At 46.8% G+C, this 144,179-nt stretch overlaps 1 protein-coding gene across 1 annotated transcript; it reads left to right on the plus strand.

Moving 5' to 3' along the window:
• The first annotated feature begins 12,460 nt into the window (after positions 1-12,460).
• Positions 12,461-74,758, plus strand: LOC147856655 (uncharacterized). The gene is made up of 3 exons (XM_087329145.1): positions 12,461-12,782; positions 13,078-13,335; positions 74,556-74,758. The coding sequence occupies exons 1-3, from the start codon at positions 12,461-12,463 to the stop codon at positions 74,756-74,758; spliced, it is 783 nt and encodes a 260-aa protein (XP_087185271.1).
• The last annotated feature ends 69,421 nt before the right edge of the window (positions 74,759-144,179 follow it).

The following is a 144,179-nucleotide window of genomic DNA, read 5'->3' on the forward strand; positions in this document are numbered from 1 at the left end:
CTGATTTCCACCGAAAGTATCCGGACAAACCCGGTCCGCAATCAGCGCCGACTCGTTCCACTCGTCGTCGTTAAGGGGGAGATAGTGTCATGATATGACAAGACTCGAACCCATGACCTTATGGTATATGGGTCGAGCTCTTAACCATCACACCATCTATTGTAATTCATAGGATATTATTTTCATTTATGTTTTATTATAAGAAAGTAATGTATATTCCAGATTTCTCTAGAACATTCTAGAAGTTTAAGGATTACTCCTGACAACACTATAAAAGAAGGCACTAGGCATTATGTTGAACCAAATTGGTTCAACGCCAGTCTTAAGCCTCTTAGCCGCTTTGTACTTATCTTTTCACATAATATATTAGCTGCTGTCATCATCTTTCTCTCTCTCTCATCCTCGCTATCTCTCTCTCTCCTCTTCTCACTTCCTCTCTAGGGAATCTCACGCAGTCCCGTCTTCTTAGTACTGATAGTACTTCCCTTCTTAGTACTAATTCCATCTCTGCTTTAGTACTATTCCTGACAGGTTGCGGCAACCAGGACCGGACCGGACGAGGAGCGAGAACAAGGTGGAGTGATGCCAGAACGAGCCGGGTGGAAGAACCGGCTGCCACAGACACTAACACCACGATCTGACCTGAAGTTGAGCTTGAGGGGGAGTGTTGAGCGAGCAAGGTCAACTTGATCCAGATCGGGTGAATAAGCTTGAGGCGGATCGGCATCCGGGAGGATTATCCGGATCGGTATCCGAAAACAATCAGCCAGATCGAGGAGACGGATCGGAGAGCCGGATTCGAATGGGAACCAGAATCCTAGTAGTAGCCTAGACTTCTAGGTAATTATTGTCTCGTAATTAGTGTCAGTCGCACGTAGGAATATTGAAGTACCTGTCAATACTTCTGTCAGTCCTTTATGAACTTGTATAAATAGTGTTGTTATAGCATATTGTATGTACAGAGTTTCATAGTACTTTTCATTTTTGAATCTACGTTTAGGTTCTACTCTCTTTGGCTCTCCCCCACGTATACTCTCTGTGTGTTACTATCCGGCTGAGCCGGTTCTGTCTAACGCTTCCGTACGCTAACATTAATAGAAATTCACAACACTGCGACATAATCGGAATCGGCACGATAGAGCTCAATCTTGCGGGTGGCTCTACATTAATACTACGCAATGTCCGACATGTACCTGAGCTCTCAAGACCACTGATCTCCGTCGGTTAGTTGGATGAAGACGACATTCGTGTTGGCTTCTCATTAGGAGGGTGGACGCTCCATAGGGGGAATCACCTTCTTGCTTGAGGACCAAAGATACACTCATTGTATCCTTTGCACTTCACATTCAAAGAGGGTGACCTGTTTCTGGTTGAAATCCCCGTGTCATCACTATAGCATGGACGACTCGAACAACTCAGCAAGGCCACCATCACACACTTATCAAGAGCCGGATACATACCCAAACTCATCTTCTTGGATCATAAGTTATGCGAGCATTGCCAATACGGCAAACATACAGCCATAACACACCCGTCATCCGGCCCGAACAAATCGAGTCCACTCGATTTGGTCCACTTGGATGTTTGTGGTCCTATACCAGATCAGTCTCTTGGCAGTGCTTTGTACTTCGTCAGCTTCATTGACGACTCAACTCGGAAGGTGTGGGCTTATCCGATGAAAACCAAAGATCGAGTGTTCTCGATCTTCTTTGATTGGCTCGCTATGGTAGAGAACCAACCCGGTCAAAAACTGAAATGCTTTCGGACCGATAACGGGGGAGAGTTCAAATCAGAGAAATTTGTCAAATTTTGCCGACAATGCGGCATAAGACGTGAATTTACAGCAAAATAGGATACTGACTCTGGGACCTTGAGCACAAATAGATCGTCCGTAGTTTGGACGTTGTGTTCAACAAGTCGAACATGCATCAATCACTTGTAAAACCGATCGAAGTCCGAAGGGTAATTTTCTCCGATGTGCCAACCCTTCATGAAGACCTAGGTCACAACACGCGGTCAGCTTCACGGGTAGCTGAACCCTCTAACACTAACTCGGTAGTGTCAGACACAGCACATCCAAATGACTCGACTATGGACCATCCAACCATGACACCGAATGCAACCATTCAAGTCATACCTCGACGATCCAAGAAACTATCGCAACCACTGGAGAGATACTCTCCTGGTATCCTTTTTATGGACGCCAGAGAACTGACATCATACGAAGAAGCATCAGCATCAACTGACATGGCCACCTTGCCTTTGGTAATGGAGTTCGAAATGAACTCCATTCGTGCAAACAACACTTGGGATTTGGTCTAATTACCAAAGCATCGACGTGCTCTTCCATGTAAGTGGGTCTACCGAGGTATGGCGACATCCAATTCGGCCACCCCGAAATTCAAGGCCAGATTAGTAGCGAAACAGGCGCCGCAATAGTGGTACAAGAAGTTCGACGACTTCATCCAATCGATCAGCTTCTCAAAGTGCGATGAGGACCATTGTCTCTTCACGAAAACAGCTCGGGATGGATCTCCCATCTTCCTCATCATCTATGTGGATGACATGCTCATCTCAGGTTACCATGCCGGAGAACTCGCTGAGCTTGTTCAACAACTGCGGTTGAAGTTTGCCATGAAGGACCTTGGTCCGACTTGACACATTCTTGGCATCAAATTAAGTCAACATCGAAATCAAAAACAATTGTTTCTGTCTCAATCCGACTACATTGGACGTGTCTTGGAACGCTTCAACATGCAATCGGCAAAATTTTCTTTAACCCCGCTCCTTATTAGTAGTCGACTGTCTCAACGAGACTGCCCGACATCCGGTCCGGAGGTGACATCGACGAATTCATAGAAACTGTTATCACTAATGAACATGTCTACTGGATCTACAAGCATTTTAGCACAAAAATCTATGGGTCTTAATGATTTGAAAACACTTGGAAATTTTTATGGCATTAAAAAAATGATAGATGGGAAAGCGTTTTCTCCTATAATTGATAATGATAAATTGTATGATAAATATGTAATTTTCAAAAGGAAAGCTACCACGTAATGGCTTCGACGAGATTTCATAGATGTTTGGAGTATGATAAATTGTAATGATGTGTGGAAAGAAAAGTTACCCGAGCTTCTAAAGCTTTCATTGATAGGGCTAATTCAATGTTCTTCTACGAAAGCATGTGAGAGAGGCTTTAATCGCCTAAATCTAATAAAAAATAAGTTCAGAAATAGGCCAAAAACGATACGGTTGATGCATTGATACGAATCTCTATTGAAGAACCTGAACTAGAAGAACATGACTTCAATGCCAACATTTTGTTGTGGTCAGAGAGCAAGGCATATCGTCATATTTTAACAGGAACTTCTCATGAAATAGAAGATGACATCGAGGACTTCATAGAAGATATAGGTTGAAATTTTGTACATTTGATCAATTTTGTTTTTAAACTTTATATATATTAGGTGTAATTTTATCTAATATGTTGTTAATGCTAGTTTACAAAGTTTGGAAATGTGAATTTTGTTTACAAAGTTAGTAAATGTTTTTGGTAAATATATATATCTAGTTTTTTGTATCCAAAATTTTGTGATTGATTTGATTTGCTGTTGTGCTAGAATTTTTATTATTATTTAGTATGCACTAAATGTTTTTTTTCAACATGTTCCAGTTGACATTGTCGTTAATAGGAACGTGGCTAGTTGAAATTTTAAAATTCCGGTTAGGTTGATATGAAGTAGGAAAATTTCCGGTAGGGGCTAGAGACTTTGCCCAACATTGGTTTTGACCTTGTATTGAATTATACACGTCCTTGACGATTGTTTTAGATCCTACATTGCTCTTCAAGGCATTCCTAGGTATATATAGTTAGCATCAAATCTTGATAAATTTTGATCTCATGTCATGATTATATGTCATTGGTAACAATTAACAACAATTCAGTTCGGTTCAAGAGTGTCAAACTCAAACCGTTTAAGAAATTTGAAACTTAAATTAAATTGAACTGAACCACGAAAGAATTTAAATTGAATTGTTACAAAAAAACCAAAGTGTTGAAGCGTTAAAACTAAGGTTCCGGTTTTCAAGTTAGATTAAAATTCATAAAATTTCAAAATTTAAATGAAAAACATTTTCATTATTTCAAATGTTAAAGATTGTTCTTTGAAATGTGAGAATTGGGCTTAAAAATGAAAAGGTTGTTCACAAAAATAGTTAAGAAAATAATGAAGTGGCAACTCTAAACCGATCAAACTATATTGAACTATTAAAAAACAGTTCAATGTGAAGCGAATCGTTTAGATTGTTAAGTCACAGTTTCGTGGTTCTATTCGGTTTGGTTTGTAGACACTGGCCATTACTATAATATATATTCCCATTTAATATGGAGAAGAAGTGAACACCCAAAGTACTCAACATCTTGTGTCATAGACACGATGGAATGTAGGGCACGATCGAATCTAGGGGGTTGAACCCATGACCTCTTGGTCTTATTGGACAACCTTACCAATTGAGCTACATTCCATTTAGGCATTATTGTATTGGATAAGTTTCAACTAGAACTTTCAAGAAACTTCTAGAGAATGCATAGACATGCACTCTCTACAGGTTTCCATGCATTCTCTTGATCTTTCCTAGCTTACATTCATACCACCACATTCTTGTATAAATACTTCGGTGCACCTTGTTTACAATCAAGGTGAAAAACACCAGTTACGGAAGCATAATCTAGTTCTTGCTCTTTGTCTACCTTCTCCCTCTATCTCTCTTGTTCTCTTGTCTATACTCTCTCCCTATCTATATATCTATCTTTTGCTCTTTCTTAATATTTAGCTCGCCTACTTGTCCTTGTCCTCGTCTACCAGTCCGTGACAGTTTGTTCACCTTCTCTTCTTGTTACCATGTCAGACTCAGCCTTAAGCCAAGTAATGGCAGCCTTGGAACAACTTCAATTAGAAAATGAAAGCCTTCGTCAATCATTACGAGAGCTTCAGAATGGCATAGCCAACAACCCTCCACCCGTTGAGCCTCACCTTCCGTTAGCACCTAACCCAACCCCTTCCTCTTCCCATTCATATGTCCTCAAACCTAACGTCAGCCTACTTGACAAATTCAACGGCTCGAGGGAGCATCTTCGTGGCTTCATCATCAAATTTGGCTTATCATCCACTTACAACCCCAACGTTATGCTAGTGATTTCTATCGGGTCGGCCTCGTTGGCACCCTTCTCTCGGGGCCGGCACAAGCGTGGTTTGCACCATTGATGGTGACATCATCCCCACTCTTAGACAACTTTCTTGCCTTCCTTGTGGAGCTTGAAGCCACATTCGGAGAGACAGATCGGCGACGAACGGCTCTCATGAAACTTTATTCCTTACAACAAGGATCTCGTCCAACTTCCGTCTATGCTTTAGAGTTTTGTCAGATCGTGTGCAATGTCAGCTGGGATGACCAAGCTTTATGCGACTGGTTTCGTCGAGGCCTTAGAAATGATGTCAAGACTCTTCTCTTAAACTTTCCGGAGCCCCCATCATTGTCCCAAGTAATCTCCCAAGCCGTTCAATGTGATAATCATCTTTTTGAGCTTCGACAAGAGGAATGGGGGACTCGAGGCTTTCCGTCTTCCTTCTGCAATGCTCCACTCACAAGGCCATATATATCAGTTTCGCCAAGCACGCCCTGGTTGCCGTCTTCCCATGACACTCTTACCCCGATGGAGGTCGACTCTTGTACCCCCAATGGAGATTGACCATGCTTGGTTCCAACCATTAACTGATGTCCAACGGCAACATCGACGTGAAAATGGCCTCTGCCTCTATTATGCTGCCCCAGGCCATGTCATCTGCCACTCCGATGCGTAGCCCTCGTCATCAATCCCACCGTGCACATCTTACCAAGGTTTCTCGACAACAAGAAAACGATCATGGATGTCTTGTGGAGGTTTTTGGACAACAGGAAAACGAGCAAGTCCGGTTGTAGTAGGAGCCAGGCCGCTAGACACATCCCGTCGCCCTACTTCTCTGTGCTCCTACAATTCAGTCACGCGAGCAGGAGGTTTTACGTTGCAAGTAAATCTTAGTTTTGGGTCTATTTCAATAAAATCCCATGCATTGCTCGATTCTGGTGCATCCACTTGTTTCATCGATATCGCCTTCGTCTGAGCACAACACAACCCATATCCGTTGAAGCTATCGACGGACGGGTCCTCTCTTCGGGGGCAATTACTGAAGTCATTGTCCTGTTGGTACTTCAAGTTGAGTTCCACAAGGAGGTATTAACATTCTATCTCATTGCAACTCCTCGACATCCGATTGGTTTTAGGGCTCTCCCGGTTTGAAACACACAATCCGATGGTGGATTGGTGCAGCTGCTGAATCACCTTTCCATAAACACCAGCGCGGGTCTCTTCCACAAACACCGTTACTTGTGTGGGGGCTGCTTTCAACTTGGGAGCACATTCTTCTAATTCAACTTGGGCGCACATCCACCATTTGGGCCCATCTATGGGCTATCTCAACCGGAACTTGAGGCTCTTTGCACATATCTGGATGACAACCTCACCAAGGGCTTCATTCAAGCCTCCAAGTCACCCAGCTGGGGCTCCAATTTTATTTGTCAAGAAGAAGGATGGCTCATTACGCCTATGTGTGGATTGTCGGGGTCTCAACAAAATTACGGTACGTAATCGTTATCCCTTGCCTTTAATTCCAACACTCCTTGACCGACTTCGAACCGGGCGTATCTTCTGCAAAATCGACCTTCGGGGAGCCTACAATCTGGTGCGTATCAAGCCAGGGGACGAGTGGAAAACTGCCTTCCAAACACGCTATGGACATTTTGAGTACAAGGTGATGGCTTTTGGTCTCACCAACACCCCGACGGTCTTTCATCACATGATGAACAATATATTTCGGGAGTATCTCGATCACTTCGTGCTGATCTACCTTGACGACATTTTAGTGTTTTCTTCCGACATAGAGGAGCACACCTGACACGTCCGACTGGTTCTATCCAAACTTCGGGAACATGGACTTTACGCCAAAAGTGAGAAATGTGAGCTCGATCAAACCTCTGTCGAATTCCTAGGCTAAGTGATTTCACCCTCTGGGATCACAATGGATGCACGCAAGGTAGCAACAATCACTGATTGGCCTGTCCCTACTCGGTTGAAACAGGTACAATCATTTCTTGGTTTTCCAAATTTTTATCGACGATTTATCAATGGTTTTTCCTCTTTAGTGCAACCTCTAATCATCCTTACTAGAAAAGATACTCCATTTCTTTGGACCTCTACGGCGCAAAGTGCTTTTGATGTCCTTAAGGCAGCTTTTCTCACAGCCCTAGTGTTGGTCCATCCCGACCCCACAAGGCCCTTCCAGGTAGAAACTGATGCCTCCGACTTTGCCATTGGAGCTGTCCCTCCCAATCAGACGACGAGGGCACACTACGTTGTCGCGTTGTTACGCGCGTGCTTGGAGAAAGGCGGTACCACGGGGGTCTTGGACTAGGGAGTGACGGAGTGTAGGAAGTCGTGCTTCACCGTTTCCGGGGCATCCCAGAAGCACACCGGAAGCGACCGAAGGCAAAGAGAGAAAGAGAGGGAGCGCGCACTTAACACTGACTCATGCACATACACGCACATGCACACACACACATGCCGACCCAACTCACGCCCTTATGTACAGGAAACGTAGGAAAGGGGAAGCACCCAACACCAACAGAGACGCGGATATACACAGACAGACGCAAATGTATATATATAAAAGGGAAGAATACATTCCCGGCTTCGAGCCGGACCAAGGTAGGTTACAGTAGTCGTCAGCTGCCAAGCCGCCGGTCGGGGAGCTCACGGGTTTGTCGCGTCGAGCGGGGTCTTGCGCAGGAGACGAGCTGAAGCAAACCCTAAGCGAACACGAAGGGGGAGAAGAAGAAGAAGAAGAAGAAGAAGAAGAAGAAGAAGAAATAATACTAACCCTAAATCTAACGGTATACCCTCTAACGCAAAATGGGCAACCCCTTCACAAAGGGCACTCCCTTCCTTGTATAGAACAAGGAGAGGGATGCGTTACAATGTGGGACAAATCCTGACTTACATGGGATCGTCTGTCTCGACTTGACTGCTCTTCGGCGCCATAAAGGCGCCCTCGTTATTCACACTGAATGTACAAGGGTGAGCACACACGCTGCACCCCGCCGATGTAGACAATGTTTCCCGGTTTCCGCCTCTGGCCGAAATTCTTCACGACATCCGCCCCCCACCAAACCGCACGTCCACCGGTACGTGCCAAATCCGGTGAAGGGTGAGAGATTTCGGCCGGTGAGAAACTGGTCTTCCGTGATCCGCATCCCGGCTCGCTGCCGGTTTGATCCGTCGGCTTCGATTCTTCCTTCGCGCTTACCTCCCCGTAGGCTCGTTCGACCCGTCGATGGGTCCTTCACCGCGATCTCCGTAGTACGCGTACTTCCGCTGGCCCTTGTTCGCCCGTATGCACATCCCGCTCCCCGCTCCCCGTCGTCTGCCCGATGTCCTCCGTTGAGGAACGCCTGTAGTGGCCCGCTTGGCCTCCGTTGACCATTCGTGTTGCTGCAACAGGTCCCGAGTCTTCCACTTGCCGTCGTCCCCTCGCCCCCACCAGCTTGTCACCCCAGGCTTGCCGTGTCAGTCTTCGCTACTTCGACGGAGCTACCGAGATCTACGAAGCGAGTGTGGAGGATCCTCCTCCAGCCTCTCTTGCCCTCCCCTGACTCCGACCCTGTGCAGTCCACTAGGCACCCGTCACCTCGTTGCCGGCACCTCCCTTGTGCCGTCTTCCGCTTCCTTTGTTCGGCATCGCCTGCGCCGAACACCGTCCCGTAGTCACGCTTCGATCTGGCCCGCGATGGCCACTTGCGAGACGCTTATTCTGTCCCAGGTGTGCCTCTCCGGCCCGACACACCTCCTCATGTTCGCCCTACCGGCTACTTCCGAGATTGTAACCGGCCGGTGAGGGTTTCGCACTTCGTCCGCCCGTCTTACCTTGTGTCGTTGGGTCCCGTTCCCTGCCACCACCGTCCTTCTCCCTAGGTCTCACGTTGCCACGTTGGCCGAACTGCCGGAGTCTCCGGATCGGTGTGAGGGTCCCATAGGACCTGTCTTTGTTTCGTCGCTTGCTGAGATCCGGGTGTCTTTTGTCGGAGTCCTTCACGACTCTCCTCGTGTCTTCCGCGTAGCCGGTTTCCGTCTTCGTGTTGCCGGGTCCCGTTTCCCGCCGCCACCAACCTTCTCTCTCGGTCTGATGTTCCCACGTTGGCCGAACTGCCGGAGTCTCTGGTTCGGTGTGGGGATCCCATAGGACCGAACTTCCTTATGCCCACTGACCTTGCCGGAAGGTCCGATTTGGTTCGTGGCCGCCTCGCCGGCCTGATACCTCGCCGTTCGTCGCTTCCTGTTGTCCGATCACGTTCTCCTGCCGCCACCAACCTTTCCTATAGGACTCATGCCGGCACTCGGGCCGACCGCCGGATCGGTGTGAGTGTCTTCGTTGGACCTCCCCTTTCAGGCTTCGGTTGCCTGCCTTGCCGCCGCCACCATCACTTACTCTAGGTCTCACCCCTCCTCTTGTCGTTGGCTGCCGGAGTCTCTAGAATCGGTGCGTGTAAGGTCACAGCTGCTCCGCTCCGCCTTCGCCATCCTCTTCTGTTGGTCACGTTCCCCTGCCGCCACCGTCCTTTCCTATAGGACTCACGCCGGCTCTTGGGCCGACCGCCGGATCGGTGTGAGGATCTCCGTAGACCGCCCATCCATAACCCTTTGCCTTCGTCCCCTCGCCGCCACCATTCGTCACTTTAGGCCGACCGCCGGCTCTCGAGCCGACCGTCGGTTTCTGTAGAACTGGTGTGAAGGATCCTCCTTGGGCCTCCGATTTGTCTTCCCGCCCTATCCCGGATCGTCCTTTTCCGCATGCCGAGAAGGCGGTTTACTCCGCACCCTCTCCCATGGTACCGACGTACTGTGTCCTCGGCCTCTTCGTAGGCCTACTCTCTTCCTCCCTCCCAGAATGGTCATCCGGGAGTCCGCTCCGCCCTGTTCTCGTTCGGGTCCGTTCGTCATTCTTCGGATTGCCGAGTCCCGTTTTTCTGTCGCCATCGACCTCTCCTACAGGACTCACGCCGGCACTCGGCCGACCGCCGGATTGGTGCGAAGATCTCATGGGACTGGTCTTCGTTCTCTTCATTCCTTGTACTTCTCCTGAACTCGTCGTTTCCCCCCTCTTCGCGTTCTCGCCTCCATCCTCCATCTCTTTCGGTCTCACGTTGCCACGTTGGCCGAACTGCCGAAGTCTCCGGATAGGACGCGGGGTAACCGATTTTGCAACGTCATTCTACGACTCGTCCGGACCACGCCCCTTCTAGTGGTGTCGGTGGATAGCATCCGCTCTGTCATCAACCAAGCCTCGCCTGAGCTTGATTCTCCAATGTCCGGAATTTCGGCTCCGATGCCGACCTTGCCAAACTCGTTCCGAACCTTTGATCACTTTCCTTTCCAATTCCCGACCTTCGCCTGGTCGGTCTTTCTCCCCATGTAAAAGAGGGCGGCTCGTCCCGCACCCCCTTTTGTATCGGCACTTTCATGCCGAATCCGGCGCCGATCAAACGATCCACGACCAAATTCTGCTCCATCCGCATCGGAATGCCGATCTCCTCGTGCCGCGTCCGTCCTCAGCCTCCTCACAGACCGTTTCCCATCCATCTTCGTTGGCATCGTGCCCGGACTCCTCGGTACCGCCATCCATCTCCTCGGTCTTACATGGGCATACGGGCCCCAAAACCGAGTTCTCCGGAATCGGGTCCGAGGGCTTTCGTCTGCTCCTTCCCCGTATCGTCTCGCCGGTGATTCTTGGTCTTTCGCCGCCGCCTTCCTCCGCTTGGGACTCACGTGGGCACTCGGGCCCGACTGCCATCGCCTCGGGAGCAAGTGTGTGAAGACACAAAGAATCGCCCGTCTGTTTTACGCCCTTGTCCGTAGCCACCGGACCGGCTCTTCGTGATTGGCGGTCGTCTCCTTACTGATCGCGCAAGCCCCGCCTGGGCTTGCTTCTCCGATATCCGGGGTTTAGAATTTTTTAAAATTGTTTGAATTTTTTTTTCTCTTTTTTTAACGCTAGCTAGTGAGTGAGCAACACAGAACAGTGAGCGAAGAGGCCACATCCTGCATCTTTACTTGATGCTTACACCCTCACCTCCCCTTGCATCCTATTCTCGGCTTGTAAATTAGGGTGTCGACTGAAAACCCTTATTTCAGTCGAAACCCTAATTTCGGCCATATTTCTTCTTTTCGTCCAACATCCTCACCTCCCCCTCATCCTTTGAGTGTCACTTACATATTATTCTTGGCCTCCAAACCTAGGGTGGTGATGAAACCCTAATTAATTAATTTTTAGTAAATTAATTCATTATTAATGAATTAATTAATATTTTAATTCTTTAAACCCTAATTTGGTGCAAAACTAGGAGCCCTGATTAATTGAGCATTCATGAATTAATTAATGTTTTAGTAAATTAACTCATTAGTAGTGAATTAATTAATATTTTAATTCTTAAAACTCTAATTTTGGCTGAAATTAGGAACCCTAAGTAATTAATTAATAATAAATTAATGCATTATTAGTGAATTAATTAATATTTCAATTTTAAAAACCCTAATTTTACTTGAAATTAGGAACCTTAATGAATTAATTAATATTTCTAGGGGATAAATTCATTATTAGTGATTTGGTTAATATTTTAGCGAATTAATTATTTTTTTAGTAAATTAATAACTTTTTATTATGTAAATTTAAAACGAATGGTTCAGTAATATTCTTGGGGTCATTTTGTATTCTCGAATATGGGGAATATTATGGTTGTCGAATACCAAGAATATCACGCATGGGTCAATCTATGAATGTAACATATATCCTTGTTTAATATGCAAAGGACGCGAGTGCTCACCATCATAGCCCTCTTGTATTTTTCAAGGTCATCTAGTGAAGTAATCATATAGAGGAATATTGAAAATTTTGCGAGAATCATAGTAGGTCCAATTTTGAAATGGACGATAGAGAAAGGAATGATGGATGCGAGACTTGTAATACATACTGTAACATCATTGTGAACCACGTCTGTGTCACATATAAGTTTTGTTTAAATCCGAATACTCCTCATTCTATGAGACTTGGCCAGAGAAAACCAATAATTTATCTAAGTAATGGTAGGGATGATGTGGGAAAGAAGAGGGAGGGGGGGTTGAACTTGACCACTCAAACAAGTGGTATTGACTTGAATTAACAAGTCAGATTTCAGAACGTGGACATCATGGTGGGTTGTTTGGGGGGGGGGGGGGAGGGGGGGTGTGTGGTGTGTGTATATATATATAGCTGACATTACCATTAAAGTTGACATAGCTTGCAAGGAGGGAGCACTAGGGAGAAGTACATACATGGCCATGAAGCTTCTCCTCCTCCTCCTATCTGCCCTTCTCTACCTTATGGCTCTGAGCTCTTCCACCCCCTGGTTGCCGCCCCTGATCTATGGTGTCTCGGCACAGTCGAGCGCGGCAACCTGCAGCACGAGCCTACAAGCATTGCAAGCCGCTTGCGGCAGTGACACGAGTACTGCGACCACATGTTGCCCTGTCTATGAATTTCAAGTCAATGCCTACTACGATTGCTATTGCAACCGTAACACCACTGCCCTCATCGGACTTGCCACCCTCTGCTCCTTCACGCTTCCCCAGAATCTCACTTCATGCTTCCCATCAGGTAAGTATATACATAATATACATATACATATATGAATCCTTTCATGAATCAAATAATCAGACAGGCAGGGCACACGGTATACTAGGTTAATGCACCCACCCCATTCATTTTCATCTCTGCCTTATCAGGCTATGGGAATCGAAACCTTAAATGTGAAGTTGGCCATTGTGGAAATAGTGATATTGCATATGTCCACTTGGAGGATGTGAAACCTCAAATCAAAGAGATAATGTTGGTCTTGCATGTATACTTAAATTTTCTTTTTTTGTTTTACTGATTGATTGTGTATTTGCAGCCACACCACCACCGCCTTCACAATCTACACCCCCATCCCCAACGCCAACAGCAACTTGCGATGCGGCTTGGCAGGCTCTTCTTACTGCGTGCAATACTTCACGCACCCAATGTTGTAATCAGATCTCAAGCTCTATGACTAACACTCCCAGTTGCTATTGTGAGTTTACCAGTCTCAACGTTACCGCCTTCTATAACCTGGTTGGCCCCAACATATGTAACCTGGTTGTCCCTCCCATCGTTACCGCATGCCTCGCTGGTAAGCAAACAAAAGGATGTTACAGACCACCCTTCTAGTTCATGAGATAATGTCAACAAGTTTGCCTTCACAATTCCATCCATCCATTGTAGAAGGGTTTTAGGGTTTGCGTGTGTGTACTATGTATGTCGTAGCTGCGTTGTAAGTTTATGTGTATGTACTATGTACCACCAGCACAGATCTTCGCTACATGTGTTAATGCGTGTTAATGCAAAGCAACTTTGTTTTTCTCAGCCTTGTCTCCTCCTCCACCGCCATTCAAATCACCGCCTCCGCCTCCGCCTCCGCCTCCAACCGTCTCGCCACCTCCGCCTCCAACCGTCTCTCCGCCTCCGCCTCCAACCGTCTCTCCGCCTACGCCTCCAACCGTCTCGCCGCCTCCGCCTCCTCCTCTTCCACCATCCCTTATTAATAGCGGTGATGCTAATTCTTTACTCGCATCGATACAAACGCTCCTCTTCATGGTCCTTACTATAGGAGCGGCTTTGCTCATGTGAAGGACATTTTTTATAGTTGTTGATGATCATCCAAAATAAACTCCTACCAACAACACAAGGAAACATTTGTTCGTAACACCTTGCACTGATGTTTCACATAAACATTCCCAATAACGATCTGGAGACGTTTGTGTGTCCCTCACGTAGAGAGAGAGACAGACAGACAGATGTGTTTTGCAAGAAACAAAATCATTCCGACTGTGGGATGTCCGAAAGGGATGGAAAAATGATGTTGTATTTATTCCAACATTTGAATGTATAATACCTTGGATACGTATCTATTGGAGCTTGGTAATTCTTGTTTCGTAATTTTGGAATCGGGCAACTTAGTAATTGATTGCGCATAAGAGATCCATTGATGAATGTGGGTATGGTAAGGGAAACTAAATCAATGAATTTAAGTCCGAAAGGTGATTTGGTGTACTAAGAAATTCGTTAAACTTCCATTCGTCCTAGATTCCTCCAAACGATGCAGACAGATGTTAACTCGCTGCATTGGTTCACCTAATGATTAAGACTACCTAACTAGACAGATGTAACTGTAGCAATGACCCAAGATATTGATAGTGTAATCAAAACTCCGTTGATTCTAAGTCTTTCACTGGAAACTTCTCTTTTAGTTGGGAGGCGGTCTTGCTCATAGCACTAATTGAATTTGATGCAATAGCGAGGTCATCAACATAGATCACCACGAACCATCAGACAGAACCACAAAAGTCCTTTTATTTCGTTGGTGATGACTCATTGGATTCGATTCGTCATCATGCTTAGTTGATTTTGGCCATTGCTATAATATATATCCTTGTTTAATATACAGAGGAAGTGAACACCCAAAGTACTTACTCAACATCCTAGCGCTCGAATATTTTTGAAGGGCATCTAGTGAAGTAATCGTATAGAAGAATATCGGACATTTTGCTAGAATCAAACTAGGTCCAATTTTGAAATCGATGATAGAGATAGGAATGATGCACTGTGAGACTTCAAAGACAGGAAAATGGAGAGGAAAAAACTCTGATACATAGCAAAAAACCATAATTGGTCCATAAATGACGGCTGCAAAAATTTCTGCCTGTATACAGCAGAGAGGTTTTCTATCTCACCCTATAGCAAAAATAAACTAAAAATAAGAGCACACGCCATTTTGGCCTTTTCACACATTATGTACATGTATATATGTACCTATAACAATCTCCTACTAACATAAGTATCTTTAAAATATAGATATAAATAATCCTCAAAACAACTCATACTACTTTAAAAATATAATAATCATAACTAATAATAATAAGTAATTCAAATAAATAGATAAATAAAATATAATTGGTAGTATTACCGTGTAAACGAGAGAGGGGGAGTGTAAGAGTTTGGTACACCGACATATGGCTATACTAATCTTTGTCCTATCAGGGTATAATAGATGGCGTCCACCCCATTCACCAAGCTCCTCCACGCATACTACCCTAACGCCGGTTGTGGCTCCTTGGTAATTCAAGCCGATTTCAACAACACCCGATGCACCTACCGGGTACACACTACCGCCACGCAACTCAAGTACCTCGAGCCTGATGTTTTTGACACCCTTTCTCGGCTAGGCCTCAAGTTCTTCCTTGAGATTGGCCCTTGGGGTGTACTCCCCGAGCTGGCCAACTGGTTCCTCGTAGGATACAACCCTGATCCTGGCCATGTTCGCATGCACGCCTTCGCGGATGCTACCCCTATTGAGTTCCAGTTCAACGTCGCCGATGTTTGCACTACACTCCACTTGCCAGTGGATGGCAGTCCCTTCCGCACCACAAAGTCCCCTGACGTCGTCCCCAACATCATCCCCGTCGTCCACACCGAGTATTCCGGACACGAAGGTTGGCGTTTCACCGAAATTCCTCCTCACCTCCACGATCGTTGTAACGCCATCTCTTAGATCGGTGACACTGCCTCCACTGACGCCATCGCCTGCCTCACCGGTGAGTTCCTCAAGTGGGCACACGATCCTCAACCGGTTCAGTGGGCAGTGGGCCCATGAACTCGTTCGACGGGACAAGGAATGACAAACATGACCCACAATGCACCCAGGGGTGTGCACTCATTAGGTTGGGGGGGATGTTAAGCGCTTGGATTGCACCGCCACCAGTCATGAAGAAGAGCGCATCAACAAGGACGTAGTATGGCTAAAGGACCTATGAAGGGAAAATGGCAAGAGAAAAAGGTGCTAAGGAACATCCAAGTGTGAAAGGTTCATACCCTAAATGTAAATGCTATATAAACCACATGGTGGTGGCTTTGTAAGGGTTCTTCCATTTGTAAAGATCTCCCTATTGATTAAGAGCTAGAGCTTCCTCTCCTCCTTCTTGTAACCTTTAAGCTTAAGAGGGATTAGTGAGGTGTTTAGTTAGAAAACACTAATCTCTTTTCCTTGTTGGTGCTAGACCTCTTAGCAAAGAGGGTTAATAAACATATTCATTACTTTTATTGTCTATGAGAGCGAGCTTGAGAGAGTGAGAGAGATATCGTGTTTAATCATCTATTAATCGTGGCTCGGAGGTGTCTGACAACCATCTTCGCCTGATTCGCCATCAAATGGGTATACACTAGTCTGAGCCCCGCAAACGACATCGAGGAGTTAACTCCGTCGATACATAAATCCTACACATTTATTTGGCACCACTGCCGGGGATACGACCAATGCTTGAAGCCGACTTTGAGTGGTCAAACACTCGTAGGCAACCCACTTAACGAGGGAAGAAATCAAAAGTAAAACCACCATTTGTGTTAATTAAAATTCTCACTATTTCACATTTTCATTACGTTAATTTTCTATTTTTTTAAGTTTTAATTTTCCCCTCCTTAATCGCCCAGACATTAGCAAGTTATTCGTTCAGTTAACGTTAAGCATTGTTGAGATTTAGCCGTTGTAGGGCAAGAATAATCACCGCAATTCTCGCTGATTACGATCATCCTACGGGACACGAAACGGTTGTTGTTGCCAAAAAAAGTAATTCCCTCCTTCGTTTACAACCGTGTGCAATGTGTCGACAGCTGCCGTGAAGTACTCCTGAGTCTTGAGTGCAATTTTGACTAAAGCAACTCGGAGAAAATCGTTTGCAAACAATTCAGCCAACAATGCCTACGTAGTACAAGGTTTGACCGACCGATCGAACAACCATTGAAGAGGTTCTTCCCGACAACCGAACAATCAGCGAAGTCGAAGCAAGTCCTAGGATAATTGAGTTTGCAACTACTGCAAGAAACCCAGACACATCAAAGCCGATTGCCGTGCACTCGAGGCCAAAAACGATAAGGCTCAACGAGCCGATCAAATGAGTGGTCGACAAGAGGAGATCAACTACATCGGCTCTACACCCGCAATATTATCAAATGACCCGAACATACTATCAATTGAGAACCCAGTCGACTCAGAAGTTTTGCTTACGATTGAAGAATCGAGCACATGGCTCTTAGATTCGGGTGCGTCCTTTCATGTGACTCCTCATCGATCCCAATTCCGGCAATACACGGCCTGACATTCCGACTTAGTTTGAGTAGGAAATTCACAACAATGCGACATAATCGGAATCAACACGGTAGAGCTCAACCTTGTGGGTGGCTCTACATTAATACTACGCAATGTTCGACATGTACCTGAGCTCTCAAGTCCACTGATCTCAGTCGGACAATTGGATGAAGACGGCATTCGTGTTGGCTTCTCATCAGGAGGGTGGACGCTCCACAGGGGCAACCTCCTTCTTGCTCAAGGACCAAAGATACACTCATTGTATCCTTTCCACGTCACACTCCGAGAGGGTGACCTATTTCTGGTTGACATCCCCGTGTCATCACTATGGCATGGGCGACTCAAACACCTCAGCAAGGCCGGCATCACCCACTTATCGAGAGCTGGATCCATCCCCAAACTCTCCTTCTCGGCTCATCAGTTCTGCGAGCATTGCCAACAGACAGTCGCAACACACCTGTCATCCGCCCCGACAGAATCGAGTCCGCTCGATTTGGTCCACTCGGAGGTCTATGGTCCTATGCCACATCAGTCTCTTGGCGGTGCTTCATACTTCGTCAGCTTCATTGATGACTCAACTTGGAAGGTGTGGGCTTATCCGATCAAAACCAGTCAAAAACTGAAATGCTTTCGAACCGATAACGGGGGAGAGTTCAAATCAAAGGAATTCGTCAAATTTTGCCGACAACGCGGCATAAGACGTGAATTTACGGCACCCCATAGTCTGGAGCAGAATTGGAATTGCCGAGCAAATGAATCAGGCAATTCAAGAAAGGATAGTTTCCATGCTCCAACACTCCGGACTGTCAGATGGCTTCTGGGTAGAGGCCCTACTTATGGCAGTACACATAATCAATATGTCGCCGAGAAGGCCTCTAGGACTTTGGATCCCTCAGGAATTATGGACCGGTAGTAAGCCGAATTACGACAAGCTGAGGATTTTCGGATATGAGGCGTACACCCTCATCCCGAAAGATGATCGTCGCAAACTTGCACCAAGGTCCAAGAAATGTGTTTTCCTCAGTTATGGACTAGATGGCGAAATAGGATACCGACTCTGGGACCCCCAACATAGACAGATTGTCCGCAGTTCGGACGTCGTGTTCAACGAGTTGGCCATGCATCAATCAGTCTAAAAACCAGTCGAAGCCCGAAGGGTAATTTTCTCTTATGTGCCAACCCTTCACGAAGGCCTAGCTCACAACACGCGGTCAACTTCACGGGTAGCTGAACCCTCTAACACCGACTCGGCACTGTCAAACACGACACAACCAAATGACTCAGCTTTGGACCATCCGACCATGACACCCGATGCAACCAGTCAAAGTCATACCTCGACGATCCGAGAGACTGTCCCAACCCTCGGAGAGATACTCTCATGGTATCTTCTTTACAGACGGCGGAGAACCGATGTCATACGATGAAGCATCGACATCAGCCGACTTGGCCACCTGGCTTGCACGTTTCGACAAGCCGAAATCGTCTCGGTTCCAATTGGTTACAACGACAATCAGGGTGTTGTTGCTCTGTCGAAAAATCCGGTTCATCACAATGCCTCCAAGCATATTGATGTTCGATATCATTTCATTCGAGATTATGTCATTTTAGGGAAAATCGGCCTTGAGAAGGTACCTACAACCAATAACGTTGCGGATGCAATGACCAAGTGTCTCTCGGCGGAAATATCTCGATCCCTTTGGCATTGAATGAGCGTAATGAAGAGTTAGTCCGATTAAATCAGACACCCAGGATGTTTCTCGGACAATAGACCTGGATAGTTTGAACTTCAGCTTCAGTCTTTCTGAACTCATCCAATCCAACCTTCTTCTCTTTGGAGTTCACCGACTTGAACGAATTCTCGATTGTTCGAAAACCTTGTATCAATCTATATTGTACATTCATTTTGGTTTACAGATTTCAGATGTATACGCCCACTACAGGGGAGTGTTGAATACGGGCTTTTAATGGACGCATTCACACTGTCTTCTTTGTACACACTAGGGTTAGGCTACTTATGTAAATAGTGAGAAGGGCACTTGCCCGAAGTCAATCAGTATATAAACAGATTTTGTAACCTAGTTGTGTGGTTGTTCTTCGTGGCTATTGCAAGATATTCTGAGTTGTGCCTAACTGTTGGGAGACAGGTCCCTCCGGATGGGAAGAGAGAAGAACAGTGCCGATGAACAAACTCGGCCGAGGCCGGAACCGGATGAGGAGTACCCGGCTATGGAGAGCCGGATGACGCAGACCCGGTGAGAACCGGATGAGGAGTACCCGGCTACGGAGAGCCGGATGACGCAGACCAGGTGAGAACCGGAGGAGGAGTACCCGGCTACGGAGAGCCGGATGATGCAAACCCGGTGAGATCCGGATGAGGAGTACCCGGCTACGGAGAGCCGGATGGTGCAGACCTAGTGAGATCCGGATGAGGAGTACCCGGCTACGGAGAGCCGGATGGTGCAGACCCGGTGAGAATCGGATGAGAAGTACCCGACTACGGAGAGCCGGATGGTGCTGACCTGTTGAGGAATGTGACGAGAACTCAACGCTCTTTATACGCACCGCTCGGCCACAACCGAGCTTAGAATGATACACAGAAAACGGGAAATGAAAGCACGCCACAAAGAGGAGAAGAGTACACAGGATGTTTACATGGAAAACCCCAAACTAGGGAGAAAAACCACGGCAGCCCATAGGCTGCAAACTATCACTATGTTGGAATGTACAAACAGTGAGTTCATGGAGGCAACGACCTCGTGCTCACGATCTTCGCCACAGGCGGCGGTTACAACAGAGGCACTCGACCTCTTTCTCTCTCTCTCTCTCTCTGTACACTGTTGCGCGCACTGATCTCACGCAAACAGAAATGACAACAACCATAACTAAAAGTTTGCCCTAAGTCATATTTATACTGATATGACTTTTCGGCTATTTACAAATATAGCCTCAATGGACTCTCAGAAACATATTTACGAAGTCGGAGTGGTGAGCCGGACATTGGATACGCAGTCGGAGTGGTGAGCCGGTTTATGAGCAATCCCGACAAGGAGCACTGGAACGCGGTCAAATGGATACTCTGGTATTTGAAGGACACTTCAAATATGTGTCTCCGATTCGGCTCCGGAAAACCTCAACTTAACGATTTCACCGATTCGGACATGTCGGCTGATGTGGATACCAGCCGGTCTACATCCGGGTATGTAATGACATATGCAGGGGGAGCTGTTTCGTGGCAGTCGAGGCTGTAGAAGACGGTTGCATTGTCAACCACGGAGGCGGAGTACATGGCTGTTGTGGAAGCCGACAAGGAAATATTATGGATGAAGGACTTCATCGGAGAGCTCGGTATCCGTCAAGATGAATACCGACTCTATTGTGACAGTCAAAGTGCCATCCATCTTGCTAAGAATGCGGCCTACCATTCCCGGACGAAGCATATCCAGCGAAGATATCACTAGATCCGGGAAAGTGTAGATGACCAGGAGTTCGTACTGACGAAGATCCACACGGCGAGAACGGGTTAGATATGCTGACCAAAGTGTTGATACCCGACAAGCTGGATGCATGCCGGAAGAGGATCGGACTAGTAAGACACCCCATGCCGGAGTGAAGGGGGAGTTTGTTAGGAGACAGGTCCCTCCGGAGGGGAAGGGAAAAGAACAGTGCTGATGAACAAACTCTGCCGAGGCCGAAACCGTATGAGGAGTACCCGGTTACGGAGAGCCGGATGATGCAGGTCTGGTGAGGACCGGATGAGGAGTACCCGGCTACGGAGAGCCGGGTGATGCAGACCCGGTGAAGACCGGATGAGGAGTACCCGGCTACGGAGAGCCTGATGGTGCAAACCCGGTGAGAACCAGATAAGGAGTACCCGGCTACGGAGAGCCGGATGACGCAGACCGGTGAGAACCGGATGAGGAGTACTTGGCTATGGAGAGTTGGATGGTGCAGACCCGGTATGAACCGGATGAAGAGACATATTCGTAAATATGTTTCTGAGAGTCCATCGAGGCTATATTTGTAAATAGCTGAAAAGTCATATCAGTATAAATATGACTTAGGGCAAACTTTTAGTTATGGTTGTTGTCATTTCTGTTTGCGTGAGATCAGTGCGCGCAACAGTGTACAGAGAGAGAGAGAGAGAGAGAGAAAGAGGTCGAGTGCCTCTGTTGTAACCGCCGCCTGTGGCGAAGATCGTGAGCACGAGGTCGTTGCCTCCATGAACTCACTGTTTGTACATTCCAACATAGTGATAGTTTGCAGCCTGTGGGTTGCCGTGGTTTTTCCCTTAGTTTGGGTTTTCCACGTAAACATCCTGTGTACCTTTTCTCTCCTTTGTGTCGTGTTTTCCGTTTCCTGTTTTCTGTGTATGATTCTAAGCTCGGTTGTGGCCGAGCGTTGTGCATAAGGAGCGTTGAGTTCCAGTCACTAACTGTTTCTCTCTCTCTAACGCACTAGTTGCATTCCCTTTTTTCTGTCTATGCTGCCATCAATCCACTGTTATCTTTTATCTACTTACGATCTGCCAAGAGAGGAGTGTTCATCTCGTTCCGCATCAGATGAAGACGCTTGCAACAGACACTCAACAACAAATAGATGCACATGAATCTGAGTCGGAAGATGGGTTGGTAGAAGAAACGGATTCTGAATCTGTTGTTGAAGAAAGAAGATATCCACGAAGAAAAAGGAAGACCTCCTCTTGGTATCCACGCAGTCAATATATTCTCTTGACTTATGAAGGGGAACCAAAATGCTATGAAGAGGTCATGACTGATATACATAAGGAGAAATGGTATAATGCCATGCAAGAGGAAATGTATTCCTTGCACGAGAACCACACATATGAGCTTATGCAGCAACCTGGAGGTAAGAAGGCACTTAGAAATAAATGGGTCTACAAATTAAAGACTAGAGAAGACGGAAGTACACCCAAGTATAAGGCCCGCATTGTCGTGAAGGTTTCCAACAAAAAAAGGGTGTTGATTTTGATGAGATTTTTGCTCCATTTGTCAAGATGACTTCCATCCGAACTGTTTTGAGTATGGCGGCTAGTATAAATTTGGAACTTGAACAGTTGGATGTTAAAACAACATTCTTGCACGGTGAGTTGGAAAATGAATGCGATACATTGTATTGAATTGTGGTGAAAAATCTGGTTTTTTTATCAACTCAAGCTCGTTTTTTTTATTTTTATTTATTTTTAAATCCGAGAAAAAAAACTTTGAACATGAATTTGATACATTGTATGGATTTCTGATGAAAACCCTGTTTTTCACATCAACTTGATACAATGTATGGAGTTCATGTTTAGAAATCTTCTTCTTTTTCAAATTAAAGAGGTTTAAGGTTTACATGAACTCGAATTGTACTAAAATCTCTGTTTTTACAAGAGAAAAAGATGCATATCGATACTGCAAAGAAGTATGTTCACAACAAGACACGTTACAATGAACACGTGCTTCATTGATTTAACAAAAAACTATTAATAATTGTGTTGATGGTAATTGAACCTTGGAAATGGCATTTACGTGGTTTATAAAATATTTTGGTGGTTCTTAATCACCACTTAAGCACTTAATGTTGATCTTCATAGTTTGGTTCATCTACAACAAAGAAACATTTATGTGGAACTAAGGATGACAACACGAGCATAACTTAGGTGACAAGGAAACTTGCAAGAACTCAACGTTGTCATGCCTTTCGGCTCCGGATCGTTGCGTGAGTCGGGTGGGAACCGCTGAGGTTTTGGACTAGGAAGAGGAAGAATTTGAGACGATTCTAATTATGAATAGGTTATTAGAAACTTGTGAATCCCACAAGTATAATGTATTTTATTGATTAATATTTAAGTAAGAATAAGTATTTAGATTGATAGAGAAAGATATAGAAATCTCGTGAATCCCACAAGTATAGTTTATTAATTGGTGTTTTAGGAAATATATCCAATTTCCCAATATATTTCACACTTATTACATTGTGCACCCCATCCTTATATGGCGATGAGAGAGTCTTCACAATCCATGCTTTTTTTTCTAACTATAGACTCCATGCTTTTCCTATAGATAGACTATATGCTTTATCTAAAGTGATCATGCTTTTTCTATTTTGTGCGTTTTTTATCGACTATAGCGTTCATGCATGCTAGATGTGCATGCGTAGCTTTTTCTTTTAGCATGCATTTTTCTTTTAACTAAATTTTATCCTACATGAACTTACCTTTCTATGTGGGACATTTACTTTTTAATAGTAATGAAATGTAAGTGTAATGGTAGGGTTTCACATTATTAACATGGAGCTGCAAGGTTCAAATCTTGCCCTATGCACGTATTATTTATTTTGACATTTTCTTTCATATTTACTAAAACGTTACTTTATAAGTTTTTCATGTAGTGTACGAAATACACTACGACACTCGCCCCCTCCGAACCCGCACATCCTCCGGTATGTGCCGAAGTTGTCGGTGATTGTTAGTCTCGTCCGTGCATTCTCTACCCGGTTTGTTTCGTCGCCGGTCGTGTTTGGTTGCCGGCCCTGTTTGGTCGCCGGTTTTTGGTTGCCGGATCCGCCCGGTTTTCGGTTCTGTTCAGTTGCTAGCTCTGTCCGGTCTCCGGTTACCGACCCTCGTAATTCTTCGTTACTTGTTGTACCCTCCGTTTCTCTCGCTATGTCAGCTTTGTCTCTCCATTTTGAGCATATCCATTCTTTCCACCCGAACCATTGTCGCCATCAGATCCACCATAGTCTTCGTTCACTGTTTGCATGGCCATGGTCGTTTGTCGCAGCTCCTCGTGCTCCTCTTGAGCATAACCTTTCATGTCTTGTGCATTTTCCATGCTTCCCACTTTGTTCACTTTTATCGTGTAATCTTGCGTTAGAGTTGACAATCTTCATGTTAGAACCCTCCTCATTTGTTGAGATCTCATCCTTGGTAACACCCTTTAAATCCGCTTGGCTCGCTTGGCCCTCAACATCCGTGGTAGTGTCTTTTCTTGGCCTCTTTGTTGTAATCGTCGGCCTCAATCTTTTTGACCCCTGGTTTAGTTGGATTAGCTTCTTTCTGATTCGGTCTCGTCCGATCCGCTTTTAGTTGGATCGTATTAGCTTCTTTCCGATTCGGTCTCGTTTGATCGGCATTTGGATAGATTGGCTTTTGATCGGATTTGTATTCGGCCGAATCGGACTCGGTTGATCGGTTTGGACCGAGTCGGCCCCCTTCCGGGTCGGTTTCGATCTATCGGTTTCGGTTTTGGTTGGCTTTCTTTTCCTCGTTTTCATCGGGCTCGACCGGTTCATCATCCGATTAAGTCAGATTAGCTTCTTTCCGAATCGGTATTGTCCGATCGTCTTTCGGCTAGGTCAGCTTCCATCCATATTCGCATTCGGCTGAATCGGACTCGGTCGATCGGTTTTGACCGAGTCGGCTCCCTTCCGGGTCGGTTTTTGTTTAGATCGGAATTTCATCCGGATCATCTTCCATCCGAACCGGCTTTCGACTTTACCTTTCTTGCCGCCATCTCCGGTCTCTCCGGTCTCACGTTGGTTCTCGGACGCAACCGCTGAAATCTCTAGGATTAGTGCACATGAACCCTCGGTATTATCATCCTTTGTCATTTCAACCATAGCCACCTTCTCAGCTATCTCTCCGTCGTATGAATCGGCTTTGACCTTTGTTCTCTCTCCACCACCTTCCGTCTCTTCGGTCTCACGTTGCCTTTTGAACGCAACCGCTGGAGTCTCTGGAATCAGTGGTGGGGAAGTTTCGATATGGCCATCTGCCATTGATTCGTCCATGAAGACATGGTCGTTTGTCTGCAGACTACCATCCTTCATCGACCATGTCTTTGACAAGATTCTCATTTTCCTCTCATCATGTCTTCGACATACCCTTTGGACTTCGGCCCAATCTTCGGTAAGACCATTCGCACCGTCATCGTCTTCGAGCTAGATCCCGATGTCCATCCTTTCTTTTCAATCGATTGATTTTACAAACATTAGGACTTTATCCTCTCCCACCAATCTTTGTTCCCGCTTCGAGAGTCGAGCAAAACGATGCTCGAACTCTAGGAATACTTGTGTTGCACTCCGGTAGGTCTTCTCCGATGCCACCCATTCGTCGAATTCTCGATGATCTTGTCCCTTTGATCTCTTGAAATCATATGCCTCTTGTAAAGCTTCTTCAAAGGACTCCCATGTTGGGTTTTGTTGCGGCCCTATTTTGTGGATTCTCTCTTGTAACTCATCTGTGACTACTCGATTGAAGGATGTCACTTGCAATCCTTCTGGTATCCCACATTGCATCATCTCGGCCTTGTATTCGCATAGATAGCGTGACACATCCTTTCCATCGAATTCCCCGTTTCTTTGCACAAGCCGCGCTACTACCGATTTCATCTCCGACATTGTGCGTTGCTCTTCTTGCATCCGCTTAATCATCATCATCATCATCATATTCATCGCTTCTTGTTGATTCTCCATCTCCTTACCACCCCTCTTCACGTCGGGTTCACCACTTGCGTCGTGCCTTTTGGCTCCGGATCGTTGCGTGAGTCGGGTGGGAACCGTTGAGGTTTTGGACTAGGAAGAGGAAGAATTTGAGACGATTCTAGTTATGAATAGATTATTAGAAATTTGTGAATCCCACAAGTATAATGTATTTTATTGATTAATATTTATGTAAGAATATATATTTAGATTGATAGAGAAAGATATAGAAATCTCGTGAATCCCACGAGTATAGTTTATTAATTGGTGTTTTAGGAAATATATCCAATTTCCCAAATATTTCATACACTTATTACATTGTGCTCCCCATCCTTATATGGTGATGAGAGAGTCTTCACAATCCATGCTTTTTTTTTCTAACTATAGACTCCATGCTTTTCCTATAGATAGACTATATGCTTTATCTAAAGTGATCATGATTTTTCTATCTTGTGCATTTTCTATCGACTATAGCGTTCATGCACGCTAGATGTACATGTGTAGCTTTTTCTTTTAGCATGCGTTTTTCTTTTAACTAAAGTTTATCCTACATGAACTTAGGTTTCTATGTGGGACATCTATTTTTTAATAATAATGAAATGCTAGTGTAATGGTAGGGTTTCACATTATTAACATGGAGGTGTAAGGTTTGAATCTTGCCCTATGCATTTATTATTTATTTTGACATTTTCTTCTATTTCTTCATATTTACTAAAAAGTTACTTTATAAGTTTTTCATGTAGTGTACAAAATACACTACGACAACGTGGGGATATTAATAGCTACACATGTAGATGGCCATGACCTAGGGCACCAATTCTGCATTGGTAAAGTTTTGGACATGGTGATGCATTAAGTCTTTGTAATACATCTATCATTGACATTAGTGAGGTGGATATTATTGTGTATGACTTTACACTGACAAAAATTGGATGTTTAAGGACGACAACGATAGACATAATAAAAGAGATATTACCAAGTCTAGAAGATATTTCAGATTGAAGGCGAACAAGATTTAGTGCACACAATTTGGCGACACCATTTGGTGAAGACAATGATTTAATTGGTACATTTGAAAATGAGGAGGAAGAGTCACGATTGTATATTAGCTATAGTAGGGATTCTCATGAAAGGAATGATGATAGTGATGCAAATAACTCCTAAATGTATTTTTTGTGCAACGATATGCAACAAATTTAGACAACATTTTATCAAATGAAATAGAAAAGTTGATTGTTTTGAAATCTTTCTCTTATGATATCGTTAGTATTTAAAATACTACTAGTTGTAATTTGTCCTTAAAAATACACAAAGTTACTTTTCGTATTTGGCCAAAATTTGACATTTTTCAATTTTCCAATTGGTGAAAATTTTAGCTTTTTCATCAAGTTTTCGAGAAATTGTGATACTGGTGTCAAGGTGTTTAGTAAAATGGCCAAAAAAGCCCCAAAATCAGATGGAATATTCCTTATCCTTCCATTTGTGCGCAATCCTTCCACTTGTGAACGTGAACATGTTTTTTGCTTTATTACTCAGAAGTTTGTGTTATTACATGTTAGTTATTATGGTGAATAGGTAATTTATGGGAATACTCAAAATTTTGAACTTTGGTTTCTAACGTAGTTTTGATTTGTTTTCCTTTCATATTCAATTTACATACGAGACAACCATATGAAACCATGTGCACAAAACTATGGTTCCAAGCCCATGGTTTTGTGCATGTCACAAAGAAAAACTATGTGCATAGAAACGATGGCTCCAAACCCATGATTTTTTGCATGGACAAACCTATAAAAACCCTAATACAGCTTGTGTAAAAGGGGGGGTCAATTTGGAGATCATCATCATCATCATCAATAATATATTATTCCTCTTGACATCTATCTTCTTCTCGAGTATAAAAATCTTTGTTCTTTTCAAATGTGATATTAGTTTCCTCGACTCGTACATACACATCATCGTCTTCTCAACAAGTTCGCGAATGTCCTCCCTGGTCTGTGGCGTCGGTGGTCCCGCTCGCACAAAGCACGCACGCACCTGCATTTTCACAACAACGGAAGCCGATGATGTTTCCCGAGCTAGCAGGCTTCACATATTTGGGCCTTCCGGCCACTAAATTTTGGCAGTTCGAACACAACTTGTTTTGACTGCAAGTCCTGAAGCCTTTGATAATGTACCTGGTTGATCCGCTTATGCCACAGGTCGATATCCGACTCGACCTTCTGATCTTTTCTGAACAAAGCGGCGCCGACATCATTGTTGTCGAGGGTAAACATCCTCCTGTCTCGGCGCCCTTGCGCGATGATCTGGCTTTCTTCCTCGATGAAGCACCCAAGGTGCGTAAACCGTACATGCATCCCTTGGGCGACAATCTATCCGATCGACACTAGATTCTTCGTGATTGTCGAAACATGTAAAACATTCATCAACTTTCCCTTTTGATCGACATGACTCAAAGGGACCTCTCCGACATGCTCGATCGGGTGAGGAGTGTCATCTCCGGTTGTTTCGGTTCCTCCAAATATGAGAACCACTCTTCGTGGCTTGTCATATGGTTAGATGCTCCGGAGTCAACATACCACACTTCCTCCGATGTGGAAGTGGTCATCTTCATCGAGTTCGTCTTATGTTTGATTACGAAGGCTGCCCTTTTCTGGTCTTTCTAGATCCTGATTTGTTTGAATCAGTGCGCTTCTTCCAACACTCGCTCTCTCGGTGTCCTTTCTTGCCACAATACCAACATTTTGTTTTGGTTTCCGATGCCGCCTTGACTCCCCCTACTCGTGGAGGGTCTCGCACTACTCTCGGCACTACTCTCGGCACTATCTCCATGCCTTTGATTCTACTCTTGTTGGCCGCCGCTATTGCGTGCCGAACCACCTCGTCCTCCACGCCCATGGGTCGATCTGTCTCTGTGTACATCCGACTATCCAATTGAGTGGTCTTGGACCCACTCACGTGGTTTTCTTCAACCATCAACATTGATTGCTAGTCAATGAAGGATGGTGGCTTCTCCCGGGTGCAAATCATTGTCTGGATAGGCTCGTACCTCTGCGCTAGACCACTGAGGCAGATCTAGACCATCTCTTCTTCATCCACCGTTACATTGATGGAACCTAATGCGTCACAGATCTCCTTTATCTTAGTGGTATAATCCGTAACCGACATATCCCTTTGTCGGATGTTGTTGAGCTCTTGTCGGAGCTGCAACATATAGGCTGTGGTAGTGGTGGTGAAAATCGTTTTGGGATTTTCCCAGGCCTCCTTCGACGTTTTCACATCTCTGATGTAGCCAAGCATCTGGTCGTGCACACAGGACACGAGCCAGTATAGAAGTCTACTCGCTCCTTGATCCCATGACAAGAAGTCCTTGTGTGCCGACTCCAGCGCTACTTCATTCGCTCCTTCGAAATAGATCTAGTAACCGTGTCCGAGCAGGTACTGGTGCATCTTGTGAGACCAAGATGCATAGTTGCCTCTGTCGAGCTTCTACGTTTGAAGCGGGCTAGCCGTTCCTCTGTCCATCTTTCTTCAGGTTGTTCTTACCCGGAAGTTAGGTTTTCTTCTAGTTTTCTCAGGTATCGTGTCGGTAACAGAGGATTTTCAACCCTTGCACTTTGATACCATGTAAATATTAGCGTGTGGAATCTAACAAACACAACCGCCTCTGTCGGATAGCAAGAGAAAATGGAACTAAGGTTTAATGGAAACTTCACAGAACACAAAGAGAGTAGAACAACATAAAACTCTAATTTAAAAAATACTCCAAGAGTCTATACATATAAAGGACTGATAGAAGTACTGACAAGTAGTTCAGTGCTCGTATAGAGCATCAGACACTAACTCCTCGGATAACTACATAATAGTCTAGGAGTGTAGACCTCCAATGGCCTACTGTTACCGATTAAGAACACTGTCTACGCTCAGTCCTTCGAGGTAGACCTCAAGGTGACCGTGTTAAAAGGAATAGAACCTTCGTACCGTAAATCGTAATGGGATACTCCCTCGTATCCTAGTAGCGTATAAGGGAGACGTCTACAACTGAACTCTTTAGGAAGTGCGCTGGGATCCGCGCTTACACCTACACCCTTACGATTAACAGTACGCAACAGAGAAACCAAGAATGCAACAGAGAAAGCCACAGATATGCACAGATATCCGAGAAGATAGTAATTTATTAGAAAAACGCTCTATACTCCAAAATTACACACTACCTCTTACAGAGGATTTCTGCCCTTTATATACACAGGGTTTTTAGCCGTTCACGCTTCCCGCGTGAACCATTACATTTGTTTGTTAACGCTTTAAACACGTTCGCGTTCACAAGTGGAAGGATCGCGCATAAATGGAAGGATAAGGGAAATTTTAGGGGTTTTTCAATGATTTTACAAAACACATTGATACCAGTATCATACAAGTTCAAACATACTATGAAAAAGGTTAAAAATCCACTATTTTCGTGATTTAGAAGTAACTAAAAAAAGACGAATTTCAAAAACATACATTCTCAATTTATATCACCAACTTTACAACCAATGTTATTTTATAAGAAACGATTTTTGGGAAATCATAAGAATTCAAAACACATGATTTTATATTACTCGATTTGTTACAAGCGGAATGTAGTTACACTTAATAGCCAAATATACATTCATGATCACTCCTTTACGGAGAATCACTACTATAACTAATATACAATGACGATTCCTCCTCATCATCCTCGGATGTACCAATCAGTGCATTATCTTCGTCATAAACCAAATGGTTTGACTCTAGATTATATGTAGCAGATCTCGTTTGCCTTTGACTCGAGCCACCTTGTAGACCTGGTAATTTTTCTTTTATTATATCTATTGTTGACTTCCTTAATCGTCCGGCTTTTGTAAGTGTGAAGTCGTACACGATGATATCCACATCAGAGATATCAAGGGTCGAGGTGTTACGAATGTTTCGCTTCCTCTTCCTACCTCCCCTTCTTGTTTGGCATTCAATCATCTCCAATGTATACTTACCTGTAAAAGCATTTGCACTTCTAGTGTTGTACCAATGAACATTTATAGACTTGATCGTGTTATCTATTTCATGCATTAGCACTTCTAGAATTTTACCAACCCAAAATTGGTGGCCATGTGAGTTCTCATCAGCCGGCGTTGCAATCAACATCCCCGCGGTGAGCTCTTGCAAATTTCCTTGCCATCTAGCTTCGGCTGCTTTGGTCATCCTTGGTCCCACATAAATGTCTCTTTGTTGTGGATGGACCAAGCTGTCATTAATCGCATTTACTAGTCGCTCCGGACTTCTATTTACGCGATCATGTTGCAGCGACCATGTGAATGGCGTTTCCAAATTCCAATTATCAACAGATACACAATTGTCTATAATTTCTTTCTGATCACTATAAAATACATCCCACCATGACGTGTCTTGTTGTGCGGCATATTTCTTGGCGGCCTCAATATGTTTTCTTTTTTCTTCTAAGGCTTGGAGCCATGACCGTTTTTGTTCTAATACCAAGTCGCTCTGCAACTGTCCTTTCTTCTCAATTGGCATTTGCTTAGCTCCATGGACAATTGTACTCGGCATACAAAGTAATAACTGGCAACCACCTTTAGGTTCCCATGTTGTAGAAGATGAATATTGTTTAGCATACAAAAGTGTAGAACCACTTATTCCATTTTTCTTTATCAAAAAAATGTGATTGAAACTTATATTGTTTAACTGAGCAAGCACTTTAACATTCCCACCACCCCCATCTAATATATATCTCTTAAAGTCATATACCTCCTTCAAGTGTAACACTTTTGGGCGTGGTGTATATGCATCACAAATGACATCAAATAGTTTAGGTAAAGTGAAAGCATCATGCCGAGACAACTGTCTGGAGAATGTGCTAAACATCTGATCTATATGGTCATGTGTGTGGCCAACCAAAAGGAAATTGACTTTCACTTTCCTAAACAATTCTAGGTTGACCAACATACTTAGATAGCCAAATACAGTTGAATTTTTGTTCTCTCTAGCAGTATTGTCCAATTGAATGTATAGAACAGGGGGGAAAGGTTGTCCCCAAGACATCAAAACTCGGTGAATCACTGTAACTGTTAGGTTAGGGTCATTGTGAACATTGGGGTAAGTAATGAAGACGTGAGGTCGAACAGACCTATTATAAGCCAAGCATCCCACCAAGTGCATTTGAACAAGGCACTCATCATTGACATCTTTGGGGAGCCTCCGCATATGCGGCAAGCATGTCTTCTTCTGGTCCATGCCATCTATCATTAAGCACATGTATTGTTCAGGCCTCTTCAAACACTTCTCTCTATGATGCATCGCCTTCCTTCGTTCTAAGGATTGTGCCTCGCGATGCTCTTGTAGTAACTTCTTACTCGTATCCTTTTCCATTGATGTCTTTGCACCTTTAGCCAAACTTTTAAGATTTGCACAAATGGAGCAATAACCCATACGTACTTTACGAGGAATAATAACATTTGAAAACCGAGCTCTCCATAATCTTGTGAATTGGCTATAGGTGATAGACTTATTACGTGAGCCCAACATTTCAGATCGATAGACATCATAAACTTCCCGACGGGTATAATTATCAGAAAGATGCATCCTACCTGTAGTGGGCATTACTTCACAATTTAACTGAAAGTAAGTTTTCATCCAGCCAATAGCTAGTCTTCCAATTGCACCTTTCATACTTGGAACCTCTTTACAATTGAGCATCTGATCCCCGCTAAGTAGACGTTGTTGTACTCTATGTAGCCGCATGTTACTAACACATAACACAATTTTGAATGCAACTCTACATATCTGTTGCGCATGGAAGATATAATACTCGAATGATACTTTGATCCCCGTACATTTGTCAGATACTAGTTGCATATGTGATCCGAGGTAAGTGTCTTGCTCATCACCGGTCATCGAAAAATAGTATCGCCTTAATTCTCGCAACTTTGATTTTCCAATCATAGACATACAACCACGGGCACAACATATTTTGTTGACATCAAATCCAATCTGTTTATCTGATGTCACCAAGCTAAATCTAGCCAGACGAATTCTTCGTGGGATTCTTCTAATATGCATAGGGCTCCCAGATTTCTCTTCCTGCATAGAGGTTGGTGTAACCTTGTTACAGTCTAATTCTCTGTTCTGACCATCGCCAATGTTATTCAATGTTTCCTGGGCACTTCCTTCATTCCCGGTATCTTTATTAATATCGTATTCTTCAATAGAGAACTCTTCACATGTGTCATTATTTGCATTCCCTGTAGATGAGCTCAGACAATATTCTTCGATAGAATTTGGTGAGTCGGTCGAAAGACAATATTCTTCAATCGAATATGGTGACTCTGTTGATAAACAATACTCTTCAGTAGAAAACGATGTGTCTGATGACAAACAATATTCTTCAATCGAGAACGGTGAATCTTCACTCATGGCTTAAGGTCTAGATAGGGCTCTCTAAGTTATACTCCTCTCTAACCATATACTCCTCCCTAAACATAAACTTCTCTCTAAACAAAAGCCAAATCAATAGAATGTCTATATTATGTAATATTCTATTAAAATACAATACATCTAAAAATTATTTTTAATAAAGTAATTTAACTTAAATTATCAATCATTATATAAACTAGATCTAAATGATGTTAAATCAAGTAAAATATAAAACTAATCATTAACAAGCCTTGAATATGTTGGATTAATGTTAAAATCATTGGCTAATTAATGACACCCATTTTGATATAGAACGTCTCACTCATTGATTCTTTAAGGCTCACCATTTTAATTATTAGACTTATCAATCATTGGTTAATTCATGCCCACATCTTTAATACATAACTATTGAGAGTCATAAAAATTTTTGCTTTTAGTAATCAATCATTGGTACATTCATGAACCTCTATCATTGTCTCCTTCATAACCTTTGAAGTGATTGTAGGTTGTTATGAGTATAAAAGATTGATCAATATATTAGTTTGACTTTGTAATCATTAATACAATCATAAGTTACTATAGTTAATGTGACTATGGTTACAAACTAACTATCCTCAAAGTTACCAACATTGGTTAAGATAACTATGGTTACTTTAACCATGGGTTCAATCCCTATAAATAGGAAGACCTCATCATATTTCACTCACCAGAGCGTACAGAGCATACAGAGCACTCAGAGCACTCAGAGCACACAGAGCACACAGAGCACTCAAGGCACAAAGCACGAAAGCGCGATCTCCGCCTCCACACAACACGATCAACCATGTCTTCCAAGAGAGTCGAGCGCGAGGAGTCCAGGTAGGCCTCTGACACTGTGGACATTTTTGTAAATATGTTTCGTTTCCCGAAAAACTCGATACGGCGTATCGAGTTCATGTATACAATACAAATATTTATACACGAACTCGATACGGCGTATCGAGTTCGTGTGTAAATATTTGTATTGTATACACGAACTCGATACGCCGTATCGAGTTCGTGTTTAAAGTAAAGGTTTTAAACACGAACTCGATACGCCGTATCGAGTTCGTGTTTAAAAGGTCAGTTTTAAACACGAACTCGATACGGCGTATCGAGTTCGTGTTTAAAACCTTTACTTTAAACACGAACTCGATACGGCGTATCGAGTTCGTGTTTAAAACCTATACTTTAAACACGAACTCGATACGGCGTATCGAGTTCGTGTTTAAAACTTACCTTTTAAACAAGAACTCGATACGGCGTATCGAGTTCGTGTTTAAAACTTACCTTTTAAACACGAACTCGATACGGCGTATCGAGTTCGTGTTTAAAGGCTACACTTTAAACACGAACTCGATACGCCGTATCGAGTTCGTGTTTAAAACCTATACTTTAAACACGAACTCGATACGGCGTATCGAGATCGTGTTTAAAAGGTAAGTTTTAAACACGAACTCGATACGCCGTATCGAGTTCGTGTTTAAAAGGTCAGTTTTAAACACGAACTCGATACGCCGTATCGAGTTCGTGTTTAAAGTATAGGTTTTAAACACGAACTCGATACGGCGTATCGAGTTCGTGTTTAAAGTGTAGCCTTTGAGAGAGAAAAATCGTTTACGGGGTGGAAATGTTATCAAATTGTCTGTCAAAATCAGTCTTTCTATGTTGAGTTTACTTACTTCTAAACAAATACAAGCTCTAATTATAGGTGTTTTTTGACCTACTTTAGCTTAAAATAGTAGAAAATGATCTACAAATTGCATTCAATATGGCAAATTCTCATCAATATAGGTTTAGAATCTATATAAGTCATATCTACTATTTAAAAGAATATATAACCCGTTTTACTTATTACGATATATATTTTCTAGGTTGAATAGCCATGCCTACAATAGATTTTTGAATATGTTACTGCTCCTAGAAACTGTTCTTCATTATAATAACAACTTTAATCTACGTAACTGTCTAACTTATGTTATGGTGGATACTTTCTTAAATAGGTCGTTTGAGAATCTGTCAGACCGACCCGTGAAGAAAATTAAGCTTCGCATACAAGGTTCTCCAATCGAAGCCCAGACCAAGGTAACTCCGGAGTCCATAAAGAGAGGAAAAAAGCTTCTATTTAACGAAGAGACAAAATCTCAGCCCCATAGTGATGTAAGCCAAAAGAAAATTGTCGCCGCTACTGGAGGCGAAGACCTTCCTGACCGAGATCTAACGGACAAGGAATGGTGTATGCAATATATCGACTCAAAGAAAAAAGTCGTATTGTATACATCAAAGAAGAAGGGTGAGGGGCAGCTAGGAAAAGAAACTCCATTTATGTATGGCCGAATTCTACGATTTGACTACGAAGATGCAGATTCGGCCAACATACTGGTAATGATAGAGTGCTCCAAGGGGGTACGCAAAGTGTTCCTTTCAGAAGACCTTTTAGTAAAGGAATCTTGTGGGCCTGAAGTGTTCAAAAAAGCACTTGATAACTCACAAAACCTGATTGTTACCTTGAGGCCTTATATACAAGGCCATGTAACTCTACGAGATGAAGAGCCCTCCCACTTGAAGGCCACTAAAAAGGTATCCAAAGTCCAGTCAAGACCAGCCAAGAAGAAGACAACGAAAATGTCGGATACGGATTCGACAAGTGACAATGAAGAAGAGGATAATAAGGGGACGCCAGGAGCCGAGCTGGCCTCGGGTGTTTTGTCATCCGAGCAGAATAAAATAAGAAGAGAGTTAATGAAACGGAAGCTGGTCAGGAAAGGGCAAGTATTTAATTTGCCTATAACACACATCCATCGGCCCCCTATTGATGAAAAAACAGGTCGAAGACCACTTGAGATTAGAGAGCCTCATCGCATGCATGTTCAAAATCTCAAGAAAAAAATGAAAATTAATCCTCATGCCACAGTGGTGCCTTTTATTGTTATGGTGGATCCTGAAGAATGTGAAACCATTGAAGATTTTGATATTAGAAAGCATGATCAATATAATTATTTTGTCATTGGTGGATCGCATTCAGCAGAGGCACGTCGACAACTTGTCAGAGAACATCCAACCACTTTCTTCTTCAAGTATGCCGAGTGCAAAATATATGTTGGGCTCACAACCGAAGAGGCTAAGCTGTTGGCATGGGACCATAATAATGATAATGACTATAGGCAGAAAATGTCGTCTATTGAGCGAATCCGGTTCTTCCACCACGAGTATTTAGATGTGAAACAAAAGTTTGGTGTGAAGTTACATCCAGGCCTTCGACGTCAATGTCTGCATGAAGTCGGCATTGTGGTAGATGATAATGTTAGGTCCGATGGTCTTCGAAAGTATGAATCTTGGTTTCAATTGGCGTTTAGAGATGGAGAAGTATGGGACCTCCAAGATCAAATCTTCTCAATGTGGGAGAATAAGGAGGTAAAGGGTCAACGACAAAAGAAATGTAGGGTTGACCCTCAACTAGAATTAAAGTCACAAGCCGCCAAGAGAATTGACTTGACAATTGAAGAAGCGGCAGACGACATGAAGCTGTCTCTATGGAGAGCGATGCAAGGTATTAAGGACGAGCAGCTTCTTGTGTCCGTTTTGTCAAGGGTTGTGGCGAAAGATTTAAGCCTTGAAGAAATGGTCACCGAGTTCAATAAGTAAGTCTTTCAAATACTGAAATTGTAGTCTATCTGGTGTAATTCAAAGTTCTAATCTTGATTTCTAATTTTACAGTCATAAGGTGTACATGAAGATCCAAGAAGTAATGATGAAACAACTTGGATGTATAACTTGGGAACAAGTGACCGAGGCGTTATCAGAGTATTTTATTGCATTCAAGGATTGGGTTAGTATTGATATTTTTTCATTACCCTTTCATCATATGTAGAGGTTGCGTAATAATACCTGATGTCCTATTGCTTCTATTAGAAACCGTGTCGAGGCAAGAAACAAGGAGAAGTTAAGGATATACACGATTTCCCTACATCCTTCCTTGCACATCTCGAGCGAGCTAGAAAAGAAAAGGATCGTCGCTTAGTCAAGGCGTACGAAATGGAGGAAGATGGCTCGTTTAAAAAATTTAGCCACAAGAAAGATATTACGAGAGATCTTTACTACAATGTGGTTTGCGGTGATGTCATCGACTTGATCCAGAAGGTGCCAAAGAAGGAATATACGCTAATGATTGCGGATATTCCTTACGGATTTCGAATGGCTGGGTCATCATACGACGATGAACCGTTTAGGTTTAAACAATTGGAGAAGATGGTCAAGGATTTCGCTGAGCTAACGACCGCATCCTTGTGGCGAATAGTTGTCTTTCATAGTATGGACCAAGGGTACTCGGTAGCTCAAGCTTTGAGATCTCGTTGCCATGGCATCGAGAACCTTGCATGGTAAGGATTATTTATAGGTGTCTTTCATTATATTGCAATTCTTAAGGTTGTTGAATCTATTTTTAACTCGATGAATTATTTTTTATAGGATCAAGACCAATGTAAATAGAGGGCCAACTTTTCGGTTCGTTAATGCCATTGAATACATAACGGTTGGCTACTTCGATGAAATTAAAAAACAGAGAATCAAAGAGCATTCTAATGAAGTGGGAGGTTCAAATCTGTTGGTATATCCAGCAGTGACTCGGAAATTGCGACATGTCACCACGACAGAACGGGGACTTGTCAACCCATACCAAAAACCTCAACGACTTATGATGCGCTTGATCGAGATGTTTTCTGTCGAAGGAGACTGGATATTAGATCTCTTTTCTGGCACAGGTATTCCTCGAACTAGGGTAACGATCTTGAGATAACCAATCCCTTTTTTTTCGTTTGACAACTAAATCTTCTTGTTACTTACATCACAGGAACTACGTCAGCATGGCATTGAAGGCTGTTTAGGAATACAGTTGCATTGGAGAAGGACGAGGACCAAGTTATATTTATTAATATGCGGATTAAGGCTTTGTGGGAGTGCCCAGACCAGGATGAGGAGGTCGGTGCAAAGAACCTCGCCAATACAGAAAGGTTTCAACCCGCTTCGCGAGAGCCTATTCCTCCGTTAGCCGGCGAACCGGGAGAGCTAATAGAGCTTGATGATGAGCTTATAGAAGATATTTCGTTGGCCCGGCTAACAGGGGAAACCAATGCACGTATAGCCGAAGACAGTTCTACACAAGATGATGAAGAAAATGACGTAGATGAATTGATTGCTATGTAATAGACTCTATAAAGAATATGACACTGACGATTTGTTAAGATTTCACATTATTAATACAAATTTTGGGTTTTACCTAGTGGATTCTATTCTTTATAATCATCTATATGTTTCAATTTTATTTTTATATACCTCATTAGTAGATTTATGATATTGGTTTCACCGCGTGCATAGCTGACTACCAAACTTATGGAGAAACATGAACTAGCTTAAATGGAGGCTGATTTTGGTCCAAGCTAACCTTAACAGAACATGGCCCTATAATTATTGCCATGACTGTCCATGTTGTTATTATGGATCTTTGTCTTATATTGTTAAAACAGGTCTAGTTTCTATTCCATTGCTGCTTAGATTGTGTAGTGTGTTGATAATGGTTCCAGTTGCGTTATCGTTCGGAGTTTGATCTTGTGTGAATCACCTAAGCAATAGAGTAGATCAATTTTAAATATAGGTATGAAAGCCTAATAGGTTTGTTATTTCCACGACATTATCCTAAAGTTCACTGCCTTACATTGTGCACAATTATATACACATATGGTTTGATCCCATATGAACAAACTGAGGAATAGATTAGATCAACTTTTAATATAAGTATTGAATACTTTAATAAGTTAGTTATTCCAATCACTTATCCTAATGTGCACTATCCTACATTTTCGACAATTACATACATGCACGTATGGCTCAAAGTATAAATTATATCTCATTTTATTAGTATGGATACAAGTACACCTCATAATTTTGTAAAACCTACCTAATTAATATAAGTCTTTAAGTTAGTGTTTCCCTTGTCGCACAATAGTGCCATATTGAGCCATAGTTGAACTTTATTTAGATACATTAACTTATCAACATGTCTAAACTTGCATGATTTCTAATGATCTCCACTCGTAGATCTATCATGTATTTTTATATTTGCAAATTCTTATCAAGTTGAGGAACATGTGATACTAGTGCATCCAATTATTGTAGAGAGGGTGTATTTGCTTCGTTTTAAGAAGATTCTACAAGTGGAATGCGCAATCCTTCCACTTGTGAACGCGAACGTGTTTTTACTACATTATAATATTTTTGCGCTTCTGTCCGTCGGTTACGATTCCATTGGACAACACCTGGCACGCCTGTGGGACAGTGCCATGGCACATCAGACCCATCCCTCTATTCTTCCTCCAAAATATCCCGGATGTTTGGCTCCGCTCCTACGTACTGGTTCGAGGACGATGCAGTGCCCGTAGGAGCGTCATTGCTCAGTTGCCTATCTTGTACTTCCTCGGTCGTCATGGGGGTTTCCATGGCGTAAACTTCTCCCTACGTGGGCGGACCCAGCTCTATTGGCTCATTCCGTTCTACTATGGCTGGCTCTTCCGTCTGCGGGCTCTCGGTAGGTTGAGGCTCTGTCCTATCCGTAACTTCCTCAGTGTTGCCGACCGTAATTGTTATCTCCAGTGAATTGGGCTGAGGTTCCTCCTGTTCAACGGTATCACTTTCTGGTATCACGATGGGCTCCGTTCTTAGACGTGTGTTGCTTACCATAGTTGTCATCTCCGGAGAATTGGGTTGAGGTTCCTGTTGTTCTACGGTTTCACTTTCTGGTATCGTGATGGGCTCCGCTCTTTGCCGCATGCTGCTTGCTTCCATGATTCGGTGAAACATATCGTCCTGACTTTCGCTGAAATCGTCCAGAAGCTGCGCAAGTTCCTCGGAGTGTTGGTCCGCTAGCGTGCGATAATCCTGTGTTTGTTCCTCGCGTACTGCCGCAATGCCTTCCTCATTGAGCTTGTAGAAACCTCGGCCTTCTTTTCTACGGTTTTCCCAGTCCGCCCAGTAGGTATGCAACTCGCCGCTTGTGTTGCCCACGCCATCCAGCCTTTGTCTACCGTTGCTTGTAATTGCGCCGTAAACCTCTCCCGATTTGTTTGAAGAAGTATGCGCACGTTGTTCGTTATGACTTGGCAACGGTTGTGCGCTTCTTCCAGGGTTTTTTTGAGGTTTTCGATTTCATGCTTATTAACCACAACCGCTTCCTCATAATGGTTCTTCATCCTTGCCCATATCTGGGATTCTTTCAAGTGTAATTCCTCCAGCTGGCCCATTTCATTGTTCAGGTGAACTTTGACCTGATGCCTCACCTCCTGCTCTCATATGAGCTGCTTGTCGTACCACACTTTCTTCTTTTCCAATAACTCCTGGAGTCCTGTGATCGCGGCTTCCAACTTTTGGGCTTCCTCCTGTAGTTTGGTGTTTTCTTCTTTCATGCGGGTGTGCTTGCTACCTCCGCTTCGAGTGCCTTCATTGCCTTTCGGCCTTTGGCCCGTATGTCCTTTTCTTTGTCGGAGGATTGGCGGAGTTCGAAGCGGAGGCAGTCAATCTCGGACTTCGCAAGCTGTGTAGCCCTTTTTGCTTTAGCAGCGAAGGCCTGTTGTGCGGCTATCTCCTCTTGTAGGGTTATCGAGGGGTCCTCACCCGCTGTTGGTTCAGGATTTTGCGGTGCCCTAGTAACGCTCTGTTCGAGCTTTGTAAAGCGCTCTTGGCCCTTCTGTAATTGGGCTTGAGTCAACTTGGCTGTTTTCCACATGTTTTTATTCTTGCTAGCCATATCCTTGGCCCCCACACTCACTCTAGCCAATTCCCAATGTACCTCAACCAGGGCCGCATTCAGTGGAGGTAGTTCAATGCCCATATGTCAAATCCCCACATTCTGTTGCTTGCCTACCTTGGCTAGAGACCCTTCATCCTCACTTTCCGTTGTTTGTGTGAGCGCACACTCAATCATCTGTTGTTTTGCGTGCTCCTTCGCCATTCTTTGTGATACCTTAATTTGCTGTGTTGCCAAAAATTCCATGAGTTTGTAAGTTGTTCCAAATTGTAGTAGTGCACTAAACTCATGGGTTGTATCCGGAATGTCCGGGTACTTTAGGACTTCGCTTTCCGCCGTGAGTACACATTTCCCACGCTGCGACTGGGCCGTAATGATCGGCCGTGGTTCCCGGATTATTTTGAAAGTGGTGTTGGGCTCTGTAGTTGCGTAACTGTCAACCAAGGCGGACGTGTCTGCCAAAAATTCCATGAGTTCGTAAGTTGTTCCAAATTGTAGTAGCGCACTGGACTCATGGACTGTATCCGGAATGTCCAGGTACTTTAGGACTTCGCTTTCCGCCGTGAGTACACCTTTCCCACGCTGCGACTGGGCCGTAATGATCGTCCGTGGTTCCTGGATTATTTCGAAAGTGGTGTTGGGCTCCGTAGTTGCGTAACTGTCAACCAAGGTGGTCGTGTCTGCCAAAACATCCATGAGTTCGTAAGTTGTTCCAAATTGTAGTAGCGCACTGAACTCATGGGCTGTATTCGGAATGTCCTGGTACTTTAGGACTTTGCTTTTCGCCGTGAGTACACCTGTCCCACGCTGCGACTGGGCCGTAATGATCGGCCGTGGTTCCCGGATTATTTCGAAAGTGGTGTTGGGCTCCGTAGTTGTGTAACTATCGACCAAGGCGGTCGTGTCTGTTTCTGCGGTTTTGTCTATGTCCGCGGTTGTGTCTTTGACTAGTCTGCACCCATATTTCTGGTCTAGCCTACGCCGTTTTGGCCTCGGGCTTTCTTGGCGTTGTTCGACTTCTTGGTCATGTGGAGCTTCCTCCTTGCTTGCCAACCGTTCTCCTTGTGTTGTTTGCGTGCGGGGCTGGGAAGATTGTGGTTTACCATCCCATTCTGTGGTAGCCAACTCCGCTAACCTCCGTTTCTCGGAATGTGGTGGTGGCGTGGGTTTGCTGGGCTGTGGTGCGGGCAGAACTCGGGGTGGAAATAGTATCGTCAGATACTGTTGTATGATTGGCCTTAGCTTTTTGCCACCCTGATACACGTGCAGGCCTTCCTGTAAAGCTGGTCCCGTAATTACCCCTCAATCGACCACACGCCCTTCAAAGGTGTCAATGATAATGCCTGCCTTCAGCTTTGGCATCCCATAGGCATTTACGTGCAGGTGGCCTACCTCCAACAAGAACTTGGCTATTTCTCGAAAGAAGGGGTCGGGGATTTCCTTTGTCCTGTATGTTTTGGCGGACACCGAATATGCCCTGAAATATCCCTATAGGGTTTCCGCAGGAGGGATGTCGAAATGTTTCTCCCCAATCGATGATAAGTCAAGCTTCTTCTGGATGGTAGTGTTGGTGACTGTGCCTATGTTGAGCTTCCTGGCAATTTCAAGGGTTTAGGGTGAGCAAGTGCCTCGGTGACTTTGATTTATCCATCCAGTCTCTTTTTGAGAAGCCATATGCGCAAGGCGGCGGAAATAGTGATCGGCATCGTAGGTGGAGGAGATTCGTGGTTAGTGGATGATGTTTGCTGGCTATGGCGGGCGCAGGCTCTGTGGTAGGATGGGGAGTTGGGTGAGTGAGGAGAGCGACGAAAGAGAGGAGGGTTAAGGACTGAAGAATATTTTCTGCACCGTGCAGAAAACTTTTGCTTTCCTCTTTTTGTGGCCTAGGGTTCATTGGCCTGTGTGCCATCGTGGTGCCGCGTGTTCTTTCTCTAGTAGTTTGTGCATGCATCCAGTCCTTTTAATAACGTCACTATCTTCTTCTTCTTTTTCTAACAGTTAAATACAATATTACTGTTACACTATAATATAGGTGGGTCCCTTTAATTAATCTGCGGATTCTTCGGCCGTGTTGTTTACAGCGTGGAACGGGTTCGGTGGCACCGGTCCCTGGTAAGGTTTTAGTCGAAACCCATTCACCTTTTGTCGTAACACTTCCCCGGCCAGGGTGCCTAGTTGAAACGTGTCATTTTCCGCGCTAGCGATCCAGTACGGCCCCGTCCAGCGGAATCTTAATTTGCCTGGCATTTGCCCCATCCATGTTTGAAAGACTAGGACCGCTTTGCCGACCACAAAATCTTTTTCACGTGCATTTCAATGCCGGTCCACGAATGCTTTACGCCGACACTACTCTTGTTCCAATATGGCCATGCTTCGTAATCGTGTCTCGCCTAGTTCGAGCAGCTGTTGTAGCCATATTTGTTCGGATTTGTCTTCTAATAGCCAGTCTCGTACCTGAATCCACAGACTGGGTACTTGAAATTCGATTGGCATTACGGCCTCCAACCCAAATGCTAGCCGGAAAGGCGTGGATTGTATGCTAGTCTTATAGTTGGTTTGGTACGCCCATAACACGCTGTGTAATTTGGTATGCCGGTCTGTTTTGTTCTCATTGATGATCTTTTTTAGTATCGTTTGTAACGTTTTGTTCATGGACTCCGCTAAACCATTCGCCTGTGGATAATATGACGTGCTCTTCTTGTGGACAACGGCATAGTGTTGTGTCAGCTCCCGGATGGCCGAATTCAGAAAGTGGCTTGCTTGGTCACTAATGAGCTCAATAGGGCAGCCAAAACGACACCAGATATGTTCGTAAAGAAATTTCTCCGTCACTGCCGCGAAATTTTCTCGTAGTGCCTTCGCTTCCACCCACTTAGTGCAATAATTAGTACCCACGAGTATATATTTATTGCTAGTCCGAGCTGCCGCTGGTGTAAATGGCCCCACGAAATTGAGTCCCCATTTCCCCATTTCTGGAATGGATCCAATGGCAACACTGGTTGATGTGGCATCATTGCGACCTCTGTGGGCTGGCCTATCCGTTGACACAGGGTGCATTGTTTGCAATATTCATACGCATCCTTTTGCGTAGTCGCCCACCATAGGCTGGCATGCCAGACTTTACGAGCCATAACATCGCCCGTGTAGTGTCCTCCTGCTGTACCACAGTGCGCTTCGCGTAAAACCGCTTCCTTCTCATCTGGGCGTATTCGGTGTCGCCAGATTCCTTCGCTGCCTTTGTGATACAGGACCCCTTCGACCAAACAAAAGTTACGACTTTGGACGGCCAATCGTTTCTTTTCGTCCGTTCTTAATTGTGGCGGTGGTAATCCAGTGGTAAGAAAGAATGTCATCTCCATTAACCAACGATCGGGAAAAGTTTTTTCTGTACATGTCACTATAGTTGTGATCTACATGATGTCTGCATCCGAAAAGTCGTCGTCCTCCTTTCGCACCATTTCTCCATTATCTATCTTGCTTAAGAAATCCGCTATAGTGTGTTGCGTACCCGGTCGATATTGTATAACAAAGTCGAACTCCTGGAGCAACAACATCCATCTAGCCAATTTTCGTGTTAGCGCTTGCTTCCCCACGAGGTATAGCAACGCCGTATGGTCCACGTGAAACGTAAATTTCCGCCCCAGTAGATAATGTCGGAATTGATTGATGTTGTATATCGTCCCCAATGCTTCTTGTTCCGTTGTGGAGTAGTTACGCTCCACCTTTGATAGCTTCCTACTGGCATAATATACTGGTATGTACCAAGTCAGCTCTATGAGTTGCATCAACACACTACCTTTTGTTATGTCTGAGGCGTCTACAAAAACGTGAAATGGTTTCCCCCAATCTGGTGATTGGTGCTTGAGTCAACATTATTTTAAGCGCATCGTATGCCTTTTCTTTAGTTGTCGTCCAGTTGAAAGGTGTACGGTGGACGGCGACATGTAATGGCGTGGTGAAATCCGCTAGATATTGTAACATCCGACTATGCCAATGTATTTGTCCTAGAAAATGACTGAGTGCTTTGTCCAATACGCTGTCGGTGAAAGGTAAGGGGAACGCATTTGTAATAGTTACGGCGTTCAATTTCTAATAGTCTACGCAAACGCGGATTTTTCCATTTTTCTTCGGAACTACGACTATCGGGCTCAGCCACGTAGCTTGCTTGACTGGTCGAATGAATCTAGCCTTGAGAAGTTTGTCAATTTCTTCTTTTACACGAGTTGCGTAGTTCAGATTCATTCAGTATCGATGCTGCTGAATAGGTTTCACGTCGATAGCTAAATTGATCTTATGCTGGTAGAATTTTGGATCTAATCCCTTCATGTCTTCGTGGGACCACACGAACACATCTTTATATTCCTTGAGCAAAGCTAACATCGCCTCTTTCTGATCTAGTAGTATGTCTTTCGCGATGGAGAGTAATCGGGGATTCGCTGTCGTTCCTACATTAACTTCTTCCAATGCTAAGGCAGTGACTCGTCGTGAAATTTCCATTTCTTTCTCGAATGCGACCCGTGCTCGGTTTAATTCCAGTATCGACTCTGGGTCCGGTTCATAAGCCTCTTTGTGAAGTGTAGTGGGAGTAGCGTACTCCGCCACAGTTTCTATTACGTCAATTTCGAATAGTGGGATGATTTGCGGGTGCTCATCCAGGTACGCTTCTACCTCTGTATCGTCCACTCCTTCCAGCATATTTATGTCTTCTGTGTACAATGGTGTCATTCCTTTCGGATGCCCCGTCATTTCTTCTATGGGTACGCGAACTTTACTGCGTCCTCGTCGGAAACTGATACAATTATGTTGCCAGCTATGTTTGATGTTCGCCGAATGAAGCCAAGGTCTGCCAAGTAGTATTGGGTATGCTCCGGAGAGTCGAGTGTGAGTACTACCGCCGAGATGTCAAAGTGGTGACCGCCAATGACGATGCATAGTTTCCGGATTAACCCTAAGGGCCTAACAGATCGGGTATCCATCATGCGAAGCCGAAAGGGGCAAGCTTCCCATTCTGAAATTCCTAACTGTTTACACGTCTTTGCACTAATCACATTAACACCCGAGCCCCCATCGATTATACAGCCTGTTATTTCCTTCCCGTGTAATACTAGCTTAATGGCTAGATTGTGGTGATCCACCACCGTTGGTCCGGGGCTAATTTTGGCAAAATTTACTGAGACATTTATACCAGGCCTACCTATTATGCAATATTCGACGACTTGCCGGAATCGTGGAACTTGTTGAAGGAGTTTTTCCATAGTTATGGTTATTTCGTAGCCTGCTAGTGCTTGCCATATGGGGTCCAACGGCCCAACATTGGTTGCGGACTCCTGCCGCATACGCGTCGTATTTGCCGCGTTCGCTTTTTCTACCCATGCTTGGGCCGCTTTGCGTACCTCATCTTGTGCAGCCCAGTCAACATTCTTTGTTTGTTGTCATGTTGTAACCTATTGAACTTCCGATGTAATCGTATTTACAGCTGGTCCTTTGCCCTTGCGCAATGGACGTTGAGTTGCGTAGTGTCTAGGCTCTTGCCAGGCAAAAAAATGGACGTTGGACTCTCCTTTCTCTGGAGCTGGTGGCAGATTCCTATCCCCAATGTCGTTGGCTCCTCCTGGTCTTGTTGCATTCTCCAGGAATTCCGGGCTATTTGCGGTTGGTTCCTGCGTGACTCTTGGCGTAGGTCATCCTCCGAACTTTGGTCATAATGCCATTGGTCCCTATACTGTCGATGCTTTCCTTGTGAGTGCGGCCCATTGAATCCACCACGCCTATTCATCGACAGTGGTTGTCGTAACGATGCCCTCCTTTATTATACTGGTGGTTGCCCCAATATTCTTCATCCTTCGGCTCCTCTTCGTCGGAATCGTTGCTATTCTGGCGATTGCGGTAGTTCTGGTCATCGCGTGGATTTCGATCAGTATATCAGGTTTGTTCCTCTTGGCGCCTTGGATCATTTCGGCGAGGTGGTCGCTGTGGTTCTACGCATCGTACTGTGGGCATAGGTCTGTTCAACATATTGTACTCACATTGCTCGACCGTGTGTGCCTTTGAGTGACAAATTGGGCGGTGAATTCGCATATTGCATTCTACAACGGAGTGCCTGGAATTGAGGCAAATCGTGCACTGAATAGCATGACAAAAGTGGCGTTCCTCGTCTTGAGGCAATGTCTGTCGTAATGAGGACAAAGAAAATCCTTCCTCCTCTTCGTCCAACTCAAGCTATAGTACTCGCTCGATGACCATGTCGGTTGTTTCCCCTTTCACACTACGTGTGTTGAGCGTCGTCTTGATAGGACGTCGTAGGGCTACCACAGACGTCTCCCTGGCCTCGTCATCTGTCGAGGCCCGTTCTAATTTTTGCCATAGATTTTGGAAGCATAAACTAAAGTCTGCGACCGATTCTGCTGGTAGCTGCTTGATCATGTAGAACTGCCCGATGATTTTGCGTTGAGGTACCCTCCGATGAAAAAATCGTAGAAATGCTGACAACAACTGGTTGAAGGTGTGGATCGCTGGTAGATCCATCTGTGAATGCCAAAACACGGCTGTACCATCCAGAGTTAAACCAAACTCTGTCATTTTTTACTAGTCCGCTTCCTCTTCTCGAAATCGCTGCTCCATGTGATTCGCGTTCCTAAAGTTCAGGAATAGCCGGATGTGGCTTGCACTGTCTGTTTCGCCATTAAAGCATGGTTAGGAGAAGGACATTCTGGATGCGATGGTGGGCAGGGAAAGATCACAGTACTCGTGTGGTGATAGAACTTCTTGCTTGACGTCGCGATGTTGGGTGAGCGGGGAGTCGACTTTGTGGTTCGGACAGATATTACTGAGGTGAGGTTTTTGCCTTGCGCACTCCTCTGTCTGGCGTGTGATGGACCTCGTGAGTGGTTGGACTTGTCGGGTCGTTTCTCTGGGTCGCCTATGGCTAGACATCCATCCCTTGTTGTTCATCTGTGAGAAATCACAGATCACCAGGCGTGCCAAACGTGTTACTGATTAGGAACATTGTCTACGTTCAGTCCTTCGAGGTAGACCTCAAGGTGACCATGTTACAAGAAATAGAACCTTCGTACCATAAATCGTAATGGGATACTCCCTTGTATCCAAGTAGCGGATAAGGGAGACGACTACAACCGAACTCCTTAGGAAGCGCCTACACCCTTACGATTAACAGTACGCAAAAGAGAAACCAAGAACGCAATCGAGAAAGCCACGAGAAAATAGTATTCTATTAGAAAAAATCTCTATACTCCAAAATTGCACGCTACCTCTTACAGAGGGTTTTTAGCCGTTCACGCTAACCGTGTGAACCATTACATTTGTTTCTTAACGCTTTACTACATTATAATATTTCTGCGCTTCTGTCCGTCGGTTACGATTCCGGTGGACAACACCTACCGGTTCCCACTTGGGTCTGGCTCTTGGTTCCGCATATCGATCCAACTTTGGCTTATTCATCCGATCCTGATCTGGTTGAGCTTGTCCGCTCAACAGTAAGCATGGTGTTATCAATAGGGTATGCGATGTGTATGAACCCTTGATGAAGACTTTGCAATTGCAAAGTGATGCATGAAATGTATTCTTAAGTGTTAAGAATTAGGTAATTAAGCAAGGGTTAATAAGTACCTAATTATGTGATTAAGTTAAGCGGAAGATTAAGTGATATGTGTGTGTATGTGTGTGAGAGGAAGAGAGAGAGAAGTACACTTATGAGCAACACAGATGGGGGATGATTAACTCTAAATTAAATTAGCAGTATCATCATCAAATACAAAAATACCTACAATGAGGTATATATCGATCTCATGTGCAAGGGTGCACATGTGTGAGGATATTATAGGTACAAAAGTGTAAGTCCTATATTAAATGTACTTGGGAGTGGAGGATCTAGAATATCCCACTTAAGTACAAGGTGCTAGTTAAGGCGTTATAGTCAACACTTCTAACTAGATTCGATCTAGGTAACTATGAAGTCACATGGTTGACTAACTAACTAAACTAAGTTGAGGTTGATCTTTCAACACGCCCCCTTAAGCTCAAGTGTAAGGCGTCCGACATCCAGTTCTGCTTTTGGCGTTGTCCGGCTTTTGATGTCGGCTTTTGTGCAGCTTCTGTCCGACCTTCAACTTTCTTCCTTGTGGCAATCTCGGGTCCTCCCCCCCAAGCCGGTTGCGAAGGCTTGTAGTGTGTGGGCGAAGGCCGACTACTTCCACCCATCGTGGGGTACGAGCCGCTTCGGTGGAGCTCTTGGGCTCTTGTTTAGCCGCTACCTTCCTCGTGAAGGCATATTGATGGGCCATGTACTCGTTGTAGTTGAGCCGAGTGACAGGGTTCTTAGCTCTAGATGAGCGTCGAAGTTTTTCGCCCGCTGATGTGAGCGCCTTCTTTACTCCGGGTGTTCGCATGATGGGTACACCAAACTCAATGTCTAGTGAGCGAGCCGACACATCCGAATCACTGTCGTCTAGGTGGTCGACTTCGTATTCGGGCATCTTACCTTTGCCTTTTCCCAAGGTACTACTTGGCCGCGATGCGCTTGGGTCGCGCAGGGGCTCTTGTGGCCTATTAAGCCTTGTCGTAATCGGACTTTCTTCGAACATATGTTCAAAGTGATCTCCATCTTCTACCTCTTGTTCGGCAGATTTCAGGTCGAGTGGAGTGAGAGTTGAAGTTGTCTCCAGTGCATACCAGGATGCGGACTCGTCGAAGACTATGTCTCGACATACCCGAACCGGTCGGGTAGAAGGGTTGTAGCACTTGTATGCCTTCTTCTTGGACGAGTATCCTATGAGGATACATTCCTCCGACTTCGCATTGGGCTTTTGTCATTGTTTGTTCGGGATGTGTACATTTGCAATACATCATGAACTTCCTTCCGACGAGGAGCTCGTATGGAGCTAGCTCATGCACTCCATTAGTGGTGCATCGATTCATGAGATAGACGGCCGTGGATGCCCTTCGGCCCAATAGAAATTCTTCATGTGCTTCTCATGCATCATGGCGCGTGCTACCTTGAGTATTTGCCGATTCTTTCTTTCGGCTACTCCATTTTGTTGGGGTGTGTGTCGGCACAAGAATTCTCTCTGAATGCCTTCATTTTTGAAGTACTCCTTTCCTCCGTCTGATCGTAGGCATCGAATGTGCCGACCGATTTCTTTTTCGACTTGTCCCTTGAGTTTTTGAAAATGGGAGAGCACTTCACTCTTCTTCTCCATCGGAAAGATCCACGTGTAGCGGGAGTAGTCGTCGATGAAGGTGACGTAGTATCGGCATCCGCCGATCATCGGCGTTTGAGCTGGTCCCCATACATCCAAGTGTAAGATGTTGAGGAGGCCTTTGCTTGTGGAGCTCATTTGCCGACCTTGTTCGGAATGGGAGCCCCCCCTTCTTTCGAAGGTTCCTTGATCATGGCTTCCGTCATCTTGATGTCGAAGGTTTGAGCTCCCTTCGTGAGATGGGTCGAATCGACCTCTTCTACCGCCTCAACCTCGTCCTCGCCCACCATCCGAATTCGAGAAGAACATTTGTCCTTCCGATGTCTTGGTTTTCATTTGGACATGGTTCTCTTCAACCATTAGCATTGATTAAAGGTCAAAGAACAAGGGAGAATTTTCCCTCACCAAGGTTGCCGTCCTGAACGAGTTGAATCGTTGAGCGAGGCCGCCCAAGCATACTTGAACCATCTCGTCTTCGTCGACGTTTATTTTGATGGAGCCAAGTGAGTCACAAATGTTCTTGATCTTGGCGGTGTAGTCCGACACAGACATGTCTTTTTGCCGAATGTTCATCAACTCTTGTCGGAGTTGAAGCTTTCAGGCGGTTGAGTTGGCGGCGAACATTTTCTTTAAGTTCGCCCACGTTTCTTTAGGCGTCTTGGCGTTTCGAATGTGGCTAAGCATGTGGTCCTGGACACATGTTGCCAAGCAATACACAACTTGACTCACCTCTTGCTCCTATGCTGCGTAGTCGGCGTTCTTTGAGTTGGGTCGATTTTCTTGTGCGCCGTTGATGTAGCTCCAATACCCTTGGCTGACAAGCTATTGGTTCATCTTGTACTCCCAAGATGAATAATTGCTTTGGTCTAGCTTTTCACTAGGGAGCGAGCTACCCATTTGTGTGTTCATTTTGATGTAGTGTTTTCCTTTTTCGATTTCCTTCGCTCAATCACTTACTCATGCTACGTAGCGGCACTACGGTAGCGGATAACTAGATTTTGCTGTCGGCGTCTCGAACACACAATCAAGGAGTCAGGTGGGCTTAGTGGATTTTCTAAACCACACTCTCTAATACTATGTTAAGAATTAGGTAATTAAGCAAGGGTTAATTAGTACCTAATTATGTGATTAAGTTAAGTGGAAGATTAAGTTATATGTGTGTGAGAGGAAGAGAGAGAGAAGTACACTTATGAGCAACACAAGATGGGGGATGATTAACTCTAAATTAAATTAGCAGTATCATCATCAAATACAAAAATACCTACAATGAGGTATATATCGATCTCATGTGCAAGGGTGCACATATGTGAGGATATTATAGGTACAAAAGTGTAAGTCCTAGGATATCCCACTTAAGTACAAGGTGCTAGTTAAGGCGTTATAGTCAACACTTCTAAGTAGATTCTATCTAGGTAACTATGAAGTTACATGGTTGACTAACTAACTAAACTAAGTTGAGCATGATCTCTCAACATTAAGTTTAAGAAACTTCAAAGTAGTGTATATGATTCACTTCCTTGCAGATGTACTTAAAAAATCATGTCTACGTTAAGTATAGAATTCCAAATGGAATATGTGGATGTGACATGCATTGGAGGTTTGGCTATGATAGCCATTGGGGAGATAGAAGAACAATTTCTGCATCATGTTATGATGGATCTCAATGGTTTTGAGAAGGATAGCAATAATTATCCAGTTATTCGGAATATGGTCGAGAAAAAGTAGTTTTACGAGATGCCACAAAAGGTAATATGTATAAAAGCATCCTCATTGATAGAAGTATTGATGGCGAGGACTTAATTGAAGCCATACGATTCCAAACTTTGTTTTCTAAGCCAGTAATAGAGACAATAAAAAAGATGCTTCAAGATCCGGTGACTCTTTCAACATTGAAAATGGAAAATGTTATCACCAATGAACATGTCTACCAGATATACAAGCATTTTACTAGCACGAAAAACTATGGGTCTTAATGATTTGAAAACACTTGGAAATGTTTACGGCATTAAAAAAATGATAGATGGGAAAGAAGTTTTTGCCATAATTGATAATGATAAATTGTATGATTAATATGCAATTTTCAAAAGGCAAGCTACCACGTAATGGCTTCAAAGAGATTTCTTAGATGTTTGGGGTATGATAAATTGTAAAGATGTGTGGAAAGAAAAGCTACCCGAGCTTCTAAAGCTTTCATTGATAGGGCTAATTCAATGTTCTTCTATGGAAGCATGTGAGAGAGGCTTTAGTCGCCTAAATCTAATAAAAAATAAGTTCAGAAATAGCCTAAAAAGCGATATGGTTGATGCATTAATACGATTCTCTATTGAAGGACTTGAACTAGAAGAACATGACTTCAATGCCAACATTTAGTTGTGGTGAGAGAGCAAGGCATATCGTCATATTTTTACAGGAACTTCTCATGAAATAGAAGATGACTTCGAGGACTTCATAGAAGATATAGGTTGAAATTTTGTAGATTTGATCAATTTTGTTTTGAAACTTTATATATATTAGGTTTAATTTTATCTAATATGTTGTTAATGCTAGTTTACAAAGTTTTGAAATGTGAATTTTGTTTACAATGTTACTAAAGGTTTTTGGTAAATATATATATTTAGTTTTTGGGATCCGAAATTTTGTGATTGATTTGATTTGGTGTTGTGCAGTATGTGCTAAATGTTTTTTATCAACATGTTCTGGTTGACATTGTCGCTAGTAGGAACGTGGCTAGTTGAAATTTTAAAATTCCAGTTAGGTTGATAAGAAGCATGAAAATTTCCAGTAGGGGCTAGAGACTTTGCCCAACACTGGTTGTGACCTTGTATTGAATTATACATGTCCTTGACGATTGTTGTAGATCCTACATTGCTCTTCAAGGCATTCCTAGGTATATATAGTTAGCATCAAATCTTGATAAATTTTGATCTCGTGTTATGATTATATGTCATTGGTAACAATTGACAACAATTCCGTTCGGTTCAAGAGTGTAAAACTCAAACCGTTTAAGAAATTTGAAACTTAAATTGAATTGAACTGAATCATGAAAGAATTTAAACTGAATTTAAACTGAACCACGACGTAGGCTATGATATGAGCTAATAAAATCTAAGATTTAAAATTCAAGCCAAAAGACATGAAGGAAAATGTAAAGTTGTGGTAGAAGTCATGCAGGGCCAAGCAAGAGTGCTGGCATAAATAAAAAAGGTCATGGCATCCTTATATGATATCGTATTTCAGAGTTCATACAGTGAAATCGAAGCCAACTATGTAGGATATGATATGAGCTAATAAAATCTAAGCTTTGAAATTCAAACCAAGAGACATGAAGGAAAATGTAAGGTTCTGGTAGAAGTCATGCAGGGGAAAACAAGAGCGCGCACATGAATCAAAAAGGTAATGGCGTCCTCAAAGGATATCGGATTTCCAAGTTCAAATAGTTGACTCGAAGCCCACGACATAGGATATATGATATGAGCTAATAAAATCTAAGTTTTGAAATTCAAGGCAAGAGACATGAAGGAAAATGTAAAGTTGTGGTAGAAGTCATGCAGGGACAAACAAGAGCGCCCACATGAATCAAAAAGGTCATGGTGCCCTCATATGATATTGGATTTCCGAGTTAAAATAGTTAAATCGAAGCCAACGACGTAGGCTATGATTTCAACTAACAAAATCATAGCTTTGAAATTCAAATCAAGCGACATGAAGGAAAATGTAAAGTTGTGGAAGAAGTCATGCAGGGGCAAGCAAGAGCGCCCACATGAAGCAAAAAGGTCATGGCATCCTCATATGATATCGTATTTGAGAGTTAAAATAGTTGAATCGAAGCCAACTATGTAGGATATGATATGAGCTAATATAATCTAAGCTTTGAAATGTAGGCCAAGAGACATGAAGGAAAATGTAAAGTTGTGGTAGAAGTCAAGTAGGGGAAAACAAGAGCGCCCACATGAATCAAAAAGGTAATGGCGTCCTCATATGTTATCTGATTTCCGAGTTCAAATAGTTGAATCGAAGACAATGACATAGGCAGGCCATGATATGAGCTAATAAAATTGAAGCTTTGAAACTCAAGACAAAAGACATGAAGGAAAATGTAAAGTTGTGTTAGAAGTCAATACGGGGCAAACACGAGTGCCCACATGAATCAAAAAAGTCATGGAGTCCTCATATGATATCGGATTTCCGAGTTCATATAGTTGAATCAAAGCCAACGACATAGGCTATCATATCAGCTAATAAAATCTATGTTTTGAAATATACGCCAAGAGACATGAAGGAATATGTAAAGTTGTGGTCGAATACATGGAGGGGCAAGCAAGAGTGCCGACATTAATAAAAAAGGTCAGGGCGTCCTCATACGATATCATATTTCCGAGTTCAAATAGTTGAATCAAAGCCAACAACGTAGGCTCTAATATCAGCTAATCAAATCTAAGCTTAGAAATTCAAGCCAAGAGAGATGAAGGAAACTGTAAAGTTGTGGTAGAAGTCAATCAGGGGCAATCACGAGCGCCCACATGAATCAGAAAGGTCATGGCATACTCATAATATAGGATTTCAGAGTTCAAACAATGACTCGAAGCCAACGCTCTAGGCTATGATATGAGCTTATAAAATCTAAGCTTTGAAATTCAAGCCAAGAGACATGAAGGAAAATGTAAAGTTGTGGTAGAAGTCATGCAGGGGTAAAACAAGAGCGCCCACATGAATAAAAAAAGGTAATGGCGTCCTCATATGATATCAGAGTTCCGAGTTCAAATTGTTGAATCGAAGCCAATGATGTTGGCTATGATATTAGCTAATAGAATCGAAGATTTGAAATTCAAGACAACAGACATGAAGGAAAATGTAAAGTTGTGGTAGAAGTCAATCAGGGGCGAACACGAGCCACCACATGAATCAAAAAGGTCTTGGCGTAATCATATGATATCGGATTACATAGTTCAAATAGTTAAATCGAAGCCAACGAGGTAGGCTATGATATCAGCTAATAAAATCTATGTTTTTAAATATAGGCCAAAAGAAAGGAATGAAAATGTAAAGTTCTCATAGAAGACATGGAGGGGTAAGCAAGAGCGCTGACGTAAATAAAAAAGGTCATGGCATCCTTATATGATATCGGATTTCTGAGTTCAAATAGTTGACTTGAAGCCAATGACGTAGGTTATCATATGAGCTAATAAAATCTAAGCTTTGAAATTCAAGCCAAGATACATGAAGGAAAATGTAAGGTTGTGGTAGAAGTCATGCAGGGGAAAATAAGAGCGCCCACATGAATGAAAAAGGTAATGGCATCCTCATATGATATCAGAATTCCGAGTTCAAATAGCTGAATTGAAGCCAACGACGTAGGCTATAATATGGGGTAATAAAATCTATGTTTTGAAATATAGGCCAAGAGACATGAAGGAAAATGTGAAGTTGTGGTAGAAGTCATGCAGCGGCAAACAAGAGCGCCCACATGAATCAGAAAGGTCATGGCATCCGTATATGATATTGGATTTCCAAGTTCAAATAGTTGAATCGAAGCCAACATCGTAGGCTACGATATGAGCTAATAAAATCCAAGCTTTGAAATTCGGCACATCCGAACAAGTGGGAATGAGTGGTAGCGGCGCCAGAGTCAAGAAGGACAGAGCCGACCGGAAGGAGAAGGCCAAGACCCGGACAGGGTCTGATGTGGTGAGGGGCCTAAAACCGGAAGACGAGTTGGAAAACACCGACTCGGACAAGAGCGGGAACGAATCGGAGACAACCGATTCGCTTCAACAGTTGGATTCAGAGGAGCCGTATCAACTAAAGGCCAAGCGGACATGGATGCAGCGAAAGTCGACGCCAACATGTAGGAACCGACGGGTGGACAAGCACCGGAGTCGCAATAGCGAGGGAGGTGAAATGGGCATGTTGAGGAGACAAGCCGATCGAGGAGGTCGAGGTGCGCAAAACCAGAAGGGTTGTGTCATGATATGGCAAGACTCGAACCCATGACCTTAAGGTATATGGGTCGAGCTCTTAACCATCACACCATCTATTGTAATTCATAGGATATTATTTTCATTTATGTTTTATTATAAGAAAGTAATGTATATTCCAGATTTCTCTGGAACATTCTAGAAGTTTCAGGATTACTCTTGACATCACTATAAAAGAAGGCACTAGGCATTATGTTGAACCAAATTGGTTCAACGCCAGTCTTAAGCCTCTTAGCCGCTTTGTAGTTATCTTTTCACATAATATATTAGCTGTTGTCATCATCTTTCTCTCTCTCTCATCCTCGCTATCTCTCTCTCTCCTCTTCTCACTTCCTCTCTCGGGAATCTCACGCAGTCCAGTCTTCTTAGTACTAATAGTACTTCCCTTCTTAGTACTAATTCCATCTCTGCTTTAGTACTATTCCTGATAGTTTGAACCAATTTTTTCCTTTCCTCCAGCCTACTTGTCGTTCTCCCTCATCCTCCTACCCTTTTCCCTATACTATGGCTACTGTTAGTGCCCAAGAATATCAATCCGTTTTCTCCGAGTTACAGTGCCTAAAAGAAAAGTTTGTTGTCCTGGAACAAGAAAACCAATGGTTGATAGGGGATCTGCAACAAATCGCTCTCGAAAAACAACAAACACAACAACAACATGGGGAGTTAGCATTACGGGTACAACAACTCGAAGCAGCGTTGCAACAACAAGGATCAAGTCCCCAAGGATTTCATAAAGAGCGCAAGATTGGACTTCCTGTGAAATTTGATGGAACGCGATCGCAATTCCGGGGATTCCTTAATCAGGTATGCTTAGTCATCCAGATGCATCCTTCCCGATATCCCACTGATGCATCTCGAGTCGCACTAATAGGCACGTTACTTAGCGGCTCAGCCTTGGCATGGTTCGCTCCGCTTCTAGAAAAACAATCACCCTTGCTTAATAACTTTGAAGATTTTATTGGTGAGTTTAAAACCTGCTTTGGAGATACCGACAACATCAGGACGGCGATCAACAAGATCCGAAGATTGCGTCAAGGCGATCGTCCAGCCTCTGCCTACGCGGCGGATTTCCGTCTACTCGCCACAGATATTCCCTGGGATGATCATTCCCTCATGGAGCAGTTTCACTACGGCTTGTGCAATGATGTCAAAGATCTGCTTTTAACCTTCCTCGAAGAACCAAAGTCTCTTACGGAGGCAATCAGTCGAGCGGTCCGATGCGACAACCGCCTTTTCGAACGGCGTTCGGAGCGTCAGTTACAAATACCACGCTCTCGGCCGGAACCCACATACGCCTCAGTCACGAATAAACCATTTGCACGCGATGTACCTCAAGCCAATATTCCGACACCGATGGAGATCGACACCATGCGTCGACGCGGCCCGTTATCGGAAGAAGAAAAACAACGATGACGTGCCAATCGATTATGCCTTTATTGCGGTGGACCAGGGCATATCGCCATCAATTGTCCCCATAGGCCAAGAAGACAGGTAAATCAAATCGTCGCCTGTACTAAACCCGAGTCAATTCTTCCCTTCGGAGTGTCTGATAGTATTAATAGTACTAATAGAGTGTTAGATAGTATTCATAGTACTAATAGCCCAAGTATCTCAAACAAATTTGAAATCCTTAGTCAATTAGATGAAGAGTTAAACGATTGAGTCCAGCCAAAATAGGAGCCGTTTGGTTGGACAACAGCCCTAGATCTGTACAGCCCATTAGTGGTTCCATTCCTTCCAAGCTAATTAGCAATGTGTTCCTAGCCCAAGTCATTGTTAGTACTAAAAGTACTCCCCCAGTACCCGTCCTAGCACTCTTAGATTCCGGGGCTAATTCTTGTTTCATGGATCGAAATTTTGCCCAAGCTTCTCAGATATCCCTAAGAAAACTTCCTTGTCCCGCATCTATAGTAGTCATTGATGGTCGTCCCATTGCTTCCGGGAATATTGTAGAAGAATCAGAACCCATTCAAGTTGTCCTAGGTAGTTTTGTGTGTGTAATATCATTTAATATAATTAGTAGTCCAGAGCATCCCATTGTCCTAGGATTACCTTGGTTTGAATTACATAATCCAGCCATAGATTGGAGAACAAGAGAAGTCCGATATCGACCACCCCAAGAATCTACTCACCGAGTTTCGACCATTTCACTCCATCAATTACGTGATGAAGGACACAAGGAGGCAATGTTCCTATTTGCAATATCAGTACATCCTTCCAACACTATTAAGAAGGACTCCTCAGTACAACTTCCGGCAAAATATCATCCTTATGCCGATGTATTTGACAAGGTAAAAGCCGGTACCCTTCCTCATCACCGTCCCTATGACTGTCCCATCGATTTACAACCAGGAACCGAGCCACCATGGGGACCAATTTACAACTTGTCACCCACTGAGTTAGAAGTCCTTCGAGCCTACATAGAGGAGAACTTGGCAAGCGGGTTCATCCGTCATTCCAGATCTCCGGCCGGTGCACCCATCTTCTTTGTCAAGAAGAAAGATGGCTCACTTCGTCTCGTCGTTGGTTACCGCGGATTGAATAAGGTCACCATCCGGAATAGGTATGCACTTCCTCTTATATCAAGTCTTTTAGAGCGAGTTAATGGTGCCTAGTTTTTTACCAAAATCGATCTACGAGGAGTGTATAACCTCGTGCGGATCAGACCGGGAGATGAATGGAAGACCGCCTTTCGCACGTGGTATGGGCATTTCGAGTATACTGTTATGCCGTTCAACCTAACCAATGCACCCACAGTCTTCCAACACATGGCAAATGATATATTCAAAGACCTCTTGGATATCTATTTGATCATCTATCTTGATGATCTATTGATTTATTCGAAGACCCAGCAAGAGCACGATTCTCATGTACTATTAGTACTAAAGCGACTCCGCGAGAATGGTCTTTATGCCAAGCTAGAAAAATGTAGCTTTGCCTGCAAGCAAGTGGAATTTCTAGGCTACGTCATCTCCTCAAAGGGCATCGCCATGGATCCAGCTAAAGTCCAAACTGTACTAGAGTGGCAAATTCCATGGTCGGTACGAGATGTACAATGTTTTCTAGGTTTTGCTAACTTCTACCGTAAGTTTATACAGGATTACTCGAAGATTATCTTACCCCTCACACAACTTACGAAGAAGGGCCAAGCATTTCTTTGGTCCATTGAAGCAGATATGGCTTTTCGGCATCTTAAGAAAGCCTTTACATCAACACCGATTCTAGCTCATGTGGATACTAGCAAACCATTCATCATGGAGGCCGATGCTTCAAATTTCGCCCTCGGTAGCATCCTTTCTCAACAAGGAGATAAAGAAGAGTTGCATCCGGTGGTTTTCCATTCGCGCAAATTCGATGTTGCGGAAATCAACTATGAAATACATGACAAGGAGTTATTAGCCATCGTGGATTCATTTGTGCAATGGCGGCATTTCTTAGAGGGCTCTCCACATCAGGTCGTTGTCTTTAGTGATCATAAAAATCTTGCTTATTTCCAGAACGCTCGCGTACTAAATCGACAGCAAGCTCGGTGGGCGCAATTGCTCACGCGTTTCGACTTCAAAATCACATATTGACCGGGGAAGCAACATGGAAAAGCAGATGCAGTATCACGGCGTTCATATCTTGCACCTCGTCCTGGTGATCCAACATTTGATAATCAAAAGCAAGTAATCTTGGGACCAACACGATTGCACACGACGCGGATTTTTCACACCCCGATGGATTCACGGATTACCAATGACATACGTGCAAATTTGAAGACGGATAATTTTGCTCAAGACATCCTGGTGCACATTGATACTTCTCGGGCATCCTATTCTCAGTCTGAACAACCAGGTATTTACTACGGACAATTCGAATATCATGATGGTTTGTTATTCTATTAAAAGCGCGTATATGTCCCCGATTGCTCCTGTCGCCTTCAAATCGTCTAGCATTGTCACGACACCCATACGGCGGGACATTTCAGTAGTACTAAGACGTTGGAGCTAGTGCAGCGATCTTTTTGGTGGCCCCACATGCGCCGTTTTGTCGACGACTACGTTCGGACCTGTGATGCTTGCTACCGAGCAAAGATGGCACGACACCATCCATATGGCTTGTTGGAACCCTTACTGATTCCAAGTAAGCTATGGCAGTCTATTTGTCTTGATTTTATCATAGATCTGCCGGTCTCGCAGGGGTTCGATGCTATCTTAACCGTCGTCGATCGATATACGAAGATGGCACATTTTGTTCCGTGTACTAAGGCCATCACTAGTGAGGAAACCGCCGCCCTAGTCATGCGTGAGGTATTTCGGCATCATGGCCTCCCAGACAGTATCATCAGTGACCGAGGACCGCAATTTGTCTCCAAATTTTGGCAACATCTCTTCAAGATGCTCAAGGTCTCTTGCAACCTCTCCTCCGACTACCATCCTCAGACCGATGGGCAGGCAGAACGAACAACCCAAACGCTGGAGCAATATCTCCGGTGTTTCCTGAGTTATCAACGAGATGATTGGGCCGAGATTCTCCACTTTGCGGGGTTTGCGTATAATAATGTTGTTCACTCCTCGACTCGAGTCTCCCCATTCTATGCTTATACCGGTTCTCATCCTCGCTGGTCGGTGATCGACACCCTGGAGCTACCTACCAATCCTCGTGCCGGGGATCATTTGGAGAGACTACGCAAGATCCAGACAGATCTCTCGACTCAACTTCGTCATGCTCAACAGACACAGAAGACTTACGTGGATCGTCATCGGCTTCCCTCCTCTTTTGCCATCGGAGATCGAGTATGACTCTTACGTCGTCACATCAAGACTACTCGACCGTGCGACAAGTTGGATTATCGATGACTCGGTCATTTCCGTATTACGGGTAAAGTTAATCCTGTCACATTCCGCCTTGATCTCCCTCCGCAGCTTCAGATACATCCGGTTTTCCATTGTTCTCTTCTTGAACCTTATAAAGCAAACACCATTCCCGATCGTGTTACACCACCGCCGCCCCCGCTGGAGTTGGATGCCGGCTTGGAGTATGAAGTTGATACCATCCTCGATTCCAAACTTATTCGCAACAAACTTTATTATTTGGTCGATTGGGTTGGTTATAGTCCGAGCGAAACGCACTTGGGAACCCGTCGAGCATGTTGCCAATGCTCAAGATCTGCTTGCTGATTTCCACCGAAAGTATCCGGACAAACCCGGTCCGCAATCAGCGCCGACTCGTTCCACTCGTCGTCGTTAAGGGGGAGATAGTGTCATGATATGGCAAGACTCGAACCCATGACCTTATGGTATATGGGTCGAGCTCTTAACCATCACACCATCTATTGTAATTCATAGGATATTATCTTCATTTATGTTTTATTATAAGAAAGTAATGTATATTCCAGATTTCTCTAGAACATTCTAGAAGTTTAAGGATTACTCCTGACAACACTATAAAAGAAGGCACTAGGCATTATGTTGAACCAAATTGGTTCAACGCCAGTCTTAAGCCTCTTAGCCGCTTTGTACTTATCTTTTCACATAATATATTAGCTGCTGTCATCATCTTTCTCTCTCTCTCATCCTCGCTATCTCTCTCTCTCCTCTTCTCACTTCCTCTCTAGGGAATCTCACGCAGTCCCGTCTTCTTAGTACTGATAGTACTTCCCTTCTTAGTACTAATTCCATCTCTGCTTTAGTACTATTCCTGACAGGTTGCGGCAACCAGGACCGGACCGGACGAGGAGCGAGAACAAGGTGGAGTGATGCCAGAACGAGCCGGGTGGAAGAACCGGCTGCCACAGACACTAACACCACGATCTGACCTGAAGTTGAGCTTGAGGGGGAGTGTTGAGCGAGCAAGGTCAACTTGATCCAGATCGGGTGAATAAGCTTGAGGCGGATCGGCATCCGGGAGGATTATCCGGATCGGTATCCGAAAACAATCAGCCAGATCGAGGAGACGGATCGGAGAGCCGGATTCGAATGGGAACCAGAATCCTAGTAGTAGCCTAGACTTCTAGGTAATTATTGTCTCGTAATTAGTGTCAGTCGCACGTAGGAATATTGAAGTACCTGTCAATACTTCTGTCAGTCCTTTATGAACTTGTATAAATAGTGTTGTTATAGCATATTGTATGTACAGAGTTTCATAGTACTTTTCATTTTTGAATCTACGTTTAGGTTCTACTCTCTTTGGCTCTCCCCCACGTATACTCTCTGTGTGTTACTATCCGGCTGAGCCGGTTCTGTCTAACGCTTCCGTACGCTAACATTAATAGAAATTCACAACACTGCGACATAATCGGAATCGGCACGATAGAGCTCAATCTTGCGGGTGGCTCTACATTAATACTACGCAATGTCCGACATGTACCTGAGCTCTCAAGACCACTGATCTCCGTCGGTTAGTTGGATGAAGACGACATTCGTGTTGGCTTCTCATTAGGAGGGTGGACGCTCCATAGGGGGAATCACCTTCTTGCTTGAGGACCAAAGATACACTCATTGTATCCTTTGCACGTCACATTCAGAGAGGGTGACCTGTTTCTGGTTGAAATCCCCGTGTCATCACTATAGCATGGACGACTCGAACAACTCAGCAAGGCCACCATCACACACTTATCAAGAGCCGGATACATACCCAAACTCATCTTCTTGGATCATAAGTTATGCGAGCATTGCCAATACGGCAAACATACAGCCATAACACACCCGTCATCCGGCCCGAACAAATCGAGTCCACTCGATTTGGTCCACTTGGATGTTTGTGGTCCTATACCAGATCAGTCTCTTGGCAGTGCTTTGTACTTCGTCAGCTTCATTGACGACTCAACTCGGAAGGTGTGGGCTTATCCGATGAAAACCAAAGATCGAGTGTTCTCGATCTTCTTTGATTGGCTCGCTATGGTAGAGAACCAACCCGGTCAAAAACTGAAATGCTTTCGGACTGATAACGGGGGAGAGTTCAAATCAGAGAAATTTGTCAAATTTTGCCGACAATGCGGCATAAGACGTGAATTTACAGCAAAATAGGATACTGACTCTGGGACCTTGAGCACAAATAGATCGTCCGTAGTTTGGACGTTGTGTTCAACAAGTCGAACATGCATCAATCACTTGTAAAACCGATCGAAGTCCGAAGGGTAATTTTCTCCGATGTGCCAACCCTTCATGAAGACCTAGGTCACAACACGCGGTCAGCTTCACGGGTAGCTGAACCCTCTAACACTAACTCGGTAGTGTCAGACACAGCACATCCAAATGACTCGACTATGGACCATCCAACCATGACACCGAATGCAACCATTCAAGTCATACCTCGACGATCCAAGAAACTATCGCAACCACTGGAGAGATACTCTCCTGGTATCCTTTTTATGGACGCCAGAGAACTGACATCATACGAAGAAGCATCAGCATCAACTGACATGGCCACCTTGCCTTTGGTAATGGAGTTCGAAATGAACTCCATTCGTGCAAACAACACTTGGGATTTGGTCTAATTACCAAAGCATCGACGTGCTCTTCCATGTAAGTGGGTCTACCGAGGTATGGCGACATCCAATTCGGCCACCCCGAAATTCAAGGCCAGATTAGTAGCGAAACAGGCGCCGCAATAGTGGTACAAGAAGTTCGACGACTTCATCCAATCGATCAGCTTCTCAAAGTGCGATGAGGACCATTGTCTCTTCACGAAAACAGCTCGGGATGGATCTCCCATCTTCCTCATCATCTATGTGGATGACATGCTCATCTCAGGTTACCATGCCGGAGAACTCGCTGAGCTTGTTCAACAACTGCGGTTGAAGTTTGCCATGAAGGACCTTGGTCCGACTTGACACATTCTTGGCATCAAATTAAGTCAACATCGAAATCAAAAACAATTGTTTCTGTCTCAATCCGACTACATTGGACGTGTCTTGGAACGCTTCAACATGCAATCGGCAAAATTTTCTTTAACCCCGCTCCTTATTAGTAGTCGACTGTCTCAACGAGACTGCCCGACATCCGGTCCGGAGGTGACATCGACGAATTCATAGAAACTGTTATCACTAATGAACATGTCTACTGGATCTACAAGCATTTTAGCACAAAAATCTATGGGTCTTAATGATTTGAAAACACTTGGAAATTTTTATGGCATTAAAAAAATGATAGATGGGAAAGCGTTTTCTCCTATAATTGATAATGATAAATTGTATGATAAATATGTAATTTTCAAAAGGAAAGCTACCACGTAATGGCTTCGACGAGATTTCATAGATGTTTGGAGTATGATAATTGTAATGATGTGTGGAAAGAAAAGTTACCCGAGCTTCTAAAGCTTTCATTGATAGGGCTAATTCAATGTTCTTCTACGAAAGCATGTGAGAGAGGCTTTAATCGCCTAAATCTAATAAAAAATAAGTTCAGAAATAGGCCAAAAACGATACGGTTGATGCATTGATACGAATCTCTATTGAAGAACCTGAACTAGAACAACATGACTTCAATGCCAACATTTTGTTGTGGTCAGAGAGCAAGGCATATCGTCATATTTTAACAGGAACTTCTCATGAAATAGAAGATGACATCGAGGACTTCATAGAAGATATAGGTTGAAATTTTGTACATTTGATCAATTTTGTTTTTAAACTTTATATATATTAGGTGTAATTTTATCTAATATGTTGTTAATGCTAGTTTACAAAGTTTGGAAATGTGAATTTTGTTTACAAAGTTAGTAAATGTTTTTGGTAAATATATATATCTAGTTTTTTATATCCAAAATTTTGTGATTGATTTGATTTGCTGTTGTGCTAGAATTTTTATTATTATTTAGTATGCACTAAATGTTTTTTTTCAACATGTTCCAGTTGACATTGTCGTTAATAGGAACGTGGCTAGTTGAAATTTTAAAATTCCGGTTAGGTTGATATGAAGTAGGAAAATTTCCGGTAGGGGCTAGAGACTTTGCCCAACATTGGTTTTGACCTTGTATTGAATTATACACGTCCTTGACGATTGTTTTAGATCCTACATTGCTCTTCAAGGCATTCCTAGGTATATATAGTTAGCATCAAATCTTGATAAATTTTGATCTCATGTCATGATTATATGTCATTGGTAACAATTAACAACAATTCAGTTCGGTTCAAGAGTGTCAAACTCAAACCGTTTAAGAAATTTGAAACTTAAATTAAATTGAACTGAACCACGAAAGAATTTAAATTGAATTGTTACAAAAAAACCAAAGTGTTGAAGCGTTAAAACTAAGGTTCCGGTTTTCAAGTTAGATTAAAATTCATAAAATTTCAAAATTTAAATGAAAAACATTTTCATTATTTCAAATGTTAAAGATTGTTCTTTGAAATGTGAGAATTGGGCTTAAAAATGAAAAGGTTGTTCACAAAAATAGTTAAGAAAATAATGAAGTGGCAACTCTAAACCGATCAAACTATATTGAACTATTAAAAAACAGTTCAATGTGAAGCGAATCGTTTAGATTGTTAAGTCACAGTTTCGTGGTTCTATTCGGTTTGGTTTGTAGACACTGGCCATTACTATAATATATATTCCCATTTAATATGGAGAAGAAGTGAACACCCAAAGTACTCAACATCTTGTGTCATAGACACGATGGAATGTAGGGCACGATCGAATCTAGGGGGTTGAACCCATGACCTCTTGGTCTTATTGGACAACCTTACCAATTGAGCTACATTCCATTTAGGCATTATTGTATTGGATAAGTTTCAACTAGAACTTTCAAGAAACTTCTAGAGAATGCATAGACATGCACTCTCTACAGGTTTCCATGCATTCTCTTGATCTTTCCTAGCTTACATTCATACCACCACATTCTTGTATAAATACTTCGGTGCACCTTGTTTACAATCAAGGTGAAAAACACCAGTTACGGAAGCATAATCTAGTTCTTGCTCTTTGTCTACCTTCTCCCTCTATCTCTCTTGTTCTCTTGTCTATACTCTCTCCCTATCTATATATCTATCTTTTGCTCTTTCTTAATATTTAGCTCGCCTACTTGTCCTTGTCCTCGTCTACCAGTCCGTGACAGTTTGTTCACCTTCTCTTCTTGTTACCATGTCAGACTCAGCCTTAAGCCAAGTAATGGCAGCCTTGGAACAACTTCAATTAGAAAATGAAAGCCTTCGTCAATCATTACGAGAGCTTCAGAATGGCATAGCCAACAACCCTCCACCCGTTGAGCCTCACCTTCCGTTAGCACCTAAACCAACCCCTTCCTCTTCCCATTCATATGTCCTCAAACCTAACGTCAGCCTACTTGACAAATTCAACGGCTCGAGGGAGCATCTTCGTGGCTTCATCATCAAATTTGGCTTATCATCCACTTACAACCCCAACGTTATGCTAGTGATTTCTATCGGGTCGGCCTCGTTGGCACCCTTCTCTCGGGGCCGGCACAAGCGTGGTTTGCACCATTGATGGTGACATCATCCCCACTCTTAGACAACTTTCTTGCCTTCCTTGTGGAGCTTGAAGCCACATTCGGAGAGACAGATCGGCGACGAACGGCTCTCATGAAACTTTATTCCTTACAACAAGGATCTCGTCCAACTTCCGTCTATGCTTTAGAGTTTTGTCAGATCGTGTGCAATGTCAGCTGGGATGACCAAGCTTTATGCGACTGGTTTCGTCGAGGCCTTAGAAATGATGTCAAGACTCTTCTCTTAAACTTTCCGGAGCCCCCATCATTGTCCCAAGTAATCTCCCAAGCCGTTCAATGTGATAATCATCTTTTTGAGCTTCGACAAGAGGAATGGGGGACTCGAGGCTTTCCGTCTTCCTTCTGCAATGCTCCACTCACAAGGCCATATATATCAGTTTCGCCAAGCACGCCCTGGTTGCCGTCTTCCCATGACACTCTTACCCCGATGGAGGTCGACTCTTGTACCCCCAATGGAGATTGACCATGCTTGGTTCCAACCATTAACTGATGTCCAACGGCAACATCGACGTGAAAATGGCCTCTGCCTCTATTATGCTGCCCCAGGCCATGTCATCTGCCACTCCGATGCGTAGCCCTCGTCATCAATCCCACCGTGCACATCTTACCAAGGTTTCTCGACAACAAGAAAACGATCATGGATGTCTTGTGGAGGTTTTTGGACAACAGGAAAACGAGCAAGTCCGGTTGTAGTAGGAGCCAGGCCGCTAGACACATCCCGTCGCCCTACTTCTCTGTGCTCCTACAATTCAGTCACGCGAGCAGGAGGTTTTACGTTGCAAGTAAATCTTAGTTTTGGGTCTATTTCAATAAAATCCCATGCATTGCTCGATTCTGGTGCATCCACTTGTTTCATCGATATCGCCTTCGTCTGAGCACAACACAACCCATATCCGTTGAAGCTATCGACGGACGGGTCCTCTCTTCGGGGGCAATTACTGAAGTCATTGTCCTGTTGGTACTTCAAGTTGAGTTCCACAAGGAGGTATTAACATTCTATCTCATTGCAACTCCTCGACATCCGATTGGTTTTAGGGCTCTCCCGGTTTGAAACACACAATCCGATGGTGGATTGGTGCAGCTGCTGAATCACCTTTCCATAAACACCAGCGCGGGTCTCTTCCACAAACACCGTTACTTGTGTGGGGGCTGCTTTCAACTTGGGAGCACATTCTTCTAATTCAACTTGGGCGCACATCCACCATTTGGGCCCATCTATGGGCTATCTCAACCGGAACTTGAGGCTCTTTGCACATATCTGGATGACAACCTCACCAAGGGCTTCATTCAAGCCTCCAAGTCACCCAGCTGGGGCTCCAATTTTATTTGTCAAGAAGAAGGATGGCTCATTACGCCTATGTGTGGATTGTCGGGGTCTCAACAAAATTACGGTACGTAATCGTTATCCCTTGCCTTTAATTCCAACACTCCTTGACCGACTTCGAACCGGGCGTATCTTCTGCAAAATCGACCTTCGGGGAGCCTACAATCTGGTGCGTATCAAGCCAGGGGACGAGTGGAAAACTGCCTTCCAAACACGCTATGGACATTTTGAGTACAAGGTGATGGCTTTTGGTCTCACCAACACCCCGACGGTCTTTCATCACATGATGAACAATATATTTCGGGAGTATCTCGATCACTTCGTGCTGATCTACCTTGACGACATTTTAGTGTTTTCTTCCGACATAGAGGAGCACACCTGACACGTCCGACTGGTTCTATCCAAACTTCGGGAACATGGACTTTACGCCAAAAGTGAGAAATGTGAGCTCGATCAAACCTCTGTCGAATTCCTAGGCTAAGTGATTTCACCCTCTGGGATCACAATGGATGCACGCAAGGTAGCAACAATCACTGATTGGCCTGTCCCTACTCGGTTGAAACAGGTACAATCATTTCTTGGTTTTCCAAATTTTTATCGACGATTTATCAATGGTTTTTCCTCTTTAGTGCAACCTCTAATCATCCTTACTAGAAAAGATACTCCATTTCTTTGGACCTCTACGGCGCAAAGTGCTTTTGATGTCCTTAAGGCAGCTTTTCTCACAGCCCTAGTGTTGGTCCATCCCGACCCCACAAGGCCCTTCCAGGTAGAAACTGATGCCTCCGACTTTGCCATTGGAGCTGTCCCTCCCAATCAGACGACGAGGGCACACTACGTTGTCGCGTTGTTACGCGCGTGCGTGGAGAAAGGCGGTACCACGGGGGTCTTGGACTAGGGAGTGACGGAGTGTAGGAAGTCGTGCTTCACCGTTTCCGGGGCATCCCAGAAGCACACCGGAAGCGACCGAAGGCAAAGAGAGAAAGAGAGGGAGCGCGCACTTAACACTGACTCATGCACATACACGCACATGCACACACACACATGCCGACCCAACTCACGCCCTTATGTACAGGAAACGTAGGAAAGGGGAAGCACCCAACACCAACAGAGACGCGGATATACACAGACAGACGCAAATGTATATATATAAAAGGGAAGAATACATTCCCGGCTTCGAGCCGGACCAAGGTAGGTTACAGTAGTCGTCAGCTGCCAAGCCGCCGGTCGGGGAGCTCACGGGTTTGTCGCGTCGAGCGGGGTCTTGCGCAGGAGACGAGCTGAAGCAAACCCTAAGCGAACACGAAGGGGGAGAAGAAGAAGAAGAAGAAGAAGAAGAAGAAGAAGAAGAAGAAATAATACTAACCCTAAATCTAACGGTATACCCTCTAACGCAAAATGGGCAACCCCTTCACAAAGGGCGCTCCCTTCCTTGTATAGAACAAGGAGAGGGATGCGTTACAATGTGGGACAAATCCTGACTTACATGGGATCGTCTGTCTCGACTTGACTGCTCTTCAGCGCCATAAAGGCGCCCTCGTTATTCACACTGAATGTACAAGGGTGAGCACACACGCTGCACCCCGCCGATGTAGACAATGTTTCCCGGTTTCCGCCTCTGGCCGAAATTCTTCACGACATCCGCCCCCCACCAAACCGCACGTCCACCGGTACGTGCCAAATCCGGTGAAGGGTGAGAGATTTCGGCCGGTGAGAAACTGGTCTTCCGTGATCCGCATCCCGGCTCGCTGCCGGTTTGATCCGTCGGCTTCGATTCTTCCTTCGCGCTTACCTCCCCGTAGGCTCGTTCGACCCGTCGATGGGTCCTTCACCGCGATCTCCGTAGTACGCATACTTCCGCTGGCCCTTGTTCGCCCGTATGCACATCCCGCTCCCCGCTCCCCGTCGTCTGCCCGATGTCCTCCGTTGAGGAACGCCTGTAGTGGCCCGCTTGGCCTCCGTTGACCATTCGTGTTGCTGCAACAGGTCCCGAGTCTTCCACTTGCCGTCGTCCCCTCGCCCCCACCAGCTTGTCACCCCAGGCTTGCCGTGTCAGTCTTCGCTACTTCGACGGAGCTACCGAGATCTACGAAGCGAGTGTGGAGGATCCTCCTCCAGCCTCTCTTGCCCTCCCCTGACTCCGACCCTGTGCAGTCCACTAGGCACCCGTCACCTCGTTGCCGGCACCTCCCTTGTGCCGTCTTCCGCTTCCTTTGTTCGGCACCGCCTGCGCCGAACACCGTCCCGTAGTCACGCTTCGATCTGGCCCGCGATGGCCACTTGCGAGACGCTTATTCTGTCCCAGGTGTGCCTCTCCGGCCCGACACACCTCCTCATGTTCGCCCTACCGGCTACTTCCGAGACCGTAACCGGCCGGTGAGGGTTTCGCACTTCGTCCGCCCGTCTTACCGACTCCTGATCCGCTACCTTGTGTCGTTGGGTCCCGTTCCCTGCCACCACCGTCCTTCTCCCTAGGTCTCACGTTGCCACGTTGGCCGAACTGCCGGAGTCTCCGGATCGGTGTGAGGGTCCCATAGGACCTGTCTTTGTTTCGTCGCTTGCTGAGATCCGGGTGTCTTTTGTCGGAGTCCTTCACGACTCTCCTCGTGTCTTCCGCGTAGCCGGTTTCCGTCTTCGTGTTGCCGGGTCCCGTTTCCCGCCGCCACCAACCTTCTCTCTCGGTCTGATGTTCCCACGTTGGCCGAACTGCCGGAGTCTCTGGTTCGGTGTGGGGATCCCATAGGACCGAACTTCCTTATGCCCACTGACCTTGCCGGAAGGTCCGATTTGGTTCGTGGCCGCCTCGCCGGCCTGATACCTCGCCGTTCGTCGCTTCCTGTTGTCCGATCACGTTCTCCTGCCGCCACCAACCTTTCCTATAGGACTCATGCCGGCACTCGGGCCGACCGCCGGATCGGTGTGAGTGTCTTCGTTGGACCTCCCCTTTCAGGCTTCGGTTGCCTGCCTTGCCGCCGCCACCATCACTTACTCTAGGTCTCACCCCTCCTCTTGTCGTTGGCTGCCGGAGTCTCTAGAATCGGTGCGTGTAAGGTCACAGCTGCTCCGCTCCGCCTTCGCCATCCTCTTCTGTTGGTCACGTTCCCTTGCCGCCACCGTCCTTTCCTATAGGACTCACGCCGGCTCTTGGGCCGACCGCCGGATCGGTGTGAGGATCTCCGTAGACCGCCCATCCATAACCCTTTGCCTTCGTCCCCTCGCCGCCACCATTCGTCACTTTAGGCCGACCGCCGGCTCTCGAGCCGACCGTCGGTTTCTGTAGAACTGGTGTGAAGGATCCTCCTTGGGCCTCCGATTTGTCTTCCCGCCCTATCCCGGGTCGTCCTTTTCCGCATGCCGAGAAGGCGGTTTACTCCGCACCCTCTCCCATGGTACCGACGTACTGTGTCCTCGGCCTCTTCGTAGGCCTACTCTCTTCCTCCCTCCCAGAATGGTCATCCGGGAGTCCGCTCCGCCCTGTTCTCGTTCGGGTCCGTTCGTCATTCTTCGGATTGCCGAGTCCCGTTTTTCTGTCGCCACCGACCTCTCCTACAGGACTCACGCCGGCACTCGGCCGACCGCCGGATTGGTGCGAAGATCTCATGGGACTGGTCTTCGTTCTCTTCATTCCTTGTACTTCTCCTGAACTCGTCGTTTCCCCCCTCTTCGCGTTCTCGCCTCCATCCTCCATCTCTTTCGGTCTCACGTTGCCACGTTGGCCGAACTGCCGAAGTCTCCGGATAGGACGCGGGGTAACCGATTTTGCAACGTCATTCTACGACTCGTCCGGACCACGCCCCTTCTAGTGGTGTCGGTGGATAGCATCCGCTCTGTCATCAACCAAGCCTCGCCTGAGCTTGATTCTCCAATGTCCGGAATTTCGGCTCCCATGCCGACCTTGCCAAACTCGTTCCGAACCTTTGATCACTTTCCTTTCCAATTCCCGACCTTCGCCTGGTCGGTCTTTCTCCCCATGTAAAAGAGGGCGGCTCGTCCCGCACCCCCTTTTGTATCGGCACTTTCATGCCGAATCCGGCGCCGATCAAACGATCCACGACCAAATTCTGCTCCATCCGCATCGGAATGCCGATCTCCTCGTGCCGCGTCCGTCCTCAGCCTCCTCACAGACCGTTTCCCATCCATCTTCGTTGGCATCGTGCCCGGACTCCTCGGTACCGCCATCCATCTCCTCGGGCTTACATGGGCATACGGGCCCCAAAACCGAGTTCTCCGGAATCGGGTCCGAGGGCTTTCGTCTGCTCCTTCCCCGTATCGTCTCGCCGGTGATTCTTGGTCTTTCGCCGCCGCCTTCCTCCGCTTGGGACTCACGTGGGCACTCGGGCCCGACTGCCATCGTCTCGGGAGCAAGTGTGTGAAGACACAAAGAATCGCCCGTCTGTTTTACGCCCTTGTCCGTAGCCACCGGACCGGCTCTTCGTGATTGGCGGTCGTCTCCTTACTGATCGCGCAAGCCCCGCCTGGGCTTGCTTCTCCGATATCCGGGGTTTAGAATTTTTTAAAATTGTTTGAATTTTTTTTTCTCTTTTTTTAACGCTAGCTAGTGAGTGAGCAACACAGAACAGTGAGCGAAGAGGCCACATCCTGCATCTTTACTTGATGCTTACACCCTCACCTCCCCTTGCATCCTATTCTCGGCTTGTAAATTAGGGTGTCGACTGAAAACCCTTATTTCAGTCGAAACCCTAATTTCGGCCATATTTCTTCTTTTCGTCCAACATCCTCACCTCCCCCTCATCCTTTGAGTGTCACTTACATATTATTCTTGGCCTCCAAACCTAGGGTGGTGATGAAACCCTAATTAATTAATTTTTAGTAAATTAATTCATTATTAATGAATTAATTAATATTTTAATTCTTTAAACCCTAATTTGGTGCAAAACTAGGAGCCCTGATTAATTGAGCATTCATGAATTAATTAATGTTTTAGTAAATTAACTCATTAGTAGTGAATTAATTAATATTTTAATTCTTAAAACTCTAATTTTGGCTGAAATTAGGAACCCTAAGTAATTAATTAATAATAAATTAATGCATTATTAGTGAATTAATTAATATTTCAATTTTAAAAACCCTAATTTTACTTGAAATTAGGAACCTTAATGAATTAATTAATATTTCTAGGGGATAAATTCATTATTAGTGATTTGGTTAATATTTTAGCGAATTAATTATTTTTTTAGTAAATTAATAACTTTTTATTATGTAAATTTAAAACGAATGGTTCAGTAATATTCTTGGGGTCATTTTGTATTCTCGAATATGGGGAATATTATGGTTGTCGAATACCAAGAATATCACGCATGGGTCAATCTATGAATGTAACATATATCCTTGTTTAATATGCAAAGGACGCGAGTGCTCACCATCATAGCCCTCTTGTATTTTTCAAGGTCATCTAGTGAAGTAATCATATAGAGGAATATTGAAAATTTTGCGAGAATCATAGTAGGTCCAATTTTGAAATGGACGATAGAGAAAGGAATGATGGATGCGAGACTTGTAATACATACTGTAACATCATTGTGAACCACGTCTGTGTCACATATAAGTTTTGTTTAAATCCGAATACTCCTCATTCTATGAGACTTGGCCAGAGAAAACCAATAATTTATCTAAGTAATGGTAGGGATGATGTGGGAAAGAAGAGGGAGGGGGGGTTGAACTTGACCACTCAAACAAGTGGTATTGACTTGAATTAACAAGTCAGATTTCAGAACGTGGACATCATGGTGGGTTGTTTGGGGGGGGGGGGGGGAGGGGGGGTGTGTGGTGTGTGTATATATATATAGCTGACATTACCATTAAAGTTGACATAGCTTGCAAGGAGGGAGCACTAGGGAGAAGTACATACATGGCCATGAAGCTTCTCCTCCTCCTCCTATCTGCCCTTCTCTACCTTATGGCTCTGAGCTCTTCCACCCCCTGGTTGCCGCCCCTGATCTATGGTGTCTCGGCACAGTCGAGCGCGGCAACCTGCACCACGAGCCTACAAGCATTGCAAGCCGCTTGCGGCAGTGACACGAGTACTGCGACCACATGTTGCCCTGTCTATGAATTTCAAGTCAATGCCTACTACGATTGCTATTGCAACCGTAACACCACTGCCCTCATCGGACTTGCCACCCTCTGCTCCTTCACGCTTCCCCAGAATCTCACTTCATGCTTCCCATCAGGTAAGTATATACATAATATACATATACATATACATTCACATACTTATACATACAGGAATCCTTTCATGAATCAAATAATCAGACAAACAGACAGACAAAAGGATGTTACTGACCACCCTTCTAGTTCATGAGATAATGTCAACATTCATGCCTTCACAATTCCATCCATCCATTGTAGAAAGGTTTTAGGGTTTGCGTGTGTGTACTATGTATGTCGTGGCTGCGTTGTCTGTTAGTTTATGTGTATGTACTATGTACCTGCACAGATCTTCGCTACATGTGTTAATGCATGTTAATGCGAAGCAACTTTCTTTTTCTCAGCCTCGTCTCGTCCTCCTCCACCGCCACTCAAATCACCGCCTCCATTTCCAACCGTCTCGCCGCCTCCGCCTCCTACTCGCTCGCCGCCGCCGCCGCCGCCTCCTCTACCAGCCCCCAATGGTGGTGATCCTAATTCTTTACTCGCATCGATACAAACGCTCCTCATGATGGTTCTAACAATAGGAGCAGCTTTGCTCACGTGAAGGAGATTATTTATAGTTGTTGATGATGATCCAAAATAAACTCCTACAACAACACAAGGAAACATTTATTCGTAACACCTTGCACTGATGTTTCACATCAACATTCCCAATAATGATCTAAAGACGTTTGTGTGTCTCCCACCTAGAGAGAGAGCGATAGATGTGTGTTTGAAGAAACAAAATCACAGTTGTATTTGTTTTCATTCTAACTGTGGGATTTCACAAAAGGATGGAATAATGAGGTTCTATTTATTCAACATTTGAATGTATAATACCTTGGATACTTATCTATTGGAGCTTGATAATTTCTGTTTTGTAATTTTGGAATCCCGCAACTTAGTAATTGATTGGGGTAAGAGATCCATTGATGAATGTGGGTATGGTAAGTCTGAAAGGTGATTTGGTGTACCAGGCAATTCGTTAGATTTCCATTTGTCCAAAATTCCTCCAAAAGATGCAAACTAAGTTAACGTTATATTGGCTCACCTAATGATTAAGACCACCTTTCCAGACACATGTAACTCTGACCCTGGCCCAAGAAATTGCATAACACAAGTTTTGAGAAATGTGGAGGATCTGTTGGGCAAATTTAGAGGAAGGGTCTTTTGGGCATAATACAAGTGTAGGTGGTAGAGGTTTATTGGGGCTTTTCTTCTTCAGTGCTTTTTGTTTGCCTTGTCTTGAACACGAGAGAAAGATTACTAGGGTTTGGCGAATGATTGAAAACTAATCGATTTAAGTCACCTCGACACTTGTCCCCCGTTTAAAGTTGTTTTTGAGAGCAACTGCATTCCATTACAATGACCGTGTAAAGAATTCATCATCCATGCAGCTATTCTCCACTTCTAATTTCTCCATTTTTGGGGGATTCTATTTCAATCATAGAACTCATCATTAACCTCGGTGTGTCATTTTTGTGTGTGACATAGAAGCACCTCTATAGATCGATGGATTTTTATCTTCTGTCCATGTCATTGGCATAGGATTCGGACCGGGCTACACCCATTTGGTGGCGAACCGGGCCGAGGTAGTTGTCAAGTACCATTGAGCTATTAGCTTACTTAGTATTATACAATTAATATTAATCTCTCTCGCTTTACTTTGTGGTACATTTAAACAAAGGAAATGAAGACAATACCTTATAATTATCACCACTCTTAGTACAAAGAGATTTAGCATCACCAAGAGAGATAGAGATAGATAGATTATTCTATCATCTTCGAAAGTATTACATTTCACGTGATACCGTGATAGCTCCCGATGTTCAAGAAGTTTACCAAAGAATGTTGCAATCGAGAGTGCACATTGTGGTTGTGAGGGAAATTCGTGTAAGGATTGGGCTTGGTCGAAGATGTGTGGAAAGCATGGTCGAATATGATCAAAGGCAGAGCATTGTATCATAGTGTGATACTGAGACTCTCGAACTTGTTTTGGGCAAAGTGTATAGAGCACCACTCTCATCACTTGTGCGCGAACGCCCTATTTTACATCGTAGTGCATGTGAGCTAAATAGTTGGAATGGAAGTCAATGGAATGGGCTCTAACATGTATCGAGGTGTATGGTTTCCTCATTCGGCGAAAAATATGGCTTTGTACTTAGGTGCAACATGTGTAGTATAATGTGTGAAGCATTAGCCTCCAAACTTTTCCCATGTCATGACACATTGGTGTTGCAAAAATGCCTCATTTACAGAGTGATGCATCATGACGCAAATGTGGTGCATCCCATCTACCAAACCACTTTTTCATCTCTTGCATCCAACCAAAACACAAAATTCCAAGCTTTTATGCGTCATTCGGATCTTTTCACTTGCTTCCCATGCAATTCTAGGAAGTCGACTTGAGGGACCTTTTTTAACCTTAAGCATGTATTCAATAACCCTTTCCATGGCCATGATCGCAATGGGAAGTGATCATGTCTCAAGGAGGAGGATGTTTGGCGTTTGTTTCTTAACTTGTAGAAACTTTGTAAGAAAATGTTTTTGGACATTTTAAAACTCTTTCCAACTAGATTTAGGGATGCTACAACCCCATACTTCCACCCTATAGAGAAGAACCGGTGTCGCCAAAGTGTCAAAATGATATCCCTTGACGACCCAACACTTAATATCTCCACGATTGCATGTGTTCTCAAATGCTCAATATGCTCGTTTTCCCTCCTCTAAGTGGCGTCTAGCACATTCATTCCATCTATGATTTGAGGGAACATCAAGGCCAAGATATTTGAAGCTTTCCACACATTCAAGTGGCTGATTATTGTACATAACGCATGGCTTATCTGTTTTCTAGCTCGTCACAAGCATAATCTTTGTTTTAGAGCTATTCACACTTAATTTAGAATGCATGCAATTTTTTTCTAATGCCTTCATAAGCTTTTGCATTACATCATTCGCATATAGCAAAAGCATAATCATGACAACATTCCCAATTGCAACTTCTTCAACACCTTCTTCCTTTACAAACTTACCAACACCTTTGTCCTTTTGTCTAACGCTTCCGCACGCTAACATTCACGTGGTATCAGAGCGCGAGGGTTGAGAACCTCTGCAACCAACAGTTGCTTTCGTGGACGAACCCTAGAACCCGATGACAACAGACAGAGAGAAGATATGGACAGAGGAATGGCGAGTTCACTTCCAACAAAGAAGCTCGATCGGAGCAACTATGAGTCCTGGTCATACAAGATGCACCAGCACCTGTTGGGGCATGGATATTGGAGCTTCGTGGAAGGAATGAACGAGGTAGCGCTGGAGCCGGCACATGAGGACTTCCCGGTATGGGAGCAAGGAGCGAGCCGGGTATTGTATTGCCTCGCATCCTATGTGCCCGACCAGATGCTCGGCTACATAAAGGATGCAAAAACGCCAAAGGAGGCCTGGGGAAATCTGCGGAAGATTTTCGCTGCGAGTACCATAGCCCGTAAGTTGCAGCTCCGGCAAGAGCTGAAAAACATTCGGCAAAGAAACAGGTCGGTTACGGATTACACCACCAAAATAAAGGAGATTTGTGACGCACTCAAGTCCATCAACGTGAGTGTGGACAAAGACGAGATGGTACATGTTTGCCTCGGTGGTCTAGCGCAAAGGTACGAACCAATCCGGACGGCGATCTACACCCGGGAGAAGCCACCGACTTTCTTCGACTTGCAATTGATGTTGATGATCGAAAAAAACCACGCGAATGGGTCGAGGATCACTCAATGAGATGACCGAATGCTGTACACGGAGACCGATCGGTCCCATCGACGTGGTGGACGAGGTGGGTCGGCACGCAATGGAGGCAGCCGACAAGAGCATGACCGAAGGCACAAAGATGGTGCCATCAGCAATTCCAGACCCTCCACAAGAAGGGGGAATCAAGGTGGCACCGGACACCAGCAAGGAAAAGCCGACACGGAATGCTGGTATTCTGGCAAAAAGGGTCATGGGGAAAGCGAGTGCTGGAAGAAGCGTGTCGATTTAGACAAATCCAGATCCGGAAAAACCGGCAAAGCTTGCACGATGTAGAAGGATCGGAAGGATCCAGAACCGGGAAGACCGGTAAAGGGCCAACCTTCGTGATGAAGCACAAGGCTAAGTCGATGAAGAAGACTATTTCCGGATCGGAGGAAGTATGGTACGTTGATTCCGGAGCGTCCAACCACATGACGAGCCATGAAGAGTGGTTCTCTTTTTCGGAGAAACCGGAACAAACGGGGATTGTCGAAATCGGAGACGACACACCTCACCCGATTGTGCATGTCCGAGAAATCCCTTTAAGCAATGTCCGACAAAAGGGGAAGTTGTCGAACGTACACATGTTTCGACTATCACAAAAGAACTTGGTGTCGGTTGGACAAATTGTCGACCAGGGGATGCAAGTGCAGTTTACGCAGCTCGGGTGCTTCATGGAGGAAGAAGGCTAGAGAGTCACGCAAGGGGGCAAGGAAGGGAGGATGTTCATCCACAACACAAATGATATTGGCACCGCCATGTTTGCCAAAGGACAGAAGATTGAATCAGACATCGATATCTGGCATAAACAGATCAGCCACGTCAATTATCGGAGGCTTCAAGATCTGCAATCGAGACAAGTCGTTTTCCGTTTGTCAGAAGACCGAAATTTGTGAAGCCTACCAAATCGAGAAGCAACATCGGCTTCCATTCCCCAGCGATCGGAGCAACTACGAGTCCTGGTCATACAAGATGCACCAACACCTGTTGGGGCATGGATCGTGGAAGGAATGAACGAGGTAGCGCTGGAGCCGGCACATGAGGACTTCCCGGTATGGGAGCAAGGAGTGAACCGGGTATTGTACTGCCTCGCATCCTATGTGCCCGACCAGATGCTCGGCTACATAAAGGATGCAAAAATGCCGAAGGAGGCTTGGGGAAATCTGAGGAAGATTTTCGCCGCGAGTACCATAGCCCGTAAGTTGCAGCTCCGGCAAGAGTTGAACAACATCCGGCAAAGAGACATGTCGGTTACGGATAACACCACCAAAATAAAGGAGATTTGTGACGCACTCAGGTCCATCAACGTGACGATGGACGAAGAGGAGATGGTACAAGTTTGCCTCGGTGGTCTAGCGCAAAGGTACGAACCAATCCGGACGGCGATCTACACCCAGGAGAAGCCACCGACTTTCTTCGACTTGCAATTGATGCTGATGATCGAAAAAAACCATGCCAGTGGGTCGAGGACCACTAAATGAGATGTCCGAATGCTGTACACAGAGACCGATCGGCCCCATCGACGTGGTGGACGAGGTGGGTCGGCACGCAATGGAGGCGGCCGACAAGAGCAGGACCCAAGGCACAAAGATGGTGCCATTAGCAATTCCAGACCCTCCACAAGAAGGGGGAATGAAAGTGGCGTCGGACACCGGCAAGGAAAAGCGGACACAGAATGCTAGTATTGTGGCAAAAAGGGCCATTGGGAAAGTGAGTGCTGGAAGAAGCGCGTCGATTCGGACAAATCCAGATCCGGAAAAACTGGCAAAGGTTGCACGACGTAGAAAGATCGGAAGGATCCAAAACCGGGAAGACCAGTAAAGGGCCATCCTTCGTGATGAAGCGCAAGGCTAGCTCGATGAAGAAGACTACTTCCGGATCGGAGGAAGTATGGTACGTTGATTCCGGTGTCGAGGTATTCCTCGCGGATGCGTGGAATGAGGCGGGACCTCGGGGGTCCTGTACCGAAGAGCAAGAGAGAAAGGAGAAGAGACCCACTACGTGCGAGAGTAGATTCACAGGGACACCGCCCTTCGACACAAAGAGCGAGTGGGACAACGACACAGAGAGACACGAATGTATGTATGTATTAACAAAGACAAACAACAAAATACGAAGTCGGTTACAACCGAACAGGCCGGCGAACAGATGCCGATACCTGTTCGTAAACGCACAAAGATGAAGGAGTAGGTTGGAGGTGCTGCCGGAAGCACTCGGGCATTCCTCAGAGCAGCGCGAGCCTCCCGAAACCTGCACAGAAGGAAGCTATGGAGTTTGCGAACCAGAGAGAGAGAAGCCTTCGCACCCAAACCGACAGCACTTCGTCCTCAACTCTCCGCGCCCCTTTTCTCCTCCTCGTCTCCCTCCTCTTATAGGCAAGGAAGGAGCCGTTTCCCCTTTACTTCCTACCTACCGGATCTGCCCGCCTAGGATCTCCTATGTACAACATAAGGCACACGTGCATGAAGAGCCGGTTCCTACGCTCTGGTGCACCGATTCCGCTTGTGGACGGTTTTCTTCACGACATCCACCCCCACCTAACCGCGCATCCACCGGCATGCGCCAAATCGAGTTGGGACGGAGAAAACCGGTCCAGCCTTTATTCCCCACTCGTCGGTTCTTCTTCGGTTTTGGATCGTCCGTCGTCCCGGTCCAGGTTATCCGGATCCGGCTCGTCGTCGTGACGCTTCTTGAACGTTTTGATCCGCTTCCCAGCTACCGGCACCGCCATTCTCGAGCCGTCGAGTTCCGCCAGATGGTACGTCCCGTTGTCGTTGGCGCTTTGTACCACGTAAGGCCCGAACCACCTTCTTGCGAACTTCCGTGTCGCTCGGTGCTGGTTGTCGAGGCTGCTGTCGTAGACTAGCACCCAGTCGCCTTCTTCAATCTTCTTCGGTCGGAGCCGGTGCGTCCGGTCGAACCGGGCTTTGTTCCTCGTCCTGGCCACCCGAAGCTTTTCCGCAGCCTGCTCCACGTCCTCCGGTCTCCGCTCGAGCTGTCGTATGTGCGCCGTCAACAGTTCCTCCCGGCTCATCTCGTCTCTCCAATCCACGGTTGCCCATGAGGAGACCGTACGTTCGATCGGCATGATCGGCTTCTGCCCAAACATGAGCTCTGCCGGCATGAATCCGGTTACCGAACTGTGTGTAGTCCGGTCAGCCCACAACGCGTAAGGCAGTAGCCGCGGCCAGTTCCCGACTTGACCTCCGCATGCCCGAACTAACGCCTTGACGATCGGTCCGTGTCCGCGCTCCACCTTCCCATTTGCCTCCGGATTGTACGCAGTGGTAAGCGAGAGCTTGACCCCTAACCGGTCGAACAGCTCCTCGGCCTCTTCGGCGTCCAACTCCCCGCGATCAGCCACGATCTGTCCGACGCACCCGTACCGGCATATTACGTCCTCGAGCAGGAACCGACATACGGCTGTAGTCGTTTTGTTCTCAAGGGCCCGGCCTTCCACCTGGTTCGTCAGATCTTCCCGAGCCAGGACCAGATACCGCATCTGTCCTACTCCTATCGGCATCGTTACCAGGTCTACCATCCATTTGAAGTGGATGGTCGGAGGGTACGTAGGGTGAAGTTCGTCCCGGTGTCGGACTATGGAGTGCATCTGACAGCTCTCGCAAGTTGTCACGAATCGATGCACGTCCCGGTACAGTCCCGGCCACCAGTACTTCCCCTTTATCTTCTCGAACGTGGCCCAGGTTCCACGGTGTCCGGCCCAAAGGCTGTCGTGGTAGGCCGTCAGCAGCTCCTCCTGTTCTTCCTTCATCGCCACCACCCGGAGCGGAGCGCCGTCCCTCTTCTTCGGGTGCTTCCATAAGTATTCGTCCCGGAGAAAGAATCGGTAAGCTTTCTTCCGGATCCGGTTGGCCTCGTCCTTCGTCCATGATGCATCCGGCGTCATTGTCCTCAAGAATCCACCGATCTGGAGCCACTCGCCGTCGTACTTGCTCTCGTCGAAGTCGTTAAGTGCCGGAGTGCTCATCCCATCGGTCGTCACGTACGCCGCCTCGAAGAAGTCCACGCCGACTTCTTCGTCCTCCGAAACCATGCCGCCCTCGTCACCAAACCTTGCCCTCGAAAGCATGTCGGCCATGACGTTGTCCTTTCCGGAAATGTGTCGTATCTCCGGGTCCAGGGACTTGATGTACGCTATCCACCTGAGCATCGCCAGGTCTGGTGTCGCGCATCCGGAAACCATGCCGAGAATCGGCAGGCAATCCGTCTCAATAATCACTTTTGTCCCGATCAGGTAGTCTTTGTCCGCCTTTACCGCCGAAACGATACCCCAGAGTTCGCGTTTAACCTGGGCGTACCCTCGTTGTCGCTCACTGAGGACCTTAGCGCCGAATCGGATCGGGAACCGGGTGTCGTCCTCGTCTTCTTGGTTGACGACCCATCCGATCCCGGTCGGGCTATATCCACCGTTATGTATACCGGGGTACCCTTCTCGTAGACAGCCTTCCGGAGCGCCGGTGCTGCCGCAAGAGCTTCCTTCAGCTTCCGGACCGACTCCGTGTGCTCGTCTCGCCACTCGAATCTTTGCCCCTTCTTCAACAACCCGTATAGTGGCTCCGCAACGTGGGCGTAATGCGGGATCCATATGTGGTAGAACGCGCATGCCCCCAGGAACCTCCGAACTTCCGTAACCGAGCTACAGTCGGTCTTCATCGCGGAGATGGCTTCTACCTTTGCCGGAGACGGCTTCCGGCCATATGGTCCACATAGATGCCCGACCACCAGGATTTCTGATTGCCCGAAGGCCGATTTCTCCCCGGAGAAGGTGAGCCTCGCATCCTCTAGCCTTTGTAGCACCTTCTCGCAGTCGTCGATGTGTGTTGCTACGAATCGCCGGCATCCATCCGGCCCGAGTGTCTCGTCCTTCTCTTCCACCGGGCACCCCTTGATGGGGATGTCGTCTAGAAACGGCATGGTGATGTCCGGGATGCAATCCCTCAGTACTTTGTTCATTGCATTCACCATGTGGGCCACCGAGTTGGTCCCTCCTTGTGGCAGGGTACACATTCGCACTAGGCCGAGGGGAGTTCGCATCGTCGTAATGTCTCTGCCCTCCACGGCTAGCTGGAACTGGTCGTACCCCGAGTACAGATCACCGACCGAGTAAATCGACCTTCCGGCGAAGGCCTCCGCGAACTCGTCTATGGTCGGTCCGATTCCTGCGTTCCGGATGGTCACTCTGTTGACCGGATGGAGGTCCTGAATGAAGCGCAATGTTCCGTTTTTCTTTGGTACGGTAAACCATCGGTTCGAGTATGGGGCGCTCGACGGTTCGAGAATACCCATCTCGACTTTCTGCCTAGATAGCTCCATCAACTTCGGGATGTGAGCTCTCGGTACTGGAATCGGCTTGAGATTCCATGGTACATGCGGTACCGTGAATATCACCATCGGCTCCACGATCGTCGGGTCTACGCACCCGATCTTTTCCGGTGAGAATGCAAAGGCTTTCCCGTGCCTTCCGAGCATTCTCCGAAACCGGTCTTCCTCCGCCGGCAGTAGGAATCCGCCCCCACCGATTTTGAGCTCCCGGAGCGTTCCGTCGGTGAAGGTGTGTCCTATGCAGGCCTGATCTCGTAAACTGGGGTCCGACGCCACCCCTCTGATTCGGGACTCGCTGCCCTCCGGCAAGGGTGCCGCGACTGGCCTTACCTTCCGGTCTACAGTCTTGTACCTCGTGCTAACTCGGGCCGTCCGATCCGACCCGAGCCCCTGACTGAAGTTCGCGATGACTTCGTACATCTCTTCGGAACATACCGGTATCGTCCGGTCTTCGTTAAGGTCTTCTCCGGCTACCTTCCTCAGCATTCCCAAGGTGTCGTCGAAGGAGACCGCCTCCACGGCTCCGCTGATTTCCTCGTCCGGGCCAAGAACTCCGCACGCTCGAAGTCGCACTTCCGCCCTTGTCTTTTCTCGGCCGACGATGCCGACTATCATACACCCTCCATTGTCGGAGAAGCAAAATCCCCTACCTATCGTACAGTCGTGGGGTCTTTTCCGAGTGTCCGGGCTGTCTCGGCCCCACGCCTTGGCAGCCCTCTCTAAAAATCCTCCCGGCTCTCGCCACCGAGGGATTCGCGGTTTCTCTCGTGGTTCGGCCGCACCGTCAGAAATTGCACCGAATGGCGCCCGTCCTGGCTTTTGACCCTCGCGTAGGCCGAACCGATGTCCAGCACCTTGGTCTCCATTCTCGCCGCCGTGATGTATGGTTCCCCTAATATGACCGGATGCGAGGACGTCTCCTGTACGAAGAAGTGCTGGTCAATCTCGACGTCGCCGATCTTTACTCGCACATTCGGGCAGGCCCCGTGCAGTTCCTCGGTGGCGCGCGTCGCCGCCTGTATCTTCCACCCGTGCCTGGTGTTGATCGGCCACTTTCCCTTCTTATAGAAGTCCATGGACATTAGGTTTATTTCCGAACCGTGGTCCACCAACGCCATCACCAGTTCCTGAACATCTCCGATCTTTACCGGGGTCTCCGTGGTCGCTCGAGCCCAGTGTGGCCTCGAATAGTGGCTCTCCGCCCACTCATCTTCCAGCGCCGAGTCGTCGATGTGCGTTGTCCGCACCTCCACCGGTCTTTCCGGTTCCGTCTCCGTCAACAGTCTCTTCCGTTTCACCAAGTCTACAATGGAGTCGTGGAACTCCTTCTTGGCGATCCCTAGCACCTCCCGTAATGACAGCTCCACTTTGCTATCGAGGATCCGTTCTTCTAGGACCTTTCGTAGGTCCGTAGTCCTTTCTATTTCCGTCCCCAGTCGGTACCCGCCCTTCCTGGGGTTATCTCGCGAGTCGGACCCACCGGCATCGTTCCGTCGTTGCCCGAATCGAGTCTCGTACCGTTGTGAGGGCCCGGCCGCTCCGGCTTTCCCCACTCGTTTTTCTTCTACTAGAGCCTCGTAGTTCCGGTAGGCGGCTTCTACGAAGCCCGTCTTCTCCTCGACCGGATCGCTCCACCCGGTTATTTCCCGGACCCGTCTCTCAGCGCGGTCCGTTTCATCTTTCCTCAGCCGTGCGCCGGCGAGGCCTTCCAGCATTGCCGACCAGAAACCGTCTTTGCTCTCCTTTTGGGCCTCGCTGCCCCCGACCCGAATACCGGCCGACGCCGAGTAGTGGATGGCCTCCACGTGTCGGGCCGCTGCCTCTTCCATCAGTCTCTTCATACCTCCTCGCCCGTCGTTTCGGTTCAGGGCCCTCCTGGTGTCGCCAGCGTGCACCCGGCCTTCCCACAGGTACACCACCCTGTTTCTCAACGCCTCTTCGAAATCGCCGCAATCCTTCCGAATGTGGCCGACCTCGTCGCACCACATGCACCTGTTCCCCGTTGCCGGTCGTCGGTCACGAGCCGGTTCGCCGCCTTCCCTTCGAGTCTGGGCGATCTGGAGATCCTTTATCGCCCGCGTCAACTCCTCCAACGCTGCTCCTCCGGACGAGCCATTGACCATGCCGGTCGAAGCCTGACCGGTTTCGAGCCATTCCCGGGTTTCTTCCCTTCGCACTTGCGGCGCCGATTCAAGCCTCCTTGCCGTGACAGAGCCCGCACCGGCCGCCCCGTTGTCAGCCCATTCTCGCCGTTTATCGAAACGGCCACAGACTCTCTTAACCGTTGCCCAGTCGGTTGTCAGCCCGTCCTCGGTTTCCAGCAAGGAGCCGACTTGGTCCCGGTCCCGCTCGTCCACCGACTTGACGAACAGTAGGACCCGGCTCGTATCCAGAACGGTTCGGTCAAGCGTCGAAAGGCGCGCAAAGCGTTCTTCGAACTCCCGGAGGAGTGCCGTCGCATTTCTTCCCTTGCCGGGGGCTTCCACCCATTCCATGAAGTCCCGTTTCGAAAGCCGGAGCGCGTCGTCCAGCCCGTATTTTTCTAGGAGTCAGCCTTCGAACTCCTCCCAGGTACGGCTCTCCGCCCGCACCTCGAGCACCTCCGCATGGATGCTCGGCATCGCCACTCGAGAAACCCGGCAAGACGCCTCTCTTCCGGAATGTCCCGCATCAGCATTTCTTCCCCGTAGGACGCCAAATACTTCGTGGCATCCTTTCCGCTGAACCGGCCGATCGTACCGACGACCGCCTCAATGGCTCTGTCGAGGGCACCGAAGCCCTCACGTGCGCTCAATATCCGATCCACGGCCGAAGCCATGGCCTCCGCAAGATCCGACCCTTTCATCTTCTGCTCTTCTGCCGCCTCCTTCACGTCGGGTTCACCAAATATGTCGAGGTATTCCTCGCGGATGCGTGGAATGAGGCGGGACCTCGGGGGTCCTGTACCGAAGAGCAAGAGAGAAAGGAGAAGAGACCCACTACGTGCGAGAGTAGATTCACAGGGACACCGCCCTTCGACACAAAGAGCGAGTGGGACAACGACATAGAGAGACACGAATGTATGTATGTATTAACAAAGACAAACAACAAAACACGAAGTCGGTTACAACCGAACAGGCCGGCGAATAGATGCCGATACCTGTTCGTAAACGCACAGAGATGAAGGAGTAGGTTGGAGGTGCTGCCGGAAGCACTCGGGCATTCCTCAGAGCAGCGCGAGCCTCCCGAAACCTGCACAGAACGAAGCTATGGAGTTTGCGAACCAGAGAGAGAGAAGCCTTCGCACCCAAACCGACAACACTTCGTCCTCGACTCTCCGCGCCCCTTTTCTCCTCCTCGTCTCCCTCCTCTTATAGGCAAGGAAGGAGCCGTTTCCCCTTTACTTCCTACCTACCGGATCTGCCCGCCTAGGATCTCCTATGTACAACATAAGGCGCACGTGCATGAAGAGCCGGTTCCTACGCTCTGGTGCACCGATTCCGCTTGTGGACGGTTTTCTTCACGACACCGGAGCATCCAACCACATGACGAGCCATGAAGAGTGGTTCTCTTTTTCGGAGAAACCGGAACAACCGGGGATTGTCGAAACCGGAGACGACACACCTCACCCGATTGTGCATGTCAGAGAAATCCCTTTAAGCCATGTCGGACAAAAGGGGAAGATGTCGTACGTACACATGTTTCGACTATCACAAAAGAACTTGGTGTCGGTTGGACAAATTGTCGACCAGGGGATGCAAGTGCGGTTTACGCAGCTCGGGTGCTTCATCGAGGAAGAAGGCCAGAGAGTTGCGCAAGAGGGCAGGGAAGGGAGGATGTTCATCCTCAACACAAATGAAATTGGCACCGCCATGTTTGCCAAAGGAAAGAAGATTGAATCAGACATCGATATCTGGCATAAACGGATCAGCCACGTCAATTATCGGAGGCTTCAAGACCTGCAATCGAAACAAGTCGTTTTCAGTTTGTCGAAAGACCGAAATTTGTGAAGCCTACCAAATCGAGAAGCAACACCGGCTTCCATTCCCCAGCGAACGAAACCGGACATGTAACAAGGTCTATCTAATACATTCGGATGTATGGGGACCGGCACAGGATGTTTGTCTTGGGGGGAGTTGATACTTCATCTCCTTCATCGACGACTACAACCAACACCCGTGGATCTACCTCATCGAACGGAAGAACGAAGTCTTCGAATGTTTCCGGAACTTTCAAAGCTTAGTTGAATGGCAACTGGAGAGGAAGATCAAGTGCTTGCGGTGGAACGGTGGAAAAGAATACTTTTCCGGCCAATTCAATAGTTATCTGTTGCAGAACAGAATTCGGAGACTGGAATTAAGATGTAGATACACACCGGAGCAAAACGGTGTGGCCGAAAGAACCAATCGATTGTTGACGCGGAAATGGCAATGCTGGAGGAGAAGAGCATGCCCCATTTCTACTGGGCTGAGGCAATCCGGAGCACTGTCTACATCCAAAACCGCACATGAGATGTATTTCGGGTGGAGGCCGAATTTGAGACACCTTTGGATATTCGGTAGAATAGCATATGTGCATGTACCAGATGAGAAGCAGAGGAAGCTCGATCCAAAGTTGGAGAAGTGCATCCTAGTCGGCTACTCGCATGAGCAAAAGGGGTATAAGTGCTATAACCCTCGGACTAAGCAGGTCCGAGTAGGCCGAGATGTTGAGTTCGACGAGACGACATCGTGGTACTCCCTACCGAGTCCGACTTTTGACTCTGCCCGAATCCCGAAGGATAAGGCCACTGAGCTTGAACCGGTCCAGATAGAAGATGATGAGCTTGAGACTCTAGAAGAGTGTCCGGAATCGTTTTGGTTGAGTGGACCGAATGAGCGGCTGAGTCGGGATGACCAATCGGATGAGGAACCGGCGAGTAGTGGAGACTTTGCCATCCACTCCCCATGCAAGGAACCAAGGAGACGGTTCACGTGCAAAGAGAAAGGGAAGCAGAAAATGTCGGAATACGAAGTCGGCAACATTGTGTCGGATCGGAGTGACTCCGACTCCGGAAAGGATGAAAGCGGATCTTTGGGAACGAAGTCCGAACCGGCCAAGAACCCCGTTACGCGGTACGGGTACAATGAGTACATGGGGCGCATCACTATGTGTACATGACCAAAGTGGCCGAAGTGCGTGAGCTGGAGAGCTACGTAGAAGCGGCAAAGGACACAAATTGGCGTGCCACTATGGAGGAAGAAATGTGGGCACTCGATTCCAACGACATATGGGACCTCGTTGACCCTCCCTGACACTGTAACCGATCGGTTGCAAATGGGTGTACAAGGTTGACAGAAATACACGCTCATGAGCCTTGCTCTCTTCATTGAAGTTGTTGAATAGACTCATGTCGATGAAACACCATATGTAAGCGGTTGTCTTCATGTGCATCACCTCCCATATCGTGGCGTCGATTTTGTCCGGTCTCTTGTCCCCGAACTGAACCGGAAACCAAAGATCTTTAACCACGAGCATGTCCCTCATCTTCGACTTCCACTTTTAATAGTTGGAGCATGCCTCCCAACGAATCGTCCATTTTTCTGTGTCAATTCGCTCTGATACCAGTATGACAGGAATACACGCTCCCTAAAACACAACGCTCGGCCACAACCGAGTCTAGGATCAAACACAGTAAACGGGTAAGGTACACACAACACAGTGAAGAGAAGAGTACACAGGATGTTAACGTGGAAAACCCAAACGAGGGAAAAACCACGGCAGCCCACATACTGCAAACTATCACTATATCACAATGTACAATAGTAAAGCACCGAGGCAACGACCTCGAGCTTGCTATCTTCGCCACAGACGGCAGTTACAACAAAGGCAACGACCTCTTTCTCTCTCTCTCTCTCTCTCTCTCTCTCTCTCTCTCTCTCTTTGTACACAGTTACGCACTCAAATCTCGCACCAACGAGAATGACAACAACTACACTAAGCTTGCCCTAAGTCATATTTATACTAATATGACTTTTTGGCTATTTACAAATATAGCCCCAAAGGACTCTCAGAAACATATTTACGAATATATCCTTTCATCCGGTGAGCACTCCTCACCGGGCCTGCATCATCCAACTCTTGTCGGGCACTCGTCATCCGGTTCTCACCGGGTCTTCCGTTGCCGGGTACTCCACATCCGGCCGAGTTGCTCATCAACAGTGTTCTTATCACTTCCCATCCGGAGGGACCTGTTTCCTAACAAACTCCCCCTTCACTCCGGCATGGGATGTCGTACTAGTCTGATCCGCTTCTGACATGCGTCCAGCTTGTCGGGTATCAGTACTTTAGTCAGCATATCTGACCCGTTCTCGGCCGTGTGGATCTTCGTCAGCGCGAACTCTCGATCTTCTATTCGCTCTCGGATCCATTGATACCTACGTTGGATGTGATTCGTCCTTGAATGGTACGCTGCGTTCTTAGCAAGGTGGATGGCACTTTGACTATCGCAATAGAGCCGGTGTTCATCTTGCCGGATACCGAGCTCTCCGATGAAGTCCTTCATCCATAATATTTCCTTACCGGCCTCCACAACCGCCATGTACTCCGCCTCCGTGGTTGACAGCACAACCGTCTTCTGCAGCCTTGACTGCCACGAAACCGCTCCCCCTGCATATGTCATTACATGCCCGGATGTAGACCGGCTGGTATCCACATCAGCCGACATATCCGAGTCGGTAAAACTGTCAAGTTGAGGTTTACCAGAGCCGAATCGGAGACACATATTCGAAGTGCCCTTCAGGTACCGGAGTATCCATTTTACCGCGTTCCAGTGCTCCTTGTCGGGATTGCTCATGAACCGGCTCACCACTCCGACTACGTATCCAATATCCGGTCGAGTACACACCATTGCGTACATCAAGCTCCCGACGGCAGAGGCATATGGAACCTTCATCATATCAGCCTTCTTTGCTTTCGTCTTCGGGATTTGCTTACCGGATAATCTGTAGTTTGCCGGGAGTGTCGATCCGACTAGTTTTGCTTCTAACATGTTGAACCGCTGAAGCATCTTTGTCACGTATTTCTCCTGTGACAGCCACAATTGCTTCGTTGGCCGGTTCCAGATGATATGCATCCCTAGCATCTGTCTTGCCGCACCCAAGTCTTTCATTGAGAAGGTTCGATTTAGAGCCTTCTTCAGCATCCGTATTTTGGCTTGGTCCCGTCCAACGATCAACATGTCGTCCACGTACAGAAGGAATATCAGGAAGTCACCTCCTTCGAACTTCTTCACAAACACGCAGTGATCGGCCTGCGTCTTGTGGTACCCTTGATCGGTCATGAAGGAGTCGGACTTCCGGTACCATTGTTGGGGAGCCTGCTTCAGTCCGTATAGGCTCTTCTTCAACCAGCAAACCAGGTGCTCGTTCCCTTTCTCCACGAATCCTTCCGGTTGCTGCATGTCGATCTCCTCTTCGAGGTCACCGTGAAGGAATGTTGTCTTCACGTCCAGCTGCTCTACCTCGAGGTCCATGCTTGCCACTATACTCAGCACCGTCCAGATGGAGTTCATCTTTACTACCGGGACAAATATCTCGTCGAAGTCCACGCCCTTCTTCTGCTGGAACTCCTTCACCACAATCCTGGCTTTGTATCTCGGGGGGTTGCCGGCATCTCCCGGTTTCTACTTGTACACCCACTTGTTTCGGAGTGCCCGCTTTCCTTTCGGAAACTCCACCAATTCATACATATGGTTCTCATGCAGGGAATCCATCTCATCCTGCATGGCACTCAACCATTTGCGGCTATGGGCGTCACTTTTAGCTTCCTCGAAGCTTTCTAGCTCCCCCTCATCGGTCAGCAGCACATGCTCTGCATCCGGTGTCGTGTTGTTACGCGCGTACGTGTAGAAAGGGGCGGGACCACGGGGGTCTTGGACCGAGGAGCGAGAGAGAGAGAGAGAGAGAGAGAGAGAGAGATTCACCGACACGTAGAAGTGAGAAAGAGAGATATAGAACGTAACACTTAATTATAATGACAAGAGATTACAAACTCCGACAGTTACAACCGACAAGGTGGCGACGGACCCGACACAGGGACCCTACTCACGCACTCCGACGACAGTCACACGACTCGAAGAAACAAAAGGGGAAAGGGAGCGACTCTGCTGGAAGCACACGGGCTGTCCACGAAGCAGAGGCAGCGACCTCCCGACACCCGCAGAGAGCGACGATTGGAGTAGAAGAGAGAGAGCTCGGCCCTCCGTTCTGCAGCAGCCCTTTTTTCCTCCTCGCGCTGTCGTGAAGATCCGTCACTACGCGCGGATCGTGAGGCAGAACCGCCGGGGTTTTGGACCAGAAGGATTTAGAGTCGATACAAGCTTTGGCAAGAAAGTACTTAAAATAGATTGGGAAAGAGAGAAGATGAGATTACACGATCGATTTGATAACGAATTTCTTCCTCTTAATTTTCATAAAAAAAAACCATGTTTTTCTCCTCCCCCTTCCCTCTTTTATAGATGCTCTCATGCATATGATGCATGTGAGGGTACAAGACATGCATAAATTGCATGTTTGCCATTTGGCGCTTAAGTATTACATGTGGTGCATGCTAACCATGTCACTCATTTTAGCACTCATGAATGAGAATTTACATGTAAAAGTATAATGATAGAAATATAATTTCAACTAAATACTATGGCTTAATTGTAAGCCATTTGACTCTTAACTTGGAGGTGCAAGGTTCGAATCCATACTTGCCCTCCTTGTATATGTATATATTTTTATATATTTATTTTATCTAGTCGCCGGTTCGCCGGTGCCGCCGCCGGATGCCGACGCTGTCGTAGTGTAGGTTGCACACTATGTGGAAATTATATTTTTGTCCCTCCGGATAGAGAATGGAGTGCTCGGTGAGAACCGGAAGAAAACGGCATACCGGCAAGGAAGAGCCGGATAAAGAGACATAAATGTAAAATAAGGAAATACTCATTACTGCGCAGGGCATGATTCGAACTCTGCACCTCCACGTTGACACACCCCAACCTTACCATTACATTAAATTATCTTAAGTGTTTTAAATATAGATTTAATATGTATAGGACCTTTATTTATGCATACCTTTATTAAAAGGTAAATCGTGTATTTTTTTAATATATGAAAAAGAAAAAAAACACGAGACACTAAAAATAACTCATGCACATCTAGCGTGCATGAGCCCTATACTTAGGAAATAAAAAAGCATCACATACACATTTAGTGGACATGAACACTTTTTGTAAAAAAAAAAAAAGCATGAAGCCATGCTTAGCTCTTCTTTCCTTATATAAGGAGGAGAGAAATATGTAAAGGGTTGTTGATTATTTGGATTAAGTATTAATCAATACAAAAATTATTCGTGGGATTCACGATTTATACATCTACTTCTCTCTTAACACCCTAAGTACCAATTAATATAGTATACTCGTGTGATTCACGAGTTTCTTATCTTTCTCTTTGCTATTTACTCATAATTAATCTCTATCTCACGAACTTCTTTCTCCTAGTCCAAGACCTCTGTGGTTCCCACCCGACTCACGCAACGATCCGGAGCTGAAAGGCACGACATAGTTGGTGAACCCGACGTGAAGACGGGTGGCAAGGAGATGGAGGCTCAACAAGCTAACAATATGATGGCGATGTTCGAACGGATGCTTCAAGAACAACGCACGATGTCGGAGATTTCGGCATCAGTAGAGCGGCTCGTGCAATGCAACGGGCAATTTAATGGTAAGGATGTGTCGCGATATTTGCAGGACTACAAGGCGGAGATGCTCCGGTGCCGGGCTTCGGAAGGACTGCAAGTGACATCCTTTAACCGGGTGGCGACCGACGGGCTTCAAGGGAGTATCCACGGGTTGCAACAACAAAATCCGACGTGGGAAGCATTCGAAGAGGCGTTAAAGACCACGTTTGCCATCGAGGACTCCTCCAAGGCAACGCGGAGGGGATTCGAGGATTGGGTGGAAACGTCAGGTAAGGGGTTGAAGGTCCTCGAAGTGTTTTCGACATTCAAAAGTCGGTTCGGGAGGTTGTCCGCGAGAGATCAAACTATTCTTGCGCCGGACAAAGTCATCATGTTTTTGCGAGCTGTGGACGTCCGGGACCGGAAAGATCTCGGAGTGCTTCTTGAGGACGCGACCACCGAAAGCGGCCTCACCGAAACATGGGAAAGCGTGCGGGATATCGTCGCGCGGTACACGAAGAGGGGGCAATGGCTTGCCAACGAAGAAAAGAGGGTTTCGGAACCGATTCCGAAACCGAGAACGGGACTGGAAGACCATCAACCGAGGGCTCGGGAGATTACGGCCGAGAAGGGAGTCGACGCGTCTACGGTGGAGCAGCTGCTGAAGGAGATGGAGAATCTAAAGATCGCGATGGTGAAGAAGTCGGATGACCGCCCCACAAGCTCCAAATATACGGATCGACGGTGCATATGGTGCGATAGCGCCGAACACGATCGGAGGGATTGCGACGACCATAAGGAGGCGCTACGACGGGATCTCATCTACTACGAGGGAAACCGGATTCATTCGATGGACTCTCGGAAGCCACTCCGACCGAACTTCCGGAAAGGCGGCATGAAGAAGGTGCTCGAGGAGGAGTTAGCGACAAGAAGCAACTATGCGACAACCGCGGGAATATGTGTCGGGGAGTCATCGGGAGCGAAGGCGTCTTTCTGGCCGGAGGTGCTAGGAAACACCGAGAAAACCGACTCCAACGATATCCGAAACACCGCGGAAGGCGTCCGGGAAGCTACGGGATGGGAGTGCCCTGTCGACAAGAATAGCATATACGCCCTGTGTCAATTACATGAGGTGTATGTGGACGAGAAACGACGGCGCACGGAGGATGCGGCCGGACCATCGAAGATACCGGAAAGCTGGAACTCCGGAGGTAAGGGAAAAGAAAAGGCGACTCCGGCATTCAAGCTCGCCTCGGACATAGAACAACAAACCGACTTGAAAAGAGTGTTCGAGGAAAGAATCTTGGATAGCCGGGTAGATTTTTCGCTGCGGGAACTACTCGGAATAGCGAAGAAGGAGTTTCACGATCTTCTCGTGGATCTCGTGAAAAGGAAGAGACAAAGCACGGAGGAAAATGCTCCAAGGGTGAATGCAAATACCGTTTCAATGAACGACACCGAAGTGGAAGGCGAAATTCCGAACTCCCACTATACAAGGCCACACTGGGCACGTGCGACTACGGAGACTCCGGTCCGAATCGGCAACATCAAAGAACCCGTGCTAGCATTGATTGATCACGGATCGGAGATCAACTTGATGTCCAAGGAGTTCTACCGAAAGGGGAAGTGGCCTATAAACACCAACCATGGATGGAAGATTCGGGCAGCCACGAAAACGACAGAAGACCTATTTGCGGCTTGTCCGGATGTGACGGTAAAGATCGGGGATGTCGAAATTGACCAAAATTTCTTTGTGCAGGATGAGGTTTCACATTCTGTCATCCTCGGCCAACCCTTTATCACGGCTTCACGAATGGAGACGAAGGTGCTCGATAGTGGTGCGGCTTTTGCGCGAATTCGGAGCCAAAACGGAGGGAAATCCGTCCAATTCCTAACGGTGCCGGCAAATCACGAAAGGAACAAGAGGGAACTCTTGTCCCAAGTGAGAATGGATTTTTAAAGCGGACTGTTGCGGAGTGGGGAAGTGATAGTCCGAGAAGCCCTGATACCCCACACAGGAAGAAACCTCTCGGAGCAAAACAAGTACGAATCGGCCCGGATGGGGCATCTACGTACACGGCCGTAACCGGAGGAATGAAGAAACAATACCGACAAGTGGAGGATAAGTTACGGTCGGCATCAATAATAAAAGAAGACGAAGAAATCGTGGGAGTGATCGAGGAAGTGTTCTATGGGAATACACTACAACGGCTTGAAGAGCTTGCGGAAGATAAAAGCCAAGGGAACCGGGTAGTCCCGGTGGAATCGGTCGAGATGTACGAGATCGTTGCGAAAATGGGGCCGGATGCGCTCCGCAAAGAAGAAGCAATGGTAAGTACGAAATACAAGACCGTGGAGAAGAAGGTGAAACCGGCCGCGGGACCACTACCCGCCGATAGCGAACAAAAGAAGAAAGAAGTCTCGGGAGATCCGACACTTCGGAAGTCCGTGGATATCGGACATGCCTTCACAGATGAGACCCGGAAGAAACTTCGGATCGGTGGAGGTGGGTTCCTCTTACAAGAAGAAGAAAAACGGTTTCGAGAGATGTTGGAGCAACACGGCAAAGCATTCGCGTTCACATCGAGGGAGATCGGATGCATTGATCCAAAGATAGTGGAGCCGATGGTGATTTTCACGATTGATCATGTACCGTGGAACCTGAAGCCGATTCCGGTGCCACGGGCGCATATTCCGAAAGTCATCGACTTGCTCAAGGAGAAGGTGGCGATGGGGATTCTAGAGCCATCAAGTGCTCCGTACTCAAATCGATGGTTTACGGTTCCGAAGAAGAATGGGTCACTCCGATTCATCCAAGACTTGCAACCGGTGAACAAGGTCACGATCCGGAACTCGGGAGTCGGTCCGATAGTGGACGAATTCGCGGAAGCTTTTGCCGGACGTGCGATATACTCCATCGGGGACCTATACTCGGGGTATGACCAATTCCAACTAGCCGTGGAGAGCCGAGACATCACTACCATGCGGACACCGATAGGACTAGTTCGAATGTGCACACTACCACAAGGAGCGACAAACTCGGTTGCACATATGATGAACGCGATGAACAAGGTGCTTCGAGATTGCATCCCGGAGATAACGATGCCGTTTCTAGATGACATTCCGATGAAAGGATGCGCGGTGGAAGAAAAAGATGAGACTATGGATGATCGGGGATGCCGAAAGTTCGTGGTCGACCATATTCATGATTGCGAGAAAGTGTTGCGAAAGCTAGAAGATGTGCACCTAACACTTTCCGGGGAGAAATCGGCATTCGGGCAAGAAGAAATATTGGTGGTCGGACATCTATGTGGACCCTACGGCCGAAGACCGTCACCAACAAAGATCGATGCGATTCAAGCTATGAAGGAAGTATGTGAGTCAACATCGGAAGTCCGAAGGTTTCTGGGTGCGTGTGCATTCTATCACATATGGATTCCGCACTATGCACATATAGCGGACCCGCTCTATCACTTGTTGCGGAAAGGTAAGAAATTCGAGTGGAAACCGGAACACACTAAAGCCATGAGGAAGCTCAAGAAGACACTATGGAGGGCGGAATCACTTAAGAAGCCAAGCTACGAGCGGCCAATCATAGTAACGGTTGATACAAGTCCAACCGGTATCGGGTGGGTCATCAATCAAGCCGACTCGGATGGTTCGCGGTATCCGATCCGATTTGGAGCAAAGGTCCTCAACGAAAGGCAACGCGGATATGCACAAGTCAAAAGAGAATTGTGGGGAGTCGTGTCGGCGATAAAATCGGATCGGGATTATTTGATCGGAGCTGAAGTGGTGATCGAGACGGATTGTCTTCCGATACTCGGGATGATGCGGTGTTGTACGATACCGGATGTGGCTATGCTAAGGTGGATTGCATATGTCAAGTCACTTAATCCGGAGGTTCGACACATCTCGGGGAAGGACAACGCGGTAGCGGACATGTTATCGAGGGCGCGGTTTGAAGACGACATAACCGAATCAGATAATGAAGAAGTTTCCGAAGACTACTTCACGTCAGAACACATATGCCGAGTGAACGTGATCCGAGAATTCCGGGAAGAAGAATTCGAGGGGGAAACCTTGATGATCGGGAAGATGCTACAAGAGGTCGAGGATTCAACCAATGATAAAGAAAGGAGAGCCGAGATCCGAAGGAAGAAGAGGCAAGTCCAAAAGTTCTTCTTGGAAAACGGTTTAATATGGAGGACGCCGAAAAGACCGGATGGGATACCACTTCGAGTAGTCGGGACGAAAGAGCAACGAAACCGGATAATGTCCGAGTTCCACGAATCCGATTGGGCTGGACATCGAGGAACATGGGCAACTTTTGTGAAAATCAAGCAAAGATATTGGTGGAAGAACATGTATAAAGATGTCGCGGAGTTCACAGAAAGCTGCGAGAAATGTCAAGTCTACTCCGGGGTCCGACACCGAGATGAGCTGCATCCGACATTCTCACCGACAATCAACTTCAAGTGGATGGTCAACATTGTAGCTATGCCGACCGGGATTGGACAAAAGAAATACTTGGTGTTAGCTCGAGAAGATCTCACAAACCAAGTTGAAGGTCGAGCGCTTCGGAGGAAAACGTGTGCCGCGGTGTGCCAATTTCTTTTGGAAGAAGTGTTTTGTAGGTACGGCTGCGTAGGACAAGTGATTGCGGACCGGGGAGAACTCGACTCGGACAAAGCTAGGGGATTCTTCGCCAAACATGGAGTTCGGTTAACGTTGACAACGGCCTACAATCCGGAGGCCAACGGGAAGATCGAACGAGGACATAGTCCGATCGTGAAAGCACTTGCGAAGGCATGCGACGGAAGGGTGAAGGATTGGCCACAAATGCTTCCGTATGCACTATGGGCGGATCGGACGACGCATAGCTCCGTGACCGGTTACATGCCGGCAGAACTCATGACCGGACAAGCACCAGTAATGCCAACGGAAACCGCAATCGCGACATGGACAATACTACTGTGGAAGGAAGAGATGAGCCGGGAAGATCTACTAGCGGTCCGGATACGACAACTGGAGGGAAGACCGAAAGATGTAGCGGAAGCGTCACGCCGACAACAAGAAGCACGATTCTGGAACAAAAGCCGGTTCGACACAAAGCACCGACTAAGACCGAGGAGGATTGAAGAAGGAGATTGGGTGATCGTATATGATAGTAGCTTGGACCATCAACATACAACGATGCGGAAATTCGCGAAAAGGTGGTTCGGGCCGTACGAGGTTCGGAAGGTCTTCGACAACGGGACGTACCGACTGTCCGAGTTGGATGGAACAATACTACGAGTGCCTATAGCCGGGAAGCGGGTGAAGATTTTCAAGAAGCGGACCGACGACAAACCTTATGTGATCCAAGTCGAGGCCGACAACGAGGAGCAATCCGACGAAGACCACAATGATGCGGGAAGCGAAGAAAGTGGATTACAACTCATAGTCGACATAAGGGGAGAATCGGAGGAAGCTTCGGATGAAGACGGATACGAAGAATCAAGAACTTCGGCACATACCGGAGGATGTGCGGGTTTGGAGGGGGCGAGTGTCGTAGTGTAGGTTGCACACTATGTGGAAATTATATTTTTGTCCCTCCGGATAGAGAATGGAGTGCTCGGTGAGAACCGGAAGAAAACGGCATACCGGCAAGGAGGAAAACGGCATACCGGCAAGGAAGAAAACGGCATACCGGCAAGGAAGAGCCGGATAAAGAGACATAAATGTAAAATAAGGAAATACTCATTACTGCGCAGGGCGTGATTCGAACTCTGCACCTCCACGTTGACACACCCCAACCTTACCATTACATTAAATTATCTTAAGTGTTTTAAATATAGATTTAATATGTATAGGACCTTTATTTATGCATACCTTTATTAAAAGGTAAATCGTGTATTTTTTTAATATATGAAAAAGAAAAAAAACACGAGACACTAAAAATAACTCATGCACATCTAGCGTGCATGAGCCCTATACTTAGGAAATAAAAAAGCATCACATGCACATTTAGTGGACATGAACACTGTTTGTAAAAAAAAAAAAAGCATGAAGCCATGCTTAGCTCTTCTTTCCTTATATAAGGAGGAGAGAAATATGTAAAGGGTTGTTGATTATTTGGATTAAGTATTAATCAATACAAAAATTATTCGTGGGATTCACGATTTATACATCTACTTCTCTCTTAACACCCTAAGTACCAATTAATATAGTATACTCGTGTGATTCACGAGTTTCTTATCTTTCTCTTTGCTATTTACTCATAATTAATCTCTATCTCACGAACTTCTTTCTCCTAGTCCAAGACCTCTGTGGTTCCCACCCGACTCACGCAACGATCCGGAGCTGAAAGGCACGACAACGCCGGATACCGGTGCCGCCGCCGGATGCCGACACCGGATACCGACGCCGCATGCCGCCGCCGGATTGCGGTCGGATGCCGTCGGATCACCGGCTCCATCGGCGGTCCGGTTTTGGTTGGCCAAAACCCTTTTCGAGTAGCTAGCCACCTCCACTCTAAGTTCAAGTTACCTTGAACTCTCTATGCTCCACACATAGACACAAAGATAATATCTTTTGCTCCACCTTATATATGATGAGAGCCGTATTTGTCGTGCCTATGTGGGATATCTCACAATTTTCTCTTTTCTTTTCACAAACTTTATACCCTCATATCTTGACATTTATTTGTCCATTTCTCGTGTAATAAAGTGCATTCGAAACCTCCATCATTTTGTACTTAGATATTAAAAATGTTATCTTCACAATTATTGTATTACATGATTCATACTCGATTTTGTACGTTTTATGGGATTTTCACACTATTGCCGAAAATCTTCACGACATCCACCCCCACCAAACCGCACGTCCTCCAGTACGTGCCAAGAAGAGAAGAAGTGAGATTTCGGCTACGATGATAAATTAGATTCCTCCATGTCTTCATTTTCATCCGGCCTATTATGTTCATCGTCGAGGTAATCGAGGTCAGGATCCTTGTCTTGTCTTTTCTTGAAAAGCTTTACTCTTTTTCCCGCAATGGGTACGGCCATCCTTGATTCGTCTAGTTCCGCAAGGTGGTATGTGGCATTATCGTTGGCACTTGTCACCACATACGGCCCGAACCATCTTCTTGCGAACTTCCTTGTCGTACTATGTTGATTGTCAAGGGTGCTGTCGTAAACCAAAACCCAATCCCCTTCTTCAATCTTCTTGGGACGAAGTCGATGCGTGTTGTCGAACCGAACTTTGTTCTTTACTCGGGCTGCCTTCATCATCTTTCGCGCTTTTTCTAAATCTTCAGGTCTTCTTTCAAGTTGCCTTATCCGCGCCGCTAATAACTCTTCACGGCTCATCTCGTTCTCCCACGGTATCGCTACCCATGAGGCGATCGTCCTTTCGATGGGCATAATCGGCTTTTGTCCATACATAAGCTCCGTCGGCATATACCCTGTCACCGAGCTATGTGTCGTTCTATCGGCCCACAAGGCATAGGGTAATAGTCGTGGCCAATTCCCGACTCGACCGTTGCATGCCCGTACGATGGCTTTAACGATAGGTCCATGCCCTCGCTCGATCTTCCCATTTGCTTCCGGATTGTAGGCAGTCGTGAGGGAGAGCTTCACGCCTAGTCTTTCGAAGAGCTCCGTCGCTTCGTGCGCGTCCAACTCCCCTCGGTCGGCCACTATCTTCCCTACACATCCATATCGGCAAACAACATCTTCAAGTAAAAATTTACAAACGGCTGAAGTCGTCTTATTTGTCAAGGCTCGTCCTTCCACTTGATTTGTCAAGTCTTCCCTTGCGAGCGCTAAGTACTTCATTTGTCCCACTCCCATTGGCATCGAGACCAGATCCACCATCCATTTGAAGTGAATGGTGAGTGGGTATGTCGGCTTTAACTCATCACGATGACGTATATTTGAATATATTTGGCAAGTTCCACATGTGGACACGAAATGGAGTACATCTTTGTACATGCTTGGCCACCAGTACTTCTCCTTCAATTTTTCGAACGTCGCCCATGTTCCTCTATGACCTGCCCAAGCACTCTCGTGGAATTCGGTCATCAGCGTCTCTTGCTCTTCTTTCTTTACCACCACTCGACGTGGTATTCCTATCCTTCTTTTTGGATGTCGCCAAAGGAATCCTCCCTTCAAGAAGTATCGATAAGCTTTCTTTCGGATTCGTAGGGCCTCCTCCTTTGTCAACGAAGCATCTGTCGTCAATGTTCTTAGGAATCTACCGATGAGTAACCACTCTCCTTCGTACTCATTCTCGTTGAAGGCGTGGAGGGTTTGCGTGTCCTGGTCTTCCGCCGACAATCGAGCCATCTTGAAGAAGTCGAGGGCGACATCTTCATCTTCCGAAACCATGTTACTTCCATTTGAAAATCTTGCCCTCGAGAGCATGTCAGCCATGGCGTTCTTCTTCCCTGCAATGTGACGGATCTCTGGGTTTAAAGACTTGATGTAGGCGATCCACCTTAGCATAGCAAGATCTGGGGTCGCACATCCCGAGACCATTCTGAGAATTGGGAGACAATCTGTCTCTATTATCACTTCTGACCCGATCAGGTAATCTTTGTCCGTCTTCACTGCCGACAGAATACCCCAAAGTTCCCGCTTGACTTGGGCATATCTTTGTTGCCGTTCGCTGAGAACCTTTGCTCCGAACCGGACGGCATATCGCGCATTATCTTCACCTTCTTGATTGATGACCCACCCGATTCCGGTTGGGCTCGTATCTACGGTCACGTAAATTGGTTTCCCTTCGGCATAGTCGGCCTTCCTTAGTGCTGGAGCTTCAAGAAGCAGTTTCTTTAATCTTCGCATCGCCTCTGTGTGCTCGTCTCGCCATTCGAACTTTATTCTTTTCTTTAGTAGTCCATATAACGGTTCGGCGACATGAGCGTAGTGAGGAATCCATATATGATAAAACGCGCACGCTCCAAGGAACCTTCGAACCTCCGTTTGGTTTTCGCATTCTTCTTTCATGTCTTGGATTGCGTTCACTTTGGATGGCGAGGGCTTCCGGCCGTATGCTCCACACAAGTGACCTACCACCAAGATCTCCGGTTGCCCGAATGCGGATTTTTCTCCCGAAAATGTCAAATTCGAATCATCGAGCCTTTGAAGCACCTTCTCGCAATCTTTCATATGATCCGCAACGAACTTTCTACAACCTTCCTTATCTTTCGATTCATCTTTCTCCTCATCCGAACATCCTTTTATCGGAATATCATCCAAGAATGGCATCGTGATGTCCGGAATGCAATCCTTCAAGACTTTATTCATGGCATTCACCATATGAGCCACCGAGTTCGTTGCTCCTTGGGGTAAGGTACACATTCGCACAAGCCCGATCGGAGTCCTCATGGTTGTAATGTCCCGACTGTCGATCGCTAATTGGAATTGGTCATATCCGGAGTAGAGATCGCCAATAGAGTAGATGGACCGGCCCGCAAATGCTTCGGCAAATTCGTCCACGCTCGGACCGATTCCGGCATTTCGAATTGTCACCTTGTTGACGGGTTGAAGATCTTGGATGAATCGCAATGATCCATTCTTCTTCGGCACCGTGAACCACCTATTGGAATAAGGAGCATTCGACGGTTCTAGAATTCCCATACTCACCTTCTCCTTTAAGAGCTCGATCAGCTTCGGAAGGTGTGCTCTCGGAACCGGTATCGGTTTCAAGTTCCAAGGCACATGAGGCACCGTGAAGATCACCATTGGCTCTATAATCTTTGGGTCGGCGCATCCGATTTCTCGTGGGAAGAATGCGAAAGCCTTCCCATGTCTCTCAAGCATATCGCGAAACATTCGCTCCTCTTCAGGGAGAAGGAAATCCTCCTTTCCAACTCGTAGCTTCCCCTTCGTCTCTTTGGTGAAGTCATGACCTATCTTCTTCGGATCTCTTAAGCTTGGATCGTTAGCGACTTCCTTCATCTTTTGCCAGCTATCTTCCGGTACCGGAACCGCAACTGGCTTGATCTTCTTATCCACCGTTTTATATTTCGTGTTGATGTCAGCTTCCTTCATCGAGATGCCACGACGGTATTCATCGATGATAGCGTACATGTTGACGGAGTTAACCGAAATCACGCGTTGGTTGTGAAGATAGCTCAAGTCCACGACGTCCTCGATTTCGCCGATGGTGTCGTTAAATGAGGCTTCTTCCATAATATGAGTCACGAACTCTCCTTCTTCTATTATGTTCTCTTCTTTCAGCATCTTCTCGAATTCTTGTATCCGGCGCTTGTGCTTCTTGTCGGGTAGTACTAGTTTACATGCGCCACTAGGTGTGACACATGTTGCTTCTCTTTGCAATCCACACATTCTTCTTTCTTGTGGGGTCTTGTGATTGCTCGGACTATTTGTGCCCCATGCTTCAATAGTCCACTCTAAAAATCCGAGGATTCGCCTCCGAGACTATCTCGATTCCTTTCATGATTGGCTCGCACTGTTAGGAATTGGACCGATCTTTGGTTGTCAAGACTCTTTATTCGTGCGAAGGCTGCTCCATTATCTAACACTTTGGTCTCCATCCGAGATGATGTGATATAAGGTTGCCCTAGGATGACAGGATGCGACGCCGATTCTTGTACGAAGAAGTGTTGATCCATCTCCACATCCCCGATCGTGACTTTGACATTGGGACAAGCTCCGTACAAGTCCTCCGTAGACTTTGTTGCCGCGCGAATCTTCCATCCGTGGTTGGTATTGATTGGCCATCTTCCCTTTTTGTAGAAGTCGGTTGACATGAGGTTGATCTCCGAGCCGTGGTCGATCAAGGCTACGACAGTCTCTTTCTTCTCCCCGATCTTCACCGGCGTCTCCGTTGTTGCTCGTGCCCAATGAGGTCGAGTGTAGTGGCTGTCCACCATATCTTCATCAATTTCGTCTCTTGCCATCGTTATGGCATTCGTTTTTGCTTTTTGCGGCTTCTCTTCTTCCTCGTCCGATTGTTGTCTCTTTCTCTTTACAAGGTCCAGGATCGTGTCATGGAACTCCTTCTTCGTAATGCCAAGCAATTCCCTCAAGGACAAAGTTACGTGGCTATCAAGAACTCGTTCTTCGAGAATCTTCTTTAGGTCCGTCGTCTGCTCTATGTCCGACCTTAGCTTATAGGTAGGTATGGTCCTTGTCCTCCCAGTGGGGTCTTCGACACCAACCTTCACGGGCCGAACCGTTTCTTCAACTCGTATGCTCGGCTCCCCTTTTCGGCTTGATTCTCGTTCCTCCGTTTGTAAAGGTCGACTCGTCTCCGCATCGTCCTTCTTTTTCGCGTTCCTTGTTTCATGTCTTTTTGATGGCCCTTGCTCTTCTATTCTCTTTCTCTTCTCTTCGACGAACACCTCGTGGTTGTCGCACATCACCTCCGCGAGTATGGTGTTGTCGTCCACCGGATCCGACCACCCGGTTATGTTTTGCACACTTCGGTCTGCCAGCTCTACCTCGTTCGATGTGACTTTTCCCTTCTTCTCATATTCGAGAACGGAAGTCCAAAACTTTGCTCCCGCTCTAGCAGCTTCAGTCTTGTCTTTCCCGACTCTTATTCCGGCCGACGCAGCATAGTGCATCGCATCCACATGAGTCGCATCGGCATCCTCCATAGATTTCTTCATTCCTCCTCTTCCGAAATTCACCCGTAGGGGTCTTTAGTCTCGCGTGAGCAGATCATGTTGTCCTCTATGTATACGATATTTTGTCGAATCGCCTCTCGAAGGCTCGCACAATCCCTTCTCATGTGGTCCATGCTATCGCACCACACGCATCTAAAGGGTTCTTTTCCTTTAGGGCCCCGACGATTCATGTTGGCTAGCGTGACCTTCTCGAACTTCTTCACTAGCTCTTCAATGATGTCGTCATCAATCTTCTTTTCTTCCATGTTACTTTGTCTCGGCGGCTCAGCTACTTTCGACGGTCTTGCTTTCTCCGTGGTAGTCGGTCCCATCAAGTCGGTGTCATCAACCCATTGGCGACGCTTGTCGAGCCTATTGCATGCCCGCTTCACCGCGATCCAGTCCACTACGAACCCATTTGCTTGGGTATCATCTTCGAGAAGAGTTCCCAACTCCCGTCTATCCTTTATGTCCACGGCCTTCAAGAAGTACAAAGTCTTGTCCTCTTCAAGCAATACTTGGTCCGTATTGGGGAGACGACTAAACATCTGGTCGAATTCGTCGTACACCCTCGAGACGCTCATCTTCTTATTCTTCTTCTCTATCCACTTCATCAGGGCATGTCGAGTCATCCTCGTTGAGTCTTCTGTCACGAACTCCGCTAGTATCGTTTTCTCGAACTCGGACCATGTTGTCTTTCCTTCTTGAAGCTCAATGATGCGTCTTTGGATGTTGTTGGCGACAACTCTCTTGAAGCTTGCGATTTGACGTGCCTCGGACACGTCCCTTTGATTCATCTCCCTCTTATATGCATCAAGGAACTTCGTAACGTTCCTTCCATCGAATTGGCCCTCGAGCTCTACGACACGATCAACAGCCTTCTCCACGCTCGCGTCGTTGTCCCGAGATCTCATCATTTGCTCGACGATTAGCATCATCCTTTCAAGCTCTCCTGCTTGGTTGCTTGAGGACGCCATCTCCAAGTATTAATCTCGACTTGATCCTTCCTACCGCCTCTTTCACGTCGGGTTCACCACTTTATTATGTCGTGAAGATCCGTCACTACGCGCGGATCGTGAGGCGGAACCGCCGGGGTTCTGGACCAGAAGGATTTAGAGTCGATACAAGCTTTGGCGAGAAAGTACTTAAGATAGATTGGGGAAGAGAGAAGATGAGATTACACGATCGATTTGATAACGAATTTCTTCCTCTTAATTTTCATAAAAAAAAAACATGTTTTTCTCCTCCCCCTTCCCTCTTTTATAGATGCTCTCATGCATATGATGCATGTGAGGGTACAAGACATGCATAAATTGCATGTTTGCCATTTGGCGCTTAAGTATTACATGTGGTGCATGCTAACCATGTCACTCATTTTAGCACTCATGAATGAGAATTTACATGTAAAAGTATAATGATAGAAATATAATTTCAACTAAATACTATGGCTTAATTGTAAGCCATTTGACTCTTAACTTGGAGGTGCAAGGTTCGAATCCATACTTGCCCTCCTTGTATATGTAAATATGTATATATTTTTATATATTTATTTTATCTAGTCGCCGGTTCGCCGGATACCGGTGCCGCCGCCGGATTGCGGTCGGATGCCGTCGGATCACCGGCTCCATCGGCGGTCCGGTTTTGGTTGGCCAAAACCCTTTTCGAGTAGCTAGCCACCTCCACTCTAAGTTCAAGTTACCTTGAACTCTCTATGCTCCAAACATAGACACAAAGATAATATCTTTTGCTCCACCTTATATATGATGAGAGCCGTATTTGTCGTGCCTATGTGGGATATCTCACAATTTTCTCTTTTCTTTTCACAAACTTTATACCCTCATATCTTGACATTTATTTGTCCATTTCTCGTGTAATAAAGTGCATTCGAAACCTCCATCATTTTGTACTTAGATATTAAAAATGTTATCTTCACAATTATTGTATTACATGATTCATACTCGATTTTGTACGTTTTATGGGATTTTCACACTATTGCCGAAAATCTTCACGACAGCGCGCCCCCCCCGTTTTCTCTTGTCCTCTTCCCTTTATTCCTTGTCCCCTCTGACAAGGATACGCACAATCCCCCTGATAAACGTGTGCCTCCTTGTATTTTTCACCTACCGATCCATTTATGAATCAGGTACAAAACATCAAGTCACGCGTCCATCCGTGTAAGAGCTGGTTCATGTGCTTTCTTCTCCGATTCCGCCTATGGCCGGTTTTCTTCACGACATCCACCCCCACCATACTGCGCATCCACCGGCATGCGCTAGAGACGGGTAGATACCGAAGAAAACCGGCCTCACTCGTTGCTCTCCGATTCTCCGCCGGGCCCGAACTGATCGTCGTTGTCGCTCCCGCTTGCAGGCTCCGGCTCATCTTCGAACCGCTTTTTGAACGCTTTGATACGCTTCCCGGCCACCGGCACCGCTAACTGTGTCCCGTCGAGTTCCGCGAGGTGGTATGTGCCGTTGTCGTTCGCGCTTGTCACCATGTAGGGCCCGAACCATCTCCTGGCAAACTTTCGCACCGCCTTGTGCTGATTGTCGAGGCTGCTGTTGTATACCAAGACCCAGTCGCCTTCCTCATTCTTCTTTGGTCGCAACCGGTGCGTCCGGTTGAACCGGGTCTTGTTCCGCTCCCTTGCCGCTCGCAGCTTTTCCTTTGCCTGTATCACGTCCTCCGGCCTCCGCTCGAGTTGCCGAATCCGCGCCGCCAGCAACTCCTCCCGGCTCATTTCGTCCTTCCACGAAGAAACTGTCCATTCCATCAGTATGATCAGATTTTGTCCGTACATTAGCTCCGCCGGCATAAACCCTGTCATCGAACTGTGCGTAGTCCGGTCCGCCCATAGCGCGTAAGGAAGGAGTCGCGGCCAATTCCCGACATGCCCTCCGCATGCACGCACCAACACCTTTACGATAGGCCCGTGCCCACGTTCTACCTTTCCGTTCGCCTCTGGATTGTACGCCATAGTGAGGGAGAGTTTTACGCCTAGCTGATCGAACAACTCCTCAGCTTCCCGCGCATCCAGCTCTCCTCGGTCCACCACGATCCTCTCGACGCACCCGTATCGACACACTACTTCTTCGACCAGGAACCGGCATACCGCCGCAGTTGTCTTGCTTTGCAGTGCACGGCCTTCCACCTGGTTCGTTAAGTCTTCCCGTGCAAGCACCAGGTATCGCATCTATCCTACCCCCATCAGCATCGTCACCAAGTCCACCATCCACTTGAAATGGACCGTAGGCGGGTAGGTCGGTTGTAGCTCGTCCTGGTGTCGGACTACGGAGTGCACCTGACAGCTTTCGCAAGTCGTTACGAACCAATGCACGTCCTGGTATAGCCCCGGCCACCAGTACTTCTCCTTCAGCTTCTTGAACGTGGCCCACGTTCCGCAGTGTCCGGCCCATGGGCTCTCGTGGAATGCCGCCAGTAGTTTCCCCTGTTCTTCTTTCTTTGCCACTACTCGGAGTGGGATGCCGCTTCTCTTCTTTTGGTGCCTCCATATGCACCCGTCCCGCAGGAAGAATCGGTACGCCTTCCTCCGTATCCGGCTCACCTCCTCTCTCGCCCACACTGCGTCCAGCGTCATCGTCCGTAGGAACCTCCCGATTTTGGAGCCACTCCCCGTCGTACCTGCTTTCGTCAAATTCGTTAAGCGTTGGAGTGTTCCCTTTCCTCGTTGTTACGTTAGCCGACCCGAAGAAGTCCTCGCCGACTTCTTCATCATCCGAAACCATACCGTCTTCGTCGTTGAACCTTGCCCTCGAAAGCATGTCGGCCATGGCGTTGTCCTTTTCGGAGATGTGCCGTATCTCCGGGTTCAGGGACTTAATGTACGCTATCCACCGGAGCATTGCTAGGTCCGACATCGCGCATCCGGAAACCATGCCGAGTATCGGCAGGCAGTCCGTCTCGATAATCATCTCCGTCCCGATCAAATAATCCTTGTCGGCCTTGACTGCCGAAACGACACCCCAAAGTTCGCGCTTAACTTGGGCGTACCCTCGCTGCTGCTCCCTCAATACCTTCGCCCCGAACCGGATCGGGAATCGTACGCCGCCCTTGCCCTCCTGATTGGTTACCCACCCGATCCCGGTTGGGCTGGTGTCCACCGTTACGCAGATGGGAACATCCTTGCTGTAAACCGCTTTACGGAGAGCCAGCGCTGCCGTAAGCGCCTCCTTTAGTCTCTGAACCGACTCCGTGTGCTCCGTCCTCCCCTCAAAGCTACGCCCCTTTTTCAATAGTCCGTAGAGGGGTTCCGCGACATGTGCATAGTGTGGGACCCAGATGTGGTAGAACGTGCATGCCCCCAAGAATCTACGGACCTCCGTGACCGACCCGCAATCGTTCCTCATCGCGGAGATGGCCTCTACCTTTGCCGGAGACGGTTTCCTACCGTAAGGCCCGCACAGGTGTCCGACCACCAAGATCTCCGACTGTCCGAAGGCCGACTTTTCCTTGGAGAAGGTGAGCCTCGCACGCTCTAGTCTCTGCAGCACCTTCTCGCAGTCATCGATGTGGGACGCCACCAAATTCCGACATCCGTCCAGCCCGATTGCCTCGTCCCTTTTCTCCACCGGGCATCCCTTGATCGGGATGTCGTCTAAGAATGGCATGGTGATGTCCGGGATACAATCCCTGAGCACTTTGTTCATCACGTTCACCATGTGAGCCACTGAGCTCATCCCTCCTTGTGGCAGGGTACACATCCGCACTAGGCCGAGAGGAGTCCGCATCGTCGTAATGTCTCTGCTCTCCACGACTAGTTGGAATTGATCGTACCCCGAGTAAAGATCACTGACAGAATAGATCGACCTTCCAGCGAAGGCCTCCGCGAACTCGTCTATGGTCGGTCTGATCCCTGCATTACGGATGGTCACCTTGTTGACCGGTTGTAGGTCCTGGATTAAGCGCAGCGTGCCATTCTTCTTCGGCATCGTAAACCACCGATTCGAATACGGGGCACTCGACGGTTCGAGGATGCCCATCTCCACCTTTTGCTTTAGGAGCTCCATCAACTTCGGGATGTGAGCTCTTGGCACCGGAATCGGCTTGAGATTCCATAGTACATGCGGTACCGTGAAGATCACCATCGATTCGACAACTATCGGGTCTCGGCACCCGATCTCCTCCGGTGAGAATGTGAAAGCCTTCCCGTGCCTCCCGAGCATTCTCCGAAACCGGTCCTCCTCCGCCGGCAGTAGGAAGCCGCCCCCACTGACCTTGAGCTCCCGTAGCGTTATGTTGGTGAACCGGTGCTCTATTGTTAAGAGTCTATTACTAATCAATAGACCAAATCAAGTAAAAAGGAAGAAAATAGATTGGATAGAAGAACCCGTTCCACCCGACCACCCCCGAGCTATGATCTAGACATAGCCAACCTACCACCGACGTCCCATACCGCCGGATATTAGGGTGACTAATACCTTGGAAGAGATAAACACGATCGTCGAGACGAAAGCCTAGCCCGCACCACCGGTGTCTACGACAGCAGCCTTCCGACGTGATCCCTATGAGGGTAGCTAAGCCTCATATTTATACCTTTTCCTAGGCCCCTTGAATAGATGTGCCTTTCTAAAAGGCTCTCTATTCATTGGTTGTCTAAATCATGATAGTGCATGCACATATCATTCATTCTATCCAATCATTAGTCCCCTTTTTAATAATAGTGAACATACCCTTCACTAATGTAAATATTAGTGACCTACCCTCACCAACGTTATGTGTACATAACATACTCCCCTACTTCAAAAGATTGCACTCTTGCAATATAAAGTGAGGAAATTGTGCCTTAAGCGAATGCTCGCGTTCCCATGTGGCATCATCAATAGGTTTATCCATCCATTTGATCTTGAATAGCCGAATCTCTTTAGAACGTAAACGTTTAGTACGAGAATCAAGAATTCGTTCAGGAACATGAGGTTTGTAAGAAAAATCCTCTAATGTTACAAGATCTTGGATTGTGATGGTGTTATCACCAGAGCCTAAAAATGGTTTTAGACGACTGACGTGAAAAACAGGATGAATACCAACGTTACGAGGTAAGGCAAGGTGATACGCAGATGACCCAACTCGCTTAAGGATTTCAAATGGGCCACAATATCGTGGGGCTAACTTAGCGCACTTGCCCGTAGATAATGACGTAGAATCAGTCGGGACACGCAAAAAAACTTTTTGACCAATAGTAAATGCACGAGGACGTCTATCCTGATCAGCATAAAATCGAGCACGATCTTGAGCTGTCTTGACATTTTCTTTGGCAATATGCAACATTTGGTTCATGTCTTGCAAAAAATTGCGTGTACTGTCTAATGTATCACGATGAATCGTGACATCAACTGGGGCACGTGGCTGAAAACCATACATCAACATAAAAGGACTATATCCAGTGGATGTATGTTTAGAGCTATTATAGGCAAATTCTAAGATAGGAAGGTATTGCTCCCACTTAGAAGGGGTTTTTGCTACATAAGCTCGAAGCATGTCCTCAATAATATGATTAACTCGTTCAGTTTGTCCATCAGACTGAGGATGATCTGCGGAACTCATGCTCAACGTAGTTTCTAGTTTCTTAAAGACCTGAGTCCAAAAGTCACTAGTAAACTTGGAATCTCGATCACTAACAATATCCATCGGTAATCCATAAAAACGAAATAACTCATCAACAAATTGATAAGCCAACTGTTGAGCGGTTACCGTGGTTTTTGTAGGAATAAATCTAGCTAATTTTGTTAGCCTGTCAACGACAACCCATATGGCATCATGACCCCTCTGTGTACGAGGTAAACTAACAATAAAATCCATCGAGATACTTTCCCATTTATTGTTGGGAATATCTAAGGGATGTAAAAGACCAGCAGCTTTAAGTCGTTCCGACTTATTAATCTGACATTGTAAGCATTGAGTTACGTATTTATGCACGTCAGAGCGCATCTTAGGCCAGAAAAAAGTACACGAGATGAGAACGAGTGTGCGTTGTATTCCAGGATGACCAGCAGATGGTGCATCATGACATTCATGAAAAATTTTCTGTTTAACATTTGGTAAATCTGGAACACAGACCTTTCCACTACGGTAGAGCAAACCGTTTGTAATGTGAAAGGTCGCCTTCGAGGGTAGGGTGCTAGTATCGGCATCTAAACCAGATTCGGCTTTCGTCCAGTATTTTGAGAAATAACTGTCATCAAGGTATTTCCCTCGAAGGTGATCTAAAAGATCAAATTTTATTTCCGTGAAGCTAAGCATGTTAACTTGTTTAATGCGACTAAGAGCATCAGCAACGGTGTTCATAGAACCCTTGCGATATCGTATGGAAAAATCAAAATCTTGCATAAGGTCAGCCCAACGGCCTTTACGACCAACAAGATCGGGCTGGTCACAAAAATACTTTAATGATTGATGGTCTGTTGTAACCACAAATTTATTTCCATAGAGATAGTGCCTCCATGTTTTAAGTGCGTGTATCACCGCAAACAACTCTTTCTCTTGAACCGAATACCGAGATTGAGCAGCATCAAGCTTCTTACTTTCAAAAGCAATAGGGTGACCACCTTGATAAAGAACGGCACCAATAGCATAATCACTAGCATCGGTTTCAATTGAGAAAGGCTTAGAAGGGTCTGGTAATAGAAGAGTGGGAGCCTGACACACATGCTCCTTGAGTGTCTCAAATGATTTGTCAAGTTGTTCATTCCATGAAATTGGTTTGACAGACTTACGTGGATGACCTTTTAAAAGGTCAGTTAATGGCGTAGTCAATTTGGAATAGTTACGAATTGATTTTCGTAAAAATCCAACAAACCCTAAGAATGATCTAAGTTTACGAATATTACGAGGAATGGGCCAAAGTTTAACCTTTTCAATACGAGAAGGTTCAATTTCAACGCCATTTTCTGTAATTAAATGACCTAGGTACACAATAGATTTTTGGAAGAAGTCACATTTTGAATGTTTTGCATAGAAAGAGTTGTCACGCAACTTTTGCAAAACAAATCGAACATGTTGAACATGATCTTGCAAGGTACGGCTATATATCAAAATATCATCCAAGAAGACGACAACAAAATCACCGAGTTGATCTCGGAAAACATCATTCATCGCTTGTTGGAATGTGGCTGGAGCATTAGTCAACCCAAACGGCATGACTAAAAACTCATAATGGCCATAGCGCGTACGAAAAGCGGTTTTAGGAATATCATCCTCGGCGATGCGAATCTGATGATAACCAGTTCGTAAGTCAATTTTCGTAAAATATCGAGCCCCGTGCAAACGATCAATCAAATCATCGGCACGAGGTAATGGATATGCATTCTTAATTGTCATTTTATTCAAACGACGATAATTGATACACATTCGCCACGAACCTTCCTTCTTCTTGACTAATAGAACTGGCGCACCCCAAGGTGATTTACTATACCTAATGTGGCCCATACTCAAGTATTCCTTAAGTTGTTTAGCGATCTCATCCTCTTCTAATCGACTAAGTCGGTAAGGTGGAATGCTCACAGGAGCAGCCCCAGGGATGAGTTCAATTTGATGGTCCACATTACGTTTAGGTGGTAAAGTAAGCGGTAATTCAGTAGGAAACACATCTTGAAAATCCTCTAAAATAGAGTCGAGTAATCGTTGCTCAAAATGTGGTAATTGTGTGGTGTCAATATTAAAATAATAAAATTGAACCGCAGGATCAATTACACACGAATAAATTAATGAACTAGAATACTCACTTAAAGATTTAGAAGACACAAGTGAATGAGAAGGAAGTTTGGAACATTGAATAAAATGTTTACAATTATTAAGTTCAAATGTGATTGAGTGATTAACCCAATCAATGGACAAAGAAGGGTTTTTATTAAAAAACCAAGGATATCCTAAAATGACATCTGCGGATTGTAATTTCATAACATGAAAGTCAAGCTTCTCCAAATAAGTATCTATTTGAATTGACAGTTGACAAACAATGCCACTGATGTATTGAACGTTTCCATTTGCCATGTGAACTTGATAGATATGATCACTTGCGTTTATGTGGAGCTCCATTTGCTGCACAAAGTGATCATTAAGAAAATTGTGAGAACTACCGGAATTAAACAAGAAATGTGCTTGTGTTCCATTGATATATCCGACTGCTCAGAGTAAATCATTAGGTCCAAGTAAATGTGAAGGAAAAGTGCATTCACATAAACTTAAGTGATTGGTATGAACTTCAACAATATCAAAAGACTCACCTGTGTGACTCGTACATTTGTCTTGAGGAGGGGTGTTCATTGACTTCCTCTCAAGACCACGACAGGTATCCTTTGTGTGGCCCCGCTTCTTGCAATATGCACAGAAGAGGTTCGGTTTCTTTGAGTCGCGGTCAAGAGTGTCACTGGATTGCTTACGTTTCCCAATGAACTTGACATTCGGAGTTTTGGCGAACTCAGGTTTATTGTGGTCTTTCTTGGAAGTCCTATGGTATCGCAGCACAATGTTGACGGCTTCCTCGAAAGTTGTGGGGTCCTTGTCATGGACAATCCAATGATAATCCCCATTGGGAATACCATTCAAAAAACAAGTGACAAACCATTTCTCACCCGTAAGTCCCGATTTTTGGATCTGGGTCCGAGCGTGATGCACATAATCCTCGAGAGAGGTAAATGGCTTACTAGACAATGTGAGCAAGTGTTGCGCTTGTTCGGTTTGAGAAGGTGGCTGCAAGAATTGTTTCTTAAAAACATCAACGAAACCTTCCCAAGTTGTGGGTAAGTTTTTTGCGGTCCTTAGGCCACGCCACCAAGCAGCAGCTCGGCCACCTAACTCACGACCGACATAACCAATTTTTACTGCATCGGGCTTGGGATGAAGCTCAAAGTGAGACTCCCAACGACCAAGCCAAGTGCTAATGGCCTCCTCGGTTCTTTCTTTCTTATCTCCCTTGAAAGGCGTTACTACGAAGGAAGGTTCACCTTCTTTCTTGGACTCAATAGTTAATTCTTGGAATTTCTTTTCCAATGCCATATTGGCCTGTCTCATTTCGGCCAATTGATTCAAGGTAGTAGTGAGCAATTGCTCAATAGTGATCTGAGCTTGTGTGCGAGATGTGGATTGGGGTTGAGAGGTCTCATTTGGAGAGATTGTTCCAACTGCGTTCAAAACTTGTTCCATGATGCACGCTGTGGGTATGCAATAAAATAAGGAGGTTCAGAAAATACACAAGCAAAATGAATGCTTGAAATTTTGATTGAAAGAACTTTATCCAAGAAAGTATCTCATGTCTTTACCCCTCTAGAAATATGAGATGTGATTCGAGATCCGATAACTATGGTAACACTATGGTGTTTTAAAAACCATGGGGGAAAACATAGCTAAGATGTATTTCTCGGATCTCTATCTTGAGTAATCATGGCGGCTCCCCGAGGCTCAACCATGGTTCTTACATCAATGAAATTTCCTAGATAGCCTTATATCAATGCCAACCCATCATGTATTATATGGTCGAGAAAGTGTATTACGTGAAAAAACAAGTGCACTCACAAGTAATATTCTAGTCTTGCGAGCAATAAGCAAACGTGATGATAAAATGATAAAATAAGGCACTACTCATAAGAGTTAAGTAGTGACGAAAACAAGGGTAAAAAAAAAGAACCCGTGTGTTACCTACGAAAAAAACAATGTCACAAATAAATGGGAAGTGCAAGGTATGCACATATACATCCCAATATGATTGTTATAACTTGCACAATTGTGACATAAGCCACAAATTGATACAAGTGATGACGGTGTTGTGTGCAAAGATGTAATACTCAAATCCATGAGTAAAACATCAATAAGGGAACTCATATGGTTTTAGTCGTTTTCTAAGGCTTGATGATAAGAGTTAAACCTAGATGACCCGTTGAAAAAAAATCGTTCAACAAGCCACTCCATACGAAAAAAATAGTCTACACGTAAAGGTTACATTAAAATAAACGATGTAAATACTTTATACATGAAAAGGAAGTGGAAAAAGGAGAGTTAATTGTGGGCGGGTAAATAATAATTACTAGAAAATCATATAAGTGAAACAATACTTATGAAATTAAAATTTAATTAGAATAATCAACAATTAGGTGTATGGAATCAAACATGCCCTAAGATACGAAACCCTAGGGTAGTTGACATGCACCTCCTCAAGACCACCACATATCCCTAGAATCGGCCAAGTAATGGCTAATTAAAGAGGAAAGTGGCATAGGTAAGTGACATATACCTCGTCAAGGCCATGTCATCCCTTAGAATCGGCCAATTGATGGCTAATTAAAAAGGAAAGTGGCATATGTAAGCTACATATACCTTGTCAAGGCCACAACATCTCATAGAATCGGCCAATTGATGGCTTAATAGAGAGTAGAGTGGCATAGGTAGGCAACATACACCTCGTCAAGGCCACATCATCCCTTAGAATCGGCCAAGTGATGGCTCAATAGAGGGGAAGAGTGGTATACTCAACATCATATGCAAAACGGCCATGAGATAAGCGTGTGCGATTAGAGCAAACACGCTCGACCCAATGCACAAGAATAATTATTATCGTAAGAGTTCAAGAGAGGAGAGAGTGGGATATATATCGCAATATGCAAAAGGCCATGAGTTGAGCGTGTGCGATTAGTGCAAACACGCTCGGCCCGATGCATAATAATAAGTAAAATCGTAGCGTAGTAGGAGGTAGAAAGAAAGAGAATAAAACGTAATACCAATTTGATTCGACCATAAAGAACGCATAATAGAAAAAGAGAAGAGATCAAAAAAGAAGAATATCGGGTTTAGAGTGTTGTTTTGATCCTGAGAAGAGCATGACGAGCCTTGTTAGATCCCCCTCGCTCACACGCAAAAAACATCAAAACAACAAAAAAATTGTTAGTAAAAGCTCTGATACCACTGTTAAGAGTCTATTACTAATCAATAGACCAAATCAAGTAAAAAGGAAGAAAATAGATTGGATAGAAGAACCCGTTCCACCCGACCACCCCCGAGCTATGATCTAGACATAGCCAACCTACCACCGACGTCCCATACCGCCGGATATTAGGGTGACTAATACCTTGGAAGAGATAAACACGATCGTCGAGACGAAAGCCTAGCCCGCACCACCGGTGTCTACGACAGTAGCCTTCCGACGTGATCCCTATGAGGGTAGCTAAGCCTCATATTTATACCTTTTCCTAGGCCCCTTGAATAGATGTGCCTTTCTAAAAGGCTCTCTATTCATTGGTTGTCTAAATCATGATAGTGCATGCACATATCATTCATTCTATCCAATCATTAGTCCCCTTTTTAATAATAGTGAACATACCCTTCACTAATGTAAATATTAGTGACCTACCCTCACCAACGTTATGTGTACATAACATCTATGCCGACCGGATTCCATAAACTTGGGTCTGGCGCGACCCCTTTTATCCGCCCTTCGCTGCCCTCCGGCAAGGGTGCCGCGACTAGCCTCACCTTCCGGTCCACCGTCTTGTACTTTGTATCCACGCGGGCCGTCCGATCTGACCCGATCCTTTCCCCGAAGTCCGCGATGCCTTCGTACATTCCCATCGATCCTACAGGAACGGTCCGGTCTTCACTAAGGTCTTCATCGATCACCTTTCGTAGTTCGCCCAAGGTGTCGTCAAAAGAGACCGCCTCCACGGCGCCCCTGATGTCTTCGTCGGGGAAGAGGACTCCGCATCCCTTGAGCCGCTCCTCCGCTCGCTTCCTCTCCCGGCCGCCGACGCCGGTTATAGTACAACCTCCGTTGTCGGAGAACCAAAACTTCCTACCCATGGTACAAGTCTTCTTCCGTACTATACATTTGTGGGGTTGTTCTCGGGTGTCCGGACTATCACGGCCCCATGCCTTGATAGCCCTCTCTAAAAATCCCCTCGGGTTTCACTGCCGAGGGCCTTGCGGTTACGCTCGTGGTTTAGTCGCACCGTTAGGAACTGGACCGAGTGACGCCCGTCCTGGCTCTTCACTCTTGCATAGGCTGAACCGTTGTCCAGCACCTCGGTCTCCATCCGTGCTGCCGTGATATATGGCTCTCCTAGTATAACCGGATGCGAGGACAACTCCTGCTCGAAGAAGTGCTGGTCGATCTCGACATAGCCGATTTTCACCCGTACGTTCGGACAGGCCCCATGTAGTTCTTCTGTGGCGCGCATCGTTGCTCATATCTTCCAGCCATGCTTGGTGTTGATCGGCCATTTACCCTTCATGTAGAAATCCATGGACATCAGGTTGATTTCGGATCCATGGTCTACCAACGCCACCACTGGTTCCAGAACGTTGCCGATCCGTACAGGGGTTTCCGTAGTCGCCCTGGCCCAATGCGGCTTCGTGTAGTGGCTTCCCGCTAGCTCGTCTTCCAGGGCTTCGTCTTCCAGGTGCGTGGTCTACACCTCCACCGGCTTCTCTGGTTCTAGCTCCGTCGAGAGCCTCTTACGCTTCACCAAGTCTACGATAGAGTCGTGGAACTCCCTCTTGGCGATTCCCAGCACCTCGCGCAATGACAGCTCCACTTTGCTGTCGAGGATATGTTCTTCCAGGACCTTTCGCAGGTCTGTGGTCCTTTCGATCTCGGTGCTCAACCAAAACCCCGCCTGCTTCTTTCCGTCCGGTGTGCCCAGGTTGCCGGCACTAGTCGGTTTCGGTCCGAACTGGGTCTCATACCTCGGGGGGCCGACCCCTCCGGCCTTTCCTGCCCGTTTGTCCTCCACCAGAACCTCGTAGTTCTGGCAAGTGGATTCTACGAAACCCGTTTTCTCTTCGACCGGATCGTCCCAACCGGTGACCTCCTGGACCCGCTATTCCGCGCGGTCCGCCTCTTCCTTCCTCAGCCGAACTCTGGAGAGGCCTTCTAGCACTAGCGGCCAGAACCCGGAGTCCTTCGCCTTCCGGGTCTCATCACCCCCGACCCGAATTCCCGCCGACACCGAGTAGTTGACGGCTTCAACGTGCCGTGCCGCGGCCTCTTCCATCAACCTCTTCATTCCGCCGCGCCCCGTATTCAGTTCTAGGGCTCTCCGGGTCTCGCTCGCGTGCACCCGCCCATTCTAGAGGTACACCACGTTGGTCCTGAGTGCGTTGGCGAAATCCGCGCAATCCTTCCGAATGTGACCGATCGTGTCACACCACATGCACCGCTGCCCAGCTGGTGGCCTCCGGTCGCGAGGTTGTTCACCGCTGTCTCTCCGGACCTATGCGATCTGCAGGTCGCGCACCATCTGTGTTAGCTCCTCCAAAGCCGCTCCTCCAGATGGGCCTCTCACCACATCGTTCGATGCCGGCCCCGACTCCAGCCAGATTCGGGTCTCTTCCTTCCTCCCAGCCGGCACCGAAACCGGCTCCTCGAGCCTCCTCCCCGTGACCGGCCCCAACCCCGACGTGCTTCCGTCGCAACAATCGCGCCTTTTGTCGAAACGGCTGCAGACCCGTTTTACCACGGCCCAGTCCGTCGTGAGCCCTTCGTCTGTTTCCAATAGGGGACCCACCTTTTCCCTGTCGAGCGCATCCACCGACTTGACAAACAACAACACTCGACTTGTTTCGAGCACCGTCCGGTCTAGCGTTGACAGCCGCGCGAACCATTTTTCGAACTCCTGGAGGAGTACCGACGTGTTCCTCCTCTTTCCGGGGCTTTCCACCCACGCCATGAAGTCCCGCCTCGAAAGCCGGAACTCCTCCCAAGTCTGGCATCGGCCAGCACCTCGAGCACCTCCGCATGGATGCCCGACGTCACCACCCGAGGGAATCCGGACAGCCGCTTGTCCACCGAGATATCCCTCATGATCATTTTGGCCCGATAAGCCTCCAAATAACTCGTGGCGTCTTTCCCTCCGAAACGGCCTATAGAGCCGACGATCGATTCATTGGCTCTGTCGAGGGTACCCGTTCCCTCATGAGCGCTCACCAGCCTGTCGACGGCCACCGCCATTGCCTTTGCTAGCTCCGATCCCCTAATCTTTCAACTCCTTTGCCGCCCTTTCACGTCGGGTTCACCAAATATGTCGCGTTGTTACGCGGGTACGTGTAGAAAGGGGCGGGACCATGGGGGTCTTGGACCGAGGAGCGAGAGAGAGAGAGAGAGAGAGAGAGAGAGATTCACCGACACGTAGAAGCGAGAAAGAGAGATATAGAACGTAACACTTAATTATAATGACAAGAGATTACAAACTCCAACAGTTACAACCGACAAGGTGGCGACGGACCCGACACAGGGACCCTACTCACGCACACCGACGACAGTCACACGACTCGAAGAAACAAAAGGGGAAAGGGAGCGACTCTGCTGGAGGCACACGGGCTGTCCACGAAGCAGAGGCAGCGACCTCCCGACACCCGCAGAGAGCGACGATGGGAGTAGAAGAGAGAGAGCTCGGCCCTCCGTTCTGCAGCAGCCCTTTTTTCCTCCTCGCACACCCCCCCCGTTTTCTCTTGTCCTCTTCTCTTTATTCCTTGTCCCCTCTGACAAGGATACGCACAATCCCCCTGATAAACGTGTGCCTCCTTGTTTTTTTCACCCACCGATCCATTTATGAATCAGGTACAAAACATCAAGTCACGCGTCCATCCGTGTAAGAGCCAGTTCAGGCGCTTTCTTCTCCGATTCCGCCTATGGCCAGTTTTCTTCACGACACCGGAAATCTCCGGGGGGCCCTTCTCTCTCTGAGAGGATATCTCCGTCTTTGGCCTTCGGCAACCGGCTCCACTATTTGTCTTCATCCGAATCCGATTCGGGGTCTTGGCCGGTTCCGATTTCAGCTTCCTCTACTTCTTCTTCTGTTGGTTCGGTATTCTCACCGTAACTTGTTGGTTCCTCAAGGGCTAACCGGTCTCTTGCCGGTTGGGTCTGCTCATCGTAGAATCGATCCTCACCGGGCGACTCAGAGTTCATTATCTTCTTCTCCAACTCCCAGTAAGCGAGCGTCTTGTCCTCCATGAAGATAATATCTCGACTCCGGAATACCTTCTTGTCGGCTAGGTCCCACACTCGGTAGCCAAACTCATCGTCACCGTAACCGAGGAATATGCATGGCCGGGTCTTTGGATCCAAGTTTCCTCTCCGGTCCTTCGCAACATGCACGTTGTCGTGCCTCTCGGCATCGGATCGTTACATGAGTCGGGTGGGAACCACTGGGGTTTTCGACTAGGAGAAAAGAGATCGTGAGATAGAGATTAATTATGAGTAGATAGCAAATAGAAAGATAAGAAACTCGTGAATCACACAAGTATACTATATTAATTGGTACTTAGGTTGTTAAGAAAGAAGTAGATGCATAAATCGTGAATCCCACTAATAATTTTTATATTGATCAATACTTAATCCAAAATAATCAACCCTTATACATCTTTCTCTCCTCCTTATATAAGAATGGAAGAGGCTAAGCATAGCTTCTTGCTTTTCTAAAGTGTTCATGCCCACTAAATTTGCATGCTTTACTTTTCCCACTACGATTTCCTAAATTTAGTATTCATGCCCGCTAGATGTGCATGCGTAATTTTATTAGTGTGCATATAAATAAAGTTTTCACGCATTCTAAAAATGCATGACTTACCTTTTAATAAAGGTAGGCGAAAATAAAGGTTTTATATGTGTTAAATCTATATTTGAAACACTTAGAATAAGTTAGTGTAATGGTAAGGCTGGAGTTTTTCTTCGTGGAGGTGCAGGGTTTGAATCCTGCCCTATGCACGTAACAGAAATTTTAATGTTTCTTTTATTTACAATTGTGTCTCTTCATCCCGTAAGAGACTCTCACCGGCCTTCTTCATCCGGCTCTTCCTTGCCGATTCCTCCTTGCCAGTTTGCCAATTCCTCCTTGCCGGTTTCTCTTCGTCCGGTTCTCACCGGGTATTTCATTCTCTATCCAGATGGACAAAATGCAATTTCCACTTAGTGTGTAAATTACACTACGACACTCACCCCCTCTAAACCCGCACATCCTCCGGTATGTGCCAAAGTTCCCGATGTTCCATATTCGCCTCCATCCGTATCACTCTCCGAATCTTCCCTTATGTCGACTATGAGTTGAAGTCCACTTTCTTCGCTATCCGCATCACCGCGATCTTTGTCCGGTTGCTCCTCATTGTCGGTCTCGTCTATGGCTACATAATATTCGTTGTTAGTCCGCTTCTTGAAGATCTTCACCCGTTTCCCTGCTATACGCACTCGTAGTATCGTTCCATCCAACTCACTTAGTCGGTAAGTTCCGTTGTCAAAAACTTTCTGAACCTCATAGGGGCCGAACCACCTTTTTGCGAACTTTCGTACCGTTGTATGTTGATGATCCAAACTATTGTAATAGACAATCACCCAATCTCCTTCTTCAATCTTCCGTGGTCGTAGTCGGTGCTTGGTGTCGAACCGGCTTTTGTTCTGGAGTCGCGCTTCTTGTTGTCGGCGTGACTCTTCCGCTACATCTTCCGGTCTGCCCTCCAGTTGTCATATCCGGACCGCTAGTAGTTCTTCCCGGCTCATCTCTTCCTTCTACGGTATCATTGTCCATGTCGCGATTGCGGTTTCCGTCAGCATTATCGGTGCTTGTCCGGTCATAAGTTCTGCCGGCATATAACCGGTTACGGATCTATGCGTCGTCCGATCCGCCCATAGTGCATACGGGAGCATCTGTGGCCAATCCATCACCCTTCCGTCGCATGCTTTGGTAAGTGCTTTGACGATCGGACTATGTCCTCGCTCGACCTTCCCGTTGGCTTCTGGATTGTATGTCGTTGTTAGTGTTAACTGAACTCCATGTTTGGCGAAGAATCCCCTAGCTTTATCAGAGTCAAGTTCTCCCCAATCCGCAATCACTTGTCCTACGCACCCGTACCTACAAAACACTTCTTCCAAAAGAAATTGACATACCGCAGAACATGTTTTTCTTCGTAGCGCTCGACCTTCTACTTGATTTGTGAGATCTTCCCGAGCTAACACCAAGTACTTCTTTTGTCCGATCCCGGTTGGCATGGCTACAATGTCGACCATCCATTTGAAGTTGATTGTCGGTGAGAATGTCGGATGTAACTCATCTCGGTGTCGAACTCCGGAGTAGATTTGACACTTCTCGCAGCTTTCCGTGAACTCCGCGACATCTTTGTACATATTCTTCCACCAAAATCTTTGCTTGATCTTCCCAAATGTTGCCCATGTTCCCCGATGTCTAGCCCAATCAGATTCGTGAAATTCGGACATTACCTAGTTTCGTTGCTCTTTTGTCCCAACTACTCGAAGTGGTATGCCACCCGGTCTTTTCGGCTCCCTCCATAAAAATCCATTTTTCAAGAAGAACTTTCGGACTTGCCGTTGCTTACTTCGGATCTCGTCTCTCTTCTCTTTATTGTTCGATGATTCCTCGATTTCTCGTAGCATTTGCCCGAACAACAAGCTTTCTCCCTCGTATTCTTCTTCCCGGAATTCTTGGATTACATCCACCCGGCATATGTGCTCCGAAGCAAAGTAGTTTTCCGAAACTTCTTCATTATCGGATTCGGTTATGTCATCTCCGAACCGCGCCCTTGATAGCATATCCGCTACAGTGTTGTCTTTTGCGGAGATGTGTCTTACCTCCGGATTAAGTGACTTAACATATGCAATCCACCTTAGCATAGCCACATCCGGTAAAGTACAACACCGCATCATCCCAAGTATCGGAAGACAATCCGTTTCAATCACTACTTCGGCTCCGATCAAATAATCTCGATCCGATTTGATTGCCGACACGACTCCCCATAATTCTCTTTTGACTTGCACATACCCGCGTTGCCTTTCGTTGAGAACCTTTGCTCCGAATCGGATCGGATATCGCGAACCATTCGAGTCGAGTTGATTGATGACCCATCCGATTCCGGTTGGACTTGTATCAACCGTTACTATAACCGGTCGGTCATAGTTCGGCTTCTTTAGAGCTTCAGCCCTCCATAGTGTTTTCTTGAGCTTCCTCATGGCTTAGGTGTGTTCTGGTTTCCATTCGAACTTCTTCCCCTTCCGCAACAAGTGATAGAGCGGGTCCGCAATATGTGCGTAGTGCGGAATCCATATGTGATAGAATGCACATGCTCCAAGAAACCTTCAGACTTCGGATTGTGACTCGCATACTTCTTTCATAGCTTGAATCACATCGATCTTGGTTGGTGACGGTCTTCGACCGTAGGGCCCACATAGATGTCCAACTACCAATATTTCTTCTTGTCCGAATGCCGATTTCTCTCCGGAAAGTGTTAGATGCACATCATCTAACTTCCGTAACACTTTCTCACAATCACGGATATGGTTGACTACGAACCTTCGGCATCCCCGTTCATCCATAGCTTCATCTTTTTCTTCCACCGCACACCCTTTCATCGGAATGTCATCTAGGAACGGCATCGTTATCTCCGGTATGCAATCCGGGAGCACCTTGTTCATCGCATTCATCATATGTGCGACTGAGTTCGTCGCGCCTTGTGGTAGCGTACACATCCAAACTAATCCTATCGGTGTCCGAATGGTAGTGATGTCTCGGCTCTCCACGGCTAGTTGGAATTGGTCATATCCGGAGTATAGGTCTCCGATGGAGTATATCGCGTGACCGGGAAATGCTTCCGCAAATTCGTCCACTATCGAACCGACTCCGGAATTCCGGATCGTGACCTTCTTCACTAGTTGCAAGTCTTGGATAAATCGGAGTGACCCATTCTTCTTCGTAACCATAAACCATCGATTTGAGTATGGAGCATTTGATGGCTCTACAATCCCCATCGCCACCTTCTGCTTGAGCAAGTTGATGGCTTTCGGAATATGCGCCCGCGGCACCGGAATCGGCTTCAAGCTCCACGACACATGGTCAATCGTGAAGATCACCATCGGCACCACTATCTTCGGATCAACGAACCCTATCTCCTTCGATGTGAATGCAAATGCTTTTCCATGTTGTTCCACCATCTCACGAAACCGTTCTTCTTCTTTTTGTGAGAGGAAACCACCTCCATCGATCCGAAGTTTCTTCCGGGTCTCATCCGAGAAGGCATGTCCGATATCCACAGACTTTCGAAGTGTTGGATCTCGTGAGACCTCTTTCCTCTTTTGTTCGCTATCGGCGGGTAGCGGTCCTGCGGCCGGTTTCACTATCTTCTCCACGATCTTGTATTTCGTACTTACCTTTACTTCTTCTTTGCGGAACGCATCCGGCCCCATTTTCGCAATGATCTTGTACATCTCAACCGATTCCACCGAGACTACCTGGTCTTCTTGGATTTTACCCTCCACAAGCTCTTCAAACCGTTGTAGCGTGCTCCCATAGAACACTTCTTCGACTACCCCCACGATTTCTTCATCTTCTTTTATTATTGATGCCGACCATAACTTACTCTCAACCTTTCGGTATTCTTTCTTCATTCCTCCAGCTACGGCTGCGTACGTTGATGCCCCATCCAGACCGATTCATACTTGTTTTGCTCCGAGAGTCTTCTTCCTGTGTGGGGTATCAGGGCTTCTCGGACTATCACTTCCCCACTCCGCAACAGTCCGTTCTAAAAATCCATCTTCGTTTGGGACAAGAGCTCCCTCTTGTTCCTTTCATGATTTGCCGGCACAGTTAGGAATTGGACGGATTTCCCTTTGTTTTGGCTCCGAATTCGTGCAAAAGCCGCACCGCTGTCGTGTGAATCTTCACACACTATGTAAAAAAATAATGAAATAATTATTATAGATTAGATTAGTAGCTTACTATAGAAAAATGGATATACTCAAGAGCTTCAAAATGTATTTACTATATACAAAATGGAGAAATACATATCAAGTTATGTGAAAATATAGTTTGAGGAGATAGGGAAATTAGAACTATCCCACATAGATAGGAAAGTTAAGGCCATGGCTATATAAACACCTTGAGCTCCCTCATTTTTCATTTGTGCTAAGAGCACTTTGGCCACTTTTTCTTGATGGATGATGGTGGCCAAATTCCCTAAAACCGGAACCGGAACTGGTATGCAAACCGAAAACCGGCCGGTAAGTAAAACTGGAACCCGCTAGCAAGCAAAACCGGAACCGGAACCGGCCGGCAAGCAAAACCGGAACCGGAACTGGCAAGCAAAACCGGAACCGGAATCGGCAAGCAAACCGGGGCCGTCGACAAGCAAAAGCGGGACTGGCCGGCGAGGAAAATCGGGACCGGCCGGCAAGCAAACCGGAATCGGCCGGCAAGCAAACTGGAATCGGCCGGCAAGCAAACCGGAACAGGTCGGCAAGCAAAACCGGGACCGGAACCGGCTACTGGACGAGGTTGGATGCGGACGGACGAAAGATTGGATCATGCAACAAACTAAAGTAAAGTGAAGAGAACTAAAGTAAAGGCCATGTGGACGCAAGCAACTAAAGTTGGAGTGCATGGAAAAAGTAAAGGTCATGTGGACAATCACATGCAACCAAAAGAAAAAGCTAGGCAACTAAAAGTAGAGGCCATGCAACAAAAAGTGGAAAGGCAATGATCAAGGGAGAACTCCATATTTATTCCTTTTTTTTTCCTACACTAGGACTCACTCTCCATATTATCTTAATTTCTTTTCTTTTCTTTGGGAGCTCTCTTATATTACCGAAGCCAATAACCCTAATCTTCCCTACGGAAGCTATCTCTCAAGTAAACCATAATTTCCATACGGAAGCAATCTCTCAAAATCCAAAATTCCTTGTCAAAGCCATATCACTCAAGAATCATAATCTCTTATTTCCTCTAATCTATTATTCTAATCATCTCCATAAGATAAAACTTTTGTAATCCCAATCTTGGGATTGATTGTAATCTTTCTTTCCCTTTCATTAATGAAATTTGCTAATCTTTCTCATTTCGGTTAATTCTTAGTACATAAATACACGAATTTGATATCCTCTAGACAAAGGCCCCGGGGTCTTGCCTCAACGTTCACGTATCCTCGTCGTATTTTCGACATCTTTGGTGAAGCCGACGTGAAATGAGGCAGTAGGAGGATATCAAGTACGAAGATGGCTTCGACAAGTGGAACTCAAGGAGAAGAATTGACGAAAGGCATGGTGTCCGTCGTCGAATTCATGCTGAAAGAGAGAGATCGGGAGGCTTTAGTCGACAAAGCTATTGACCGAACTGTGGAGACAGTTGGAAGATTCGGTGGGAAGAACATCACAAATTTCCTTGCTACCTACCGGAATGAGATGCAACAAAGAGATGTCCATGATCCAAAACTAATTTCAAGCTTTAAACGTGTGGTAGAACCCGGGATCCGTGAGCGCGTGATGGAGATCCAAAATGAGCATGCTGTTGGGATTACGGTCCCTTCTGATGGGATGGTCGGATGTCGGAGATGAATGCCGACAGGCCCGGTTTCGGTTTCGGATCCGGATGACGAAGACCCCGGCTTCGGTGCCGGATGACGAATGTACCCGGAGACCGATCCGGATGCAGGGACATATCCGTGAATATGTTCGCTATGGGCCCCTGAGGCCACAGTTGTAAATAGCCCCAAAGTCATATGTGTATAAATATGACTTAGGGCAAACTGTTTTGTTGTTGCTTCTCTTTTTTCTGTTTTTCCACTCAAGAGGAGTGAAGAGGGAGCAGCCGTGAGACAGAGTGAGAGATAGAGCGCGAGAGAAGAAGAGGTAGACGCCTCTGTGTATTTCCGCCGCCTGTGGCGAGGACAGCGAGCTCAAGGTCGTCGCCTTGGAGCTCGTCATTGTATACTTCTCTTGTATAGTGTTGTTTGGAGTCTTGCACTCCCGTGGTTTTTCCCATCTAGGGTTTTCCACGTAAATCCCTGTGTACTCGTGTGTTTCTCTCTTTTGGTTTCTATTTTCTGCTGCATTGATCCGCGATTAATCGGTTGTGGCCGAGTGAAGAAGGTGAATCTAAGCGTTGATTCCCAACACATGCAACTTGGGCGGAGTTCAAAAGGGCTCTTCTCACTGAATACATGCTTGAAGACGCATCGCGGATGACTCGGCATACGTTAATGAATTGGATCGAGAAGAAAGGGAAGAATTTGTGTGCATCGGGAATTTATGCCAAATTCGACTATAAGTACAACCGACATCCGAGTGTCGAGCAACGAGTTCTCGACGGAGATAAAGTCTTACTATTCCTAAAGGCAATGGATGCGAAAGATCGGCGAGAATTGGGCAGTTTCTTGGAGGACAAAACACAACCAAATGGCTTGGTAGCGGACTGGGCGGCGGTGAAGAAGGCTTGCAGCCGTTTTGATAAGCGGCGACAATGGCAAGAGGAAGCTGAGGTCGAGAATCCACAATTGTGGAAGAAGGCACCTACGACGATTGAGCCTAGTAAGCCGATCAACAATTTCGACAAGAAAGCAATGGAGGAGTCTATAATCAAAGAGCTCTCCAAGAAGGTTGATGCGGTATCGCTAGGCAACTTAGGTCGACGCGGGCCCAAGGGAAAAGAAGCGTATAGATGTGTGTGGTGCGATAGCTTTGAACACTCACGAAGGGAATGTGCTGACTTGCAAGATGCGATCCGCAAGAATGTCGTCTATTTGGACGGCAACATGATTCACTCGAGCGAGACCCGGAAGCCACTACGAGTGAACTTCGGAAAAGGTGGGCTGAAAAAGATTGTAGAAGAAGAAGATGCAAGGCATGTGGAGGCTATGCACTATGCCGCTTCGGCTGGGATACGAGTTGGAAAAGAGAATCTTAAAATGATCAAGCCAGGAGCTGGGTTTTGGCCAACGGTCTTCGAGTGTGAAGAAAAAGGCAAAATCAATTCGGAGGATCTAAAACTTGCTGACCGAAACGTGCGACGAGCAACCGGATGGTTAGATCCAATCGACGAAAACACAAGCTTTGCGGAGGTTGTGTGTGACACCTATGAAGCCCTTGTCGAAGAGAAGAGGAAGAGAACTGGTGAAGAAGATGGCACATCAAAGCGACCTAACACGAGGAACAGAGGGAAAGAAGGGCCACCCCAACCTATCCCAAGAAAAGAGATTGGTGAAACAAACATGAAGCCCGGTGGATCGAGCCAACCTGCTCGGATGGAAGTCGAAGAATCAACGAAGAAAGGAAAAGAGCGAGCGGCACCAACTTACAAGCTAAGGTCGGACATAGAACAAACAACTAACTTGCGGGAGGTCTTTGAGGAGAAGGTTTTAGATAGTCATGTCGACCTTACCTTGAGAGAGCTACTTGGGATCGCGAAGAAGAAGTTCCATGATACTATCGTGGACCTTATTAAAAGGAAGCGGCAACAATCTGATGAAGAGGAGGTGAAAACAAGTGCCATAACCATGGCAAGATCAGAAGAGGAGGAAGAAGAAGAAGTAGTGGCGGATAGCCATTACTCGCGGCCTCATTGGGCAAGAGCGACAACAGAGACACCGGTGAAGATCGGGGAGAAGAAAGAGACCATGGTCGCTTTGATTGACCATGGCTTAGAGATCAACCTCATGTCGACCGAGTTCTACAAGAACAGAAGATGGCCGATTAATACAAACCACGGATGGAAGATTCGAGCGGCGACGAAGGCTACGGAGGACTTGTATGGAGCTTGCCCCAACGTTAAAGTCACGATCGAGGATGTAGAGATTGATCAACACTTCTTCGTGCAACACTCGGCTTCACATCCCGTCATCCTAGGACAACCATATATAACATCGTCCCGGATGGAGACCAAGGTGTTCGATAATGGAGCAGCCTTCGCGCGCGTCAAGAGTCTTGATAGTAAAAGATCCGTTCAATTCCTGACGGTGCGAGCTAATCATGAAAGGAACCGAGATAGCCTTGGAGGCGAATCCTCGGATTTTTAAAGCGGACTATTGAAGCATGGGGCACAAATAGTCCGAACAATCATAAGTCCCCACAAGGAAGCAAAGTGCGTGGATTGCAAGGAGAAGCAACATGCGTCACACCTGGCGGCGCATGCAAACTTAGACTACTCAACAAGAAGGAAAAGTGTCAGATACAAGACTTCGAGGAGGTGCTAAAAGAAGAAAGCATAATCGAAGAAGAAGAATTCGTGTCATATATTCTGGAGGAAGCCTCATTTAACGACACCATCGGCGAAATCGAGGCAGTCGTGGATTTGAGCTATCCTCACCATCAACATGTGATTTTGGTTAACTCCGTCAACATGTATACTATCATCGATGAATATCATCGAGGCATCTTGATAGAGGAAGTCGAAGTCAACACAAAATATAAAACCGTGGATAGGAAGATCAAGCCAGTTGTAGTTCCGCTACCGGAAGATAGCTGGCAAAAGATGAAGGAAATTGCAAAAGATCCAAGCTTAAGGAACCCAAATACAATTGGTCACGTCTTCACTGAAGAGACGAAGGGAAAACTACGAGTTGGAAGGGAGGATTTCCTCCTCCCTGAAGAGGAGCGGATGTTTCGTGGAATGCTTGAAAGACATGGGAAGGCTTTCGCGTTTTTCCCACAAGAAATCGGGTGTGCTAATCCAAGGACGGTAGAACCGATGGTGATCTTCACGGTGCCGCATGTGCCTTGGAATTTGAAACCGATACCGGTTCCGAGAGCACACCTACCAAAGCTGATCGAGCTCTTAAAGGAGAAGGTGAGGATGGGAATTCTAGAACCGTCGAACGCTCCTTATTCTAATAGGTGGTTCACAGTGCCAAAGAAGCATGGATTGTTGTGATTCATTCAAGATCTTCAACCCATCAACAAGGTGACAATTCGGAATGCTGGAATCGGTCCGAGTGTGGATAAATTTGCCGAGGCGTTTGCGGGCCGGTCCATCTACTCCATCGGCGATCTCTACTCTGGCTACGATCAATTCCAGTTGGCGGTCGACAGTCGTGACATTACAACCATGAGAACTCCAATCGGGTTGGTGCGGATGTGTACCTTACCTCAAGGCGCAACGAACTCGGTGGCTCATATGGTGAATGCCATGAACAAGGTCTTGAAGGATTGCATCCCGGATATCACGATGCCATTCTTAGATGATATTCCGATAAAAGGATGTTCGGATGAAGAGAAGGATGAATCAAAAGATAAGGATGGATGTAGAAAGTTCATCATGGATCATATGAAAGATTGCGAGAAGGTGCTCCAAAGGCTCGAAGATGCGAATTTGACATTTTCGGGAGAAAAATCCGCATTCGGGCAACCGGAGATCCTGGTGGTAGGTCACTTGTGTGGAGCATACGATCGGAAGCCTTCGCCATCCAAGGTGAATGCAATCCAAGACATGAAAGAAGAATGTGTAACCTAAACGGAGGTTCGAAGGTTCCTTGGAGCATGCGCGTTTTATCATATTTGGATTCCACACTACGCCCACATTGCTGAGCCATTATATGGTCTACTAAAGAAGAAGCGGATGTTCGAATGGATGAGTGAGCATACAATCGCCATCCGAAGGCTGAAGAAATTATTGATGGAGGCACCTGCATTACAGAAAGCGGACTATTCATACGGCAAGCCCATTTTCGTGACTGTGGATACTAGTCCAATCGGAATTGGATGGGTTATCAACCAAGAAGATGAAGATTGCAACCGATATGCAATTCAGTTTGGCGCGAAAGTGTTAAGTGACAGGCAAAGAAGGTATGCCCAAGTGAAGAGGGAGCTATGGGGGATCGTCTCGGCAATCAAATCTGATCGTGATTACCTTATTGGAGCAGAAGTCATAATTGAGACAGATTGCCTACCAATTTTGGGTATGATATCTGGTTGTAATACACCGGATATTGCCATGTTGCGTTGGATTGCATATATCAAATCACTCAACCCGGAGATCCGTCATGTAGCTGGGAAGCGTAATGTCGTTGCAGACATGCTATCACGAGCGAGATACGACGGAGAAGAAGATCGACAGTCTAATGAAGATGATGTTGGCCTGGATTTCTTTGCAAGTTCCTATGCTCGGGTGTTGATTACTTTCATAGAAGAGGACTACGAAGGCGAATTCGTGGAGATCGGGAAATACTTGAGTTCTCTCCAAAAAGATGAATCATGGTCGACGGAAGACTTCCATAGAATTCGGAAGAAAGCATACAAGTATTTCCTTAAGGATGGAGCTCTTTGGAAGCATGCAAAAAAGAAGAATGGGACTCCGATGAGAGTTGTCTGCAAGCTAGAAGACCAACAAAAACTAATGTCCGAATTTCATGATAGTGTTTTTGCAGGCCATCGAGGAATATGGGCTACGTTTGAAAAGCTTAAGGAGAAATATTGGTGGCCGGGCATCTACAAAGATGTAGCAGCTTATGTGGAAACATGTAAGGAATGTCAGATGTTTTCGAATATTCGCCATCGAGATGGACTTCATCCGACTTACCCGTTGGCTATGCATTACAAGTGGATGGGACATCGTGATGATGCCAATGGGGCGATGGCAGATGAAGTATCTTGTGTTGGAAAAACAGTGCTCGGCCACAACCGAGGGATAGGATCAACTCACTGAAAACAGGAAATACAAAAAAAAATGCACGAGGACAATAGAGAGAGAAGGTACACTGGATATTTTACGTGGAAAACCCTAAATGGGAAAAACCACGGGAGTCCTCAAACTCCAACTATCACTATGAACAGGGATGTACACTGGTGAAGCTGCAAGGCAACAACCTTGAGCTCACTGTCTTCGCCACAAGCGGCGGTAATACACAGAGGCAACGACCTCTTCGTCTCTCTCTCTCTCTCTCTCTCTCTCGGCTGCTCTCACTTCGCATAAAAATGAGCAACACGATAAAACTGTTTGCCCTAAGTCATATTTATACACATATGACTTTCGGGCTATTTACAAATATAGCCTCAAGGGCTCTTGGCAAACATATTCACAAATATGTCCCCGCATCCGGATCTCTCTCCGGGTACATTCGTCATCCGGCTCCGCAGCCGGGGTCTTCAGCATCCGGTTCCGTAACCCGGGTCTTCATCATCCGGAGCCGTATCCGGGTACTCTTCATCCGGCTTCATGCCGGGTACTCTTCATCATCCGGTTCCGTATCCGGGTACTCTTCATCCGGCTTCATGCCGGGTACTCTTCATCATCCGGTTCCGTAACAGCCTCCGGGCTTGCCGTCATTCATCTCCGGACATCCCATCCGGAGGGACCGAAATCCCAACAAACTCCCCCTTCACTTCGGCATGGGATGTCTCTCCAACCCGATCCTCTTCCGGCATGCTTCCAGCTTGTCGGGTGTGAGCACCTTGGTCAGCATATCCGACCCGTTCTCGTCCGTGTGGATCTTCGTCAGCACGAACTCCTTGTCTTCTATCCTTTCCCGGATCCAGTGATATCTTCGCTGGATGTGCTTCGTCCGGGAGTGATAGGCCGCGTTCTTCGCAAGGTGGATGGCACTCTGACTGTCACAGTAGAGTCGGTACTCCTCCTGCCGGATACCGAGCTCTCTAATGAAGTCCTTCATCCATATTATTTCCTTGCCGGCTTCAACAACCGCCATGTACTCTGCCTCCGTGGTTGACAACGCAACCGTCTTCTGCAACCTCGACTGCCACGAAACAGCTCCCCCTGCATATGTCATTACATACCCTGATGTAGACCGGCTGGTATCCGCATCAGCCGACATGTCCGAATCGGTAAATCCATCGAGTTCGGGCTTACCGGAGCCGAATCGGAGGCCCATGTTCGAAGTGCCCTTTAAGTATCGGAGTATCCATTTGACCGTGTTCCAATGCTCTTTGCCGGGATCGCTCATGTATCGGCTCACCACTCCGACTGCATATCTGTTGGGATTTCGGTCCCTCCGGATGGGATGTCCGGAGATGAATGACGGCAAGCCCGGTTCCGGTTACGGAGCCGGATGATGAAGACCCCGGCTACGGAGCCGGATGATGAAGACCCCGGCTACGGAGCCGGATGATGAAGACCCCGGCTACGGAGCCGGATGATGAAGACCCCGGCTACGGAGCCGGATGATGAAGACCCCGGCTACGGAGCCGGATGATGAAGACCCCGGCGAAAGATCCGGATGATGAAGACCCCGGCGAAAGATCCGGATGCGGAGACATATTTGTGAATATGTTTGCCAAGAGCCCTTGAGGCTATATTTGTAAATAGCCCGAAAGTCATATGTGTATAAATATGACTTAGGGCAAACAGTTTAAATGTTGTTGCTCATTTTTCTGTTTTTCCACTTAGTGGGAGCGAAGTGAGAGCAGCCGAGAGAGAGAGAGAGAGATAGAGCGCGAGAGAGACGAAGAGGTAGACGCCTCTGTGTATTTCCGCCGCCTGTGGCGAGGACAGCGAGCTCAAGGTCGTCGCCTTGCAGCTCGCCATTGTATATTTCTCTGTGCATAGTTTGGTTTGGAGTCTCGCACTCCCGTGGTTTTTCCCGTATAGGGTTTTCCACGTTAATCCCTGTGTATCGCGTCTTTCTCTGTGTTTCCTATTTTCTGTTGCATTGATCCGCGATTACTCGGTTGTGGCCGAGAGGTGAAGGTGAATAGAAGGGTCGAATCCCCTCAAACTGGTATCAGAGCGACGGTAACACAGAAAATGGAAGGCGGCAGCAGCGGGCAGCCGGGGATGATGGTGCTGAACGCCCAGAATTACGCCGACTGGAAGATCAAGATGGAGGATCTTCTGATTGTTCGGGACCTGTACGAACCGATCGACAGGTCGGAAATACCGAAGGGGGTACTTGAGTCGGAGTGGAAGCTCCTGAACCGGAAAGCCGTATCGACGATCCGACAATATGTCGATGTAAGCGTCCTACAACATGTGGCAAACGACACCAACGCATATGAGATGTGGAAGAAGCTGTCGGGCCTCTACGAGAGGAAGAATGCGTTGAACCGGACCTCCCTGATGAGGAAGATAGTGAACCTCAAGTACCGGGACGGCGAGAGTATGGTGGAACACGTAAGCACGTTCATGGGATTCGTGAACCAGCTTGCGGCGATCAAGTTCCCGTTGGAGGATGCAATGCAAGCCATCATCCTGATGTGTACATTGCCGGACAGCTGGGAGAACTTGGTGGTGACTCTCAGCACCTCCTGCACCGAAGATAACTTGTCTCTACAAACGGTAAAGACAAGTATTTTGAACGAAGAAGCGCGTCGGAGAGATAAAGAACCGGTCTCCGACTCGAAGGCGCTGCTTACCGAATCGGAACGGGGAAGACAATGGAACCGGAGTCCGCAAAGACGGGAGAAGTCGGGGACCCGGTCGCAGTCAAGAGGAAGGCCCACATGCTTCCATTGTGGGAAGCCGGGGCACTTCCGGAAGAATTGTCGGCATTACCGAAAGGACAACGGAGCCGACGACACGGATTCGAAGAAGTCACCGGAGAGAAACGGTGCATACCGGGGAGCCACGGACCGGAGAGGTCCGGATCGGCGAGGGCAGGACCGGAAAGGAACGACGGCACTCGCGGCAAGTGAAGAAGAGATAATGCTTATTACCGAAGAGAGGGAGCTGAACCTTGCCGGTGTAGAGATGACCTGGGTGGTCGATTCCGGAGCGTCGTTCCACCTGACCCCGGAGAAGAAATACTTCTCATCCTACACAGCCGGTGAGCACGGCTGTGTCCGGATGGGAAATGAAGGTACGTGCCGGATAGCCGGCATAGGAGACGTGTGGCTGATGACATCAACCGGATGCAAGATGCTGCTGAAGGATGTGCGACACGTTCCGGAGGTCCGATTGAACCTGATCTCGGCCGGGAGGCTAGATGATGAAGGCTACACGGGGAGCATCCGGAACGGTGTCATGAAGTTCAGCAAAGGGAGCCTGATAGTGGCTCGGGCCCGGAAAGACAACACTCTGTACCTGATGAATGCCCGGTTATGTCCGGAAGAGCTGAATGTGGCAGCCGACACTGCCGGTGAGCTGTGGCACAAGAGACTGTGCCACATGAGTGAGAAGGGGATGAAGAGGCTTGCAGAAGACAACCTCATTCCAGTGAAGCATGTGCACCTGGAGAAGTGCACCGACTGCCTGGCCGGTAAGCAAAACCGGACCTCCTTCCACTCAAGGCCACCGACGAGACGTAGCGCACCATTGGAGTTGGTGCACACTGATGTGTGTCAGGTAGAAACGAAGTCACATGGCGGAGCCCAGTACTTCGTGACTTTCATTGATGACCACAGCCGGAAGCTGTGGACGGCACCGTTGAAGACAAAGGACCAAGTATTGTCCGTCTTCAAAGAACTCCACGCGAGAGTGGAAAGGGAATCCGGCAAGAAGCTGAAAGCGATACGAGCGGATAACGGAGGGGAATACCGGGGGCAGTTCCAGGAGTACTGTCGCTCGATGGGAATCCGACTCGAGTTTACTGTGCCGAAGACGCCGGAACTGAACGGGCTGGCCGAGAGGATGAACCGGACCATAATGGAGAGGGTCCGGAGTATGCTAGCGCATGCGAAATTACCCAAGGGATTTTGGGCTGAGGCAATGTCGACGGCGACGTATGTGATAAATAGATCACCCTCAGTACCTTTGGACGGAGACACGCCGCAGAAAGTGTGGACCGGTAAGGAAGTGTCCTACCGGCATCTGAAGGTGTTCGGGTGTCTCGCATACGTGCATGTGGCAAAGGACCGGAGAGGAAAGTTAGATCCAAAGACCCGGCCATGCATATTCCTCGGTTACGGTGACGACGAGTTCGGCTACCGAGTATGGGACCCGGTCGACAAGAAGATATTCAGGAGTCGAGATATCATCTTCATGGAGGACAAGACACTCACCGACTGGGAGTCGGAGAAGAAGATGAAGAGCTCCAAGTCGACCGGTGAGGATCAACTCTACGAAGAGCAGTCCCGACCGGCAAGGGACCGGTTAGCACTCGAGGATCCGGCCGAAGACGGTGAAGAAACAGAACCGGCCGAGGAAGATGAAACTGATACCGGAACCGGCCCCGATCCCGAAATGGATTCGGATGAAGAGGAGACGGAGGAGCCGGTTACCGAAGCTCCGGAACGGAGATATCCTCTAAGAGAGAGAAGGGCCCCCCGGAGATTTCCGGAACCTGAGCACGTGCTGCTAACCGACGAGGGGGAGCCGGAGAGCTTTGAAGAAGCAAAGCATGACACCCAGAGCCGCAGGTGTATGAGTGCCATGCAGGACGAGATGGATTCCCTGCATGAGAACCACACATATGAACTTGTGGAGTTGCCGAAAGGAAAGCGGGCACTTCGAAACAAGTGGGTGTTCAAGCTGAAACCGGGAGATGCCGGAAACCCCCCGAGATACAAAGCCAGGATCGTGGTGAAGGGGTTCCAGCAGAAGAAGGGCGTCGACTTCGACGAGATATTTGCCCCGGTAGTGAAGATGACCTCCATCCGGACGGTGCTGAGCATAGCGGCAAGCATGGACCTCGAGGTAGAACAGATGGACGTGAAGACGGCATTCCTTCACGGTGACCTCGAAGAAGAAATCTACATGCAGCAACCGGAAGGATTCGAGAAGAAAGGGAAGGAGCACCTGGTATGCCGGTTGAAGAAGAGCCTTTACGGACTGAAGCAGGCTCCCCGGCAATGGTACCGGAAGTTCGACTCCTTCATGACCGACGAAGGGTACCACAAAACGAAGTCTGATCACTGCGTGTTTGTGAAGAAGTTCGAAGGAGGAGACTCTCTAATACTCCTCCTGTACGTGGACGACATGTTGATCGTCGGACGGGACCAGGTCAAGATACGGGTGCTGAAGAAGGCACTTCACCGAGTACCTTCTGCAATGATAGGACCTGGGCCCGGCGAGGCAAATACTAGGGATGCACATCATCCGGGACCGGAAGAAGAAGCAGTTGTGGCTGTCACAGGAGAAGTACGTGACAAAAGTGCTTCAACGGTTCAACATGTCGGAAGCAAGACCGGTCGGGTCAACCCTCCCGGCAAACTGCAAGTTGTCCAGCAAGCAAAGCCCCAAGACAAAGGCTGAGAAGGAGGACATGATGAAAGTACCATATGCCTCTGCCGTCGGAAGCTTGATGTACGCAATGGTGTGTACAAGACCGGACATAGGATACGCAGTCGGAGTGGTGAGCCGGTACAGGAGCAATCCCGGCAAAGAGCACTGGAACGCGGTCAAGTGGTATCAACTCCGAGTACCTGAAGGGCACGACAAACGTGTGCCTCCGATTCGGCTCCGGTAAGCCCGAACTCGACGGCTTTACTGATTCGGATATGTCGGCTGATGCAGATACCAGCCGGTCCACATCAGGGTATGTGATGACGTATGCAGGAGGAGCTGTTTCGTGGCAGTCGAGGCTGCAGAAGACGGTTGCGTTGTCAACCACGGAGGCGGAGTACATGGCGGCGGTTGAAGCCGGCAAGGAAATAATATGGATGAAGGACTTCATTAGAGAGCTCGGTATCCAGCAGGAGGAGTACCGACTCTACTGCGATAGTCAGAGTGCCATCCACCTTGCGAAGAACGCGGCCTACCATTCCCGGACGAAACACATCCAGCGAAGATATCACTAGATCCGGGAAAGGATAGAAGACAAGGAGTTCGTGCTGACGAAGATCCACACGGACGAGAACGGGTCGGATATGCTGACCAAGGTGCTCACACCCGACAAGCTGGAAGCATGCCGGAAGAGGGTCGGATTGGAGAGACATCCCATGCCGAAGTGAAGGGGGAGTTTGTTGGGATTTCGGTCCCTCCGGATGGGATGTCCGGAGATGAATGACGGCAAGCCCGGTTCCGGTTACGGAGCCGGATGATGAAGACCCCGGCTACGGAGCCGGATGATGAAGACCCCGGCTACGGAGCCGGATGATGAAGACCCCGGCTACGGAGCCGGATGATGAAGACCCCGGCTACGGAGCCGGATGATGAAGACCCCGGCTACGGAGCCGGATGATGAAGACCCCGGCGAAAGATCCGGATGCGGAGACATATTTGTGAATATGTTTGCCAAGAGCCCTTGAGGCTATATTTGTAAATAGCCCGAAAGTCATATGTGTATAAATATGACTTAGGGCAAACAGTTTAAATGTTGTTGCTCATTTTTCTGTTTTTCCACTTAGTGGGAGCGAAGTGAGAGCAGCCGAGAGAGAGAGAGAGAGATAGAGCGCGAGAGAGACGAAGAGGTAGACGCCTCTGTGTATTTCCGCCGCCTGTGGCGAGGACAGCGAGCTCAAGGTCGTCGCCTTGCAGCTCGCCATTGTATATTTCTCTGTGCATAGTTTGGTTTGGAGTCTCGCACTCCCGTGGTTTTTCCCGTATAGGGTTTTCCACGTTAATCCCTGTGTATCGCGTCTTTCTCTGTGTTTCCTATTTTCTGCTGCATTGATCCGCGATTACTCGGTTGTGGCCGAGAGGTGAAGGTGAATAGAAGGGTCGAATCCCCTCAATATCCTATGTCCGGTCTCGTACACACCATGGCGTACATCAAGCTCCCGACGGCAGAGGCGTATGGTACTTTCATCATGTCCTCCTTCTCAGCCTTTGTCTTGGGGCTTTGCTTGCTGGACAACTTGCAGTTTGCCGGGAGGGTTGACCCGACCGGTCTTGCTTCCGACATGTTGAACCGGTGAAGCACCTTTGTCACGTACTTCTCCTGTGACAGCCACAACTGCTTCTTGCTCCGGTCCCGGATGATGTGCATCCCTAGTATTTGTCTCGCCGGACCCAGGTCCTTCATTGAGAAGGTTCGGTGAAGAGCCTTCTTCAGCATCCGTATCTTGACCTGGTCTCGTCCGACGATCAACATGTCGTCCACGTACAGGAGGAGTATTAGAAAGTCTCCTCCTTCGAACTTCTTCACAAACACGCAGTGATCGGACTGCGTTTTGTGGTACCCTTCGTCGGTCATGAAGGAGTCGAACTTCCGGTACCATTGCCGAGGAGCCTGCTTCAGTCCGTAAAGGCTCTTCTTCAACCGGCATACCAGGTGCTCCTTCCCTTTCTTCTCGAATCCTTCCGGTTGCTGCATGTAGATCTCTTCTTCGAGGTCACCGTGAAGGAATGCCGTCTTCACGTCCATCTGTTCTACCTCGAGGTCCATGCTTGCCGCTATGCTCAGCACCGTCCGGATGGAGGTCATCTTCACTACCGGGGCAAATATCTCGTCGAAGTCGACGCCCTTCTTCTGCTGGAACCCCTTCACCACGATCCTGGCTTTGTATCTCGGGGGGTTTCCGGCATCTCCCGGTTTCAGCTTGAACACCCACTTGTTTCGAAGTGCCCGCTTTCCTTTCGGCAACTCCACAAGTTCATATGTGTGGTTCTCATGCAGGGAATCCATCTCCTCCTGCATGGCACTTAACCACCTGCGGCTATGGGTGTCAAGCTTTGCTTCTTCAAAACTCTCCGGCTCCCCTTCGTCGGTTAGCAGCACGTGCTCTGGTTCCGGAAATCTCCGGGGGGCCCTTCTCTCTCTTAGAGGGTATCTCCGTTCCGGAGCTTCGGTAACCGGCTGCTCCGTTTCCTCTTCATCCGAATCCATTTCGGGATCGGGGCCGGTTCCGGTATCAGTTTCATCTTCCTCGGCCGGTTCTGTTTCTTCACCGTCTTCGGCCGGATCCTCGAGTGCTAACCAGTCCCTTGCCGGTCGGGACTGCTCCTCGTAGAGTTTATCCTCACCGGTCGACTTGGAGCTCTTCATCTTCTTCTCCGACTCCCAGTCGGCGAGTGTCTTGTCCTCCATGAAGATGATATCTCGACTCCTGAATATCTTCTTGTCGACCGGGTCCCATACTCGGTAGCCGAACTCGTCGTCGCCGTAACCGAGGAATATGCATGGCCGGGTCTTTGGATCTAACTTTCCTCTCCGGTCCTTTGCCACATGCACGTATGCGAGACACCCGAACACCTTCAGATGCCGGTAGGACACTTCCTTACCGGTCCACACTTTCTGCGGCGTGTCTCCGTCCAAAGGTACTGAGGGTGATCTATTTATCACATACGTCACCGTCGACATTGCCTCAGCCCAAAATCCCTTGGGTAATTTCGCATGCGCCAGCATACTTCGGACCCTCTCCATTATGGTCCGGTTCATCCTCTCGGCCAGCCCGTTCAGTTCCGGCGTCTTCGGCACAGTAAACTCGAGCCGGATTCCCTTCGAGCGACAGTACTCCTGGAACTTCCCCCGGTATTCCCCTCCGTTATCCGCTCGTATCGCTTTCAGCTTCTTGCCGGATTCCCTTTCCACTCTCGCGTGAAGTTCTTTGAAGACGCACAACACTTGGTCCTTTGTCTTCAACGGTGCCGTCCATAGCTTCCGGCTGTGGTCATCAATGAATGTCACGAAGTACTGGGCTCCGCCATGTGACTTCGTTTCTACTTGACACACGTCAGTGTGCACCAACTCCAATGGTGCGCTACGTCTCGTCGGTGGCCTTGAGTGGAAGGAGGTCCGGTTTTGCTTACCGGCCAGGCAGTCGGTGCACTTCTCCAGGTGCACATGCTTCACTGGAATAAGGTTGTCTTCTGCAAGCCTCTTCATCCCCTTCTCACTCATGTGGCACAGTCTCTTGTGCCACAGCTCACCGGCAGTGTCGGCTGCCACATTCAGCTCCTCCGGACATAGCCGGGAATTCATCAGGTACAGAGTGTTGACCTTCCGGGCCCGAGCCACTATCAGGTTCCCTTTGCTGAACTTCATGACACCGTTCCGGATGCTACCCGTGTAGCCTTCATCGTCTAGCCTCCCGGCCGAAATCAGGTTCAATCGAACCTCCGGAACGTGTCGAACATCCTTCAGCAGCATCTTGCATCCGGTTGATGTCATCAGCCACACGTCTCCTATGCCGGCAATCCGGCATGTGCCTTCATTTCCCATCCGGACACAGCCGTGCTCACCGGCTGTGTAGGATGAGAAGTATTTCTTCTCCGGGGTCAGGTGGAACGACGCTCCGGAATCGACCACCCAGGTCATCTCTTCATCGGCAAGGTTCAGCTCCCTTTCTTCGGTAATGAGCATTATCTCTTCTTCACTTGCCGCGAGTGCCGTCGTTCCTTTCCGGTCCTGCCCTCGCCGATCCGGACCTCTCCGGTCCGTGGCTCCCCGGTATGCACCGTTTCTCTCCAGTGACTTCTTCGAATCCGTGTCGTCGGCTCCGTTGTCCTTTCGGTAATGCCGACAATTCTTCCGGAAGTGCCCCGGCTTCCCACAGTGGAAGCATGTGGGCCTTCCTCTTGACTGCGACCGGGTCCCCGACTTCTCCCGTCTTTGCGGACTCCGGTTCCATTGTCTTCCCCGATCCGATTCGGTAAGCAGCGCCTTCGAGTCGGAGGCCGGTTCTTTATCTCTCCGACGCGCTTCTTCGTTCAAAATACTTGTCTTTACCGTTTGTAGGGACAAGTTATCTTCCGTGCAGGAGGTGCTGAGAGTCACCACCAAGTTCTCCCAGCTTTCCGGCAACGTACACATCAGAATGATGGCTTGCATTGCATCCTCCAACGGGAACTTGATCGCCGCAAGCTGGTTCACGAATCCCATGAACGTGCTCACGTGTTCCACCATATTCTCGCCGTCCCGGTACTTGAGGTTCACAATCTTCCTCATCAGGGAGGTCCGGTTCAGCGCATTCTTCCTCTCGTAGAGGCCCGACAGCTTCTTCCACATCTCATAGGCGTTCGTATCGTTCGCCACATGTTGCAGAACACTTACATCGACATATTGCCGGATCGTCGCTACGGCTTTCCGGTTCAGGAGCTTCCACTCCGACTCTATTACCCCCTTGGGTATCTCGGCATTGTCGATCGGTTCATACAGGTCTCGGACGATGAGAAGGTCTTCCATCTTTATCTTCCAGTCGGCGTAGTTCTGTGAGTTCAACACCATCATGCCCGGAGGCCCACTACCGCCGCCTTCCATTTTCTGTGTTAACCGTGCTCTGATACCACTTGTTGGAAAAACAGTGCTCGGCCACAACCGAGGGATAGGATCAACTCACTGAAAACAGGAAATACAAAAAAAAATGCACGAGGACAATAGAGAGAGAAGGTACACTGGATATTTTACGTGGAAAACCCTAAATGGGAAAAACCACGGGAGTCCTCAAACTCCAACTATCACTATGAACAGGGATGTACACTGGTGAAGCTGCAAGGCAACAACCTTGAGCTCACTGTCTTCGCCACAAGCGGCGGTAATACACAGAGGCAACGACCTCTTCGTCTCTCTCTCTCTCTCTCTCTCTCGGCTGCTCTCACTTCGCATAAAAATGAGCAACACGATAAAACTGTTTGCCCTAAGTCATATTTATACACATATGACTTTCGGGCTATTTACAAATATAGCCTCAAGGGCTCTTGGCAAACATATTCACAAATATGTCCCCGCATCCGGATCTCTCTCCGGGTACATTCGTCACCCGGCTCCGCAGCCGGGGTCTTCAGCATCCGGTTCCGTAACTCGGGTCTTCATCATCCGGAGCCGTATCCGGGTACTCTTCATCCGGCTTCATGCCGGGTACTCTTCATCATCCGGTTCCGTATCCGGGTACTCTTCATCCGGCTTCATGCCGGGTACTCTTCATCATCCGGTTCCGTAACAGCCTCCGGGCTTGCCGTCATTCATCTCCGGACATCCCATCCGGAGGGACCGAAATCCCAACATCTTGTGCTCGCAAGAGAGGATCTTACCAATCAAGTTGAAGGGCGAGCATTAAGAACTAAGGTGACATCATCGGTATGTCGATTGCTTCTTGAAGATGTTATTGGCAGATATGGATGCGTCGGCAAGATAGTGGCTGATAGAGGCGAGTTGGACGCCAATGAAGTTAGAGAATTCTTCTTGAGGATGGGAATCAAATTATCTCTTACCTTGGCGTATAATCCGGAAGCAAATGGGAAAGTGGAACGTGGACATGGACCGATTGTGAAGGCTCTAGTGAAAGCTTGCCATGGGAAAATAGGAGAATGGCCGCGTCTATTGCCATTTGCATTATGGGCTGACAGGACTACTCATAGCACGGTGACGGGATACATGTCGGCAGAGCTCATATTCGAACAAAAGCCAATAATGCCGGTAGAACAAAGTATTATTTCATGGTTTGCATTGCCATGGCAAGATGAGATAAGTAGAGAAGATCTTCTAGCATTGAGGATTCGACAATTAGAGCGGAATTTGGAAGATGTAGAGGTGGCTAAAGCGTGGCTAAAGAATGCAAGGCTAAAGAACAAGAAAGACTTCGATAAACGACATCGACTTCGGCCGAGGAAAATCGTTGAAGGAGATTGGGTGCTAGTCTATGACAGTAGCCTAGATAACCAACATAGTACGGCTCGAAAATTCTCACAACGATGGTTTGGGCCATATGTGGTGAAGAAAGTGGAAGATAATGCAACATATCATTTAGTAGAACTGGATGGTACACCACTTGCCTTGCCAATTGCCGGTAAAAGAATCAAGATCTTCAAGAGAAGAGATAGAATAGAAATTTGATTCGAAGCTTTTGACAATTCAGTCTTAAGCATCGATGAAAAAGTATAGTAAACAAAAATGAATCCTCACCAAAATTGGCACATACCGGTGGATGTGCAGGTTTGGTGGGGGCGAATGTCGTGTGAATCTTCACACACTATGTAAAAAAATAATGAAATAATTATTATAGATTAGATTAGTAGCTTACTATAGAAAGATGGATATACTCAAGAGCTTCAAAATGTATTTTACTATATACAAAATGGAGAAATAC

This window comes from Azolla caroliniana, unplaced genomic scaffold (assembly GCF_043228905.1).
Source record: "Azolla caroliniana isolate FFs.n. ecotype wild unplaced genomic scaffold, voAzoCaro1.0.p SCAF_13, whole genome shotgun sequence".
In the NCBI taxonomy this organism is placed as follows: Eukaryota; Viridiplantae; Streptophyta; class Polypodiopsida; order Salviniales; family Salviniaceae; genus Azolla; species Azolla caroliniana.

Bases quoted from the DNA above. Each gene is read 5' to 3' on its own strand.
- LOC147856655 (XM_087329145.1), top strand. From the start codon at position 12,461: ATGGCCATGAAGCTTCTCCTCCTCCTCCTATCTGCCCTTCTCTACCTT. The intron at 12,783-13,077 runs GTAAGTATATAC...GTGTATTTGCAG, and splicing joins CACTTCATGCTTCCCATCAG to CCACACCACCACCGCCTTCA. The intron at 13,336-74,555 runs GTAAGCAAACAA...TCTTTTTCTCAG, and splicing joins CGTTACCGCATGCCTCGCTG to CCTCGTCTCGTCCTCCTCCA.